We start from the raw sequence: 121,896 nt of genomic DNA, 5'->3' as shown, positions 1-121,896 counted from the left end.
CACCCAGCTCTTCCAACGCCCCTCTGTCCTCACCCAGCTCTGCCAACACCCCTCCATCCCACCCCATCTCACCCAGCTCTGCCAACACCCCTTTGTCCTCACCTAGCTCTGCCAACACCCCTCTGTCCTCATCCAGCTCTGCCAATAACCCTCCATCCCACCCCATCTCACCCAGCTCTGCCAACACCCCTTTGTCCTCACCTAGCTCTGCCAACACCCCTCTGTCCTCATCCAGCTCTGCCAATAACCCTCCATCCCACCCCATCTCACCCAGCTCTGCCAACACCCCTCTGTCCTCACTCAGCTCTGCCAACAACCCTTCATCCCCCTCGCCTCACCCAGCTCTGCCAACACCCCTCCATCCCACCCCATCTCACCCAGCTCTGCCAACACCCCTTTGTCCTCACCCAGCTCTGCCAATAACCCTCCATCTCACCCCATTTCACCCAGCTCTTCCAACGCCCCTCTGTCCTCACCCAGCTCTGCCAACACCCCTCCATCCCACCCCATCTCACCCAGCTCTGCCAACACCCCTTTGTCCTCACCTAGCTCTGCCAACAACTCTCTATCCCACCCCATCTCACCCAGCTCTGCCAACACCCCTTTGTCCTCACCTAGCTCTGCCAACACCCCTCTGTCCTCATCCAGCTCTGCCAATAACCCTCCATCCCACCCCATCTCACCCAGCTCTGCCAACACCCCTTTGTCCTCATTCAGCTCTGCCAACAACCCTTCATCCCCCTCGCCTCACCCAGCTCTGCCAACGCCCCTCTGTCCTCACCCAGCTCTGCCAACAACCCTTCATCCCACCCCATCTCACCCAGCTCTGCCAATGCCCCTCTGTCCTCACCCAGCTCTGCCAACAACCCTTCATCCCACCCCATCTCACCCAGCTCTGCCATCACCCCTCTGTCCTCACCCAGCTCTGCCAACAACCCTTCATCCCACCCCATCTCACCCAGCTCTGCCAACACCCCTTTGTCCTCACCTAGCTCTGCCAACGCCCCTCTGTCCTCACCCAGCTCTGCCAACAACCCTTCATCCCACCCCATCTCACCCAGCTCTGCCAACGCCCCTCTGTCCTCACCCAGCTCTGCCAAGAACCCTCCATCCCACCCCATCTCACCCAGCTCTGCCAATGCCCCTCTGTCCTCACCCAGGTCTGCCAACAACCCTTCATCCCACCCCATCTCACCCAGCTCTGCCAACGCCCCTCTGTCCTCACCCAGCTCTGCCAAGAACCCTCCAGCCCACCCCATCTTACCCAGCTCTGCCAATGCCCCTCTGTCCTTGCCCAGCTCTGCCAATAACCCTCCGTCCTCACCCAGCTCTGCCAACACCCCTCCATCCCTCTCCACCTTGCCCAGCTCTGCCGATGCCCCTCTGTCATCACATCCAGCAATGCCAACAACTCTCTGTCCAGCCTCGCCTTGCCCAGCTCCGCTAATGTCTCTCAATCCCTCCCCGCCTCACTCAGCTCTGCCAACACCCCTCCATCCTCCCCAGCTCTGCCAACGCCTCTCTGTCATCACATCCAGCTCTGCCAACAACCCTCTGTCCAGCCTCGCCTCGACCAGCTCCGCCAACATCCCTCCATCAAGCCCCACCTCACCCAGCTCTGCCAACACCCCTCCATCCTCCCCAGCTCTGCCAAAGCCCCACCCTCCTGCCCCGCCTCACCCAACTCTGCCAACACCCCTCCATCCCGCCCTGGCCAGCTCCACCAATGCCCCTCCGGCCTGCCTCTCCCATCTCCACCAACGTCCCACCCTGCCTTGCTCAGCTTCGCTCAGCTCTGCCAACACCCCTCCATCCCTCCCTGCCTTGCCCAGCTCTGCCAACGCCCCTCTGTCATCACATCCAGCAATGCCAACAACCCTCTGTCCAGCCTCGCCTTGCCCAGCTCCACCAATGTCCCTCAATCCCATCCCACCTCACCCAGCTCTGCCAACACCCCACTATCCCACCCCACCACACCCAGCTCTGCCAACACCTCTCCGTCCTCCCCAGCTCTGCCAACGCCCTTACGACCCACCCCGCCTTGCCCAGCTCTGCCAACGCCTCTGTCATCACATCCAGCTCTACCAACAACCCTCTGTCCAGCCTCGCCTCGACCAGCTCCGCCAACATCCCTCCATCAATCCCCGCCTCGCCCAGCTCTGCCAACACCCCTCCGTCCTCCCCAGCTCTGCCAACACCCCTCCATCCTGCCCCGCCTAGCACCGCCAATGCCCCTCTGGCCTGCCTCTCCCACCTCCGCCAACGTCCTGCCCTGCCTTGCTCAGCTTCACCCAGCTCTGCCAACACCTCTCCGTCCTCCCCAGCTCTGCCAATGCCCCTCCGTCCCGCCCCACCTCACCCAGCTCTGCCAACACCCCTCCATCCTGCCCCGCCCAGCTCTGCCAATGCCCCTCTGGCCTGCCTCTCCCACCTCCGCCAACGTCCCGCCCTGCCTTGCTCAGCTTCATTCAGCTCTGCCAAACACCCCTCTGTCCTCACCCAGCTTCGCCAACGTCCCGCCATCCCACCCCACCTTGCCCAGCTCTGCCAACACCCCTCCGTCCTCACCCAGCTCTGCCAACCCAGCTACGTCCCGCCCCACCTCACCAGCTCTGCCAACACCCCTCCGTCCTCCCCAGCTCTGCCAATGCCCCTCCGACCCACCCCACCTTGCCCAGCTCTGCCAACACCCCTCCGTCCTCACCCAGCTCTGCCAACACCCCTACATCCCGCCCCACTTCACTCAGCTCTGCCAACACCCCTCTGGCCTAGCCAGCCACCCTCGTTGCCACTTTTTAATAATCAACAATTGGGAGTGAGCAGCGGCGGGGGCTGGAGGTCACACCAGGGACACAACAGTATTAGAGCCCCCTCCACACCCCAAACTGAGTCACATGGCAGCTTCCCACCAGGGTCCGACCCCTCCCCGGGGTCCTCCCTGCTGCGGCCCATGGGCCCCATCCCTCCCCAGGGCAGGGGCAACTCCAGGCACCAGCACACCAAGAGAGTAGCAGGGTCAAGGAGCCACCGGCACAACCTTTCCCTGCAGCATCTCCATGACCCTGCTGGCCCTCTATCAGTCAGCTCTTTAGCCAGCCCGGGCGGGACTGGGAGCTGGAGAGCCAGTGAGGCCCCAGTGGACGGGATGTGATTAACCAGATCAAACACTGCCTCCCACTCCATCCATCACCACAGGCAGGAGAGGTGAGGGCTGCTGACCACAGGGGAGGCTGGCTGGGCTTCCCGGAGCATGCGGGCCGGGCTTGGGAGGAACCCAGGGCACAATTCCCATCTCCTCCTTAGCTAATCGATTCCAGCGTGTTTTCCTGGCTGCTGGAGCAGCTCAGGGGTGATGTCAGGCTGTAATTGATGGCTCCTCTGAGGCCAGGGCCCCGCCCTGGGAGAGGGATCTGGCAGCTGCAGGCCAGTGGCAAAGAGCCATCTCCAGAGACAAGCGCAGAGCTCCTCTGCACACACACAGCACCTTCCGTCTGAGCATCTCCCCGCGCTCTGCAAACGCCCTCGCGAGGTGGGGTTAGACCCACTGGAGCACGAGGCAGAGGCAGCCTGGGACAAGCGCTCAGGTCTCCTGAGCCCCAGGCCTAGGCCTGCCCTGCGAGATCAGTGTCCATAGATAGCAGGATTCCCTCTGGCACCTGCCCCCAAGCCTGCACCCCCCCGCCCCACTCCGTCTGTGGTGCTTCCCTGTTTCGTTAGGACAACGAGGTCGACTGTCTCCCGGTGATGCCACCAGCCCAGACATCAGAAGCGCTTCCATGATGCTGAAGCACCAGGGCCCAGTCAACTGGGCTGTGGCCACAGCGAATGCGCTGTCCAGAGGGAGGGGGTGGAGGCTAGTTTCAAGGGAGAGGCGTTCTGCCAGTGCACAGACGCCCTGGCACAAACGTAACACACCATAGTGACAACAATACAGGCCTTGCCACGCCCTGGGGACAAGCGCTCTCCAGCCATCAGTGACCCTTGGTGCGGTAGGGAGAGAACATTAGCACCATGGGGAAACTGAGGCCTTTGCCCAGTGAATCAGTGATGTACCTGGAGTAGAACACAGGTCTCCAGTCCTGTGTGCTCCACGCACCAGCCTACATCATGGTTGGTAAAACACTGTATTAAATATGCCTGAGTAGAACTGGGGCCCGTTATGCTCTGCAAATCCTCTGAGCTCCAGAGTCCCAGAGGTCTCTAGTGTGCAGGACTCCAGCCATTCTTGCAGGACTCAGCCCGCCAAAGTTGTCGCTAGACATCTGTCCCAGGACGCTGCAGTGCCCTGCAGTTGTCTTGTGTTAACAGGGAATTTCCTAAGAGCCCATTGAAACTCCTCGGAGCGCTGGCGTTGAGTCCGAAGGGCATCAGCCAGCATGAGCCAGAAAGGTTTAGGGATTGAAGCAAAATCTGCGCCTCCGAAGGCCACATGGCTCACTAAGCTGTGTACCATGGGCAGAACTGCATGCTGAGAGCAGGGATCAAAACCCAGCGCCTGCCCGACGCTAACGGAGAATCTCCACCAGTAGACATGCTAGGGCCTGCACGACTTAGCCATGCACAAAGCGCCCACTGGCAGCCATGCAGGATACATGCTAGGGCCTTGCCCTGTATGTGGATAACAGAGCTGTTGTGTAGATTGGAGAGGAGAATTTTTCCACTGGATGAGGGGATAGGATGAGCTCCATAGTGTGTGTGCAGGGAGGGAGGGGAGATGTCAAATGTTCTGCTTCCATCCACAAAGAGCAACTGTGGACCTTCAATGTAAGAGGGCTTTTAGTTTAGATTCAGGAAAACTAATGCCAAGAAAGAACAAACACAAAGTCTACATGAACAAGAAAGAGAGAGAGCGAGGGCGCGATGTGTGCATCTCCTCTGGACCAGGACATGCTGCAGCCACTCAGAGAACAACACGGCTGCCAAACTCTGCATCTTGGAGGGGCAGGTCGCAGAAAACAACGGGCATCACATTTGAATGGCCCCTCACAAAGGAAGCAGAGCACGGCTGCAGAGCCACCGAGCACTAGAAATGGGCTAAAAAGAGAACGCCCGCCGTGCCGCCTGTGAACTCTCTTCGGCCTTTCAATCAAGGCCTTGGGGCAGTGCCCCAGGAGAAGTTATCAGCCGTGTGGCTTGGGTTCAGCAGGTGGTGTTAACGGCTTAAAATTAGAGACAAGAGACAAACTGGAGGAGCCTGGCAAATGGGTTGGATGGGGATGGGGGCGGGAGCTGTGCCAGCGTGGTGGGCTTCTGCCCAGCGTTTCCGTTTCCCGCTTGTCAGGAGCTGGAGACCCAGCACTCTCCACATCCGCTGAGCGGCGAGGCTGGAAGCATCCCGAGAGGAAGACGCTGTTTACACAGAAGCTGATGCCGCTCCCAGATACGGGCAGCTCCTGGAGTGGCTGCCTCCCAGCACCACCTCTGACCTTCCACCATCGCGCTCCAGAGGGCAGGAAGCTGGTGAAATAGCCCTTTCTTCCTGCTGCTGCCTCAGGGGGCTGGGACCCGGCTGAGGGCTTAGCTAGCTGCCCCACCTGTCAGGGCCCTGCAGCCGGAACAGGCCGGTCTTATTCCGGGCCTTCCCCAAAGCTTTTGCGCCGAACAAGAGACTTGTGTAGCCCAACCACTGTGACCTCGACTCTCCAGCCGGCCAGCACCCTGGCCCCTTGCTCAGAGCACAGGCCCCATCCTTCGTCTTCTGCTTCAGATTTCACTTCTCCCCTTGGTCTGGAAGACCCCGTACAGCCTGGCTTCCATCCCCGTCTCGCTCATCTCACTGTTCTCGGCCCCTTCCCCACCAGCCCCTTCCATCTCACCTCTAGGCTGGAGCCTCAAAGCCCCCCGCTGAGCCGCACCCTCCCAAGTCTCCTCATGGCAAACGGCCCTGCCTCAGCTGCTCAGCGTTTCGCTGCTCCTGGGCTTTGCCTGCACCTAAGTTAGCGCAGGCGAACTTCAGGACCGTACCCTCTGTAAAGCACCCAGCATGCGTGGGGCACCAAGGCCAAGATTGGGGTGCTTGGCTGAAGCCACCTTGCAGAGGCCTGCTTTTCAAAAAGTGCTGAACTCGCCAGCCCCCCCATCTTCTGGAAACTAGGCCACTCTAAGGTGTCTCCAGTTGGGGGGGCGGGGGCAGGATCACTAGCCAGCCCTGAAAATCTTGGCCCAAGTAAATAATACATTATAAAGTAAAATAGTGATGGTAGGTAGATAGATCGATTGTGCCTTTCATGGACAGAGCGTGCACCGTCATCCCCTGGAGTTTTTCTAGGCTCTGGTGCTAACAGGACATAGTCCCTGACCTCGGTCATGAGGCGGTAACATCTTATTCCAGACTCTCTTTGGTCCGATCCCTCCCCCAGCCCCTTTCTTCCTGTCTCATTTCCTTTCCTTCTTCTTTTGCTCTATTATCGTTCCCACGATCCCTCCCCTCCCTCTCTTCCTCCCTGTTCTTTCCTGGTCTCACGCTTTGCTATGGTTTGTCCTTCTTTCTCTTTCATGTCTTTCCTACCGAGGCAGCACTGTCCAGTGGTTAGAGCAGGGAGCTGGGAAGTCCTGGGTTCTAGTCTCTGACCTACTTGGCAACCTTCAGTATGTCACTGCCCTGCTCTTTACCTCAGTTTCCCCATCTGTGAGGACTCTCTAATTTAAGATGCCCATCACCCTGGCTCAAAGTTTGGCAACGCTGAGTGGAGATGGCCCACCCCTGATATCTGGGGCGGTTCTGACCCAGCTCTGATTACCGGGGCTCCAGTGCTGATATAATACCCCCCCTTGCGTCTCTCTTCTCTGTTACCCCATCTCCCTTCCTCCTTCATCCTCGTCCCATTCCCCTCTTTCTATTCCTCTCCTTTTGCCTCCTCCTTCGCTCTGTCCCTCCTGTCCCGCTGGGAGACTGGAGAGCACTCTGGCCCTGACCCAACGAGGTGCTGATGCCTGTGTCTCCCGCTGCGGCAGAGGGCGCGCTGCCTCTCTTGGGATCTGGCCCGTTGTTTGGCCGAACATGTCCCTTTAATTCCTTGGCACTCCTCCAGGGAGCAGGAACAGCATCCAAGGGAGCCTGGCAGCCGCTGGAACTCAGCCTGGGAGCGAGGCGCCGGCAGAGTCCTGCAGTAAATTAAACCAGGCCCTGCTCGCTGGCCTGAGAGCCACTAATTACTTTAAAAGGGAAGGACAATCTCTCGCTCTTCCCATCCCCCAGCTGCCTCCTCAGGCTTTAATGGAAGCTCTGTTGAGAGCAGAGAAAGGCCTTCTTTATCCTCCGGCTGGGAACCCTCTTCTCTGAGCCCTGCACATCAAAGGGCCCCCCAAAGATGCCATTATGTCCTCACTCCAAAGGCCTCATTGTCCTTCCTTCGGACCTGGGCCATCTTAAAGGGAAAGCAGAGCCTTTCCCAGCTCTCTTTGTCTCCTGCGTCTGCGCCTTACTCAGGCTGCGAGAGATCCAGGGGAAAGGAGCTTGGGTTGAAGCTGGAGCAAGGATGCGACCAAGGGCTGGCTTGTCTCAGCAGCGTCGCTGAATCAAGCCCCAGGAAAAGCAGGGGAAAGCTCTGGACTCTGGCAAAGCGGCCTCAGCTACCATGATTTTGCCCCAGCCCAGAATCGTGCCAGGAAATGCCATGTGGAGAATGCACTTAGACCCAGGTCCCCAAGAGATTTAGGCACCTGACTTCCATTGACTGACCTCTGAGGATCTTAGATCCCACAGTGATGAGGGCGATAGACAGTCATGCAGGATGCAGAGTGAGTGCATCTACTACATCTCTTCTGTGCCCATCACCATGGCCTACCTGCTGGTGTCTGGTCATTGGTGTCTGTTGCCCCCACCATGCTGGAGTGCCCCAGGAATGAGGCACTATGGGACTCTAGGACTATACTCTGGGGAGGCTGAAAGTGTGATCCTTCTGCCTCCAGCCCTCTTTGCCCTTCCCTATCAAAGGAGGTTGGACAAGGGAGGTTCGGAATACCGAGCCAGCTGCCTCTCCAGGGCTGAATTGGGCACGATGCCAAATTTCAAGGAGCAGTGCTGTGACTCTGCATGCCAGGTCATAATGCCATTCAGTCTGGGGACCCTCTCCAATGAGAGGCCCGGGGCAAACTGCCCCTTTTGCCCCTCTGGGCGGCCTTGCCCGCCAATTGGTGTCCCTGCCAACAAGATGCACTGGGCATAACATGCGTATGGCTGCTGGCACCATTGGCAACAGCCTGAGACAGCTGTCATGCATGGCCCTGCATCCCAGGCACACAGGACACCCTGTGCCAGGATACCTACAAAAATTTTTACGATTGGGCAGCTGGTCTGCAGCAATCCCGCCTGTCATGCTGTCTCATTGTTACCTTGTATTCCCCCATCCATCCATATCCAGCTGTTGTCTTTTGGCCTATATTTAGCTTGTAAGCACCTTAGGACAGGGACTGCCATTTTGTTCCATGTCCGCCTAGCGCACTGGGGTCCTGGGCCATGATTGAGACTCCCAAGGACTCCAATAATACAAACAAGAAATAGGAATAAAATGCTCGGCCCAGCCTCAGAGCCTGAACCCAAGGGGCTGAGTTGGGAGGTGCAGAAATGAACTCATACGATCTGGGAGTAGAATAAAACCATCCAACACCGAGTACCGGACAGCCCTGAAAAATAAGAGCAACCAGCCTGACAATGGAACGGAAGATGGTGTCTCCCCATTGGTGCCACTGAAACCAAGATACTGAAAGAATCTAACCAGGGACCTTGGTGTTCCCATCTGCACAATGGGTGTCCATCAGCACTCCCTACATTCCCAAAGCCATGTCCCAGCATGCACTGCGCTCAGCAGGAAAGCTGAGATGGATAGGTTGGGGTCAAACTCCTCAATCGATTAAGCCAAAATCCGGGGCTGGGATTTGGACTGGGCTGGTGTGGGGTGTCCAGGAGATCCACCCTTAATAATCTCTCAATTGCATCTATAAACCCCCTTACCCAGGTTTGAAAATCCACATGCCCCATTGTCCAGTCTTGACTCACAGCACTGCCCTTCCTGGAAAAGCCCCATCAAAGCCCTTCATTTCTGAGGAGGACAAGACCTTGTTCACGGTAACAAGAGGTTTGAGATGTATGAGGCCTGAATAACTGAGCCAGCTGGCCACGGACGAACATCTACAAGGCAGCAGGTCTGTGCTGGAGGCCAGATTGCCTTGTTACAAACTGGACCTATCAAGCACCAGTGGGATAATCCATCCCTGGTGTAAACCCACCAGAGGGCGGTTTTGTGGGTGAAGTGCTGAGCTGGGACTCTGGAGATCTTGGCTCATGCTGCAACTCAGCGATGGACTCCCTATGCGACCATGTGCTGGCCCAGCAGGACTTCAGCTAAAGGGCTTCAGCCACCGTGCCTGAGCTGAGGGCTGGAGTGAACACACTGTGATACCAGCCCTCAGTTATCCTGCTTTCCCTAAGGCAGGTCAGCTGAAGTCCTGCTGAACCAGCCAACCTTGGGGGAAAGCAGGCACTGCCAGGAAGCTGGGCATCTGGGAGCTAGCGATGAAAGAGCGGAGGGATCTCTAGGAGCCGACGGCTGGCTGGATAGAGCAGACTGGCCACCAGACGGTCTAGCTGTCCATCTGTTTCACCCCGGGGGGTTGACAGATACGGTGCAGCGACAGCCACCTGTGAATGGGCGCTGATAACACCCTGCATCTCTGAGCGCTGGGCTGTCTCGTCCCTCCCACTGCTCTCGGGCCAGTTCAGGGGTTGGTTTGCCTGCCTCCAGAAGAGCGGTAGCAACCCGAGCATGCAGGGCCTGGGAACAATGTGTGAGCATCACTGAACGCAAGCCAGGACGAGGGCCCTTCATTGCCGGGAAGAGGGCTGCAAACTCACTTGGCTTTTAAAGCAAAGCGAAGCCGAGTGTCCCAGGTTGGAGATACCCTATTTGGAGGACCCAGGAGGTTTGCAGGCCCTGAATGCAAGCTCTCTAGGCCCAGCTAATGGAGAATCGCCTGGGTTCTCACCAGGGACCGCACATGCATTCGTGCTGCTGGCCTCATCCACGTGGCATCGGCCAGCTTAGTCTGTACCTCGCTAAGGATTTTTCAAGACTAACCAAGGCCGGCTTTCAATGACCTAGGCCCACCCCACCGGCCCCGAGCTGGGCCCTGCTGGGGGGACTTAGGGGACATCATCCCACTTGAATTTGTGGAGGAGGGAAGAGAAAAGGCCACAGAACTGGGTGGGCTCAAGCCTCCGCCCCAGGGTTTGGGCCTGGGCGACATCTCTGGGTCTGGGGCCGTTCACTGGGTTGGGATCGGGAGCCGGCAATAGGACTGGACTCCAGTGCTCAGGGCTGTTCAGATCTTCGCGGGGGCCGGGGGAGGGCTGCTTCCACCCCTCCCCCCGCTCCTGCCAGACCCGCTGCCAAGCCCCAGGCCATCTGGAAACTCTCACTGACAAAAATGAAACAGCGAAACCAGGAGACAAACCTGTGAGTTGAAAGCTGGACCCAGCCTCATCGCCATAGCAACAGGTTTCCGTCACAACAGCCAAACTTGGCACCGTGCTGGAAAGCAGTTGAGCCCCACTGGGCCTTACATCAGCCGGGGGGTGGGGTGGGAGCCCCTGCCAGAGCCGGGGAGGGGGCTGCGGGTTAGCATTTATAATGCTCAGGGACGTGCTGGCCAGCCTTGCAGCCCTTAACACTCTGCTCAGCTGACAACCCTTGATCCTGACCTGCAGCCCCCACCCCACCCCGAACAGCCCTGTCACTGCCCCCCACTCAACAGCTACAGCAGCCCTTTGCTTCCAGTCCTGGGCACCTCAAGCCTAATCATGTGACATACTCCTGCCTTTCAGGCTTGCACGTCCACACGCAGCTCTCCCAATGCACCTCAATCCTGACCCGCAGCACCCCCTGCTGTTCCATCAGTGCCCCCCGCAAGTCCTGCCAAGGCACCCCCGCCCTGGCCTGTCACTCCGCTTCCAAGTCTCTCTAGAACAGGCGCTGTGGCATGTTTGATCGGCCCACGCCGTGTGACCAGCCTGAGAAATAGCCGATTAGCTGGAGCTCACCAAACAGACTGTGCTCTCATACTGCTCTGCAAACAGAGACACCGGCCTGCGCATGGACACTGCACGCAGACCATGCCGGAGAGTCCCCTGCTGCTTGGTTAGACTCAAAAGGCCCAGCTCAGCAGCACGTGGATCGAGCTCCAAGCTGCTGGAGCCAACAGTCCCAGTCTCAGCAACAGATGTGAATAACTAAAACTGGAGTGAAGAAAATCAATTGGAGATTCGCTAGGAAGGAAGCCTGGACTGTGCCGAGTGGAGGCGGGGAATCCATTTTCCCAGCTTGTCTGGAGCACGGCCAGGATCTTGGTGTAACCCTTCCATGGGAAGGATCAGAGGACATCCCATTGCTGCCAGCCCCAGCTGTGGGCTATTCCAGAGCCGCAGAAACAACTCCCTTTGGTAAAAGATTTTCCACCTTGGCTGGGTGTCATGACTGGAAAACCCGACATTCCACATCTGGAGGTTATCAGTGCAAACATCTGGCAACTGGCTGGCAAGATTCACAGCCAGGGAAGCCGGATAGGGGGACCCAACCTGCACCCCCAGGCAAAGGCCATACAAGCTCTGTTAAAGGGGCAGTGCCACTTTCTCTGCACAGCTGACCTTGCCCTCGGTGGCAACCATTTAGTGACTGGAGTTAGGGTTTTCTGCAGTTTAGGACAATCCTAGCTTGCCTGCAGGAGGCTCTGCCTGCCCCGGTGCTTCAGGGAATATCTCAGGCAGACTGGGTCATAGTTGACAATGCCCAGTACGTTCTGGGGCTGGTACGAGCAGCCGCTCATAGCAGGATCTAATCACAAAAATCATAGCAGGAACCGGTGTGGCCCCTCCCCCTCATCGAACTGCCAGGGGAGAGAATTGCTTCCACCTGGCCCAGCCCCCACTCCAGGCTCTGGGGAAGCAGGACTGAGGCTGCAGACTGAAACCCCCGTCCCTGCCCCCTGTGCCCGTAACAGCTGAGGGAGTCGCTCTAGCTGCCTGGCGCTAATGCAGAACCTTAGCCAAGTTCTAGCCCATATGAGCGAGTGGAGCTCCATGGAGGGTGGGCCAGGGCAGGCGGCCTTTGACTGGCAGCTCTCACAGGGGAGTTGCTGCACTTCAGTCTGCGGCTGATGCACGGTGGCAGTTCCAAGGAGTCCACCCCCAAATGGGGCTCCAGACTTCCCCGAGCCCCTGCTCCGGAGGGGCCAGTCTGCCACGCACGGATCGCTCACCAAGGTCAGGGAATGGGGGTGAGTGAGTGCATCCCTTAAGGGATCCAGAAGAAGCTCCCTCTCCACTAGACTCTCCTGGTTTGGGGGAAATTTTCCTCCTCCAGGGCCTGATGCTTAGAGATCCCGGAGCTCAGCACTTGAACTGGAGAAGGCTGATATGGATCGACACAATTCCACTGCACAGCCAGAGGGCAAACCCTATCCAAGGGCTATTCCCCTAAGCTCTCCCTGGGCAGTATGCTGGGGAACCCACCAGCCTCAGAGCACCCCTTTTCCGGCAAGCCTTGCCAGCTGCACAGTGCGCGGCAGCCAGAGGTCGCCTCCTGCAGCCCTGGCCCTCTGAATGCTGCAAGACTCAGCAGGCAGAGAGGCTGGGCTTGGCGTCGGCTCCCCACTTGGCACAGGCAGGGGACAGTGTTATCATCTCCAATCAGTGCTGGGAAACTGCATCTGCCCTCCAGCAAGACACACAGTCGCTAGCACCACTGTTTGGACTTGTTTATGCCCCATTTTGGAGGTGGGTCTCCAGCCAGCTCTGCTTTCTGCTGCAGTCATGCCCCAATCTCTGCAGCATTCAGCACGGCCCTGGCCAGACTGTGCCCAGCCGAGGGCCACTTTGGCAGCCTGCTAGGAGCACTCAAGGGCCGTGATCCATCTGCCTCAGCCATCTACAGGTCCCAGCATGCTTGAGCTAAGTACCATCGCTGGGATCAGGAGCAAGCCTGGCCTTCTGGAGCCTGTGCTTTCCCCACGCCTGCCCTCCACATTAACACCAGAGTGCGTTTGGCCCCTGCAATGCTGGATGCACCTCTTGGCAGACCCTGCTCGTTCCTAAGAGGTTGGGTGGAGGCAGCTTCTTCTGGGGACAGGAGCCACTCACCCGTGTGAGAGGAAGGATGGCCAGAGGTTGTGGCACTAGCCTGAGCTTTGGGAGCCCTGAGTTCAAGTTCTTGCTTTACCACTTGGGCAAATCACTGAGCTTCTCAGGGTCTCCGTTCCCTGTCTGTCCCATGGCGATAAGAGACCTGCCGCACAGGGGGTAGTGAGGGTGAACACATTAATGAAAGTGGCCCAGTTAACCACCAGAGCTAGATTACTGCCCCCCTTCCCCAGATGGAGGTAGCATTCTCAGCCTATGATCAGCTGTGGGTGTCCCTTTCCAAAGGCACCAGGGGCACATTACATGCACAGCCTGTGGGGCCAACCTCAGGAGTTTAAAAACCCAGAGCTGTTTTGTTTAAAGAATTGGGAGACTCTTTATTTGCCTTCTGATTGTGAACTTTCAGCAATCACTTGGGTCGTATTTTCAAGCTTTTCCTTTGTCACCAAGCGGGTGATAAACTTGTTGATGTTTTTAAATGAAAGCTGAGAGTCTCTGGCAACCTCATGACTCAAGTGGGTGATAAACTTGTTGATGTTTTTAAATGAAAGCTGAGAGTCTCTGGCAACCTCATGACTCCAGGAGCTGGGACTTTAAAGAAAAACACCATAAATCATGAGGGCCAGCGTGCTGCATTAGGCCGCCCATCTGGCCTGCAGTGCATGGCTGTGGAGAAAGGGAGCAGAGCATCAGAGCGAAGCCACGTCCAGAGCTTGGATTCTTGGCCGCTTACGTCTGGGGCTTGTAACAGCTCCCAGATGAGAGGGAGGAGGTCAGTCTGCATGTCCCATTCAGCCTTCGGCTTCCTTGCTGGGACTGTTAATGGGACCACCAGTAAGGGCCAGGAATGTTATGTGACCAACCAGGTATTTTGCCATTCAGGTTCCTGAGACTTTCAAATATCCAAGGGAGAAAGCTGGAGCTGGAAAAGACCCATGATTTCAGACTTGATGACCCCTGGCAGACCAGGAGGCATCGCCATCTAGAGGCTGGACATGATGCTATTCGCAGAGTGCCATAGGTAGGGCCCTACCACATTCAGCGTGCATTTTGGTCAATTTCCTGCTCATATGATTTCAAAAATCGTAAATTTCATGATTTCAGCTACTTAAAACTGAAATTTCACAGTGTTGTAACTGTAGGGGTCCTAACTCAAAGGGGGCTAGTGGCAGGGTCAAAGGGTTATTGTAGGGGAGGGCGTGGTATTGCTGCCATTACTTCTGCACTGCTGCCATCAGAGCTGGGCCCTCAGCCAACAGCCACCACTCTCCGGCCACCTAGCTCTGAGGGTAGTGCAGAAGTAAGGGTGGCAATACCACAACTTCTCTACAATAACCGCACAACCCTCCCACAAACCCTTTTTGGATTGGGGACCCCCCCGTTTGAGAAACGCTGGTCTCCCCCATGAAATCTGTATAGGAGCGGGTAAAAGTACGCAAAAGACCAGATGTCACAGTCCGTGAAGCGTTTTTCACGACCCTGACTTTGGTAGGGAGCTAGCCAGAGGCATGCTCTGAGCTGTAGGACATACTGAGGAGGACGTCACGCCCTGGGGGCTCAGAGCAAATAGATTTACTGGGTGTCATTCAGCATTTGAGCCTCAGCCAAACTAAACAGAAGACAGAGGGCCACCTCCTCAGCTGGCACAGCAGGACACGGCTCTGGTGGCTGCAGTGGGGCCACCAGCTGAGGAGTGGGCCTAGCTCTCTAAGCCGATGTCTCTCCAGGGGCTTTGCATGAGTCAGGGTTCCATTAACTGCCCAGATCACACATGGGCAACCCTGCAGCTGCTGACACAACTGACAGCAGCAATTTCTCTCCAGAATGGAGATAACAGGGCAGGAATAACACAGCACCCACTAATAGCTCCTAGAAGTGTACAGAGCAGCTGGTGGATTTATGGTGCCTACTGGTTTCCCCTACCTCCAGAGAGCCGTTTGCAGGGCTGGTATAATGGGAGAAGACGTAGATGTAAATTCCTGAACACGAGGATACTGGGAGGGGTGCAGTGCTGCTGCTATTTCAGCCGAGTCTATTCTGCTTCAGGCAAAGGCTCTGACACCCCACCAGCAGGACAGGCAGCCAGGTCAGCTGAACCCAGCTGCCCCTCCCTGTTCTCTTCAAACAGCTGGAGTTTGCTAACAGGGTGTAGATGATACATAAATAGCAGAGGCCTGGCAGTCAGATGCAGATAAGCAGAGAGCCTATCTCGCAGAGGCCCCAGGGGACAGGCAGAGAGGAAGGAATGCCACATGGGTTGGGCACGGGGCTGGAAGCCAGAAGCTCCTTCCTGCTCACCCAGGCTCAAGGCAACTTAATCTCAGCCTCAGTTTCCCAATCTTTAAAATGGGGCTGATCCAACTCATTCACAGGGCTGTCATAAGGAGTAAACAGTCAGTGCTGTCTAAGCTCACCAAACTGCAGTGGGCTATGGCTGGTGTGTGCAACGCTGCCCTCTACTGATGGAATCACACCTGTGGAGCACAAGCCCTATCCTACTTTACACAACTGTACCCCGATTACACTTCCATTTTGTATAACCAAAGACAGCCAGAGGCAGTCAACTTTCAACAGAAACCCCTGACATTCTACTAGGCTGATTCCTATTTAGCTCTAGTAGTAAAGGCCAGGGGTTCAAAACACATGAGGACCTGAGTTCTAGCCCTGCCTTCCCAGAAGCATCCTTAGGCCTTGGCTACCCTGGAAAGTTGCTCCAGTTCAGTTTAAAACAGTTGTTAAACCAGTGCAAGGCCCTGTGCTGATACTGACTGCAGTTTGACTTACAGCAGTTCCCAACCGACTTTAAGCTATACTGAAATAAGAGCATCTACACAGATGCTGGGAGGTATTGCTAATACAGAGAAGGACTGGGATATCATACAGGAAGATCTGGATGACCTTGTAAACTAAAGTAATGGGATGAAATTTAATAGTGCAAAGTGCAAGGTCATACATTTAGGGATTAATAACAAGAATTTTTGTTATAAATTGGGGACACATCAGTTGGAAGTAACAGAGGAGGAGAAGGACCTCAGAGTATTGGTTGATCACAGGATGACTATGAGCCGCCAATGTGATATGGCTGTTAAAAAAGCTAATGTGGTCTTGGGATGCATCAGGCGAGGTATATCCAGTAGAGATAAGGAGGTGTTAGTACCGTTATATAAGGCACTGGTGAGACCTCATCGGGAATAGTGTGTGCAGTTCTGGTCTCCCATGTTTAAGAAGGATGAATTCAAACTGGAACAGTTACAGAGAAGGGCTACTAGGATGATCCGAGGAATGGAAAACCTGTCTTATGAAAGGAGACTCAAAGAGCTTGGCTTGTTTAGCCTAACCAAAAGAAGGCTGAGGGAAGATATGATTGCTCTTTATAAATATATCAGAGGGATAAATATTAGGGAGGGAGAGGAATTATTTAAGCTCAATACCAATGTGGACACAAGAACAAATGGATATATACTGGACACTAGGAAGTTTAGACTTGAAATTAGACAAAGGTTTCTAACTATTAGAGGAGTGAAGTTCTGGAACAGCCTTCCAAGGGGAGCAGTGGGGGCAAAAGACATATCTGGCTTCGAGACTAAGCTTGATAAGTTTATGGAGGGGATGGTATGATGGAAAAGCCTAATTTTGGCAATTAATTGATCTTTGATTATTAGTGGTAAATATGCCCAATGGTCTGCGATGGGATGTTAGATGGGGTGGGATCTGAGTTACTACAGCAAATTCTTTCCTGGGTGCTGGCTGGTGAGTCTTACCCACATGCTCAGGGTTTAACTGATCACCATATTTGGGGTCGGGAAGGAATTTTCCTCCACGGTAGATCGGCAGAGGCCCTGGAGGTTTTTCGCCTTCCTCTGCAGCATGGGGCACCGGTCACTTGCTGGAGGATTCGCTGCAGCTTGAGGTCTTCAAACCACGATTTGAGGACTTCAATAGGACAGACATAGGTTAGGGGTTTGTTACAGGAGTGGGTGGGTGAGATTCTGTGGCCTGCTTTGTGCGGGAGGTCAGACTAGATGATCGTAATAGTCCTTTCTGACCTTAAAGTCTATGAGTCTATAAGTTTGCACTTGTTTAACTAACACAGTTTCACTACACAGCTTAGGTCAAATCGGTGGCAATTCCTCACATAGAAAGCCGAATTTGCCACCGATTTGTTCTCCCTACTCAAAGAACAATCCTGTGCGATCAAGTCCACTGCCACTGATTTCCTGAGTGGCCTTGGGCGGGGCCCTTGACCACCTGAGGTCTGTTTCCCCAGCTGTAACATGGAGATAGCATACAGCTTTGGAAAGCACTTGGAGTTCCTCTAATGGGAAGAGCTACAGATGGCCACCACGTAACTCAATGGTATGTCACATGCTATCCTGTGCGGTTCAGGGGACTTCCCCGTAAGAGAAGAAACCAAGTGAAATAGGACCCAGAACAGGGCAGAGGAATCACAGTTGGTAAAGGGAAGCCAGTGACTGTCCCTGCAGGAAGGGGGCGGGGTGATTTGTTGGGAAAGCAGAGTAAGATGGGAAAGACGATGGAGTTCTTCAAACTGAAGAGTTGCTTAATGAAATCTCTTCCAGCGCTCCCATTCATCCCTGCCAGCGCTCCCATTCATGCCTTCTTATCTTAGTACAAGAACAAAGGGGCTGGGAGTGAAAGGAAACACGGTTCCGACGGATCAGAGGAAACGCTTTTGTTGCATAATGCCAAGCGCAGTCGAGCAGCAGGGTTCAGGGCCAGGGGATGTCCGGCACAGGGCGGAGTGCGGGAGGGAGGGTTCATGAAAAGTGGTTGAGGGGGCTGGCTGCTGCCACCATTGCAGAGTTTGGTGGCTGATTCCCACTGGGAACAAGATCAGGCCCGAGCCATTCAGGCAAACAGGAATAACTGTTTGCAGCTCTGCTAGGCGTGCCAAAACCAAGAGGAAATCCACCTTCCCAGGGCTGGAGGGCGTGAGCTGGTCAGCTGGGCAGGAAGGAACTGAACTTCCCCTCCCCCAGGTTAGCACTGAGCAGTGGGGAGGCAGCGTGGGGTTTCACCTTCCTCTGTTGGCCATGTGGCATGGCCTGATGAGATGAGGCAGGAGATGCAATACCAGGCTGGCTGGACCAGTGTGGTCACATGGGGTGGGACTGGAACCCAGAGTGGATGGAGCACTGATGGGATCTGGCTAATGGACCCTCCTGGGGACAGACATCACCTTGCCTCTGCCTGGGGGGGTGACCTGCAGGAGGACAGTGCCTGTTGGGTGGAAATCTTTCCCCTATTGGGAAGAGGCTGGGGGTGGGGAAGGGGTATGCTGGGATCCTGCACTAGTTTGGTCCTACACTGGGGCTATGTGCTGAGCAGCTGTCTTCCCAGCAACGCTTGGCTTGGCTTTCCCAGCGGTGGAGCATGGGAGTAGCAGCCTGAGCTCCCCTCTGACTCTAGGCTCTTCTCAGGCTCCTGCTGCAGTAACCTCACCTCACCTAGTGCCCATAGCCTGGAGGATGCACCTTCAAATGCCCCAACTTCTGCCTCTACACAGCAAGCCAGGCCTGCAGAGACACAGAGCACAGCAGGGAGCCCCCTCCCACTGGCCCGTTCTTCCTCAGTAGATTTCTCTCCAGGTTCTGGGCAGCTCTGAAACAAAGAGATGCCGGTGGGGACTATCCTGGCACTAGCTGCTGGACTCAGTGCTCCCAACTCTGGCAACTGGGCCCCTGCAAACTTCCCCAAACACACAACTAAGGGTTTTCCCCCTCATCCTTTCACTCCAGGCCTTTTCCCTCAGCCAAGCACTGAACAGGTATTTTCTCACTCCTGGAAAGTGAGAGAAGGAAGGCCAGAGATACTGCTGCTGAGCTGGCCTTAGCCGAGGTATGCATGGGGCTGCTCATTTTCTTCTCTGATGTGTGCCCTTCAGCCCAAGTGCAGGGGAGCTTCACCAGCCATGGGCTGAACCTCTCTCTTTAACCGGACACTGCTCCCCTAGCCCTTTCTATGCCATGGAGAGCGGGACGGCCAATGAACATAGTTCCTGCCCTAGAGCTGGCCTGGAGCTAAGCTCACGTCTGCTCATGAAGTGTTTTAGGTAGGGCTGGGTGAACTACACCATGTTGTAATTAGCAGGTATGTTCCAGCTTCTCCACACAGCTGTGCTAATTCACCTCCATTCCAACCGGCAGCACCCACTGCTTTCCACCAGCTGGGATGCCACAGCCCAGCTCTGCCAGTACATCTCAACTTGAAGCTGCTCCAACCCTGGGCTCCACTGGACAGCTTGGCTAATGCACCTCCACCTGGACCTGGGACACCGCTGCTAGTCCAGACCTGGGCTTCTAGGGAAGACTTTTGCTGTCTACAGTGGAGTCGGCAGAGGTACCACCTCTGTTCTAGGACTGGGAGAGCTGGTAGGTTGTGTTAGAACAGCACCATCTAGTGTCCTGTTTCAGATTTCAGACTCCAGATCTGTCCCCCTGCAGCCAAAGCACAACCATTCCTGATCCCAATTAAACCTTGCAGTGCTTGGGTGGTCCAGGCTTTCATCAGGTCTGGGGGAGTTTTAACCCTCTCGAGGTAGCAGCTCATTTACAGAAATGCCCGGAGCAAAGGTCCCAATATGGCCACTCATTGTTCCTGGTCAGAAGCCAATGCCAAAACTCAAAATAAATACTTCCCTCCCCTTCAGCAACTGTCCACACCACATTAGACAACAGCTGCAGAGGCTTAGCACAGGGGCAGGGAAAACGCTCACTTCACACAGAACACAAAACTGGGCTGAAGACACTTCTTTTGGCTAAAGGGACCCAGCAATGGAGGGAGCTTTTCACATACTTGGGTGAGGCCTGTGCATTGGATGACAACCCTGCACCAGGAAGCCTACCTGCCGGGAGTGCTGGCAATGGGGGCAGGACAAGTTTTGTCTAGGACATTTGCCTTTAGGACGCACAGGAACATGATCCATAGTAGATCCTTTGAGAAATGGTGCTGCTGCTACTAATTTTCTTCTTAAAACATTAAGAACAACCATTGCTCAGGCTAGCTGAAGGCATGGCTTGCATGGTTGAGAAGCGCATGTTCCAGTGAAGAGAGGATGGGTCTAGGAGCCAGGGTCCTAGGTTCTATTCCTGGCTCAGTAAGCAGGTGCTTGGGACAGCCAAGGGGAAGGTGTGGCACGGCGGGCTCTTCGGCAGCAAGTCCCTTGGTCCCTCTCCAAGGGAAGGACCTGCTGTGGCAATTCAGCAGCAGAAGAAAGCGGCGGGGTGGAGCTGATACCGATTGTGGCTCTCTCCCCCCTCCCCCCCCCCCCCCCCCCCGCTTGGGGCAGCAAAAACCCTGGAGCCAGCCCTGCTATGCCACTGCCCAGCTGTGGGACTTTGGGCAGGTCCCTTACCTCTCTGTGCCTCATTCCCTTCCCACCCTTTGTCTATCCAGGTCTGTGATTCTGGGGGCAGGGACACCCTCACCTTACAGTGTTCATTCACAGTCTACCACACAGGGACTGCTGTAGTACAAATAGCAACTATCACTAAAATACCAATTTCTAGAAGCTGTCCATGTGCAGAGTCATCATCAATTTAAAGCACCAGCCTGCTGCTAAGCCCAATGGAAGAGACTTCAGATCAGCATGTTTTCCATTTGTGATGGTGCCTGCTACCCCCAGGAATTCTGAAAACCTGTCTATGAACTAAGCCCCCCTGAAAGAGTTAACACCAAATTATTCTTGAATGTCTTCAAAACTCTTCCTTGGGAGAGACTAGAAACGTGTGATCACCGGTGCTTCTCATAAGTGACTGAAAAAAGCTCCGTAGCCATTCCTGGGTGGAGGGGTCAGGCAGTCATCTCCCAGCTTTAGTTATTTGTCTGTCTGTCTCTATTCCACACAAGCGCAAAGTACCATTACAAGCATTTCTTTATTCAAGAAGCTGTGAAAGAGAAACAGCTGCAAACAGAGATTTCTCAATAGCAACAGCACCACCTTTCAGAGCTATGCCCTGGTGTCTTCACCCCTGAACGCAGCAGCTTTGTGGAAGGAACACCCCAGAGTTAGAACCAAGGAAGAAAAGCACTTGCTCTTCTCTCTAGGACCATAGCCAGAAGGGGGGCTGGCCAGCTTAATGCACCTACCCAAGCTTGTGCATGCCAGTCGCTGGTGTTTCAGGGTGTAACTTAGGCACCGTGGCTCTTGCTCACAGATGCAGGGTTGCATGGACTCCCAAACCTCGGGTCAGGAAGACATAGCAGCAGCTGCGGAGCATGACTGATGGTGGAGCATCAAGTGGGGATTGCGTCTGAGAATCAGGTGGGTGAATCCCATACAATAAATACCCTGTGATTACTGCAGTCCTTGCACACTGAGGAAATTACGTCTCTCTTCTAGCTCAGTGCACTACATCTGTAAGAATTTATAACTGTATGAGGGAAGCTCCCTTTGGAGAATCACCATGGGCCAGGGGACAGATGTTCAGGGATTCATAAGGGGTAAGAGTCCTGATGCTACCAGTGTGTCTGGACTGGAGAAGGAGGCAGCAAGCAGAGATAGGCCTGACCATTCCTGAAGCACATCTGGCTACTATCGCCAAGACAAGAGGAAATGATGCCTAGCGGCTCAGGCAGGCAACTACCCAGCACAATACCCCAGCTAATATCCAAAACTTTTAAAGAGAGATTAGGCAGAAACCTTTTCTTATGCCCCAAACACATAGTACACCCAACCGAATAAAGGCTCTGCACAGAACAAAGGTATTCATAATGAAACAGCTAGATCCTGATCCCAATGTGGGAGGACGGCAGCCTGCAGAAGAGAGATCAAACAGCAAGATAGTGACCAGCTACAGAAGGCAACCACTGCAATTCACATACGCATTGTTTTACAGTTCCAGGTTCCTGTGACTTTTTAAACAAACAAACAAACAATCTCCAGCTGACCACAGTGGTATTTCCCCCACAGTGTTTGACTGCTTTTTACCTGCTAGTGGTAATGTATGGCACGAAAGGTTTTTGTTATTGGTTTTCATGGTAGCTAGCACTTAGAGACCACAAGCTCCAAGCCTAGTGTGACCAGACAGCAAGTGTGAAAAATTGGGACAGGTGGTGGGGGGTAATAGGAGCCTATATAAGAAAGAGGCCCCAAAATCAGGACTGTCCCTATAAAATCAGGACATCTGGACACCCTATCCAAGCCCCATGGTGCTAGATTTCAACAAGTTTGGCCGACTGGGAAGATCGTCCTCATGAGGCTCAACTGAGACCTCTGCTGGTGATCAGCAGCAACAGCAGCAGAGTTTGGAAGGAGTTCTACTGACCCTGGCAGCAAGAAGAATAGTAGCAGAGGACCAACAGCTCTTTCGCACGGATCTGACTTGGGCCCCACTGTGGCCAAGATCATGGACTTCACCCCTAAGGACCTCCCTCTAGAGGGCATATGCATGAAGGAGCCAGCCTGGACACAGCTGGGTGGGAAGGGGCCATGACCTCAGGAGCTTGCCTAAGTGTGGATGCACATGCACAAACACAGATGTTATTTAATCAAGTTTGAGATAGCAGACTGCACTGGAGTATTTTATCAGCAGCAGTGCACCCTAATGAGCACAGCAGAGGCCTGGGAGCCAGGAAGAGCTTGCTGCTTGGGTGAGCTGTTCTGAGCCATGACGCGCTGGGCGTTCTTGGGCAAGTCACTTGTCTCTTCAGACCTGCCGGAAACAAGGCTAAAAGCAGGAGCGTCATTGGCAACAGCTGCTGTAACTCAAGTGAGTCTTTGCAGCATGAATCCCCCAGCGCAAAACCAGCTATGAGTGCAATATTCTGCAGGTATATCCAGCAGCACACAAGGGCAGTCCGAGCAACACAAACACTATTCTATCCCGCAGGCAAACGGGTGTGTGAAAGAGCAGCCTCAGTCTCAAAAAGCCAGCCCTTGTCTAGACAGGGAAGTTAACCAGCACTGCAGAATAGTTATTCCAAAATAAAGTCACTTTTATCCTGCACTAGAGTTCACACAGGGTGCTACAGCACCATAGACATGACGGTCAATTTCCCCATGTGATCAAGCAATGACACAGTGCCTGAGAAAGGAACTGGAGTCTATCTCCCCCTGTCACAACAAGCCTGACTCCTTCCCCTAGGTGAAGCAGGGAAGGGGGAAGATTGCTCTCCCACCAATCGGTTATGCAACGCACTGCGACCTCCACACTCAAGCACTTTCCACAGCTGAGATTTCAAAGGGAAGCTTCGCCTTTGATGTAGAAAACAGGCTCTTAGCATTTACAGGACTGATCAAAGAGCAGGCTCCCTGGCCGATAAAAAGAGAACGTGAGGATTCTGGAAGTGTGTGGAGGCAAGAAAAACTCATCTCTCTGGGAAAGAATCTGCTCTGCATTGGGTTGAAAGCCTTTGAGATGTTGGTTTGGTATTCGTTAGGGCTTTCCCTTATGCTCTTAACAACATGCAATAAAGATTAGAAACCAGAGGAAGGAGCTAGCTGCCCCAGAAAGTAGGAATTAGCAAGAATATTTTAGATTTCCCTTCCCTCTGGCTGGCTTGCTTTGCAGGACAGCCAATTTCTCTCTTTCCTGAGGTGTGTCTGCCATCTGAACCCAGGCTCTCGTGTAACCCAGCAGAGGGGAACCCAGAACACTCATTCAATAGTTACCTTGTACAGGTGCACAAAACATTTTTTGACAGAAATATTCATGGAAGTGATTGATACCAGAGCTGCTACCTTCCCTCCTGCACCCACAAGCACCAGTCACAGCGAGAGCTCTTAGGAGAGCATAGCCTGGATGGGCCTAAGATACTGAGCTATTGACCAGCGGTTAAGGATGGACCTTTAACACTAGTAAGTATTCTGGTGCATGTCTTCTCTCAGGAGAACACCTACTGCATGCCTTAGCCCTCAAAGATCAAGGCTCTTACATGCCAGCGTACTCAGTCCCTGTTGGATGGTGCTATCAAGTTCTCCCTCTTGTCCGATGACAGCTAAAGCAGCCATCAGAGAGCAGCACTAGGAGAGGCGCTTGGTTGAACTACACTTTGTGAATCCAATGTTGTCTGACCCAAAAGGGAAGGACCATTTACACCTACAGCAGCACCAACACAAATAGGAAAATTCTATCATCTTTTGGTTTGCATTAAAACTATTGAGAAACTTTGTGGCCATCAGTTTATTCCAGGAGGATACAGCTGGAAGAATGAGTTAGGATGGCATCCCACTGAAGACAAAGATCAGCTCGGCGCAGCGTTCCCTCTAATTTTCTCCACCTGTGTGTGGAATGAATTTTATTATGTGCACAAATATCGAGGTAACGTGCAGATGTGCGCCACCAGTAGAAACCAAAAACCTAGATATTTATTTATTTAAAGTTACCATAGGGATAATTACTCCAGCCAGGACAGGTTAGGCACTTGAGAACTCACTATTCAAATAATTAAATTTAAGCATAAGAGAAATAAAACTTATGAAATACATAAACCAGTCAAAACAGTAAAACAACACTTTGAGAGCAGTATCAAGAAGTTACACCACCACCACAAATGTGTGTTGGGAGGTGAGTGTGACAGAGACACACACCATGTGTGCGTGTGAGACAGAGACATGCGTTGCCCTTTTAAGTACATTGACCCCACTTTAACTATGCTGCCCTTTTAAGTAAATCAAGTTCAGACACAGCAGCAGCTTCAAGCTCCCTCCCTCCTGAGCCCTGCTGTGTCGTCCCCCCATTCTGTGGAGATGGGGTACAGGGGCAGTCAAGTGCGGCCTTTGGCAAGCTCAGTAAATGTGTCTGGATAGATTACAGATGAACTTCATTAAGGGCAGACTTGACACTGAGCAGATGGGCGGGAATGAAACAAGTCTGAAGCCAAGACTAAGGGTGTCAATGCAGGATTGATGCCTCCCATCTTTTATATCTGCTCCCATGTTAATTTATTAATCAAAGCTACCTGGAAATTCAGTTGTTAGAACACCCCCAGATGTCTCCTGCCAGAAGTGCTCTACAAGCAATTCTGAGGGGTAAATTTCAGCCTCCTTGTCAAAGGCCACCTTCCCCATTAGACCCGGTGAGAGAAGGTCTGTCCGTCACTGCTTAGCTTGCATATGGATATAAGTTTGTTCACATTTTGTTAAGACTGACAGAATGGAAACGACACTCATCCAGATTGGTTTGAGAGGGGAAAAAGGCTGGTTTAGAACAGGAAAACGCTGCTTAAGCTCCTGTTCAGCTGCTCTGCTAAAGCTCCAAAGGAAAGGAGCAACTGTTAATGTTTATGTTATGTTGTGTCCTTCCCTAGAAGTGGCTGTTCGAAGGCTAGTCAGAGCTAGGACAGGTTCTATAAATATACAGATAACCGAGTGAATCTTTCCATTGTGTAAAGATAAAACCAACTGATTTGCGGCGCCTGAGAAAATTGGCTTATTTATAAGAGACTTACATGAAGTATACAGACCCATCTTCCACAGATGAGCAGTACACATGGAGAGCCACTCTTGGGTATATTCCACCCACAAGGTTGAAGTTGCCCTGTATGATGTGGCTAATGCACCTCTAGCCGCAGCACTGCTGGGGCTCTGCGGAGCAGGCTGCCAAACCAAGTGGAATTCAGAGGCAATAGTAACATCTGGGCTGCTAAAGCGATTCCTCAGAGCTTTTTAAGTCCAACCATCTGTGAGTGAAAGAGCACCATCAAAGGAGGGAGATGCATGGACACACTTACAAACAGAATCAAATGTTTAATAACTTTCAAAGTGTGAGTATTACATCCATATTTAGAGCACATATAAAAAAAAAGATGGAAAACCAGGAAAGGAAAAACACATTGGTATCTTTCAGAGGGCACACTTAACCCCGTAATTCCACACCAGATCCTCTCTTCAGACACACTACTCTCATTGACTTGGTAATTCCCCCAAGCCAGGCAAAGATTAGGTACCGCGTCACTCGCAGTGTTTAGACTCCGCTTTTAGGAACAGCCAGATAAATACTCTGATTCTGTGCTTCCTATGGATGTACAATGCAATTCCAGTATTATTACATGGTTAGTTGTGTCCTGCCCAGGAAAGGGATACCAAATGATTCAAGTTACCCTATGCAGAGTGAATTTAGCTAATTGTGTTTCATTAGGACATTCTCCTCCACCTGCCTTCATGTTCATACCGAGCCATGGCACGTTCCTCATGTTTCTTTCCAATGCAGTTTATTGCTGGGGGGGGGTATAAAGGAGACAGTATTAAGCGATTAGCATCTGACATTCCTATTCCACCGTGCCCCATGCTGCATGTGATTGTACAGAAGGCAATGCTCCATTGACAGCCCTAAACTATCCTCATTCCTGGCCACATGCTATTACCATGACCTTTGAAGCATGCGATCGTTAACACAGCCCTCCACCTACCCCTAAATAAGCATCAGTCTCCTTGGGGCGGGGAGAGAAGATGCACTCCCTTGAGAATTTCCTCCAAGTTCCTACCCATCTGTCTTATTCTACCCAACCCAGAAGCACTTTCATCATGAGGGTATCTGGTTAAGGAGGACTGGACATTTATCTATAAAGCCCCTTAATAATGATCCTGAAACTAGACTACTGATCACTGGAGAATGATCCAGCGTGCTCCTCTCCCGCTCAACCCAAGGACACTCTTCCTACTCTAAGGCAATACACTCATCCTTCTTCCCCTTCCACAGCAATGACGCTCCCAGAGTCAGGCAGGGACAGGAACCAGAGTGGAACTCTATGGGAGAGAAGGTAAGTGACCAGGGAACGAGGAAACAGAGGCTAGCACCTCTGTTTGGAAGAGATCATCACCAACAGCCAGTTTGGCAGCAACCATCATCTCTCACCAGCAACAGAGTGGCAGCTTCTGGGGTTCAACCCCAGAACAGGAAGAGCACAGACAACAGCAGGGGAACCATCTCGCACACACTATTCCCCATGAAATTTGGAAGGCCTCTTTCTAGGGGCAGGGAAAGGAACCGAGACTCCATCAACTTCAGTGCTCTGCTTCCCGGGTAAGACTGCCAATCAATAAACAAGTTGAGATATTGCTACTGATTTTAATAGTTGGGAACCAGTGACTGGCATAAGCGACAAGGGCATGTTCCCTACCATGAGCAAAGGGGAAATACTTTTCCGATACAAATATTATGTGGAGGCCTCTTATTGCTAAAACCTCAGGAGGGAGGAGGAAATGCTAGACAAAGGAGAGAGATTTTTGAGATGGCCCTAGCTGCTGCTTCCCCACTTCTCCCTCCTCATCAGGCTAGCTCACCTTGGCCTTGTTCTGAACAGGGAGGTACAGCTTGAACTCAGCTGGAAGCTCATCCTCCGAGTAGAGTCTGTCAGAGAAATACACCCTCCGGATGCGACAGTTCGCATGGATCTGGTGATGGAAAGACGGAGAGAATTGGCTGCATCTTTAACATCTTCTCCTTATACCTCTCCCCACCAGCTTGACGGAGGCTTGGCTTGCAACCCACCGATTACGGAACTCTCCCATCATCTAAGAATCCCAGATCCAGAAAATCCACTTTGGTGATCAGTGCTGCAGGAATTACGCTGATCTGCTGACTGCCCCAGAGGCCTTGTCAAGTCTTCCTGGGGGTATCCTATTCCCCCATCTTTCTTCCTAGCAGCTTTAAAAGGTAGCAGCTCCTCCTCCACCCTCTTCTGAAGTGTCCCAGCCACCCATCATGCTCTTGGTTTTTATAGCTAGATGTTCCAGCGTCTCATGAAATCTCAAGTACTGTTACCTGGGCTGAAAACTGACTGAAAAAGGGTCATGATAAACAGCAAGGTAGCTGTTTAGGGAGGGCAAGAGCCTGGGAAGCAGTGTCTAATTGGGTTGGAACATCTTTCAGAGTCTCCAGCACTGTTGCTCATGTGATTGGCAGAGGCTCGGAGATGGTAGCAGAGCTGGTTCTTGCTCGGTCCTATATTAGCACCTTTCATTGTTCAGGAACACATTCAGTAGAAGGCACGTGTCTAGGAGCTGGCTAAAGAGATCAGGGCAGAGCACTGGAGACTCCATAGGATCAGCTCTGCACTGGCTGCCAGATGACACAAGGTTCCCCACAATTACCCCCGTCTCTGCTCCCTACTGCTCCTTTCTTTAATCAGTCCTCACTGTTGCTGAGGAGAAAACGGCAATTCCACTCCTCCTTAGGATTTCCCTGCATAGGAATGAGAATAAGGACTGCCAGCCCACTGTCAGATGTGTGCCTGGCATCCCTAATAGACTTAAATATCACCACACCCCAGAGAAAGCATCTCCCCAGCTTCCTCGTGTAGCTGAAGGCTGGTGGGAAAAGACCATGGATGAAGCTAGTTCCATCATCTGAGAAGCAGCTGAATTAAGAGTGGGGCAGGCTGAGGCCCAGTGTAGTCACCCATCACTAATACATGAGGTCACTAGCCCCAGTTCTGATCCCCTCTAACAGTGCACAGTTAAGACAGGAAATTAGCTAAGACGCCAAACGGGGTGGAGTGCAGGCTCCTGTTCTGCTTGGACTCCAGCAGCCCAATCTCCTGGCTAGCAAGAAGAGAGACTGCAGGGCATGATCTCTACAGCTATGGAGTAGGGGGAGCCCTGACCTCTCAGAAGTAGGCTCCCTGGCAGCAGTTTGGCCGAGCTCATACCTGGACCCTCAGGGTCTCGATGTAGTTCGTGCCATAGGCGCGGCGTGTGAAATCGGACAGGTTGAACTGAATTTGGTTCCAGCCATCATCCAGCCGCATGGGCATGGTGCAGATGAAGGGCTTCACCCGGGTTGTGCTCTGGTAGTTACTTGCCCGGAAGCGCCTGCGCACGTTCTTATCATCCAACACCTGATGCAGAGGAAAAAGACAGCCTGTCAAGGAGATACAGAGTTCACTCAAGACAGGCAGTCTCCAACCCAGAGTCTGACTCTAGGAGATTCTGTAGCATAGGACTTTCCCCTCCACTTTACAGCTAGAACATCTATAAGTCAGTGCCTAGATGCAACATGAAAACCTGGGTTTCAAACATGGTCACTACATTCTCTCATGGCCTGACTCGTGCCCCTAAACTCTGAGCCACAAGACTCATGGGATCAGGCTGCAATGGGAGAGAGGGTTTGATACTAAGGGGCTGACAGGGGAAAAAAAGGAAGATTTTGTGGTTGATGCACTGGACTAGGAGATGTGGCTCTGCCACAGACTACCTGTGTCACCTTGGACAAGTCACTTCATCACCATAATAATCCTCCTTGGCTCTTTATATGCTTTTCATCTGCAGATCTCAAAGTGCTTCATTTTACAGATTGGGAAACTGAGGCAGAGAGAGGGGAAATGACTTGTCCACAGTCACCAGGAGAATAGCAGGTGAGCCAAGAATAGAACCCAGGCCTCCTGAGTCACAGTCCTGTGTTCTGTCCACTAGGCCACCACTACCTAGGGCCAACGTCAAACAGGGATAATATTTCTCTATCGCACAGAAGTGCTAAGAACAGATTCATTAGTTTCTGCAAAGTGCTCAGATATTACAGTGCTGGAGTCATGAGTCTCTAGACAGCCAGCTCCCACTCTCTTTATACCCAGCAGTTATTGGGGACTGGGGGATACTCCCCTCTCTAACCCCTACTGAGGCAGCTCTGCATGTTACCCCACTCACCTGCACTTCAAAGGTAAAGTATTTCTTTAGGTTCTTAATGATCATCACCAGGAAGGGCAGTTTGATGCCCAGTGTTTTCTTTGGGTCAGCAGGGCAGGTGATGTACGTGGTACTGGGAAGGGGAGAGATAGACAGAATATTTCTAGCTCCTTATGTCAGTTTGCCTGGTACACGGCAGATGTATCAATAGAGCACATTCTGAGACAGATCCATGCGCAAGAGGAGTTAGCCAGGAAGCCCTTATATTAGATTAAGCTTTCCAGGTTTAAGGAGTACACAAACCACAGGGTTTAATTGATTCCATATAACGTGGATGGTCTGAAGCTCCCACTCCCTTCGTCTCCTAGTCACTAGCAGAGGTAAAAATTGCAGGCCACTTAGAGACACTCTTCTGGTTACTATCTTGCATGGATGCGCTATGCTCTGCTGACCCCTTGCAAGTTCACACAGTGCACCAGTTCACTACCCTTTGCTCATATGGGGTACTAAGGAGTGCTCAGCCAATCAGATTGCCCAAACACATCTAGCCAGGCAGATCGAACCAGTGGGGGCCTCAGTGAAAGAGTGGACTGTTCCACTCCAGTGGATGGGGAGGACTAGGACAAACCACTATTCAGTTCAAATACACTCTTCCTTCTCCACCAGGTTAATAGGACACTCTACAGTTATCATGAGAGCTTCCTGCTCACACTTCAAGCCCACAGCACTAGACCCCCTCAGCCCTTGATCTAAGCAGGTAGCGCCCCCACAACAAAAAGAGCAGCAACTCCCAAGCACGGCACATGTTTAAGGAAGAATTAGAGCCAAACAGCCCCACAACTTTGGACCAAAGGTCTGACAAGCTCTAAAATCCATGTGTCTTGTAAACAAAAGCCTCTTATATTTCAGCTTCCTGCTGCAAGTCTTTCACTGAGGGAACTAGTGGGTCTTAGGACAACCAGATGCAAGAGATAGTGCATTGCTTTTGCTACAATTCAGCTCTCCCCTGGCACTAGATAACCCATGGGCTACAATGCCCAGATTGTCTCTAATAAGAAATGCAAGTTATATAAGGCGAAAAAGAGAACACCTGAATATTACTAGGACCTGCTGAGAGAGGGAAGACATCAATGACAGTCAAAGAGCTCGGTTTGCATCCAGAGCTCTATAAGCATTTTTAAAACTCCAGCAAAAACCAAAATGTCTGGGAATAAAAACAGAGCTAGAATGGGCCATGCCATAATACTGCTACAGAAGGGGACACTTGATAGAGAAGAATCTCATCAATAAACTTGGGAGGAGATTAATAGGGAAAGACAAGATGACTGAAGTGGCACCATGATCGTTCATTCGGTTTGAGGAGCTAACGGCCCATAGCATGTTAGGGGAAAAAATGGCCTCTTACTCTACCTGACATTTGTTCCTTCAATCTCCAGCACCAGTGACTGGATATCGTTATCGGTGATTCTTTTGATATGGCCATTCCGCACCTAGAACAAGAGAAAGTGGAACAGTTCGTTAGCCACGGGAGAGATGAAAGACAACTGCCATTCCTAAAAAGCAGGCGAGATCTCCCAGCCCAGAAGAGCACGCTAGAAAGACATCTCACAAGAACGCCTCTCGGCAGTCACATGCAGAAATCAGATGGCTTCCTTCCGTCATCCCACGCAACTATAACTGCAATTACTACTACAGGACACGCTGCCAGCAAACGCCTTTACTGAAAGTCTGCAAGGTCCAATGTCATCTCCAGATGCTGATGTCAGAGGCCAGAAACAGTACCTTGACAAAGCACATCAATACACAGCAAAATGCATGCTGAGTCACTCTGATGCATTTAAGTCTAGTATAGGAAGGCTCAAAGAATGCTCAAGCCAGACAAGTACTAAGTTAGACCAAACCAGGGAAAGGAATGCAAGGTTGTAGCAAAAGCTACAGGAAGCCCAGGTCTATTTCTTCGCTCATTAATCCGTGACTCCTGGAGGCCAGTGCATCCACACCCAGAACATCCTCTCCACTGACAGGACTTTTACCTCCTGTGTGTTACTGCCCATTGGTAGGGCTGGACACTGCCGCCTGGTGCACTCAGGCAAACAGCAGCAATGGACGAAGAAAGCTTGTTTTAAGTCATACTAATAATGGAGTAAGGCTAGAGGGAAAAAAAGCCCATGACAGAGGTGATATGAGCTCTCCAATGATTCAATAAAGTTACTCACAGCCAGGTCCCTGAACAGTGCAGGAAGGCCAGAATAGGAACTGGCACAGTAACTCACACTTACTCTTCTCAGCAGCCAACTTATGCTGAATCTCAGGATATGAGAGTTCATTTTTTAACGAAAAAGCTCGTTCCACATTAAAAAACATAAGTTCTGCATTTAAAGGCACTTCTGCTAATTAAATCACCCACTTCTTCGTGCAGAGTCAGCACTGCAACCCTGTGAATCCATGATACCACCACTCTGCTGCTAAAATACAGAACCACATTAAACATCTAATGGGAGGATTCCAGTCATAGGAAATAAAATGATTTACAAAACCAGCAATTCATCTGCAAATTGCTTAGTCGGTTGCTCTAGATTGACCTATAGTGGATATAATGTGTGTTTTTGCTAAAAGAGAAATAAGAATGGCAAACAGGAGCCCATCTCTCTCTGATCTTTAAGGATGTCTCTATTCAGATCACCTGAAATGGATGCTGGGAATGGTAGGAATGCTAGCATGGACTGACAGGCCATATTTTTAATCCTATTCCGAGCCATCACAGATAAAGAAGATGTTAAGATGCCAGAGAGAGACTCCTCAAGGGATAGCAGCGTATTCCTCTTCTCCAATCCTGTGCCTCTTCTGCACCAAATACATCTCCCATTTATGTATAGGTCTGTCTATAAGAAACTACCATGGCAATATTCAGATGATTTGATGTTTTTGTCAGCTGCAAATGGAATTATCCATTAGAAGACTAATGTGGAGTTCTCTATATTAGCAGCAGCAATAGGCTCTATCAAAATTAAATCCTGGAAACAAGGATGCAACATGCTGATTGAGCACTGGGAAAGTACCATGGTTAGCCGGCTGAGAGAAGAGCAGTAAGAATACCTGCTCGCAGACTACATTACAGCTTTCACCATTGGTAGGCCCCTTTGTTTTCGGTTTTGATTTTATTTAATTTTTCCTGGGAATTTATCAGTGTTTATTACCACCTCAACAAAAACAGCTGAAGAAAATCAGTGCAAAAAAACTATTAAAATTGTTCTTGGTAAATACCAGGGTTTAGTTTGGTGGAGCAAGAACAGGGGGAAAAAGTATCCAGTAGATGAATGCTTTAACAGAATTCAATGCGCTTTGCTGCAGAACTAAAACAGAACTCAAAACACAATGCTGCCACTTCTGAGTTTAGGAAAACAATATCCCTTCAAACCCCAAATAAAACTTTTTGTCTGAATAAACAGTTTACTGTTGTAGACTTAGAACTATATTAACATTTAATAATTGGGCCCAATATTCAAAAATATTTATAAACACTCACTATCTTATGTGAAGTCCTTCAGTGTAACTTCCCAAAGTCCTGCGTAGCGAAGGCTCGCAGCAAGCTTTTTAAGGAGTCTTTTCCAAGACCCATTCTCCTATAGCCTTGCATGTAGCTGAAATGTGTATGTGGCGGGCATGAGATTCATCAGGACATTCAGATGCACACGCACTTCAGAGCTTGCCTGCGTGCCTGTTTATTTATTGTGTGTATCTTCTAGACTAATACACAGCCTTACTTCAACAGACGGCTTTGCACATACACAGACTGATGTATTATTGTAATACACATCTTATGCAATGCATTTTATTTTCCTAATAAAACAAGTTATTTTTTATATATTTGAAGGACAGCAGGGTGAAAAATCAGAGGAAAAAACAATATAATTTTTGTTAAACCTGGGATTTTTTTTGGTAAAAATCGCTTTAAACTGAAAGCAAAGGAGCTTAACCATTGGTAATCCCAGGACTGTACCATTGGTAGCCCAAGATTTCTTAGTGATGAAAAGTGGAGATAGGGAAGGTTCAGTGAGACTCCCAGTATGGATGATAGTTCATCAGTTAATCAATATTTGACTAGTAAAAGAATGTTCTTTTCCTTCTGCCACCAGGTCAATTTAGTGCAATGTCAATTGACTAGTCATGGTCCATGAAAGCCAGTTTTTTTCTCTGAACGCAAGAGACACATCGAAGGATCACAGAGGGAATGCGTTTCTTCTCATACGACATTCCTAGGAGCAGGATGAAGAGACAAGAGCAAAGATATAAGGCAGGCAGGACAGAGAAAAGCATGGATGAGACAGCGAAGCAGGGTGGAGGGCATAGTCATGGTATGCATCCAAGGGCAGCATATATTAAGAATGACAAAGAATTTGGGATGACAATGTTTAGAGATGAAGTAGGCTAGTCTACAAAACAACAACAACAGTTTGCTAGCTAATCAACTCATCTCCTACCCTATCAAAACCAACGTGGGGTAGACAGAGAGAGCAGCATAACACACACACACACACACACACATACATACACACCCTTCTCCAAAGAACTCTATTGGCACTCAGACATCGAGCCCCAATCCTCCCCTAGAAACTGGGGTAAGTGTAGGGACAACCAACTTGTTTCACAAAGGCCTCTAATGAGTCATCAGAACTAGCTTATCAACCAGAGCTAATTTGACTAATGGCTATTAGCCAGGATGGGCAGGAATGGTGTCCCTAGCCTCTGTTTGCCAGAAGCTGGGACTGGGTGACAGGGCATGGCTCACTTGATGATAACCTGTCTGTTCATTCCCTTTGGGGGGTACCTGCCATTGGCCACTGTCAGAGGACAGGTTACTGGGCTTGATGGACCTTTTCTATGACCCAGTATGGCTGTTCTTATGACTCTCAGAAGAGAAGAAAGCTAAAAACTCTGGATACCATTACTTAACATCCCACCCCTTGCAAATCACTCCCCCAGAGGCTGAAATTCTGATAACAGTTAACACTGATTTCATAGGTTAGAGCAGCATTGTTCAACGAGGGATCTCTCAATGTCATGGAAAGAGAATGTTTATAACTATAGATTACAGCAGATGCTCTGCAATGACCAGTGCACTTAAAGTGAAGGGATTTTTGTTGTCACTTTCAATGCTCAGAAGTTACACTTCCAGAAAAACTAATTTTGAGCTAACATTTTCTATATATTGTCACAACCCAAAGACGACTTTTTTGAAAGTAGAGAAAAAAACTTCTAATCAAGTCCTATTTTATGCAACTGTGGATACCATCATCCATATCAACATCCTATTCTGAGTTACACTAATTTACTAATTATTAACCTGCCTGCACTCAAGACAATAAAGTGCTTATTCACACACTCAAAAATAGCTGGACTACAATCAACTTTTTAAAAACATCAGTTTTGTATGACATTTTTTACCTACTATTGTTACTAGTAACACCTTAGATCAGTGTAACTAGAAGATTGGAGAAATTTAAGATTAACTCAGCCCTTGCTAGAAGAATTCAGGTTCAGTCCAAGCAGTGAATAGTGAATTAAATCGGCTGAGGGCGACCTCTAGAGACACCAACAAGTATTTTATTGCTGTCCAGCATCAGTGCAGACATGGTTAGGTCAGTTTCTGTGGCTGGAACCATGCTAGCAACAGCTGTGTTTATACTCTGCTGTTGCTAGCACCATTCCCCTGACCACTGCAGGCAGAGATTCTCCTCCCCTTCGAGAATCAAGCTAGTCTGACTGTGCGATATTCCACCCATACATGGGCTATAGCAGGGTTTTCTAATGTGGCTCTGTAGATGAGTGCCTTGTCGCTCACAGTACAAATCAGCCAGAGACCTCAAAACCCAGTGTCCTTTTATTTCCCTGTGTTCGTTCCCACCACCATCTATGCACAACTCTGTACAATTCAATAGGAGTTAGGTAGCCACCCGGGGGACAGCTAGTTCCTTGCTCCTCTCGTTCCTCCCCCCTTTGCCACTTCCTTCCTGCCAGCTTTATAGACCTTCTCCCCAGCAGGCTCACAGGCCTTTAATGAGCCACACCCTGCCAGCTCCAATCAGTTCCCCTGTATGGGAGCTAGCAGGTTCTGAGCTAATAGGGGCTGGTTCAGAGCCTCTTGGGCCCGCACTCTGCTACAGGTTCCCAGAAAACAGGTCCTTCCACACTGGTCAGGGAAACCATGCAAGTAACAGCTATTTGTATTCTGTGGTCAGATTCCAAGAGTTATTTGGTATTCAGGTGAATACTAAACACTGGCATACACTGCATTGCTAGAGAACAGCATCTGAAATTGCTCTAACTTTTAATCTTTATCTTTCAGTTTAAGGAAAGTCTCAGTAGTTGCGTACTTGGAGAAATCATGCAGAGAATCAACCGATTTGATAAGTTCCTTTGAACGGTTTCAATCCACTGCAGCAGAACAGCTTGCAATGAGTTCCCCTGAGATCCGAGAGCCAAGGACTCAGGAATGAAGAGAGGTTCTGATTAACTAAGTGTTAAAATGGAGATAGTGACAGTGCCTTGCAAAACAGGTCTCCCAGAAAGGCCCGGATGACTCTGAAATGGCAGGGGATGCACTCCCTGGGTAAGTGATCTGAAGACTGATCTGCTCTGCACAAAAAAGTCTAAAAGAGCTAGAAAACACATTCTGTATTTAGGGGGCTCTGGTGGCTGTCCTGGCAGGATGGTGCTGGGTCAGCAGCTAGCTCAGGGGTTCTCAAGCTGGGGGTCGGAACCCCTCAGGGGGTCACAAGGTTATTACATGGGGGGTTCGCGAGCTGTCAGCCTCCACCCCAAACCCCGCTTTGCCTCCAGCAGTTATAACGGTGTTAGATATATAAAAGAGTGTTTCTAATGTACGGGGGGGGGTCACACTCAGAGGCTTGCTGTGTGAAAAGTCTCACCAGTACAGAAGATTGAGAACCACTGAACTAGCTCTTCCCCTATCTCAGGGAGCCAAGAATGTCCACTTCAGTTTTCAGTGGCATCATCCACTTTGGACTCCAGAAGCGAAGTCTGTGAGCTAGATGCTAAGTACAGAGCAGATGAGTGAAAGAGCTGCCTCAGTGCCAAACCACCTGTTGAGAGACTAACTGCAGCCCATTGGGGGGGCGGGGGGAGGGACAGAAAAGGAAGGAATGAAACTACCTCATAAGGGGAGCTGGAAGCCAAACTGTTCACACAGCATAATCAAGGAAAGGTTTCCAGTGTCCACGTTAGTCTCTGTAAAGCGAATGCTTCCAAGATGTTTAGAAGAGTCTTTGCCCTCCCCCTCCATCTACATCAAGAAAATAGTATAGTTACACCAGTATAGATCCTTGATGTAAACAACCTTAGCAGGGCTGACACCAGTGCAGCTTACTATATGTTGCCAGTGCCAGTTTCCTTAACATGCACAATGCCTAACAAGACTACTAGCTCTTGACATATTACAAGTGAACCCAGAACTTCAGGAAATGCTAAACATCTCTGAAGACCCCTAACTAGAAGCAGAGTAAGAGTGCAGGTGAAAGTGACAAACCCATTTACTTTTAAAAATAGATTATTAAAAGAGCATTTTAAGAGTAGCTGTAAGATAGAAACTGAGGTTCAGCTGTGCAGGGTGCCACAGTTGAGAGGAATGTCCTGACTTCAGTCTAGTTCCAATGGACATTGACACACACCCACCACCATCAGAATAAGCTGGACCAGAGTTCAGCAGACTTCACCATGACAGACAAGTACCCGAATGGCCCAGCACTCAGAAGAACAATGAGTCAGCTGGCAAGGTAAGAGCATTTTCACAATTTCCACCCAGCCTGTCTATCTCTAACCAGCGCTGTCACTCACTTAGGCCACGTCTACACCGGGAGGGGATCGAGTTAGCGGGTCTAGTGAAGACCCACAAAATCGACCGCAGAGCACTCTCTAGTCAACTCCGGTATGAGAAGAGTAAGGTAAGTCTACTGGAGAGCATCTCCTGTCGATACAGAGTGGTGTAGATACTACAGTAAGTTGGCCTAAGCTACGTCGACTCCAGCTATGTTATTCACATAGCTGGAGTAGTGTAACTTATGTTGACTTACCTGGTGGCGTAGACAAAGGTCTTCGAATCATAGAACCCATAAGTTAGAAGATCGCAAGGGTCATCCAGTCTAACCCCCTGCCAAGATGCAAGACTTGGGAGCCCCTACATTGTAATGAGACCATTACAAAATTAAAAAGAGGCTTATAAACCTCCTGGTTAAGAACATCCCTATGGGCACAAGTATTTTTCTTAGACCAGCACTGCATCCACTGGCTCAGCCTTCCTCTAGATCTGTTATGTTCATTTCAGCCCTGATCCTGCAACTAACTGCTTGTGAACAGGCTGCTGCTGTTAACTCCAATGATGCTCCAGGCAGGCACAGCAGCCTTCTCACATGCAAGAAGTTGCATGACTGAGGCCTTGTAAAGCTAGCATTTCCCACAGCACGGATGTTAGCTGAATAGCATTTAAAAACACAACATTATTTCTTTGCCCTCACAGGCGTTTGCAACACATTCCATTGTAGTATACTCTGAAAGCACCACTGGGCTCTCTTTCAGACCACAAATAGGCCTTGTTTTATTTACTATATTTAGCCCACATCCCTGAAGCAGCACATGGGACATCTGTAACAAAACACACCTCCAATTTAAAGAGCACCTTCAAAAAGGAAAAGAGTTGCGCTCTTGCCCCCACCCCACTCCCCTTTTCTTTGTGCTGCTCTATGATGTACAGAGAAGGCCTGAAATGGTTTTATAAATATAAACAGATGTTTTCCTGCCTGCGAAGTTATATTAGAATTTTAGGTCTTGTGAATGGACAGCTAGTGAAATGATGATGTCACAAGAGAATGAACACGGAAGCAATTGGGAGGAGAAAAGAGATTCAGTCAGACTGTTTCTAATTTATTTTGGGGTTGATTTTTGCAGAACATCAGTGACTAATGAGTACTTTCGGGGAAGGGATGTCTCTGTTAAAGGTTCAACACCTGCAAAAGCTGACAGACATCCCAGAGGCCTAAAAAGCATTGCAGCAAAACCAGGAAAGGCTAAAGTTGACATTCTTGCCATTTCTATGCAGAAAAATTAAAAGACACTTTCAAGACTTCTTTATACGTCCTAAAGGGGGAAAAACACCATTTTAAGTGCCCTTTGCAGGCCATTTTTAAAAGGAACATAAACAAAACATCTTTGGCTGACATCCTACTGTTCCAAGTAACATGCAAGATGACTGTAACTGACAGAGCAAAAAATAATTACCTATTTTTTCCCCAGGTTGTTTACTTTGACCATCTGACAGCATATTGTTACAGTCACTTTAATTACTTCACTATGGCTAGCACCCCATGTTTGTGGGAACTGGAAAAATTCAACTTTTAGTAATAGAAACATGCTATTTTCAGACTACAACATTTGCCAAGGAGATTTTGGGGCAGATGTAGAAACAGATACTTAATTTTAGAAAATGAGATACACATAACTAGATTTCACATTGACTACTTCATATTTTATAGTGTGTGGAGGGAAATTTCTCTTCTCAAGGAACTCAAAGTACAGTATGAGTCAAAGAGAAAACTGCAGATACTAAACTTGATATTTCTAAGAGACACTGCCTTCTTAACACACAATCATTCTTGGGACAAGCACAAGTTCCCTGCATTGAGGATCAAAGCTGGTAGACGTTCTGAGGACTGTTTCTTATATTTCAGAACACTGCATGCTGCTGTTTATCATTAGGGCTTCTATTTTTCAGTATTTGTATTTAGGAATTTTTCAGTTGTACATAGATGCCCAAAAACTGTGTGTGTGGCAGGGTTCCTGGGCTCTCTCTCATATATGGTAACGAGTAATAGTTATATACAATAGCATATATTACAGTAATGTAATGATGAGTCATCTCTTTGTAATATTCTCTAGTGCACTTTAACGTAATACTGTTTCAAACCTTTAGTGGCACCAGCAGGGTCAGCATGGACCAACTGATGTTCAACACAGTAGTGAGCTTTAGAAATCAAACCGTCACAGTCTGCATTACTCCTCTGTGCAGACAAGCCTTTAGATACAAGTAACCATTTCTAGGGTTATGCAAGGTAAACCCCTGATTTCTTTTTGGAGAAGGAGTTGGGTGGAGGGGTTGTGATCAATTAAAAAACAATCAGATGCATTGCTTACTACTTAATCAGCAGCCTCCATCACACCTGTAAAGGATGAGGTATGAAGTAGCTACATGGATGGGACAGAAATTGACTAGGTTTTGCAGAAGTGGCTCTGCAAAATATAAGGTTACAATTCTCTCTCTTTCAATCAAATATAGTCTTTTAAACAATGGTATTTCAATGCTTCACAACCAGCTCCAGTTACTATGTCAAAGGACAAGTAACACACACGACCTACAAGACAACAGGAGCTCCCAAGTTTCCTTACTGAGACCCAAAGGAAAATCAGTTTAGGAATGTGCTTTCCCCCAAGAGAGGATAGCCCTGGTCTGTCCTGGGCTCCCTGCCCCGTACATGAGGACATATTCCATTTGGAGGGCAGCTTGTCAGGAATTGGCTCACTCCTCCAGCCACTGTCCTGGAGCAGAACAGGCCCCCCTAAAAACCTGCCAAACAACCAGCGATGCCCAGGCCTGGGATGCAGGTTGCCAGGCAGCTTGTTGCCATAGGGACAGCAGATCACCAACCTCTTTGGATCCAACCGGACACAGACATGGCACTGAGGTCCCTAAGCCCCAGAGGGAGGAGTCCGTGTTCCCCCCAACACACACACGTGTCCCAGGGACCACAACCCTCCCTCCTTCCCCTAGAAATCAGAGCCACTAGCAGCTTCTTGCTGCCACCACCCCTGGGAAGTGGTGCTGGGCATTGGAGGAGCCCCCCTGTCCCCGGGGCCAGCCCACAGACACCTTCTTGTCCCAGATCTGCAGGGGCCCGGCCCAGCCCACCCCCGGGCCTGGTACCTTCTTGTCCCAGATCTGCAGGGGCCCGGCCCCCAGAGCTCCACCTCCCCCCCCCCCCGGGCCCGGTACCTTCTTGTCCCAGATCTGCAGGGGCCTGGCCCAGTCCCCCGGGCCCGGTACCTTCTTGCCCCAGATCTTCAGGGGCCCGGCCCAGCCCCCCCCCCGGGCCCGGTACCTTCTTGTCCCAGATCTTCAGGGGCCCGGCCCGGCCCCCAGAGCTCCCCCCCCCCGGGCCCGATACCTTCTTGTCCCAGATCTGCAGGGGCCCGGCCCGGCCCAGCCCAGCCCCCCCCCCCCCGGGCCCGGTACCTTCTTGTCCCAGATCTGCAGGGGCCCAGCCCCCCGGGCCCGGTACCTTCTTGCCCCAGATCTTCAGGGGCCCGGCCCAGCCCCCCCCCCGGGCCCGATACCTTCTTGTCCCAGATCTGCAGGGGCCCGGCCCGGCCCGGCCCCCAGAGCTGCCCCCCCCCCGGGCCCGGTACCTTCTTGTCCCAGATCTGCAGGGGCCCGGCCCCCAGAGCTGCCCCCCCCCGGGCCCGGTACCTTCTTGTCCCAGATCTGCAGGGGCCCGGCCCAGCCCGGCCCAGCCCAGCCCAGCCCCCCCTCGGGCCCGGTACCTTCTTGTCCCAGATCTGCAGGGGCCCGGCCCGGCCCGGCCCCCAGAGCTGCTCCCCCCTCCCCGGGCCCGGTACCTTCTTGTCCCAGATCTGCAGGGGCTTGCTGCCGATGCTGTACAGCACGGAGAGGAAGCCGCTCTGGAACGTGTTCTTGAACATCCCGCCGCCGGGCCAGGGGAAGGGTCTCCCGGCCGGCCCCGCCCGGCTCCCTCCGCTCCTCGCTGCCGCCGCCGAGCCCAAGCCACCCGCTTGCCGCGCGCAGGGAGATGTTAGGTCACTTCCCGCTCACAGGAAAGGGAGTAGTCTGCGTGAGATTCTTCCGCGCCTCGCAATGTTCTCCGTGATTGGCTCTATGCCGCTTGGTTCAGCCCCTTCGGTCAGGTCGCGGACCGTCACCAAGGGACTACTTTCCCCTCCAGCCGGAACTACTTCCCCCCTCCCCAGCCGAGGGGCCGTGTGTTGTCGGCGTGTGCGAACTGCTATGGCAACCGCCCTGAGCCGGTGGCCCCGCCCCTCGGGCTGAGGGAGGCGGAGGAGTCACAGACTCTCAGGGTGGGGAGGGACCTTGGGGGGTTCTAGTCCCGCCCCCTGCTCAAAGCAGGACCAATCCCCAAGTGACTTATCCCAGCCAGGACTTTGTCCAGCCTGACCTTAAAAACCTCTAAGGATGGAGATCCCACCACCTCCCTAGGGAACCCATTCCAGTGCTTCACCCTCCCAGTGAAATAGTGTTTCCTAATATCCAACCTAGACCTGCCCCACTGCAATTTGAGACCATTGCTCATTGTTCTGTCACCTGCCACCACTGAGAACAGTCTAGATCCATCCTCTTTGGAACCCCCCTTCACGTAGTTGAAAACAGCTATCAAATTCCCCCTCTTTCTTCTCCTCTGCAGACTAAACAATCCCAGTTCCCTCAGCTTCTCCTCATGAATTCACATGCCCCAGCCCCCTAATCATTTTTGTTACCCTCCACTGGACTCTGTCCAATTTTTCCACATCCTTCCTGTAGTGTAGGGCCCAAAACTGGACACAATATCCAGATGAGGCCTCACCAACATTGAATAGAGGGGAATGATCACGTCCCTCGATCTGCTGGCAATGCTCCAACTTATACAGCCCAAAATGCCATTAGCCTTCTTGGCAGTAAGGGCACACTGTTGATTCATAGCCAGCGTCTCATCCACTGGAACCCCTAGATCCTTTTCTGCAGAACTGCTGCCTAGCCACTCAGTCCCTAGTCTGTAGCAGTGCATGGGATTCTTCCGTCTTAAGTTCAGGACTGTGCATTTGTCCTTGTTGAACCTCATCAGATTTCTTTTGGCCCAATTCTCCAATTTGTCTAGGTCACTCTGGACCCTTTCCCTACCCTCCAGCATTTCTACCTCTCCCCCAAACTTAGTGTCATCTGCAAACTTGCTGAGGGTGCAATCCATCCCATCATCCAGATCATTAATAAAAATGTTGAACAAAACTAGCCCCAGGACCAGTCCCTGGGGCACTCTGCTTGATACTGGTTTCCAGCTAGACATCAAGTCATTGATCACTACCCATTGAGCCTGACGATCTAGCCAGCTTTCTATCCACCTTATAATCTGTTCATCCAATCCATACTTTTTAACTTGCTGGCAAGAATACTGTGGGAGACTGTATCAAAAACTTTGCTAAAGTCAAGCTATATCACATCCACTGCTTTCCCCATATACACAAAGCCAGTTATTTAATAATTGAAGGAGGGGCAAGGGAAGCTGGAGGAAGCAGAGGCGAGGTGGGAGATGGAGGGGAGGGGAAGGCTGGGGTAGACAGAAGAGGGGAGAGAAGGGGAAGCTGGGGGAGGCAGAGGAGGGGTGGGAGATGGGCAGGGAGGCAGAGGAGGGGTGTGGCGATGGAGAGGAGGGAGAGGCAGGGGGAGATAGAGGTAGAGGAGGGTTGGGGAGATGGAGGGGAGGAGGTGGCTGGGGGAGGCAGAGGAGGTGTGGGGAGATGAAAGGGAGGGGAAGACTGGGGGACAGGAAGATGGAAGGGAAGTAGAGGAGTTAGTTCTGGTTCTCAGTAAGTTTCCCCTGTGGGTTTATCTTCTTCCCTGTTGCGGTTCCTTCCTGGTGCGGGGCTTTGGGGAGGGAAATCGCTAGGCTGGAGCCCTGGTGCTGCATTTTGGGCTGTTGAGACACCAGCATGGGTTATGTTTTTTCCCTGCTTGTTTTAGCCTTCACAGGCCCTGGCAGGACAAGCCTTGCTTTCCTGCTTTCGCTGGGGGTCTCAGTGGAAGACTCAGAGCTGTGAGTTGGAAAGCTCTCCGCCCTTATAAAAGGGGAGCATGCTGCTGAATCTGTGACCAAAGAGCTTTTCTCCCAACTTTTTATACAAGTGTTGGAGTTTAAATTAGTTTGTAACAAAACCAACAAAAAGTCTTCATAAGACTCTCATCCTCCCATCCCTAAATTGGATCTCACATGCATGACCCCTCTTCTCCTATCCTATTAGCGCTTTGGTCATCTAGAGCAGGGGGTCTGAACTTGTTTCTTTCCAGGGCCACCCATTGGATTCAGGGGGCCTGGGGTCTTTGGCAGTAGGGGGCAGCAGGGGGCCCCCGGGCGTGTGGGAGGGCAGCGGAGTTTAATCGTTAACTGGAATCGAGAAGCATCAAGCTTATCAGTTAACTGGTTATACCATTACATCCCTACTCCGGGTGAGGGGGGGACAGGCTCAGGGCTTCGGCCAAGGGGAGGGCACGGACGTAAGGGGCGGAACCGTGGACAAGCCTCCCCAAAGGGGGGCTCCACCCATTGGATTCAGGGGGCCTGGGGTCTTTGGCAGTAGGGGGCAGCAGGGGGCCCCCGGGCGTGTGGGAGGGCAGCGGAGTTTAATCGTTAACTGGAATCGAGAAGCATCAAGCTTATCAGTTAACTGGTTATACCATTACATCCCTACTCCGGGTGAGGGGGGGACAGGCTCAGGGCTTCGGCCAAGGGGAGGGCACGGACGTAAGGGGCGGAACCGTGGACAAGCCTCCCCAAAGGGGGGCTCCACCCGCTGCCTATGGAGACAGCCCCAGTGCGCGCCCCTTGCCCCCATTGCTGGGCCTGCCCTGCAGAGGCATGGGGCTGACACAAGCAGCTGTGGGGAAGCCATGGGTAGCCTTGGCCAGGTCCTGTCCTTTCCCTTAGTCTCCATGAGTAGCTGACTTGCTGGCATGGCATCAGGCTGGGATCCTGTGGGGAGCGGGCCTGAAGGAGCCTTCCCCTGTCTGAGTCCAACCGGCTAGAGCCTGAACCTACCAGCGTGAAGCCCAGCCGCGTGGCAGCCTACCTTGCTTGAACCTCCACTCCAATTGCCTTCCAATCTAGGACACCTGGGCCTCAGCCAGGCCGTTTTCTTTCAAACAGAGGTTGAAAGGAAGGGAAGAAAGTTCTTCGCTGACAGATAGCCTCCCCCCACTTCAGCTCTGCTTTTCAATTCAGTAACATCATTTATGAGAGGAAAGAAGCAGGAGGCATGAAACATGTAAAACTAATCTGAGGGGAAGGCGGCCAGATTTGCTACGCTAATAATGTTAAACAGTTTTGAATATATCTGTTCGTTCAATTAGTGTGTAGGTGGATGGAAAAATGGCTAGCAACAATGAGTGGTTTTGAGGTTCCAGAATACCCCGTTTTACTCAACCTCCTTTTATATTTATTAAGTTGATTTGCTTTCACCACCAGTACAAATAGCTTTGTAAAATTGTGATGAAAATTAACCTGCCCAGACGTGCCATCATTCATAATGAAAAACATTTTCCTTACCCATTTTCTTTTTTAAAAAGAAGATTTTGACAGGAAATCAAGTGTTAGAACTATTAATTTTGATGTTTTTCCTCTTTACTTTGTAACTGTCAGTAAGACGTGCTGTTTGATCTTTTCTTACATATACTCCTGGGGGAATTCTGTAAGGAATCTATTTGTCAAAAACATTTCCAGAATTTTTTATGTGGTCTCTATTGTTACAGACATACTTGCTAACAGGTATTTTGAAATAAGCTACCAAAATAATTGAAAGTGGCATGATTATATGGGGTTATTTTGACAAAATATGCAGAATTTTAAAATATTAAATGCAGAATTTTTAATTTTTTGGCACAGAATTCCCCCAGGCGTAATGCGGGTGCATTTGTCTTGCAGGATCATGACCTTAGAATGAAAGCTCCATAGGGCAGGGATTGTCTCTCCTTTATGTATGTGTAAAGCACCAAGTATAATGGGGTCCTGGCTGGAGTCATTAAGTGCTACACCGATATTGTTATATGAGTAATAAGTTCCCTCCCAGGAGCTGAGGCTGCTTTTCTGGGACAGATCAACAGGGGCACGGGTTTATTTTTTAAAGTTTTTGTGAAGTGGCTCCAAAATAAACTTAGAAGAGAAAAACACACACAGCCCTCCCCAAGAATCTAGATTCAGGGTCCCCCAGGCTCTCCATTATCACTCCCCATTTATGAGCAATGAATACATTTCCTTTCCCTACCTGCTCTGCTCTTTGGCAACCCTGTGTTGCTGCAGATCTCTGAAGCACTGAGGTCCATAATTTTCAGGAGTAAAAAGATTCATGTGAAAATTCCTGCTTGATAAACCCCAAGCCAGAGAGAGACCTTAAAAAGAACATCCGATTTGATGTTTTCTCCCAGTGAGGGGGCACACACACCTCTCGTGAGCGCCTCCTGTCCAGTGTGTGCAAACCTGCACTCCCTTTCTCTGCTGGCAGTGGCCCCTGTCGCAGTTATCCTTGTCAGGAGGATTTCCAGTGGTTCATCACATGAAGGAATCCCATCTGGGTTAAAAGGTCCCATAGGGCCTATCACAGTGCCCTTGTCAGTATCTGCAGCCCTGTCTCTAGGCTGTTCTCAGCCCCTTCTGGGCTAGCTTTAAGTCTGTGTCTGCTCTGGTATAAAGCTGCATCCCCAGGGCTTTCTCCTTGGAGACTAAGTCCTGCCCTTCACTTGGGCCTCTTAACAAGCATTATCCCCTTCTTGGAGCTTACGCTACCCTGCCACTGTCCAGGACCCAGGCCCGTCCCCAACTCGGGGACCCTACAAATAGGAGCCACGTGCTGCTCCCTGTAATAGTTGCTGCTGCTGTTGTTCCCTGGCGCTTCCCCCGTAGTGCCTTCTACTTCACCCTTATCTCAGGGTTGAAGTTCTTCCTCACAGAATGTCAGTGTCACCAGATCCCTTAAACGCCAGCAAAGAGCACCATTCTTCCTCCTCTGGTCCCTGCCAGGAACTGACTAGCTCAGGCCTCGCAGCGGCTTTTATCTGAGCCTGCTGAGTTCTGATAGGCTGCAGAGAAGCAGCCTTTCTAGGCAGGCCTGAAGGACCCCCCTTTACTAGGACATGGGGGCCTCACGGGGCTCAGGACACCTCATCACAGTCCCCTTAGACACAAAGAACCCGAGTCTAAGAAGTGAATCACAAGTGCTTGATGCTGGAATGGATAAAAGACAAATGCCTGCTGATATAGAAGATAGTGTGAAGCAGCAGTTTTCAACCAGGAGTCTGGAACCCCCTGGGCCACAAGCAGGTTTCAGGGGGTCTGCCAAGCAGAGCCCAACGGTTGACTTGCTGGGGCCTAGGCCAGAAAGCTGAAGTACTGCGGTGCAGGGCTGAAGTCTGGGGCCCTGAGCCCCACCATCTGGGACTGAAGCCGAAGCCCAAGCAGTGTAGCTTTGCAGGGCCTGCTGGGGCATGGTGCCCCAGCCAATTGCCCTGCTTGCTACCCCCAAATATAATTATAGGTTATTAGGTTTGTGTCACGGAGTGTGGGGAGTCCAGTCCTGCACCCCTCTTCCTGGGACCCACAGTGACTCTTAGCCAGCCAGTAAAACAGAAGGTTTATTGGACAACAGGAACACAGGTTACAGCAGAGCTTGAAGGCACATTCAGGACCCCTCCATCGAGTCCTTCTGGCTTTCAGGGTGCTTGGATCCTAGCTAGGATACCCTGAATTCCGCCCACTCAGCCCCAAGCCCAAACTCCAACTGCTTCCCTCCTGCCACTCCCTTCCTTTGTCCACCTTCCCGGGCACAGGTGTTCACCTTTCCCCTCCCTTACCTAGCTCAGGTTACAGGCTCCGGTATCGTCCATCCCCTAAAGTCCTCCCCTGCTCTCCCATTCCCCACACAGACAGCCCCTACTCCATTACATCTCTCCCTCCTTCGAGACTGAACTGAGCGGGGTCACTCTGCCCAGTGACCTGGGGAAGTTCAGGGCCCCCTCTCCGGGACAACGCGTCCGCTATCAGGTTGGCACTTCCCTTCACATGGACCACGTCCATGTCATAGTCCTGCAGGAGCAGGCTCCACCTCAGGAGCTTGGCGTTGGCTCCTTTCATCTGGTGCAGCCAGGTCAGGGGAGAGTTGTCGGTGTGCATGGTGAAGTGTCGTCCAAAGAGATATGGCTCTAGCTTCTTAAGGGCCCACACCATGGCCAGGCATTCCTTCTCGACGGCCGCGTAGTTTTGCTCCTGGGGTAGCAGCTTCTTACTCAGGTACACGATGAGGTGTCTCTCCCCCTTTTCATCCTCCTGCATTAACACCGCCCCCAGTCCCGTGTCTGAGGCGTCGGTGAACACCATAAAGGGTTTGTCAAAATCTGGGTTTGCCAGAACTGGGCCACTAACCAGAGCCTCCTTCAGCGCCCGGAAAGCCTCCTGGCACTGCTCAGTCCAGATCACCTGGTCTGGCTTCCCCTTTTTGCACAGTTCAGTGATGGGGCCGGCTATGGCACTAAAGTGGGGCACGAACCTTCGATAGTACCCCGCGATCCCAATAAAGGCCTGGACTTGCTTTTTGGTTTTGGGAGCAGGCCAGTCTCTGATCACCTCCACCTTGGCTGGTTCCGGCTTCAGGCAGCCGCTTCCCACCCGATGGCCCAGGTAAGATACTTCAGCCATCCCCACCTTGCACTTCTCAGCCTTTACTGTTAACCCAGCCTTTCCGAGTTCGTCCAGGACTTGTTTAACCTGGGACATGTGGTCCTCCCAGGTCTGGCTGAAGACGCAGATGTCGTCAATATACGCCACTGCAAAACTCTCCATCCCCCTCAGTAGCTGATCCACCAGGCGCTGGAAGGTGACCGGTGCTCCCTTGAGGCCGAAGGGCAGGGTCAGAAACTCGTAGAGCCCCAGAGGGGTGATAAAGGCCGATTTCAGCCTGGCATCTGCGTCCAGCGGCACTTGCCAGTAGCCCTTTGTAAGATTCATAGTGGTGAGGTACCAAGCACCTCCCAGCTTGTCTAGGAGCTCGTCAGGCCTGGGCATGGGGTAGGCATCAGATACGGTAATGGCATTGAGCTTTCGATAGTCCACACAGAACCGGATTGACCCATCCTTCTTGGGAACCAGCACCACTGGCGAGGCCCAAGGGCTGGAAGACGGCTGGATCACCCCCAAAGCCAGCATGTCCCTGACCTCTCTTTCAAGATCCTGGGCAGTTTTACCAGTGACCCGAAAAGGGGAGCATCTTATAGGGGGATGTGACCTGGTCTCCACCCGGTGGACAGTCAAATTAGTGCGTCCAGGCTGGTTGGAAAACAGCTGTCAGTATAGATGCAGCACCCCCCTGATCTCAGCGTGCTGGCCCGGGGTCAGCTGATCAGAGAGGGGAATCGCCTCCAGGGGGGAACCAGCTTTAGTCCCTGGGAATAGATCCGCTAAGGGGTCATCTCCCCGCCCCTCGCAATGTCCACACACGGCCAGCACCACATTCCCCCTGTCATAGTATGGTTTCATCATGTTCACATGGTACACCCGACAGTGATGTGCCCGGTTTGACAGCTCCACCACATAGTTTACCTCATTCAGTTGCTTGATAACCTTGAAGGGCCCTTCCCAGGTGGCCTGGAGTTTGTTTCTCCCCCCGGGGATGAGAACCATCACCTGATCCCTGGTGGCGAAGGCACGGGCCCGTGCCGTGCAGTCATACCAGACCTTCTGCCTCCTCTGGGCTAGGGCCAGATTCTCCCTGGCCAGGCCCATGAGCTCGGCCAGTCTTTCCCAGAAGGTCAGGACATACTCCACCACTGACTATCCCTCAGGAGCGGCCTTCCCCTCCCATTCATCCCTCATCAGGTCTAGGAGCTCCCTTACCCGCCTTCCATACAACAGCTGGAAAGGTGAAAACCTGGTAGATTCCTGGGGTACCTCCCTGTACGCGAACAGCAAGTGAGGTAAGTACTTGTCCCAATCCTGCGGGTGCTGGTTCATAAATATTTTTAGCATCATCTTCAGCATCCCGTTGAACCTTTCCACCAGCCCGTTGGACTGGGGGTGATACGCTGAGGCCCAGTTGTGCTGGACCCCACATTTCTGCCATAAGGACCGGAGCAGGGCCGACATGAAGTTGGACCCCTGATCCGTTAAGACCTCCTTGGGGAACCCCACCCGGCTGAAAATTGTCAGCAGTGCATCTGCCACTGTGTCTGCTTCGACAGAGGACAAGGCCAACGCCTCGGGATAGCGAGTGGCAAAATCCACCACCACCAGGATGTATTTCTTCCCTGACCGGGTCATCTTGCTGAGGGGTCCCACTATGTCCATGGCCACCTTCTGGAAAGGTTCTTCTATGACGGGTAAAGGCCTCAAAGCCGCTTTCCCCTTGTCCCGGGCCTTCCCCACCCTCTGGCAGGAGTCACAGGATTGGCAGTACTGTCGGACCTGGGTAAAGACCCCAGGCCAGTAAAAGTTCTGTAGCAGCCTCTGCCTGGTGCGCCGGATTCCCTGGTGCCCTGCGAGAGGGATGTCATGGGCCAGGTACAGCAGCTTGTGGCGAAACTTCTGGGGGACCACCAGCTGCCTCCTGATCCCTCATGACTCTACTTCCCCTGGGGGAGCCCATTCTCGGTACAGGAACCCCTTCTCCCACAGGAACCTCTCCTTGCAACCTCTCCTCATGGTCTGTACTGCACTAAGGTCAGCCCGGTCCCTGGGCTTCCGCAAGGAGGGATCTTTCTGCAACTCGGCCTGGAACTCAGCAACTGGGACTGGGATGGGGATCGGCTCTCTCTTGCTGGCTGGGTCTGAGGCTGCAGCCGCTCTGAACTGTGCCCCTGGGCGTTCCCCGCCCCCTGGGTTAGGGTCCTGCACCTCGGGTGGAGTACCTTCCCCGTTGTCGGGTGCAGTGCCCTTTGCCGACTCTGACTACGAGTCACGACCAGGGCACTCTGGGTGTTACTAGGCCAGTCCTCGAGGTCCCCTCCCATTAACATGTCCATGGGCAAATATGGGTGTACCCCCACATCCTTGGGGCCCTGCTTGGCCCTCCACTTCAGGTGTACCCTCGCCACGGGCACCTTGGTACCACCCATGCTCATCAGGGTCAGGTAGGTGTCGGGCACCATCCGATCTGAGGCCACCACCTCGGGCCGGGCCAGCGTCACCTCTGCGCCCGTGTCCCAGTACCCAGTGACCTCTCTCCCATCTACCTCCAGGGAAACAATGCATTCTTTCTGGAGGGTCGGGCCCCACGCCCACTCGGTAAACCAAAAACCCGGAGCCTGGAGCATCCAGCCACCCAGAGGAGCTGACCTGGGGACCTCCTCCCTCCTCCACAGGTGGTATGTTGTCAGCCCCCCTTTCCTGGGAATGTAGCCCCTCCTCAGATTGGGTTTTTACCCAGTCCACCCTCTGCGGGTTGGGTCTGCTTGGTCTGTCCCTGAGCTTGGGGCACTGGGCCCATATGTGGCCTCGTTGGCCACAGCGATAGCAGCCCACATCTCGTGAGTCCCCTTGAGTGGGTCGGAGGGACCTGACACTGGATGTTCCCCTTTTGGGGGGGTTCTCCATAGGCCCCTTTTGGGAGGTCCCATGATGATTCTCTCTCTGCGTTGAAGCAGGCCTGCTCCTTCGAGACTCCTCCCTGCCATCCCCTGCCCGAATGTCCACAAATTGGTCGGCCAGCTGGCCTGCGTGCTGTGGGTTCTCCAGCTTCTGGTCCATCAACCACAGCCTCAAGTCGGACGGGCACTGCTCGTACAGGTGCTCCAGTATGAATAGGTCAAGCAGGTCCTCTTTAGTTTGGGCCCCAGCTGTCCACTTGCAGGCATACCCCTGCGCCTGGTTGACCAGTTGTAGGTATGTGACCTCACGGGTTTTATGCTGACTCCAGAACTTTTTCCGGTACATCTCAGGAGTCAGCCCAAACTCGCGAAGCAGGGCCTGTTTGAACAGTTCGTAGTCCCCTGCCTCCGCCCCTTTCAGTCGGCTGTACATCTCCACGGCTGTGGAGTCCAGTAAGGGGGTGAGTACTGCAATCCTGTCTGTAGGGTCAACCCCGTGCAGCTCGCAGGCATTCTCAAAGGCCGTCAGGAAGGTATCTATGTCCTCCCCCTCCTTACACCGGGGCAGCAAGTGCTTATCACAGCTCTTTGTAGGCTTGGGTCCCCCCTCACTCACCGCAGCCGGGGCCTCACTGCTCTTCAGCTGGGTCAGGTCCAGCTCATGTTTACGCTGTTTCTCCTTCTCCTCCAGCTCTTGCCTCTTTAACTTGAGCTCCTCCCGTCTCAGCTCCCTTTCATATTCCAGCCGCATCCGCTCCAAGGATGCCGAGCGTCGCTGGGAGGATCCCCTGCTGGGGGGTGAGCTTCACCAGGAGGATCCCCTGCTGGCCGGGGGGGTCACGGTGCCCTCCGTATTCACTGGGCTCCTCCTCGCCCTTCCCCTAGGCCTAGGAAGGGAGGGTCTCGGGAAGCCCTCGTCCGCCAGCTGACCACTCCCAGCGGGGACAGACACTGGTGCCTGCGCTGCATCTGCCAGGCTGCTTCCCTCAGAGACAGGGCTCCGTTCATTCATGCGCTCTCCCTGCTCCAGCTGGGCAATCAGCTGGTCCTTGGTGAGCCTCCCCGGGTGCAGCCCCCTCTGCTTGCACAGCTCCAGCAGGTCACACTTGCGCCACTTGGCATACATCTTCCTGCTGGCCACTCACAGTGCAGGGTGCTCGCCGCTCCCCACGGTTTCCAGGGGGACCCCTAGTGCACCAGCCCTTCTTGAGGTCACCACCTCTCTGCCAGGGTCGAGCTGTAGACTCCTCCGCCCCTGGGACCGCTCGCTGCAATCCCCCGGGGGACCCTGTAACTGCAAAGTCCTTCTCACTGGGCACACACTCCCAGGGGTTAATCACCCCTTCGTTTTACTGCTCCCCAGTCACTTACTACAGGAAGCGTCGTCCACGGGGTGCAGTATCTCCCACCGCTGCCACCAGTTGTCACGGAGTGTGGGGAGTCCAGTCCTGCACCCCTCTTCCTGGGACCCACAGTGACTCTTAGCCAGCCAGTAAAACAGAAGGTTTATTGGACAACAGGAACACAGGTTACAGTAGAGCTTGCAGGCACAGTCAGGACCCCTCCATCGAGTCCTTCTGGACTTTCAGGGTGCTTGGATCCTAGCTAGGATACCCTGACTTCCGCCCACACAGCCCCAAGCCCAAACTCCAACTGCTTCCCTCCTGCCACTCCCTTCCTTTGTCCACCTTCCCGGGCAAAGGTGTTGACCTTTCCCCTCCCTTACCTAGCTCAGGTATCGTCCATCCCCTAAAGTCCTCCCCTACTCTCCCATTCCCCACACAGACAGCCCCTACTCCATCACAGGTTGGAAGGGACCTCAGGAGATCATCTAGTCCAACCCCCTGCTCAAAGCAGGACCAATCCCCAACTAGCCCCCTCAAGGATTGAACTTGAGGCCAATGTTCAAACCACTGACTATCCCTCCCTCCAAATATAATTTGAGATATACCTATCTCATAGAGCTAGAAGGGACCTTGAAAGGTCATCGATTCCAGCCCCCTGCCTTCACTAGCAGGACCAAGTACTGATTTTGCCCCAAATCCCTAACTAGCCCCCTCAAGGATTGAGCTCACAACCCTGGGTTTAAGAGGCCAATGCTCAAACCACTGAGCTATCCCTCCCCTCACAATACAGGCCTTGGCTTTTATATGCAGAAAAACAGTTGTTGGGGCACAGGTGGGCTGTGGAGTTTTTATAGCATGTTGGGGGGGTGCTCCATGGGTGGTGGGTGAACCCCTGCTTTAGGGAGACTAGCCTGCCAGCACCACTCCTTCCGCCCAAGGCCCCGCCCCCGCATGCCAGAGCCTTGAATTCCCCTCCCCCTAAAAGGAGCAACCCCGAGGGGCTCCTGCAACTGGAGAGGAGCCCCAGCATGACCACCCCAGCCACATTGGACCAAGCTGTCACCACTGCCCCAGAGCACCAGGCCGAGCCGCCAGCCTCCCTGAGTGCCAGACCTCTCCCAGCGCCAGGCCGAGCCAATGGCCTCCCAGAGCGCCAGCTCCTCCTGCCCCTGAAGGCCCTCCTCTGCCCCACCAAGCTGCTGGCCCCAGTGCCCGGCTGAACCTCCATATCCCTCCTCACCTCCCCACCCCCCACCCCAAAGAGGAGGGACGTGGGGAGCAGCAGGGACCTCCAGGATGGGGTGTGTGGAATGGAGGAGGCAGTGGGGGTCTCGGAGAAGCGCTGGGTGTCCGACGGCAGCGCCAGGGAAACCTTCCCTGGCTTATTATACCCGCCACCCACGGAGAGCTCAGAAAGAAAAAGGCTGAGAATTCCTGGGAGATGGTTGCAGCACAATGACTCCTAACTGGCTCTGGGTGGTGTCTAAACCTCTTTTTAAGTCTCAGGCCATTGCAAGCTGCCCCTGAGTCATAGTTGTACATTGTAATGACCAACGGACACAGGGATAACCAGACTGTTGAAATGACAGCCTGAGCGTAGACCTCCTGCAGCAGAAATGAACCCCTAAATGTACCATTTAGCCCTGGCTCAGGCGGAGTCTACCCCGCTCTGGCAAGCTGCTGTCTGTGTCAATACACCCCACTCTGCAGTTTGTTCTGCCAATAAAGTATTATCGAACTGAACTGAGCTGCGAGAAGCCAAGCCATTTTGGGGCAATTGTGATCTCCTTTCCCTTCTCGTGTTCACTCATCCACGTTTAATAGTATACCAAGGCTGTTCCAGCCCATGAACCCGTGGCCAGTACATTGGAGCTAATGAGATGACTGATCTCATACCTAATGAACACTTATTGCCTGAATACATTTTTTAAACATCCCACTTTTCCTTTTGCAGCCACTGGCAGTTTTCTGCAGGAGGGTTTTTTTTTTTTTTTCTTCTGGTATAACTACAGCAGCTCATAATTTTTGATTCCTCAGAGAGCTGTAGCTTCTTGTGTTTTCGTGAGGTATCTGCATTTATTTTTTTCTTGCTGGATCAGCATGGAGGTAGCATTTGTGGAATGTGTTTGCATCACTCCAGACTTCACCTAGTCTGGAATTTTATGTAAAATGCCAATGAATCTACCAGAAAGTCTAGTTAATAAAAATCAGTCATTTAGACAGGGTGTGACTCAGCGATCTGAATTTGAGGTCTAGCCTCTGACTGAACAGCCGTAACATCGAGTTTAGCCCCTGGAGGGCAGCATCTCACATGGTTCTCAAATCATTCCCTTATTCAGTTCCACAAAGAGATATTTAAGAATCAGTTCCTAGACCTCCTTGGCCAGAGGGAACAGGAACCCAGGCACCTCTGTTGATGAATAGCAATGACCCTCCCTCTTCTAAAAACCCACTATGCATTTCCTCCAGCAGCTAGGCAATCTCACTGCTTCAGGTTCCCTGCCAGACTGGAGCTGACTCAAGGCTGCAGAAACATGCCTGAAGCTTTGAAGTTCTCCCATCCACCGATGCAGCACTAAGGGGAAAGCCTTAACGCTGGAGGCTTCTGCCCGTTTGGATAAGACTTTTTAAAGTCTCTCTAAAACTACTGATTCAAAAACTAAATCAAACCCAGAACCTCCCAAACACTGAACAATGTGCAAAAAGCATCTCCCTGCAGCCTTGCAGTTAGTTCTTACTGGTGCATGTCTCTTTAGTGAATTTAGACTACAATTATTTCACTGACATTTAGAAAACCTAATAGCTCACAATGGGCTTGATCCTGCACCCATTGACATCAATGGTAAAGCTCTCCTTGGCTTCAGTGGGGCTGGGGCCGGGGCAGGCACCATGGAGCATATTACCAGGGAAGTGTTCCATATAAATAATGTTTGTACATAATGTTAGTCACTCTAATCCCTTGCCACTGGGAGACACTCCAGCACCAGGCACCAAGGAAGGGCTGGACAAAGTGCCTAGGAGGGGAGCAATGACAATTTAGAGGCTGGGATGAATTTGGGCCTAGATACAGTGATCTTGTTTTGTTCCTACAGCTTTAAATGTATGTAGGTGCATGGCTGGGGAAGTAGCACCAATACTCAGAAGAGCTGATGTGGCACTATAGAATCATAAAATATCAGGGTTGGAAGGGACCTCAGGAGGTATCTAATCCAACCCCCTGCTCAAAGCAGGACCAATCCCCAGACAGATTTTTGCCCCAGATCCCCAAATGGCCCCCTTAAGGAGTGACCTCACAACCCTGGGTTTAGCAGGCCAATGTTCAACCCACTGAGCTATCCCTCCCCCCGAGAGTGATATAAGGTCAACTACAGTCACAGGTGAGGTGTGCTCAGGACCGCAAGTGATGGGCAGCAAGTTACATAAAAGGACTGGACAATCTACCACCACCATCTTGCCCTACAGACACAGGCAACTCCCCTCCTCCCCTACCACAAAGAGGCCATTGGAGTAAGTCTCAATAATCCCTTTGCATTTGTTTAGCCTTCAAAGCCCTTTGCAAATATTAACAGGCTGAGCCTCAAGACGCCCCTCGTGTGGAGTAGGGAATATCATTCCCAATGTACAGGTGGGAACTGGGGTTCAAGGAGGTCAGTAGCAGATTCAGACCCCTTACTCACATGGAGTAGTACCTTACTCTGTGTATTGTCTCAACTCGTTCAGGGGACTATCCAAGAATCAAGAAACTATTACCGCTGTGCCTAGGTGACTTGCCTGAGGTCATCCACTGAATCAGTAGCAGGCCTGTAAACAAAACCCAGGAGTCTTGAGCCCTCCTGTTTTAATCCTTACATAATACTTACTCCCTAGAAAACAGACAAGTGGTTATCTTATTTTTCTCTCTCTCTATTGTGGGCTTTGCATGAAGGTAGTGTTTTTCTTAATGTAATTCAAACAGCTCCTATACAGCCCCCTGAACCAATCTGACTAAACTAGCTATTGCTCTTGCTGAACCAACATGGTGGCTTTGGCAGTGTTCCTGAATCTGGACTCTAACAAAGACCCAGATCTTCCAAGGTAGTTAGGGACCAAAATGCCTTTGAGGGTCTTTGTGCTACTGCATCTGCAGTCATGCTGCCTGGGGATGGTTTATTTCCTATAAGTCTCCATGGTAGAGAAACACTGTCCAAATCTGTTTTCATATTCAGAAATGTTCCTTATCCGCGGACTATCAAAAACAGTGCAGAGAATTAAACAACCCTGATTTTTCACACTGCTTGGACAGTGAAAGCAGAGTGATCACTTTCACTTTGCTTCTAATCATTTTCACTTTCAGTTTCCAATGCAACATCCCAGTGCTGCTGGATTTGCATTTCCAGCACTGCAGCTTGGGGAACATTTAAAATATTCCTGTGGAAAAAATCGTCATGCACACATTCCGGCTAGATCCCTAATAAATCCCTTCTCACACCCCACTTTACTTTTATAATATGGAAACATCTAATATCCCAGTGCCATAGACAGACACAGCAGTAGAGCTGATTGAAATTCAGAACCTCTGCTTGTGGGAAATGTTGACATTTCACAATTAGTTTTTTTCAGAATTGGAATTTCTGAAAAATAGAAATTCTGGAAAAAAAATTCACTTTGACATTTTTCCCACCGGAACTTTGGTCTAAATCAATCCAATTTCACAAAAATGGCAATTTCTGACAGAAGATTCTGTTAAAAATTTCCCAAGCAGTTTTATGAGAGAATAATTTTAAGCATGTGTGCAGACCCATTGACTTCAACAGCTCTATTCCTGTGGAAAAGCTAAGCATGGAAGTGTTTGCAGGAGTGAGGTCTAAATTTTGGACCCCAAATCAATTGATAGTGTTCCTGTAATTCACAAATCTTTTATTTTTAATGATGCAGCATGGATGAAATGGGGCGGGAGGAAGAGAATCTCACAGAAAAATTTTTAATGAAAAGGATTAGTTATGGGGTAACTGCTGTGCTAAGTACATATTTTGGCTTGACAGTAGCTAATACCTGACTGCCACTTCCCCGAGGGAAACAGCTGGTCTGTTTTCAATATACTGGGTTATAAATAATTTGTCCAATTTCATTTTATTTTTAAAATCAAAACTCTTTTTGAATTCCACCAGAGAAGAGAGCTCTTTAAAGCGTGAGCGTACTCTGAAAGGTGACTAGAAAAATGGCACTCTCTCACTCAGATCTGCTCTCTTTCTGTAGTAAGAGTCATGCCTGCTAACTTTGGCCCCCATCATGCAAACATTCACATAAGTAACCTTACTCACCCCAGGAGTCCCGTTAAAATCAATCAGACTACTCACACCAGCAGAAGTGATTGCAGGATTGGGGACTAAAATACATTTTTTGCTGCTTTTTATACCTTTTAACCCTCCAGAGCAACGCAGCTAAGACAGCATGAGCTGGATTCAATTCCTCCATGTGCATCAACAACAGAACTGTTTACTAAGTTCCAATCAGTTACATCTGAAGGCAATGGGACCACATAGGTGTCACTGAGGACATAATTTAGCCTGCCAAACCTTTATTACTGGCGATGATGCATAAGAAAGATCACAGCCTGACTCTCAAAATCCAGGCTGAGTTTGAGCAGCTGGCAGAAGACACCTCCCCCCATCTAATTACTTATAATTAAGCAGATTTGCTCCAGAATCACTGAAAAAAAATGCTAAATGAGGAGCCCCAAAATGCCATTTTTACAATAATTTTTCTGAGTAGACCCATATCTGCAGTTTATTAGAGTTTGTCTTAAACAATCATGCATCTATTTCACATCTTTTTAAACTGATTTTTTTAAAGCAATCCAGCAAGATCCCTTTGTTGTCAGTTTCAGCTTGGAGTGGCACAAAAAAAATTAAGCTCCCAAAATAATTAAGACAGGTGTCTTTATCAAGACCAACTTTATCAAGACCAGCTAGATACCAGGGCAAGATCTAAATGAATTAAGGCCTTGATCCTGCAACAACTTACACACATGCTTAACTTTATACACCTGAGTAGTTCCATTGCCTTCAATGACAATTCACAGGGCCTGATCCAAAACCTATTGAAGTCAATGGGAGTATGTCCATTAGTTTCAATTGCCTTTGGATCTAGCCTGCAGTCCTTAAAGTTAAGCACATACATCAGTCACAGTCTCTTACTGTCACGTCTCTCACAAACCAAACCCGCACCCACCCTCCTCCACAAGCAACTAAAAACACACCAGAAGTAATAACACATTATTTAAAAATTAGAACTATATTTAGTCAATTGGTTAGAGTACAAACACTTTATACAACACAGTTAAATAAATGACTCCATAAATCCAATCTGTTAACACATGAGATGAGGGCAAATATACAGCTGCCATTCCTGAATAGCCCAGCCCCTCATTCATCCACTGTGCAGATGCTGTTCAGACACTCATCTTACAGCTAGCTGTTTTGCACAAGCAATATACATGGAAACATTTTGTGTTTTCAAACCATTTGTCCTAGTTTCTCAGTGAATTCTAAAGAAAAATCAAGGCAATTTCAACTTTTATCCAAGGCATCTCCATTCTCTCTCCTCCTCCCAAGAGACGTGTAATGCAGGAAACGATGCTAAAAACAGGCATAAAAAACAGAGTCACCTAACGAAATGCTAATATGTGTCAATATCGAAGGCTGGAATTTGTAAAGAAGCCTAAGGTAGGAAGATAGATCTCCAGCACTCATGGAATTTGCAATGGGATTTAGGCACCTAACTCCTTTCAGCGCCTTTGAAAATCCCAGCCCAGTACTGTGCTGGAGAAAAAACTGTTTTAACCTGTGTCCCAGTCTGGCTCCCATTTGAGGAGGAGTAAGCCCCTAATCTCCATTTGTATAAACCTGGCCCCTGATCCTGCAGGCTGACCTGGACCCTGTGTCTGTGTGGAGCCCCACTGAAGTCAGTGGGGAGCCCAGATCAGCATGGGCGTCTGCCCAGTGGGCAGGATCAGGACCTTGCAGCACTGCCTGTGACCCCTGAAAATGGCAGATGTTTCTGAGTCCGTCCGATCACCAGAGAAGCTGTTGGTATATTACACTCTCCCTTTGATTTCCAATGTGGGTTTTGGCAACTGTGCACTAGTTTCTACTATGCTTTTTTCACATTAAATACACTAGGAAGAGGCCTCCATCCTGGCAGAATTCTGTGGCTCTGAGATAGTAAATGAAGGTCTATCTCCAAAAATAAATCCTCCTCCAAATAATTTGTTTTTTTTTTCTACAGAGTACCCTGGAAATCAGATGACTTTCAAAGTGATGAGACCTTCAGGAACCCTCCAAAATATTGGCATAAGACATGTCAAATCTAGGTGCCCCTCTGAAATCCAACAGTGCTGCACATGTTTACGGAAAGGAATTATACAGATAATAAATCCTTCCTCTCAATAATTATTCATCTATTGCTTATCCTAATCATACACACACTTCACAGGACCTTGTAAATGTCACATGAGTGAGGGCATGACCCAAAGCCCATTCAATTCAATGGGAGTATTTCCACTGACTTTGATGGCTGGGGATCAAGCCCTGGCTGTGGAGGTCCACAAGAAGCAATCGTAGAGTTTTTTCAGAATAACCCGAGTCCTCTTTTCCCCATAAAGAGACATTACATGCTCATTGTTCAAGGACTAGCAAACCCTATACAAAACATAGCTGTGGGCATTATCTTGACCAGCCCTTATGCCATCTTTGAAGAGCAAGGAAACAATCTGTATTTAACTACAGGCCAGACAAGCTCAACGTCTTGTTGTCAAAAGGGAGCCAGAAGATTTTCCATTTGCTATTTAATCCTACTCAAGTCGTGTGATTTGCTATAGTGCCTCACGTGGCTCTTGGCTCACAACTGGGCTTCACGCACGTTTTTACTTCCTGCCAACCTTTTGAGGTGGTATGGACAGGAGACAATATCTTTAATTTAAACAGAAAAGCTTAATCTACTCACACAGAGCCTCTATTCCCTCTACAGGAAATAGAACCTACCCAAGACTAAACTAATCGGAGAACAAATCTTTGTCTAGAAGAGGTACTGGAATCTAAGCTTATATAAATGCAGGGATGGTGAAGACAGCAAGATACTTGTTTGCTTGAGCTAAAAATCACCGTGCAACTCACGCAGAGCAGAAATGCCACATGTGGTTTTGAGAGTGGTCATTATCGCTCAATGAAGAGAGGATAGCCTGAACCACCATTATTCCTAATGGAGTTATCTGCACAAGCCAACCAAAGCAAGACCAAAGCTTCTCAGCCACTGAGTCTACAAAAGCCTTAGAAAGGGAGAGAGAGAGAAACAAGCCTGTTTCTAGGCAGCATCGTATTCCCTTTGTTCTCTAGTTCGAACGCCAGCTGGGATGGAAACAGAAGGTGTTAAGCCTTCTTCTCATGTCTCACCTGAAGTTACAATTACGAGAGGGACAACAGTTATTTGCCCAGCAAATCGCCAGGACGTTATATCTGGTTACAGGTGAAAAAGTAGAAGCAGGAGCAGATTAACTCCAAAATCCTGTTTTCATGCCACCATCCTTAGCAATAATGAAGGGAAAAATATATGCAGGTGGATGAGACTCCATAATATACCAGACCATAATGAGATCATGGATTTAAGGGGCCAAAGCAGCAGAGCAAATCTTTGCCTAGAGGATGGTGGTACCGGAATCTCACAGCACATTTCTCAGGGGACTTTTTAACAGAGTGTGGCTCAGACTTTTAGGTCTGATGCTCTTAAAGCCAGTAAAACAGCTAGTGTGATAGATGCAGCAGACTTTCATAGTTCAACATTTCAGTGATTTCAACTTGAAAATTAGATTTCTCTTTTTTAAAAAAAGTATGTTTACATGGTGACAGGAATTATTTTGAAAAAATGTAAACATTCCCCCCTCCCTGCACATAGTTCATATGCTGGGAACTTTCCAAGCTTGTTGGAATTGTATCCCGGTGGCAAGAGATGACAAACCAGCAAGTCACCATTTAAATGATATAGAGCTTTGACTAATTATGAGGTCTTTGGTTTTGCCAGTTTAATGGCCTGGGGATGCTTGCGAGAACTTTTCCTGGGTGAAGGTGACCACTGCAAAAGGCGGTGGTCAACAGGATTTTGAGTTCTACACTTTGTGTTAACTTTGGGGAAGGGAACTAAGAAAAAGGAAAACATCGCCGGGCCAGATTTTGACTGCGTCACCTCGGCTGAGTATCACCTGAACTCCATGAATGGTCCCACTGACTTCGGTGAAGTTAAATACTATTCACCGGGAGAAAAGGGACCAGAAGCTAGGCCTAGATCTACAAAGGTCTTTAGGCACCTAACTCCCATTGATTTCACTGGCAGCTCTTTGAAGATAAGGTAGAACCGCATGACCACACAAAAGAGATAATGGATAAGGGCCCATCCAATGAGCAAGCCAAGAAAAGAACTTTGGCAGAAAGGAACGTCTACAACATGACGGCAGGAGAAGCTGTTGAACAGACGGCTCCTTACAGATGGGAAAGTTGGACACAGAAAGACCAAGGATGGAGGTTCGGAAACTGTCGCAGTTGCTGAATCCTGACTTGCAGACGCTCACTAAGCGGAGCCTGGGACAAAGCAGAGGAGGTGTGTCTGTCGCTGGACAAGAGCTCAAGAAGTTAAAGGGGAACTGTCAGGTAGTCCAAGTTTCAAAATTTGACCTACCTTAAAGACCAGTACTGGCCAGAAGGAAGTTCTCTTTTTCTGCAGAATTCTTTCCTTTTGAATCCACTTTGCTGCTGAATTATTATTTTTTTTAGGTTACTTCCTAGTTTCACCAAACCCAGGCAAAAAGATAGATCACCACAGTGCTGCTCCTGCAGCAGCAGCCTATCAGGACAGGTCTAGCCCTGTGCGGACACTGACAAGGCCAGGAAGTGGGGAGGAGGGAAGTCACATTTGCCTGTGCAGGATTCGAAAAGACGAGTGAGATGGTGAGGAAAAGGCTCAGCATTTTGACAAATGGCAAACAGTGATCGGTAGGCAAAGAGCGGTTTATTTCTGGAGCTTCTCTGAGGGTGTTACAAATAAGGGAGTGTAAAAAGAAAATTAAAACGAAAAAAGTAGTCAACAGTGCCCCTTTAAAGACAGGCGATTGAGGATGTATCAAGCAGGGGGCAGGGCGCACATGAGCAAAGGGAGACGGTTGGGACAAAGGTGAGTGATGAGATGGAGGCTGGGATGCAGTAGGAAGCCACTGTCCTATGCAAATTGGCCTATTGTAACTGAAAATAGACCTCTTTCTATGCGGCTTCTGTAGCACTCTGTATGGATGGCACATCCAGTTCCTTTCCTTGGTGAAACTGTTTCTCAGGGTCAGGCCATTTTAAGAAGGTGATGTTAAGCATAAAGGGAGGCCTAGGTTGGATTTAACCAGGATGGGAGTCAGGTTACCGTAGTGACCAGGCTGTCCCATCTACACTACAAGGACTACAGTGCTGGGGTACCCAGTTACAACACAGCAGAGCCATGGCACGTTTGTGCTGTGCCTGTGCAGATGGGACCCTGTTCTGACACGAGCTACAGCCTGATTGGGCCAACGGTTTAGTTCTAGGTACACAGGCAAGTCTGAAGCACAGACTGATTGCCTCTGGGGAAGGCTTACTGAAGACATCCCCAGGGACCCTTCCCCATCAGCTCCTCGGCCCTGAAAAACCAAGCAGGGCTAGCATATATTCCTGTGAACACAACTAGGAATCTGGTAAGCGGGGAGTGGCAGAGGCCACAACACATTAAAGGCATAGAGCCCATTTTAAGATTCCACCTGCATAGTTTTTCCCCTTAAGCAAATCCCTCAGCTGCACTGCCCAGCACTGCCCTAGATACATAGACCCACACATGGAAACAGAAGATAAATACAGAGTTTATATACACACGCACACATACATAGCACCACTTCTATAAGGCTTAGAAGATACTAAACGAACATTACAGGGAGGTGCTTGTTATAAAGAGGTATTTATAATGAGCTTCCAAAGAGCCAGGAGACACAACATACAGCAGATAGCCTTATATCAGAGGTAGCCTTACAACAGACAGCTTCAGTACCAAGGCGCTGGATAAAAACTATGCGAGGGGAGCTAGAGGCAGAGAGGAGGGCCGGAGAAAAGAAATGACAAAGTCCTGCTGGGATTTTAAAAAGTAGTTTCAAGCGTCTGGGTTTGTTAATTTCAAGCTTGAGCTCACTGGCTCGGAAATGCTGTCTGCCCAGTGCAGAGAGACAGCTGGGATATACACTTGACGACTGAGCAGGTGACGAGTTGGCTGCTGTGACAGAGATCTCTTCCTTAACCGAGGGTGTTAGGAAATGCAAGTGGCACCACTACTGCTAGCAGGAAGGCGGTTTGATATGAGCGGAGTTAGAGGGACAGACGAAGCAGGGAGAAAGCCCTGGTTTACTCCACCAGCGGTTCGATTCACTACCCAGATGTAGGTGCAGCTCAAGGCAGTGGCCGAGGAGGAAGTCAGAAGCACTCCAGGGAGCAGTCACTGAAGAGGAAACATTGTTAGCACTGCTGGTTCTGCCCGGGGTACTTGCAGAGTTGGGGGGCAGAAAGGAGGGCTCAGTGGTCCCCACAGAGAACTATGAGGGTAAGGAGTCTACTGTGTTTAGGATTAATGAGAATGCCCCAGCCCTCCTGAGCAGGGGAGAGGCTCAGAGGACTGAAGTCACCCATTGTGTGTGTCCATGGCAGGGGTGTTGGTGCAGACACAGGGGCTATCTCATCTTTTTAAATCCAGCTGGGATCTCCAGGCAGCCAGACCCTGAACTAGAGTTGTAAAGGCCTCCCTTGATTAGAACATCTCGAGAGACCTCACCCTGTACCACATCCTTCTCAGCTGGGGTAGGGAAGGAGAAAGTGTTTGCGCCTTCCCTGGCTCTGCCATTCATTCAGAGACGGGGGGAAGGAGGGGCAAATGGGATACTAGCTAAAAGTGGCAGCCAGTCTCACCCTCTGCTGTGGGGCAGACACCACATGGGGAACCAAGCATCTAGTGTTTATCCAGGCCTCCGAAGGAGCTTAACACTGAGGGAAAGATGGCAGACCCAGGGTAGAGTTTTCCTATCGATTTCCGAGCTCCTGTCCTCCGGTAGCCCGGCTGCTTAAGCCCCTGCCCAGTAGTTGGAGGCAGCAGGCTCTAGCCTACTATCGTACAACAGATTCACACTCTTCCCCCCACAGAAAACAAGTGAACAGCAGTAGACAGCACCAGGAAGGGCTCCAAACAACCTCAGCACCCTCCACTGCAGGGGGGCACTCCCCATGGCTCCTTCCATACTGAATACTCTCCATACATTTCTTTTAAAACTTTTATTCAATAATATAGAATTCCTTTAATTATAATATAGAACTGTCCATCATGCCGTATTCCCCCCCTCCCCACCCGCTGCCCCCTCCCTGCCGCATCAAATCTGGAGCCAGCTAGTTAATAGGTTATGCTGGGGTTCGGGGGGGGAGGGGGGCGCAAAGGTCAGCATGGGGGGGGCAACATTAGCCAACAACCGTTTTGCATACCCTTCACATTTTCCATGCTTTCTGGTCAGGAAGAGGTCAACAGGAAGTCAAAGGCAGAGGAACCTTTTACATTCAGAAGTAAGGTTTGTGTTTATAAACTGGTGAGTGCCATGGAGCCGGTGCGGTCTCTGGTCTCGTCCCCTGCCACCGCAACGCCGTCTGGCCGCCAGCTCTGTACACACGCTGATAAGACGTTTGATTTGGTTCTTGTTCTGCTTATGGAAAATTGGGAGGAACAGCATCGGACCTAGGGAGAGATGGGAGGAGGGAAGTGAGCATCAGACGCGAGCCGCAGTTGATGCCAATGTGTTGCCAGAACTTTTTCCTTCTTCAGCACCTAGTAGATTGAACGCAGGGCCAAGGAGACAGAAGCAGGTTCTAATCCTTCCCCCACAACTTACTCCCTACATAGGCTTGAGCATATCATGGAACCTATGTCCCTCAGTTTCCCTATCTGTAAAGCAGGATAATACTGACCCAATTCCCAAGGGTGGCATGAGTCTTACATGGTGCTTTGAAGATGTCAGCATTGTAGGAGAGCTAAGTTACTATTGCATGGAATAGCAGGTGAATCAAAATCTGTTTTTTCCACCTTGCCTCCCATACTTATGGCTCGCAATGCCCCCCTGGGATAACATTCTTATTGGGGGCCAGTAGGAGTCTCTCTGTGCCCCCAACACGTTCTCACCCCCACTGAGATGCCTGCATCACCCCAAGCCTCTCCATGCACTAGTTCCAACATGCTCTCAGGCCCTGCTGCTCTTGAGAGCAAGGCATCAAGCTCAGGTTCTGAACTGCAGCCCATCACAAGGTGCTGTAGCACTGGGCCGGGTTGGTAGGCGGGAAATTTTCACTGTACGTTTGCGAGCTCACCCGTCTCATTGCCATATCTGTGCCAGATTCCTGAGCAAAGAAGAAGAGGTGTGGTCAGGGATCTCCCTTGCCCCCTTTCTTTCTGAAGACAAAGCGTTTTTCACCACCATAAGGAAAAGTAGATGTGAACAGGGGGAAGTGGCATTTCCGGCTCTGGGCACCTAACATGCAAACAGGCTCACAGAGAGAACGGGATCAAGGTAGAGCTGTGTACACACACTACTACTCACTGTACAGTACAGCAGCAAGGAATGGTAGATTGCAAGGTTATTCCATAATAACCATTTCAATCAGTTTTCTCATTTCCTTTTGGGCTGAAGCTTCTCACATTTTGTCTCAACACCAGCTTTGGGATGGGGAAGGTGGTGGGACTGGGCTGAATTTTCAGGGTGACTGAGGCAAGCTGCTTAACCGTTCTATACCTCACGGTTCCCCTTCTTTACGACAGGAACATGATTTCGCTTCCTAATTTACTTTGGGATTGGAAAGCATTGCGGAGACTCCAGAGGAAAGGTCCTGCCAGAGGAGAGGACAAGGTGTGTGCTGCATGTCAGTATGGCTGTGTTAGGGAAGAATGCGTGGAGGTCTCCACACCTATCAATAGGAGGTCTGAAGTAGGGTCTTATGACCCTGGACCTCTCCCCCCAGAGCCTTCCAGCCCTTTTCCCTCTTCAGACTAAAAAAAGGCTCCGGGTGAAGATTCTATATCCATCCCCCATTAGTTACCAATGTAAAACTAAGGAGATGGGCAATGCAGATGGTCTCCACTGCAGTACCAATAACTTGTCCTCATTGCTACAAGAAATGTAAACCCCTTCCTTTCCCAAACGTGCACATCGACACTCACTTAGCATTGGTTTAATGGGTTGGAATTTAATGCTAAATACAAAAAACCTGGAGTTAATGCAGCACTGAGGCTAAGAAGCCAACCAATCAGAAGTCAGGAAATTCCCAATGTTAAAGTCCTACCCAAACGCTAATTTGACCTCATTGCCATCCGTTGTTTTACAGGGATAGATCAGAGGTTCCCCTTTCAGAGATACCTGTCTCATGCGTGCCCCACTCTTTCTAAGCAAGGCGGGAGGGAATGATGGGTACCTAAGGGGGCACTCACCATGTGGCTGTTGAGGAAGCCACTTGCTGCATGCATGATCTAGCAGCCTTAGCTGCCGGGACACAGCTCCCTCCCTGCGCAGTGGGGGAGTGAGGCTGGCCAAGTGAACAGGGTAATGCTAAGGGCTGGGGGCAGCAGGGAAGCAGAAAGCTGCACCAAGTGAGTACTGGCCCCTGCCAGACAGAGACCCTTGCTGACCCCAGCCCTTCAAGTGTAGCCACGCCCGCTTCCCATGCAGAAGCTCTGTCCAGCAGGGAAGTGGATGGGACTCTACTCTGAGGCCACGCTGAGGGGCCAGTGTCAGCAGGGGGATCAGCCTGGCAGGGGGCCAGTACTCCCAGGGTGCAGCCATCAGCTCCCTGCTCAGAGTCCACATCAACCTCCCCAGAAAAGGAGGGTAACTGCCAGTAGGTGGGTGCTGCAGCTGTGCAATGGGAGAGCGAGACTGGCAGGGAGCTTGTTTCTGGCAGCTGAGATGTCTGCACAGAGCCCCATCTGCTTCTCTCCGCCAGACAGAGCCCACTCCTGGCCCTTTAGCCTGGCCCCCCATCAGCTCCTCGTGTGTCCACCCCACCACGATAAACCTCAATGTGCCCCACGATTTGAAAGCTCAGACTTGGGGTTGTGAACACATCAGGCAATTGCAACTGCTCTGCTCATTTCATGTCTAACAAGGGGATGGGTCCCAGACAGGCAGGAGAGGGAGTGGGGAGGCGGTGGGAGGGATACACCATCCCAGAGTGAATACAGCTGAGAACCACTAGTACAGGTTCAAACAAACAGTCCATTAGAGGGTCATAATTAACAAGGAACCTCCACTTTTGAGATTTTCCAACTTTCAAGGGCTTGAATCCTCAATTTGGCCACCGGACTTTTCAGGGAGTGGGACATATTGGGTTTTCTGGAAGGTGCGCTCTAGAAAACAACCCTGGTTTAACGTTTCAGTGGTGAGGGTATGTCTGTAGTTAAATAAAACCACAGCTGGCAGAACTCTGGCTCAGGGCTATAAAACTGCAGTGTCAATAATCAGGCTGGAACCTGGGCTCTGAGACCCTCTCCCAGCCTGAACACCGAGTCAGCCGACATGGGCCAGCCGCGAGTGGGGTTTTGTGTTTTTTTGTTTTTTTTACACTGCAGACGTACCCTGAGAGTCTGGCAAGCACAAAAGTTTATTCCCTGGGCATGAGCGACTCCCTTTGAACTCAACAGCAGCTAAAGTGATTTTGTGGAGACTTTCACAGAACTTCACCTTTGGGCTGAGACCAAGCATGAAACGTATCAGGCCAAAAGGAGCTGGTGAGAGGAAGTTAAAGAGCCAGTTCTGATAAAAAGGGAAATTGGAACAGAAATTAGAACTCAACCCTAACTACAGGATGCAAAGCCTTCAGCTGCTCTTCATTTCTGCACATTCCCATAGACTAGAAGACAACAGAAGTTCATACGTATAGATATTTATTGGTTTCAGTGAATTATACAAATGGATTTGACCTGCTATCAATGTCAATATAACTTTATTGGGATATGGAATGTAAACAGATGTTTCAAATAGAAACATTCTAACCTTATAAAAAAAATTTAAATATTTGACAATGCCGGAGAAGGAAATTCTGTGTTTAGGTGCTGGTGGCAAAACACGATCTCCGGTTTCTAGGTTCAGGAGGTTTCTAGAACTGCTGGATGAAATTACACACAGAACAAACAGGTGGCAACTGAGTTGTGGGGCTATAAAGCTACCAAGGTATCAGATGAAAAGCCACAAGAGAACCACCCTGGCCCCCAACGGAATCTGAGTCCCAGAATTCAGCATTTGGCTGATTGTTAACACACGACATGGACCCAAGCTCTGCCTCAGTAGCTATAGTCACCCCAATAGCGCCACTCCGTCCCTGTTCCAACCACACCTCTGCTTCCTGATCCTCCCCCTTTGCTGTTCTCACTCCTGCATCCCCAAGCTCTCCTACTGCATTTCCTCACATCTTCATTCAATGTTGCTGGCATGAAACACTCCAGATTCACACTCTGGAATTGTACTTCACCTGGCGCGAGTTATCATGTGAGAGCCATGAAATAAGTTACATGGTTGTATCTCTCTTATTACAGACAGTCTTGCAGGATCAGCTTTCCTGAGGTCTGTGGGAAAGTATTTTGCCTGCTACAGAAAAAACCTTCTGCCTCTACATTCAGGACTTTCCATAACAGGCCTATCACATTTTCTGAATGCACCTGCAGGGGTGTTCACCTTTCTCTTAGCAACTTAGAAGGTGGCTGTTGGTTTTAAATGATCCAAACCAATCCTGAGACACACTTTTCCTCCACAACAGAATCCAAAATGAATGGGCCAAACTGGGACCTGGAGTGAACAGGTGGGACCTCCCAGACCTCAGAGCTGCATCTGCTTATTCCCGGTCTGAATTTGGCCCCAAGTGTCCACAGTTCCAAAGGGTTTACTTATACAGATGCATGCTATGGTCCACTGGTGGAACGGCAAGTTTGCTCCACCAGTGTGGTAGGAAAAGGCTAGATTGGGAAGGAAGAGCAGGCGCCATGGAAACGTGAACAAGAAGCAGTCGCCGTGAGCCCTGGGTATCTTGCAAACCATCCGCCCAGGGCTTTGGTACCACAGGTTGAGTTACATTATCCACAACCACCAGAGAGGAACAGAGGTGTTAGCCCCCCACAGGTTAGATTTCTGCTGAGTATAAATGGGGGAGGGGTCTTGGTTAGTCCCTTTACTGTGTGACTGAAGGTTTTGTTTTTATTTGTAAACATCTTGAGTTACCCGTTGTTTTCCAGTCTTCATCGTGCTGCTGTCAGGCCACTGGAGAGCACAGCATTTTCTGAGCTGGGCTGGGACTGCTCCTTCACCACTGGGTCTGCAAGAGACACAAGGATCAGCCAGGGATGGGAAGCAGTATTACAACGAGCAATATCAAAGCTTCACTTTCATGAAAGCTTAGGTTCTTCCAAGGAACCCCCCTTCAAGCAGCGCAAGCTTTCATTAGACTTTGGAGAACCTGGAGTTCCAGCCATCAATATGACAGCAAGATCCATAGGGAGGTACTGAATGGAAGACCCACCTCCCACCTGATCAACAAACCCTTCTTTCCTTTTCCAGCCCAACCACGTGACTCTGACCTCAGGTCTTGCTCCCCCCAGGACTCACAGAAATATGGGTGCTCCATAGCCTCTTTGGCAGTCAGTCTCTGTTGATGGTCATATCGCAGAAGTTTGTCCAGAAGGTCCAGGACTTCAGGACTGACCAGGTGTCTGTTCTCACTATGGATGAAGTTCTCCCAGCGTTTTCGCGAGTGCCTGTAGCAGAGAGATGTCTTTCATTGTACAGACCAATCTCTGAATGGCACAGCAGCTATCATCAGACCCTAGGAGGGTTCACCTACCACACCCAATATGTGAATTTAAAGGGCAGTGTTGGGTTGGAGCTAATTAGAGCTACCTACCAACCCGCTCTACATGCAGAATCCAGCATTTCACTAGTGACACCCAACAAGGGCAGTGCCACTCAAGCTTTTTCCTTCACAACCCAGCGTACTTGGCTTTTGGCAGCGCTGGGCTTGAGGGATAGTTCAGTGGTTTGAGCATTGGCCTGCTAAACCCAGGGTTGAGAGTTCAACCCTTGAGGGAGCCACTTAGGGATATGGGGCAAAAAGTGGTTGGATGATTTAATTGGGGATTGGTCCTGCTTTGAGCCGGGTGTTGGACTGGATGATCTCCTAAGGTCCCTTCCAACCTTGATATTCTATGATATCCCAATGAGAGGGAGAGAACCGCACAGTAAGGCTAATTTAGACGTGCTCTCTTTATGAGCAGCTTTACAGAGGTCCATTGCTGTCAAGGGTTCCATTCAATAAAGAACAGACATGATTTCCAAACATGGGTGATAGCTAGGTTCTGTAGCCTGCAACGTGCAGGAGATCAGACTAGATCACGACGGCCCCTTCTGGCCTTAGTCCATGAGATACAAGGGTTTCAAAAGCAGGCTCAGAATGGCGAGAATGTCTCTAGTTTGAAGCCAGCCTTGCAAATTTCTACTTGCCATCACAAGAGGTGGATAATTTTACTTTGATAGACCAGTAACAGATCATCATCAAAACTTTCAAAGCAACGCAGTGAATTTTACTGGAAGAGATGTGATTAAATCCCTTGCTCTATTTAGAAAATATCAACCCATGTTTCTCGTTGTCGTCATGGGAACGGGTGTCCAAGTAGATCCTGGGTCTGGGCTGGCAAATTTGTGTGACAATTTTGCAAACTGAGAACATGAAGGCAAAGCAAGTTCTGGGACAGAAGGAAAGCACAGATCGCGATATGTGGTGTTAAGAAGGAATTTTCCCCCAGATCAGATTGTGAGTGGCCTGGGGGATTTTTCGCCTTCCTCTGCAGCATGTGTTTGGGGGTCACTTGTCAGGATTTCCCCACCATTGCAGGGGCCTCAGACACTGGTGCACCTCAGTCTCATTTTCTGCCTGCTCATCTCCAGTGGGCTGTAATCCTTTGGCCTAATTTTGGTTGTTGGGGTTAGCAACCAGATGCTGGGTGGTGGTGGTGTTGGTCTGTGATATGCAAGAGGTCAGATTAGGATGATCTGATGGTCCTTTCTGTCCTTAAACTCTATGTCCCCTCTACGAATCAGTCAATTCCCACCATCTGTGTTAGGTTCCCCCCAACTCATTTCAGTCATTTTACTGGCATCACAAGGAATAAGAGATGTACCCCCTAACATGGGGAGAAAAATAAACCTAGACGAGCTTTTGGAACCCAGGAGAGGCAGAGAACCAAATCTACCATGAAAATCCAGTGACTAGTTCAGTGCATAGACAGCCAGAGGATAAAAAGAACCCATAAGTTACATCAATAGCTAGATAAGAGGCAGACAAATGACACTGCAGTCCAGGAGACCTAAAGCATCACTTGTGCTTTGGAGTCACTCTTGGGATGAATGTTTAAGGAAAAGAAACCAAAAGTCACGTTTTGCTTCTTGCCTCCCCTACTTACTGTCCCAGGATATCATTGAAGTGTGGATCCAGTTCTATGTGGTACTTCTTCAGATACCCATACAGTTCATCTGTGCCCAGAACCTTAGCAATGCGAACCAGCTGCAACAAAAGACAGATTTACAGAAGCAACAAGAGAAGGGCAGGTCACTGACTTAAGAGAATGTCCTGCCATCACTGTACTGGCTGGCTGGATAGAAGGGCTGCTGCATCCATGTTAACCACAAACAAGAGTGGGAAGTTAGTCAGTTAGCACCTGGGCAGCCAGAGATTAGGAGCTCAGCACTGGGGAAATCCTGCGGTCCAAGGAAAGCTCCCTTGCAAACTTGTTTCTCCAGCACCACAACAATTTGTGCCACATATCATTGGGCCTTCCAAAAGGCACATGCTTTCTATTGTGCAAGTCCTGACACCTCAGTTCAACCAAATGCATAATAATGCTTTGCCAATCAGATGGTCCCAGCCCAGGAACCTCACCCCCAACCCAAGGAAAGACGCAAACAAGAATTCCCCCTTTCAGAGTCACAGCATCTCCTCACCTGGTCATAGTTGTCCTGGCCATGGAAGAAGGGCTCCTTTCGGAAGATCATGCTGGCCAGCATGCAGCCTAAACTCCACATATCTAAGCTATAGTCATACATCTGAGGAGAGGAGAAGAAAATCAAATGGAGAAAGGCCACACTTACCTTAGGCCCAAGCCCCAGAAGACCCCTAGTCAAAGGAGGCTCTCAGCTTTCCAATTTAATGGCAAAGCTGCTCTAACCTGGTAACCCCCAGAGGGCAAATGGACAAACCCAAAGTGGCCTGAGTGCAATGACAAGCAACGCACTAGTAGCAATTTGAATGCAAACTCTTACTTGGTAGTCCACAAGGAGCTCTGGTCCTTTGAAGTACCTCGAGGCCACGCGGACATTGTATTCCTGAGCTGGATGGTAGAACTCTGCCAAACCCCAGTCTATGAGCCGCAACTAAACATGCAATAAAAAGAAACACACAGAGTAGGAGCAAACAGGTTTAGTTGCCAAATACAAACAAGTCAGGTGAAGCCAAGTCTGCCAAAGCCTTTTTCAATGGTTTGGTGAAAGCAAAGCCCTTTGTGCAGCGATGCAGTATCGTCTGGACTCTGCTCATGCTGTCACCTCACTCTATTATCTGCAGTGCTCTGTAGCATTACCATGGCTCAGAGAATTCTCTGCCTTGCAACCCTAATCAAATAATCTATTGCTGGGTGACTCATGTGCTACTAACGCCACCAGTCAAATAAAAAGACAGTTAATTGGATGCTAGGGAAAAAGCAGGAACCAGCCACATTAAACAAAAATCAAAAGCACAACTGGGCGTGAAGGCAGCATCAATGCTAACAGGTGGGAAGAGCTACGAGAGAGTCACTGGCTACAGCAGATGGGATGAGCTGCCCTTTCAGGTGAGAAATGCAGACTGCACCACACTTGCATCGACCTGCAGACGGCGTAATGATTGCCAGGGAGACTGTCAACCCCTGAGCTGCCGGCATCAGCTGGGAGATAGCTACTGCTGATTCACAGGGAGGGAACTGTGGCTTAGAAGCTCAGGAGAAATGTGCATGTGGGAGGACCCTAAGGCATCATTTGAACTGGGCAGATGGAGGGAAAGACCCTGAGATACCACTTTCCCTTTAGTATATGCAGCATTAATCCCAAATGGGAAAGGGGAAAATCAGCAGTTCACTGACACATGCACATGAAGTTAAGATGGCACTCCAGTGCTGGACATCAGGTTTCTGACACAATGGGCAAGTACCCACTAAGGTATTTTATCCCACGGATTGACCAATGTCCATTAAAAATTGGAGAGGAGACATGGAAAAAGAGGCCACAGTATTGCACATGGCAGGCCAGTGCAGATAAGCCACAGGCTTTCACCTAGGAGATCAAGCTAGTCCAGTGACTGCAGGTGAAAGGAGGTTATCCACTAACTTCATCCACTTAGAAAAGTCATCTGAAACCTACAACAGCTTCAGAATTCAGAGGAGGACGCAGCACTCATGCCAGTGGAGTGAAGTTACTCGAGGTCTCTGAAAATGCTGTGGTCTCACATAATACCACACACAGACGAGCCAGGGCTGGAGCAACAGCCTCTATTCTGAGCCTCTTGGCTTTTGGGGATTTAACTGCAGGAAGGATCTTATACTTCGTAGATTTAAAAACAAACCAAAAGCTAGAGAACTGGTAGACTCCACCCACCCCCACGCACCAGTATCCTCTGTCCCCTAAGAAAGCAAAACTCTGTACTGAGACTATAACTTCACTGGATCCAATGACAGGAGAAGCTTATGTTCCCAATGTATAAAATCCATGTACTCTTCAGACAAGATAGGATGTCACAACCGAACAATCATAACAATCACACTGTCCACCAGAGGAACTTCTGCCCCTCTGTCCTCCCACTTGTGCCCCACTGCCCTCCCTCTATTTCTCTTATTCCCCTGCCCCAAGCTTTCCAAGCAGTAGCAGTAACCCTTCTCTTCTAGCAAAGGTTGGAAACCACTTCCCAAATAAGCAGAGGAATTGGAGTAATTAGAAGCAATCCCCTCCCCATCCTGGCCAAGTCAGAGCACTTTGCTTCTGTAGAGCTCAGAGAAAAGGCAGCAGCAGCAAAGTATGCTAGCTCAGACAGACAATCCCCAATACATGTAGAGTACAAGTGATCTCACTCAGGGAAGAGAGAGTCGTTGGGAGTGGAAATAAGAAAGCAGCAGCCTAGACTAAGGACATTGTGGTGGCAAAGTTTCAAGCTGCCCTGAAATCTCGATAACTTTGTGCCCCACTGCAGCAGTACCTTTTTCTGTTGGTGGTCTATCATGACGTTGTGGGGTTTGACGTCCCTGTGCATGATCCCCATGCTGTGACAGTAATCCAGGGCCTGGCAGACAGACAATATACATTCATGTTAGACAAACCAGTAAACACAGACAGAAGTCCAAGATGCAGCACATGGCTCTCCAGCCAATAAAGTAGGTGTGCCCGAATGAAGAGAGTACAGAACCTGAAGGACTACGAACAGCCAAGACCCTTGTTTCGCTCACTATCCTGGTTGTGGCAGAAGTGGCATGTTGCTAGTAGAGAACAAGAGGACTATGCAGCTGCCATTCTACACTTGGTTCACTTGTCGTACAAGGCCCCGACTCCTGGATCTGTGCTCCCAGCATGTACTTTAGAGCTCAAGAGCCAGTGAGATAGATGTCCCATCAGTAGCTAGGTCCACAACCACAAGTGACTGTCCGTCATTTCCGCTGTCGCTGATGGCAGGAGAGGAACTCCCCAGGAATGCAATGATTTCTACCATTTGCTCAATCTTTTAGGGCCTCTGAGGATGGCTTTTCTTCTGAGCCTCCAGAATTTGCTTGGATTTACCAATAATTTCTAAACAAAGATCACACGTGTGCAAGGCGCATAATGACTGGAACACTATGGGAGGAATGACGATGTGGTTCAAAGCACAAGGCATGAAAAACAAGCAGAGAGTGCACAGACCTGAGGGCTTGTCTACATCAGAAAGTTGCAGCGCTGGTGAGGGAGTTACAGCGCTGCAACTTTGAAGGTGTACACATCTGCAGGGCATCACCAGCGCTGCAACTCCCTGTTTGCAGCGCTGGCCGTACTCCCGTTTTGTCTCGGGTGTAGAGGATCCAGCGCTGGTGATCCAGCGCTGGTAATCCAATGTAAACACTTACCAGCGCTTTTCTTGACCTCCGTGGAAGGAGGAAGCCTCTGGTAATCAAGCTGATCTCCTTTCCCGGTTTGCTCTCTCGTTCCCGGAACCCCGAGCAAGCAGGTAAGGAGAACGGCTTGCTCGGCGGTTCGGGGAACGAGAGAGCAAACCGGGAAAGGAGACCAGCTTTGCCGCGGTTTGCTCTCGCGTTCCAGGAGCCACCCTGCAAACCGCAGGGAAGGAGACCTGCTTGCTCGGGGCTCCGGGAACTAGAGAGCAAACCGGGAAAGGAGACCCGCTTCGCCGCGGTTTGCTCTCGCGTTCCCGGAGCCACCCTGCAAACCGCAGGGAAGGAGACCTGCTTGCTCGGGGTTCCGGGAACGCGAGAGCAAACCGGGAAAGGAGACCAGCTTCGCCGCGGTTTGCTCTCCCGTTCCCCGAGCAAGCAGGTCTCCTTCCCTGCGGTTTGCAGGGGGTTCGGGAACGCGAGAGCAAACCGCGGCGAAGCGGGTCTCCTTTCCCGGTTTGCTCTCTCGTTCCCCGAACCCCGAGCAAGCTGGTCTCCTTCCCTGCGGTTTGCAGGGGGGTTCGGGGAACGCGAGAGCAAACCGCGGCGAAGCTGGTCTCCTTTCCCGGTTTGCTCTCTCGTTCCCGGAACCCCGAGCAAGCAGGTCTCCTTCCCTGCGGTTTGCTGGGTGGCTCCGGGAACGCGAGAGCAAACCGGGAAAGGAGACCAGCTTCGCCGCAGTTTGCTCTCCCGTTCCCCGAGCAAGCAGGTCTCCTTCCCTGCGGTTTGCAGGGGGTTCGGGAACGCGAGAGCAAACCGCGGCGAAGCGGGTCTCCTTTCCCGGTTTGCTCTCTCGTTCCCCAAACCCCGAGCAAGCTGGTCTCCTTCCCTGCGGTTTGCTGGGTGGCTCCGGGAACGCGAGAGCAAACCGGGAAAGGAGACCAGCTTCGCCGCGGTTTGCTCTCCCGTTCCCCGAGCAAGCAGGTCTCCTTCCCTGCGGTTTGCAGGGGGTTCGGGACCGCGAGAGCAAACCGCGGCGAAGCGGGTCTCCTTTCCCGGTTTGCTCTCTCGTTCCCCGAACCCCGAGCAAGCTGGTCTCCTTCCCCGCGGTTTGCAGGGGGGTTCGGGGAACGCGAGAGCAAACCGCGGCGAAGCTGGTCTCCTTTCCCGGTTTGCTCTCTCGTTCCCGGAACCCCGAGCAAGCAGGTCTCCTTCCCTGCGGTTTGCTGGGTGGCTCCGGGAACGCGAGAGCAAACCGGGAAAGGAGACCAGCTTCGCCGCGGTTTGCTCTCCCGTTCCCCGAGCAAGCAGGTCTCCTTCCCTGCGGTTTGCAGGGGGTTCGGGAACGCGAGAGCAAACCGCGGCGAAGCGGGTCTCCTTTCCCGGTTTGCTCTCTCGTTCACGGAACCCCGAGCAAGCTGGTCTCCTTCCCTGCGGTTTGCAGGGGGGTTCGGGGAACGCGAGAGCAAACCGCGGCGAAGCTGGTCTCCTTTCCCGGTTTGCTCTCCCGTTCCCCGAACCCCCCCTTGAAGCCGCCCAACAGCGCTGCAGTGTGGCCACATCTAACACCACTTGCAGCGCTGGTTGCTGTAAGTGTGGCCACTCTGCAGCGCTGGCCCTATACAGCTGTACTAATACAGCTGTAACTACCAGCGCTGCAAAATTTTAGATGTAGACATGGCCTGAGTTCTATTCTCAGCTTAAGGACCTTGGGCTAGCTTTGTCTCTGTGCAGCTGTTCTCCGTGTATTAAGTGAGGAGTATGCAGCTTCTCTACCTCTAAGGGAAGGCGGAGCTAAACCTATCAAGGTTTGTCAAGTGTTTGGAGATCCTCACATGGAAGACACTAAAAGAGGACGATGCATTCTCTACCTTTACTGTGTTTGTGAAGCTGAATTCCTTATGCAGTTTGTCTAACCTGCCTTGTTCCTCTCCCTCATTTCTATAAAAACAGAAGCAGTCTGGAGCTTCATAGCATGCCTTGAATTCAGTCAGAAGAGGACTTCCCTCCCAGACAGACACAATCATTCCCTGAAAGGACTGGGAACATGGATGGGTAACCACAGCTTGGGCTGGCTAGGAGATCTATCCCAAGTGGTCCTCTTGAGTCACTGACTCCTGGAGTGGACACTCCAGGGCTCAGACAGCCTTCTCTGACACTTCCAGACCCGAAGCCAGCCCAGAAGGCCTGGAAATGGCAGTTTTAATAATCCATTTGCCCTGCTGGGAGCCAAGACAGACAACAGCCGTTGCCTTGGCAGAGATTCAACAGGATAGTGCCCAGAGCACGGCTTTGAGAACTGAAGTGTTCCGCTAGCTCCTTCAGACTGAAGCTTGAGATCCCATAGAGACAGTTCAGCAGATCTCAAAACCTGCCACATGATGGTACACAAGCTTCTTGAGAGAAGGGGTGGGGCAGTCTAATGAAACCAGAAGAGCGTAAGGGCACATACTGCTCACTTGAAGATGTCATTCGTCCCTTTTCTTCCCTCTCTGTCATTTGGAAGAAGACTCAGCCAAACAAGTGCCTTACTGTAAGTTTCTAGGTCTGGTCTCAAAGGGCCTTAGTCACCCTAACAGAGGCAAGTCAAATACCAGCAGAACCATGAGGGTCTAATGCCTCTGTCCCACTGACAGAAAAAAACTTCTGGGGCTTTGAAAGATTTCAAAGTATTTAACCAGCCAGCTTGTTTCTGACCCACAGGCTCATTCAGGGGAAGGAAGATTTGAAACCACCTACCTCCCACCCAACTCCCTAATTGCCCTGGTGACTCTGGACAGTTGGGGCTACCAAATCGAGTTCTGTACAAGCTCAGGAAAATGCCCTCTTGGGCATGCACTCAGGTTCTGTGATATCTAGACAATACAGGATTGGTGATCCACCCCCTCTGGCTTTGCAAAATGCCAGCCATGCCTACCTCACCTTGGCTACTCCCAAACCCCACCCACTTCCAGTGCTTGTCCCTGGTGCGTTACTCCCCACTTACCTACACAGTCACTACAGACAGGGAACTCCTTTCTGGAAAAAGACCAGATACCGACAGTATAAGAGACAACTAAAGAATGTGGGAAGTTCAGAACTGAACTGGGGCTCGTCTCTCCTCCACGGGGGCTGGTTAGTTTGATCTTCTCATGCCAACCCTCCCAAATGGGCTCTGTTATGTGACAACAATTCTGCATCAACTACCAGAGAGGAAACAAGCCGAAGGGTCAATTTGCCAGCGGGCTGCTCCAGGAATTCTGCCATTGCCTCAGAGACATTCGTTCCCCCAGCCCAGACTCTTTATGACCAGCACTCACCTTGAGCAGCTCATACATATAAAACCGAATATCAAAGTCTGTCAGGATCTGGTACAGTTGCTGAAACAGATTGTGGAGAGAAAGAGAAGGGAAAATAAATATTCAGCTCTTGATTGTTTTAGTCTAAAACTGCACCTCTTAGTTCCTAACCTCCACTTCCTCAAGTACTGAAGCCACTCTGCGTCCTTTTCTACCGCCAGAAGCCAAGGCCTGAACTCAAAGGGAATGCCAGGGATCCGTGTAGGGTTACTTTGGCTAACAGGATATGGACATGGAGACGTGGGCACAGATTCCGTAGTGGGGAATGTTGGCGTCCTACAGACCCATCATTGCCCCTTTGCTTCCCCTAGACTGGATGATCGCCTACAACATCGGAAAGCAGACAGACACGCTTAGGAGAATATTAGCTTTCCTATTTCGGCCGCATCTCAAGACTATCTACCCTAATCAAGAAGGCCAGAGTGACAGCTGCTGCAAAGGGACAGAGAGGGTAACATGGAAGGGAAAGCAGTCCAGAGACTCCATCACAAGGTGGGAAAGAGATCACAGTATTGAGTTCCTTACTGGCAGTGTAAGTGATCTACGCAATCTCACTCTCTCCTATTGGGATTACTAATCACTGCCATGTAAAGCAGCAGGGGAAGCATTTAAGACCCAGGGTGCACTTTAAGGCACAACTCATCCGTAATACCACTAATATCTTTGTCACCCAGTCACACCCAGCGGGAGCCACACCCTGGGTCATGATTAGCACAGATTTAGCATTTCACTTTATATCCATCATTGGCACCTTCCTCCGCCCGACCCTGCTCCACTGCTCCTACCCCATGGGGAGAGTTCTTCCCAAGAGGCCCAGCATGGTGCTAGGAAGCAGCAGCTATGCGAAGCATGACGTGCACATTGGAGTTTTATAGAAAACAGCAGGATTTAACCTTTTTCTCTTTTTAATAAACAAGCATCTCCTCAAAGCCCAGTCAAATTGTTTGATTTCATTAACTTCAAAGCTAGCTGCTGGCTCAGGGCACTGCCTGGTAGTTTCAAGAAAACCTCACAGTGGCGATTTGAAATTCACATTCCAAGAAACTAGAGCTGATCCTGAATTCTCTTCAACTCTGGAGCTGTGTCCGGTTAAAGGCTGAAGATGGATGTAAACAAGTCACCACCTATGCCCAAGGCACCCTCAGCAACACACCTGAGCAGCCCAGCCTTCACCATCCCTGCTCCAATAAGCTGCCTATTCATCCAGCAGTGTACAAAGAACATTTACAAGCACAGGAACTGTTCAGTGCCTCTTGGGGTGCAAACTCACTTCTGTTTTCATGAGCTAGGGTGATCCTAACATCCAAATGCAACTCACTGAAGCAGGCACAAGTCAGCAAGGAGGAGACAAAAAGAGACAGCAATAAGCTACAACAGGCTGTCTGTTGGCTACTGGGACTCACCGGAGAACCTTCTGCCCTCCTCCAGCACACCAGCAGCCTCCTTATGCGTGCCCTGGAGCAGATTATTGCTAGTGGAGCACAGCTCTTTCATCTGAAAATTCCTTTAGTTTTCAAACAAGCCATTTTGAAAAGTTTGGGGGTTTATGAAATTAGTCTTTCCATGAAAGACAGACCATAATCATCTTTACGAACATAGAACTTTCCTCTGTAGATTTGAGACAGCTGGGACAGATTATTCTTCCCATTTTACAGATGGAAAATTAGAGACTAAGGCCCAGATCCTCAAAAATACTTTGGCAACTAACTCCCATTGGTTTTGATGGGAGCGAGGTACCTAAATGACCTTTGGGGCTAAGTGACTTGCCAAAGTAGCACAGAGCATTGATGTCAGATCAGGGGACAGAATAGAGATGGGCAAACTTTTTGGCCTGAGGGCCACATCGGGGTTCCAAAACTGTGCGGAGGGCCAAGTAGGAAGGCTGTGCCTCCCCAAAGAGCCTGCCCCCACCCACTATCTTCCCCCCTCAGAATCCCCAACCCATCCTGTTCCTTGTCCCCTGATTCCCCCTTCCCCAGGATCCCCCACCCCTAAGCACCCCCCCAGGACCCCACCCTCTATCCAAAACCCCCGCTCCCTGTCCCCTGACTGCCCCAACCCCTAACCACACCCCTGACAGGCTCCCTGGGACCCTCTGCCCCTTATCCAACTCCCCAGCTTCCCACCCCCTTACCATGCCGCTCAGAGCGCCAGGACTGGCGGCTGCACCGCCCAGCCAGAGCCAGCTGCACCGCCGTGCTGCTCAGCAGGAGCTCACAGCCCCGCTGCCAGCACAGCAAGCTGAGGCTGCAGGGGACAGCAGGGGAGGGGCCAGGGGCTAGCCTCCCAAGCCAGGAGCTCAAGCGCCGGGCAGGACAGTCCAGTGAGCCAGATGTGGCCTATGGGCCGTAGTTTGCCCACCACTGGGATAGGACAAAGTGCTCTCATTCCTTAGTCCCATGTCAGGCTGCCTTCCCCCAAGAGCCTGACAAAGACATTCTAACTATTATCCCCTCCCAGACCTCTCCCCATACCACTCCCCTGACGCTAGGCTGCCTTTTCAGCTGAAGTTGGTTGCCCAACAGCCTCTTTAGAAGCACTTCCTCGTATAAACGGAAAATGAAATACAGAACAGCTCCCTATGTTTTTACAAGAGAAAGTCAGAGAAGTTGCTGGAGGTGCTCACGCTACTGCTGAATGGACGGCTTGGCACAAGGGTGGAATGGGGCATTTTAACACTCTTCCTGAGCATTCCTCTCTGTAGCTGCCTTGTACCATTTTACGCCCACTGATTGTTTCTACCACCCTTTTAACCTGCTACACCAGAGCCAAGGTCTCCACAGCATGGTGCACCAACAAGAACATAGCTTCGGGAAATCTCACCCATGGAGAGAGAAATAAAATGAACATCCTCCCAGCAGGGTTCCAAGCCTTCTTTCTTTAAGCTATTTACAGAGCACTGGCAGCTCCCTTCATCACCAAGCTCTCTCCAGAGTTCCGTTCTCACGCTCCGTTCTCAGTGTGGTTTTAGTTTGGAGGGTGACAAACATCACTGTGTATCTTGATGATTTCAGTTAACATCTGCTCGGTTAACTGCCAGCCCATCAAACTGAACCTGGGCTCTGCTCTGCCAGTCAAACTGGTCCCTTTTCTCCTCGTGCACTAGCACCAGCCACAAAGGCTCCACAGGCCAATCAGGCCTTCAGAGGTACCTGTAAAGCGCTCAAGGGCTTGCAATGGGTTTGTACAGATGGAACTGATTGTCATTGAACAATTCTATTGATGCCCAAGAAGGAACCAGCAGGGCTGAGAGGAGTTAACCAGTAAACACCATTTCTCACTACAGTAAGCTAGTCTCCCTGCCTACGCAGGGGGCAGAGATTTCTGGAATAAGGCACTGTTCTTTTTATGACTTTTCAAGATAGGACTGCATTTAAGGGGTGCTGCTTGGAGGTGTAAAGCATTCAAATGAGATCACTTGAAAACAATTTACCTGTTGGCTGCTGGTGTTTATAGCTAAGCTAAGAAACAGTTTTATTTCATGCCTTTATATCCCATGTACGTGTTGCAAGTGTAGTGGGAGTCTATATTTATTCTCAATATGCAGAAGTCTGGGTGGGAAGGTGCAGGGAAGCTGTCACTCAAGAGGTGAAAAATATAACTAAAGGGAATCCCAGGACATAGGACCCCTAGCAGCCTGTCTGCATCACCCAATACACAGAGAAAGAGGAGGGACCAGCTATCCCATCCTCATAGTCTATGATCATCTCCATCCTGGGTAGAGATGTAATCCCTGCTGCTCCAAAAGGGATCTGGATAAAGCTCCTTCACTTTCTTCTACTCTACCCCATACAGCCTGGCTCTCCCTTCCTGATCTGCTGTGCACCTCTGCCATTTCTTCCTCTCAAACACCTCTTCTAAACAGCCTGTCAACTCTACTCCTGCCTTTCAAAGTGGGATCTACTAAAAATAAGATAGCACAACTTGCGCAGTGCTGCTCTTCGAGGCAGGAGCCATTATCTTGCAGACCTATGAAGTACCACACATTACTGGGACTATGCAAATATGCATCATTTGAAGGTTGTTGGGGGAGAATGGAGGAGTTTGGGAGCATGGAGGCATGTCAGCTGTTTTAACTTCCAGTTGGAAACAGAAAGACAATGGGCACTTTGTGCCTCTACCTAATGACCATTTGCCTGACTTTCATTTTGTTTGAAGTCACAATTTAAGGCAATCATATGCGGGTAGCTTGTATCTCAAAGATAACCATAAGTATGAACAAAATTTAAGAGAAATGTTGGCCACTCATTAAGACGCAAGTAGAGACATTCTGTTTCACATGAGAAAATAATTTAAGTATGATTTTTCAAACTCCGGCTCATCAAGCCCATAGGGATACAATGAAGCAGTTTAAGATTATAATTTGACCAATGTAGAAGATAAGGTTTTCATCTACTTAAGATATTTCTAGGGCCGCCTATCACCACAGAATCCAAATATTATCATTTTAAAATGTTTAAATTCCTTTGATTCTGAAGTTTGAGAATCTCTAAATCTGTGAACTCCGGCAGCTTTTCTTTAGGTAGAACATACAATGTTTTAGGCTCCACTCGCAAAGACAGACCATAAGGCAGCTGAGGGAGTCCAAGCAGTACTATTCGCAGGGTTATGCAAATACCACTGGCAATGCTTGTGCTCCAAAGAAAGTGACAATAACCAAGTAGCGTAACAAGCAATTAACATTAAGCAAAAATGTCATTTCTCTGAAAGCACAAGGGAAAGCATTTGCCAGAAGAGAAGCTCAATAAGGACATTTTCTAGCTTCAAAGAGGATATTACAAATGAGAGAGAGAGAGAGAGAGAGAGAGAGATAAAAATGTAATACTGTAAGGTATTTGGCAGTGGCCCATCATAGTCAAAACAGTCACTTGGAATCAGCTTGAGAACCCTCCACTCATGCTCTGACAATTTTTTCCTGACACACACACACACGGTTGTCACACTGCCATTGGGTGTACAAGTAATTATAGCAATCACAAGTTCAAGCATTTAGCATATGGACCAACAGCACCAAAATGAGTATGAGGACAATTCCCCATCACTCCAATTAGAAACATGGAGCATTGAAAGAAAGAAGGAAAAAACTGAAACAAGTTGGAAAGCTTCCAGTTTAAGTCTCCAAACATCTTATTAACAGGGTTCAAGGAGAGCCAGCGAGAACTGGCATGAGGATTCTTGGACTGGTTGTCACTCAGCCCTCCAAGCACTTCACTCCTGTCTTAGTAGAGAGAAAGAGAGAATTTGGGGCTTTATTTTAAAAGGAGAAATCCTCTTGTGTGTGTTTCCGCACATGCATTGGCTACATAGGCACTCAGTCATCTGTGCATGTAAATACATGAACTTGCAAACTCAAAAAATGCAGGTCCTAAACAAGGACACTGAGGTATAGGCTACAAATCTACTACTCTCTCTTTGCCAGGCTGAATGTCTCATGATGTAGACAAGATTTTCATATTTTCAGTTTGAAGCAAAGTTTTCCAGGTCTCTCTCATATCAATCAGCAGAAGTCAGACAGTAAAATAAAGAATCTTTAAAATTTGAACTCATTTGTATCTTGATGTTTCTCAAGATTCAGGCTTTTATATTTACTTTTTAATTATTCATTTTAAAACAATTTAATTTCTTCTGATGCAATGGCCACAACTCAGCAATGGAACTTCTGACGTCCTGTTCAAATACAAACGACATGGGTAACAATGCACAACTTAGCTTGCAATCACTGGGGAAAATAAAGCAAGCAACTATTCCTGTTCTTGGTGGGAATGACAGTTCGCTAGGAATGTGGCACACGATCCATACCAAACCATCAGGAGAGACCATTTAACTCCCCTGCTACTGTATCCACTGACCATAATACCCAGATATCTTTATGTTTGGAACAGTATTTAGGAGACAGCATTATCTGGTAAGAACTGGGTAGGTTTTCATAGAATATAGAATTGGAAGGGACCTCAAGAGGTCATCCAGTCCAGTGCCCTGCACTCAAGGCAGGACTAAATATTATCTAGACCATCCCTGATGGGTGTTTGTCTTGTGTTGTTAAATGTAATATCTCCCCCTCACCATGCTATACCAGCTGGGGAAGTGAGAAGCAAATCACTGACTTGGAAATATGCCCTGCTTTGGATTTTTATGCAGAGACATTATTAGGCACATGTGGCTTTTCGGGATAGCAAGAAGGGATCCTTGTTAGAAACAATTTGATTTGCTACTGCAGGGCTTGGCTTTATCTCATGCTGTTTGTTAAAAAGTGTAAGTGAAGTGTAACAAGTACTGTAAAAGATTTTCAGCCATCAACCAAAATGGCTATGTCCTGGGGGCCAAATGCCTTGAGGCAGCATGCTTGGTGTGTACAGAAGACCATAGTTCAGAACAGTACACACTGTTTGCACAATCCAGCTGATTCAAATTAAAGTAATTTTAATTAGCCCAGAAAGGCTGCTGCATAACACTGCCCTTGTTGCCATTGACTCTAATGGGGCAATGCCCAATCCCCCTCAAACACTCACAGGAAAGATTCTCTTGCATGTTACTATATTCTGGTCTCCCTGCTAAATCCCTACACGGCATAAATAACGTCCAAAACGCTGCAGCCATATTAACTACCTGCACTGGTTGTGGTCGGCACATTACAGTAGCACTTGACTCACTACACCGACTCCCATGTGATGGAAGCCATGCATGCAATCTTGAACCGCAAGGCTTAGAGGACTTGCAGGTCTTTCACATGGCCAGCATACTGCTTCCTTATTCCTTCCAGCATGTTTTCAGTGACTGCAGCCAAAGTTGCTAGTAGCCCCATCTTGAGGGAAAGGGTTCCCAAGGCTGGGTATGAACCTTCCTGGGAAACCATAGGTTTGCAATGCTATGGGTGGAACACAGGGAACACTTATTCTCTAGGCTCCGAACTGAGGGGGTTTCTTCTTTTTACTTCCTCTCCTTTTCCCCATATTCTAGCAACTCTACCTCTGAGAGGCCTCGAATTTGAGCTCTTTTGGGACCATCCTGGAGAGCAGAGAAATTCATCAGAGAGCAAAGGGACGCAATGTAATAACCTTGGGACCAAAGGTGTCGAAGCACTTAAAGATACATAGAGGTGCCTAGGTGCTTAATTCCCATTGACTTAAATGAGAGCTCATTAGGTGCCTATCTGTATCTTTAGGCACCTACATACCTTTAAAAACCTGTCCCTTGCTGATCGAGGAGTGAAGGACCAAGTTCTGCACCTCTCCGTAATAGCAAGTTGTACTGGCAACAGCCCAGTGACATTCCTTGTACATTTCTTGAGTACTTTGAGGCCTAAATCCTAAGAAGCGAGCATCTCCTAACAGTTCGCACACTCAGTCAAGTTATTCGACATCACAGGACAGTATTTTCCTACATATGGAGTAAGAAAACGGCTCGGAGACACTGGGGTGCTACCTAACGGCTGTTAGAATTAATTGTGAATGACTCATTAGAAGGCCATCTCGCAGAGTTAACAACTTATGATACAAATGTACCTGGAGCAAGGAGGGATCACCACACCCACTTCAGAAAGTTACTAACTACACAACTCTTTTGCAGATTAGCTCATTTCCCCCAGCCAGAAACTGCCACAGTAGCAAATATGCTCACTGATGGACCAACTTAGAGAGGTTCATCAGAGGAAAAAGAAATATTCCACTCAGCTCCTCAACTAACATAAAGGCAGAGAATATAGAGCAGTCTGGAAAAAAGCTTTACATCTCCTCCAACACAGGTCATGTCAGACCTTGGCTATGATCTTTCCAAGTGAGAACACTCACTCTCAGACTTTAAGCCACGACTCTACACACCAGCTCCGCGGGATTTCTATGCAAATCAGTGCCACCATCTCCATCAACAGCCCTGCCATAAATAGAGTATGACAGCAGAGGGATTAACTTGGATTTAAAATACAGCACAGCAGCAGTTGCTATGTTGAGAGAGGGTAACTAGGAAATGCAATAAACTCTCCCATTTTCCTGTATCCTTGGAACTCACACCTTAAAGTCACAAGGAGGGACAGCTGGGCAGCTTACAGTTTTATTTCTCAGAGCCATACTCAATCTGTGTTGGCTGAAGTTACAAAGGAAGGTGGTGCATAGACAAAATCCATTATTTCCCCCACTGTTGTCAACAGCAACTTGGCTTTTCAAAGGGCCTCCAGTCAACCTGGCGTATGGCAATTTTAGAGGACCTTGAGTCCTCCCACCTCCCCCATTTTGGTACAAAGACAAAGAGACTCACCTTAAAATCTGTATTATTGATGTACTCAAACACCAAAGCTGGGGTCTTTGACTGCAAGAGAGAAAGGTGAATGGTTTAGCCATCTTCCTGCAAGAGCAGTAACTTCTGCCCTTTCTGAGCCCTGTAATTCTGACTGACAAAAAACACAGTTGCATTCACTTTCCTGCCCGAAGCTTTTGCTCACTGTTGTGCCCCACACAACAGGGTAGGAACACAATCCCCGCTCTGCTATCAAAGCATGCTGGAACAAATCATGCTTATTACCTACACAGCAAGCATCAGCTAGGAATTTCCCACCATGCTTTTCCCCCCTCCAGCTGGTTGATCACAGATAGCATAAGATGTTAGTGCACAGCAAGGTGAAATTTACCAACTCAGCTGTGAGGTGATAAATGAAATTGTATCATTCTCTTGCTAATACTTAGAACTTGTTAATCATTTTCTCTTGTAACTGTCAATAAACTAGAAGGTCATGTGACCCAGCCCAACAACCCCTTCCCTTATCATCCCCCAACCAACAAAGAAATCGTTCTGAGCAAACGTAGCACCTAAATACCAAACCAGACCAAACAAGAGAAATATTATCTAGGAAGGAAGGAAGAGGAAATAAGCAATAAGCTGTTAGGTACGAAGACAACAAGATGTAACCAAGTGGGAGGATGAGCACCCGCTATCAACTCACCTGGACAAATCTTACCATTGTTTAAGGCACAAGTGGCCATGATGCAGAGATGGGTGCGTGGGTGGGTGGTCAGAAAGCTTTCCCCCCCACCAATCAATTCAAGAGGCATCATTAGCTACAGAAAGGGAATCAAGGATTTTGGGGTACAGGGAAGACTACCGAGTCATCCAAACCAAAGTATTCTCAAAAGAACCTAAAAACCCAAAACTACATCTTCCTTCACTGAAGAGCAAACAGCAAGATGACAAGATAACCAGCAATAAATAGGAGTTTTGCACTTGAAACACGTATTCCCATCAATTACCCTACAGACTACAGCTCAAGACAAGCCCAGCACACAAGATACCTCAGGACATACTGATACCTACCACTGGATCCTTGACAGTGTCAATCAGCTTAATGATGTTGGTGCCACCTCGCAGATTCTCCAGAATCTTAACCTCTCGTTTTATTTTCTTTTTCTTCACTGGCTTAAATACACAAAAGTGATTAGAAGTGAGACCCGTTCATAAGATACCACCAGTTATCATCCAATGATTTACACTCAACTACTTCCTGCCTCTTGGGGGAGGGAGAATGAGAACACCCCTAGCGGCAGTTTTCAGAAAAGGCCGACACAGGCAGACCTGCGCCTCAAACAGTGAATTTGCTCTTGTCAGGATGGGTGACTTTCCGTTACATGCAATGGCAGAGCACTTTACAGACAAAACCAGCCACCTGTACTGTGGTGGTTATCAAGTTTAAAAGCACTTGAAAACGACACAACACAGAAAAGGTTACAGTTAATTGGTATGCATTATTGCATTTATCATCATATGACAAATATGGCAGATGTTAAAGGAAACACAGGCTGTGGTACAACACACGATTTTTCGTTCCATTGCTGTGCAGTTCTTATCTTGAGTCATTCTTCAGCTACTTAATTTGCTGAAATTCCAGTTATCAACCTTTATGAAGCCGGTTAGACATAAGCGTATAATTACACACCATTTAGTCCTTCAACTACCCCAAAGAGTGTGAACACTCAGTAAAACTGCACCTGTTGACAAGTTATTGCTTTCATACACACTTCAAAATATCCTTACAATTTTTTTTTTTTAAAAAACTGTTGTAAACTTGTCTTCAAACATAAACACTCCAAAAAAAAAACTTTTTTTTGGGAGCAAACTTTACAAAGGAGGGTTCTTATCAAATAAAAAGGTTTTTTTCCCACCCAGACTGATCGACTGCCCATTTCAATAACTCAGCATAAGAGGAGTTACAGTTGTTGACTCTATTCCTGCCCCCTGCTTGGAGGAACAAGCAGCACAGCAAGTAAATTTTTAAGACAATGGCTATAAACAATGGTTCATGGGCCAGGAGTGATCTGCAGATGGAGCCATGGAGAACCACAGCGAGGTACTAAGAAGGGATTTCAGTTCATGAAAAGCACTCTCTCCTATTCACATATTGCTCCCTCCCAAAAAAAATGGCTTGTAGAATGAGAAACTTTAGAGATCCACCACTGTAACATCGAATTGAAAAACTTTCCTTTTTCATTTTGGCTGCCTCCTGAAGCACTGAAAGTTAAAGATCCCTGAGAGGCTTTTAAAGTCTAAGCGCTTTCAAGTTGAAAACAAAAAAGACAATAAAACCCCTTACTCACAGGTATGAGCACTAACCCCTGTGTCAGATCCTGCCTATAATAGAAAACATATCAAACACAAACCAATGAATTCTCAGTAAACAGACTGCTCAAAAAGCAAGAAAGCCAAAGGAAAAAACTGAAGTTTCAGTTAACAGACTATCATTAAACATGTTATATTTAAAATCTACATCAAGAAAACATTAAAGTAGGACTGTTAAGTACCCAAAAATCAGGAAAAAAAAGTTAAGTTAAATTGCACATACCACCTTAACTCTACCCCCTTGTGAATACACACTACTATACAGTTAATCATGATCTCAAATTCTCTCTCAAATTAAGTCATTCTAGGCTTTTGGAAAGATAAAATTCCATACAGTAACTAGCCAAATAATGTTCTCATTGTGTGACTGTGTTCTGAACACCTTAGGAGGATCTGGCCAGGTTTGCAAGATGCATATTGAACAAGGCAAGGGCTTCTATGTAGCTCTTTCATAGATTCAAGAACTGGAAGGGACCTTGAGAGGTCATCAAGTCCAGTCCCCTGCTCTCATGGCAGGACCAAATAAATACTGTCTAGACCATCTCTGACAGACATTTATCAAACCTACTCTTAACTATCTCCAGAGATGGAGATTCCACAACCTCCCTAGGCAATTTATTCCAATGTTTAACCTCCCTGACAGTTCGGAACTTTTCCCTAATGTCCAACCTAAATCTCCCTTACTGCAGTTTAAGCCCATTGCTTCTTATTCTATCATTAGAGGCTAAGGTGAACAAGTTTTCTCCCTCCTCCTGATGACACCATTTTAGATACCTGAAAACTGCTATCATGTCCCCTCTCAGTCTTCTCTTTTCCAAACTAAACAAACCCAATTCTTTCAGTCTTCCTTCATAGGTCATGTTCTCAAGACCTTTAATCATTCTTGTTGCTCTTCTCTGGATCCTCTCCAATTTCTCCACATCTTTCTTGAAATGCAGTGCCCAGAACTGGACACAATACTCCAGTTGAGGCCTAACTAGCACAGAGCAGAGTGGAAGAATGACTTCTCATGTCTTGCTCACAACACACCTGTTATTGCGTCCTAGAATCACATTTGCTTCTTTTGCAACAGCATCACACCGTTGACTCATATTTAGCTTGTGGTCCACTATAACCCCTAGATCCCTTTCTGCCGTACACCTTCCTAGACAGTCTCTTCCCATTCTGTATGTGTGAAACTCATTGTTCCTTCCTAAGTGGAGCACTTTGCATTTGTCTTTGTTAAACTTCATCCTGTTTACTTCAGACCATTTCTCCAATTTATCCAGATCATTTTGAATTATGACCCCATCCTCCAAAGCAGCTGCAATCCCTCCCAGTTTGGTATCACCTGCAAACTTAATAAGCGTACTTTCTATGCCAATATCTAAATCGTTGATGAAGATATTGAACAGAACCGGTCCCAAAACAGACCCCTGCGGAACCCCACTTGTTATACCTTTCCAGCAGGATTGGGAACCATTAATAACTACTGAGTACGGTTATCCAGCCAGTTATGCACTCACCTTATCGTATCCCCATCTAAATTGTATTTGCTTAGTTTATCAATCAGAATATCATGCAAAACTGTATCAAATGCCTTACTAAAGTCTAGGTAGACCACATCCACCGCTTCTCCCTTTCATTCAGTGTGAACCCGCAGCAAATTTTGCAGTATGTAATTAAATTTTAGATACAGATGTGCTGCACAGCCTACCTTCAAAGCATTAAAATATCATCCCATCTTTACTGCATGTACACAAAGAAAGAGAGTCGGATCTCAAGTCAGTCAAATCAAAACAAACCCCATTTTCACCAGAATTCTCCAAAGCCACTACCCCTCAATAAGGGCTATTTCTCTGCCAGATTATGTTTTGTTTTCGCTCTCCAACCATTTTAGCTTTAGAGCTGTTCTGAAAGCATTACAACTGTATTTATTTATATAATGGAGCAAGTATCTCCTCTCTCATGTGCTGTCAAACACAGCTGGACCATTTTGACTCAAACTTTCCAAAACAGGTCATCTTCCAACAGACACCACGGTTAGAAATTTTCAATTCAAAAGGTGAAAGCTGCAGAAAGTTAAGAACTACTGAAAACATGGGTTTACTATGGAAACAATTAAGCAAACCCTCACAAAAAACAGTTACTGAGGCTCCCATAACACATGAATTGCAGCACAAGATATAATGCAACCGTATAAAATTGCACCGTGCCCATCAGTTACAAGAGTCAATCAGTGCCGTGGACTGTCAACACTCTCCAGTGTCCAATGGAGAGATGACAATGGAAGGTAAGAGTCACACAGGTAACAATGACAGAACTGGAACATCTGCAGCAGCAGGGGAAGGGAGCAGTCGCCTGTGTGTGTCATGGACCCAGCACTGTAACAGTGAGAGAGGGTTGTTTGTTTTTTAAGCCACCAGGAAGCGGTTTCATTACGGGACTGTAATTCTGTCCATAACAGAATGGCTACATAAACCTTCTAGCTTTGCTCCTGTGGTTTGTTCATCATCTAAAGGCCAAGATGGAATTAAAGGGACATAAATCCAGTTACTGTATTTGTCCATCTGTACTCAGGTACATGCACACTCTGTGCTGCTAGTAATTGAAAGAACTAACTAGGTTGCCACTCCATCCTCATCACAAGCCCATTAAGCCTAGCCACGAACAAAGTCTCAGAACTATGCACGAGCTGCTCCATCACATACACTTCAATATCTAGGCCCAGCCAGGAAGCTGAAGAGGCATCCTTAACTTGTCAAAAGGATAAAAATGATCTCATTTGCAGTGCGTTTGCAGTTGTGTTGGTCCCACGGTATGAGAGACACAATGTGGGTGAGGTAATAGCTTTGATTGGACCAACTTCTGCGGATGAGAGAGGGGAGCTTTCGAGCTACCCAGAGCTCTTCTTCAGCTCAAAAGCTTGTGTCTCACACTAACAGAAGTTGGTCCCAAAAAAAGATATTATTTCACCCTCCCTGTCTCACTCTCAAAGTGACGTCAGACAGTTAACATCTGTATTTCACGTCCTAGTCTAACAGAGTGGAGGTGTAAAACCCACTTTCCCCTTACACTGTATTAACTCCGAGATCCTTAGCACCAGTGTAGGCAGAGGTACTGTGGTTCCTCCATCCTGAACCTTTTAAGATTCTTCATTATAGCAGCAATGACCACTCTAGTTAATGATGAAGAAAGGTTTCTATTCTAACCCACTTCTCAATCACTCATACACGTCCCAACATTTTGCCTTTTGTCACGAAAATCTCCGGGCTTGGTCTCTGGCTGAAAGTGGTTTTTCTTCTTTTCAAAATGCGAGCAAACACTGTTCAGCCACTTTTCAGATCAGAGAGAGTGACTAAAACCTCTGTAGCTGAAATGCCAGCAGATAGATGTTGAAATCTGACAGGGTTATCGTTGTCATTAAAAATAAATCGTTTGGAGAGCTCTAGCAATAACTGGTTTCAACTTGATTGAGTTAGGACCCTTTCAAAACTACATGCAATGCGTATACAGTGCATTTGTACTGCTAAGCTCATTAAGCGTGTAGCTAAGGCCAGACAGTAGACACAGCTAACTCAGCCCTGCACTTTACAAGGTGTGCATGGACAGAGGCAAGGGCTCCACAAAGCCCTGCAAACCTTAGCACAGTGGCTCGCAAACTTTTGTACTGGTGACCCCTTTCACACAGCAAGCCTCTGAGTGCAACCCCCCATATATATTTAAAACACTTTTTTATATATTTAACACCATTATAAATGCTGGAGGCAAAGCGGAGTTTGGGGTGGAGGTTGATAACTCGTGATCCCTCATGTAATAACCTCACAACTCCCTGAGGGGTCCCGACCCCCAGTTTGAGAACCCTCGCCTTAGCAGGTCTCTCCTCCACACAGACAGGAGCTTCTACAGCTGCTGACCTGTTAAGAAGCACAGGAGGGAAACCCTGCTCTTGTGCTCCTTGGCAATGCCATAGCTGGGGTATAAGCCTGCCCCACTTAGCAGTATTTAAGGTTAGACGGGAGAGGGCTCTCTGCTTGATACCTTATCAAATGATTGGCACAGGGCATTCTGGCAGTATTTAGCTAAACTGTCAGGATTATGGCATTTGTGTCTATCATTTCTTCTTCAAAAAGAAGTCCTAGGAAGTTCCACTAAGTACTACATTAGGGGAATCAAAGGGTTGCACAGTTAATGTTCAAAGGTCAGGAGCTGCCAGCCTGAAGGTCACATGTAACTTTCCCTCGACCCCCTTGTACATATGCATTATGCTCACGCTCTCATATACATCATACAGGTTTCTCCTACAACCTTAAATATCTGCATACTCTCTTTTACTACTATGGCACTAGCCTCATAATGCCAAACAAAGCTCATTTCAGCCCGCTGGCTGAAGAGTACACAAACCGCACAAAATACTGGATGTTCCCTTGTATATGCAGAAGGGCACCTCACTTTACAGCTGAGGCTGGGCTACACTTCCAAGTTTAATAGTATAACTATTCTAGGTAGAGATGTGATTTCCCCCCCCCCCATTCTCTTTCTTTCTAACTGAAATAGCTATACTGATAAAAGCCCTAGTTATACCAGTATTAAGGTGCCTAAGGGTACGTCTATACTACCCACTGAATCAGCAGGTAGTAATTGATCTATCGAGGATCAATTTATCGCATCTCATCTGGATGCGAAAAATCGATCCACAAATCGACGCCCGTACTCCACCTCGGCAAGAGGAGTAAGCTGTGTCGACAGGGGAGCCGCGGCAGTCGACTCGCTGCCATGAGGACGCCCAGGTAAGTCGAACTAAGACACTTCGCGTAGTTGAAGTCGCGTATCTTAGATCGATTCCCCACCCCACCCCCCAAGCGTAGACCAGCCCTTAGACTGTGATAAGTTATTCTTCCTCTTGTACAGGAATACCTATTACCAGTATAAAGCATCTTTATACCAATGTAAGCGTGTCCATGCCGGATGTTGTGTTTGTACTACTTTAATGACATCAGTATAGTTAATGCAGCACAACCTTCTAGTGTAAATAGGGCCTCACTTTTGTAGATAACTGCCTCCTCTCCCAAACTGCATCTACACAGAGAGGCATTAAGGACTGAAAACAAAATGTGCAGTGCATGTCTGCTGATCACATTTTATATACCTTAGAGCAGGGGTAGGCAACCTATGGCATGCGTGCCGAAGGCAGCACGTGAGCTGATTTTCAGCGGCACTCACACTGCCTGGGTCCTGGCCACTGGTCCGGGGGGCCTCTGCAATTTAATTTTAAATGAAGCTTCTTAAACATTTTAAAAACCTTGTTTACTTCACATACAACAATAGTTCAGTTATATATCATAGACTTATAGAAAGAGACCTAAAAACGTTAAAATGTGTGACTGGCACGCGAAACCTTAAATTAGAGTGAATAAATGAAGACTCGGCACAGCACTTCTGAAAGGTTGCCGACCCCTGCCTTAGAGACAAGAACAACGAGGAGTCCTTGTGGCACCTTAGAGACATTTTTTTTTTAGTCTCTAAGGTGCCACAAAGACTCCTTGTTGTTTTTGCCAATGCAGACTAACACGACTACCACTCTGAAACCTTAGAGACAACCTTAGGAAGCTAGAATATGACAAAGACAGTGTAAACACATGAGAATGAAAAATACATATGCTGCAGCCTGTGTAACTAGAGTTGTAGAGAATACTGTTTAGGAGAAATATCCTGGGCATGCAATTCGAACCTCATTCTAATACAGATTTGCGACTGCATGCAACTTTAATCACTCAAGGCAGGAAGTGACAATGTTAATCAGGCAAACTAATATTTTCAACCTTTAAAAAAAAAAAAAAAAAGGAATATTCTTTGTTCACCAAATCCTATCGGCAGATGCTGTAATAATTCCAAAGAATCAGTATGCAAATCTTGGTGTGCTGAGTCCAATCTCAGAAGAACTTGCCTAGCACCCGTATGACAATGTTTAATAGGTAGATTATACTAAAGGCCTGTTTATAGCTAGCAATTGTTACCAAGGGGGTTATTATAACCAACCTACTAAGCACAACATTGATTGCTCAACAGGGAAACTGGCTTCAGGACAATTGAATTTATTTTGTCATTAGCAAATGTTAGCTGGAAAACCAAGTAATACAGATTAAAAGCAGTTGTGAAAATGACCATTTGTTTTAACAATAACTTATGCCTTCACTGTCTTGCAAAATATCCTTTACAAAGAAGTTAAAGTTTCCTTTTAAAGTCTCAAGAGCAGCACGGGGGGGAGAAAAAGCATTTGAAAATCCTAAATTGTTTTTGCCTTTATAATTCTCCTCTCCCACCCTCCAAAGTTGCATACCGGTAGCATTCATCCTTTCCGCTGGAGGATGGATGGACAGGGCTCCAGCCAGGACACTTCAAGACTGCAGCACTTGAGATATTCAGGACCCAAACCTGGATCCTCCTTGCTGGACTGGCCTAACAGAACGTATTTACCAAGGTTCTGCCCAGTGCGAGTGTGAACAGACTGATTACACACCCACTTTGCAAATGCCCAGCTATGAACACTCTCCTAGTTCTTAACTAACCAATTGATCATGTTGTGTGATAAACCAGCAGCTGCTTGGTGCAACTGAGTGACATCTTTGTTTTATCACTTTAAATCGAGTACACAATTTTAATCAACCACAACACCATTCAAAAAAAACGGGACTCTGGCAACAGAATAAGCTTTAAACCGCACAAGGCTAACAGCCTAGATTGCTCCCCCCACCTGGGTATCTTGTAGTAACTCTGGGTATTTTAGCTACACATCAGTGACCTGTTTAAACGAATGTTGTGGAATATGCAATAGGCAGATGACTTGGGCCAAGAGAAAGGAGGCGCATCTTCACAGCACAACTGAAAGAGCAGAGGGGAAGGCACTGAACTTTGGTGTGAGCTCAGTTTTTAGGATGGAGATGGTGACTGAGTTAAAAGCTGCAGCCATGAGGAACCAATGACATATCTGATCCTACTCCAGGCTCTCTTCTTCACACCAATATGAAAGTCATTTAAGTATCTTAAAGTTAGTTTCTTCAAAAAGGCTTATAAAGACTCTAGCCTTCAAATAAAGTCATATAGTGGTTCTCAGAGAATCTAATAAAACAAGACGGAAAAGGAGGTTTTCACCCTACTGAGAGGATATTACAACCCATAAAGATGATAAAATATATGACTGTACAGTAGTCTGTAGTGCCCACTCATCAAAACCGCTGCTTAGAAGGAGCTTTGGATAGGCCCCTCCCCCCAGTAACTCTGATGGGGGGGCGGGGAGGGAGAAAATGGACCAAACTGTTACATTGCAATTAGGTGTATGAGCTAATGCAGCAGCTCCAGGGCTGAAAGCACCAAAATGAGCGAGAGAACAATTCCATTCTCGGTAGAAACACAAGCCCTTACACTTCACCACTCGATCCCTCTGCTTTTTATTACAGCCCTTCCCAATCCTTCATGTGGATGCTGCCTATTCAGACTGTAAATGCCTCAGGGGAGGTACCTTTTCCCTTGTGTGCCTGTAAACACGGAGCAAACTGAACAAAATACACAAATCTAGAGAGAACAGAAGTGGGGAAAAATCCTACATAGAGCTGGATATAGAGATGCTAGAGTCACTGCCTTTGGTAGACACCAGTATTGGAGATAACAGGCACAAGAGAGAACTCAAACTCATAGGCTGTGAACATCAGCAAGGAAGCGGCACTATAGGTGTGCACTGACAACTATAATGGTCCCAAGTATTCCCATCTTCTTTCACTCATTTGTAACTTTCTCAAGGTTTTATCTTTGGGGCTGCAATTTGCAATGCTTATTCTTACCTTCAGAAAAGGGGGGGGGGGGGGGGAGGAGGTCTCCCAGCGATTTTAGCCAAAACAGATGAGCCATTTTCAGGCACAGAGGGATTGGGGGGGGGGGGGGAGTGTCATTTTCTCCCCCCTTAAGAAAACATGATTGCAGCCAAGTTGTGTGTTGTTTTTTAAAATAGCTTTAGCACCTCAGCAGAAGGTGATGGAAAACTGAAACTTGGTATGTGTACAGCACCTAAACTGTAGATAGGCCTTTCCCTGGTCCAGTGAAAATCCAGTTTGACTGGGCTTGAGTTTTTGTTTTAAACAACATAAGATTTGGACATCTGCACTCAATTATCTTAGGTAACTGACAGTCCACTGATAACGTGTATGCACATTACATAAAACTTAATGGGGCCTGTCACTGACTAGATGATGCCCTGATATTCCTTTGGCTGTGCAGCAGAATTTCAAGGCTCAATCCTTGGTCCAGCTGCACAGTTCTTGGGCTAGGATCTGAGTGGGAGGCAACAGTGGCCACATGCCATCTTTGCACGTCTCTTGATCCTCCGATTGGTTTGGCCCTTCGCATAAAATTAGAGCATCCTGAGGCTGTTCTAACTTCAATTGCTAATGCCCCCCACCAAGAGGCAGTTACACCAGATGGGGATCACTGGAGCACAGTGGCACCCTGACTATACTCCCCTAAGCTGAAGGACATGCCTTACACACACCCTAAGCTGGCAGAGAGCTAGGTACCTCACCCAAAGAATACTCCATACTAGGAAAATCCTCAGTAGCCTGGTTCATAGGTGGTGCCTGCTTAGGGTGGCCTTACAGATTCTTTGCACCACTGAAGAGTGCAAAGGCCAAGCAAATGAACCCTCACTTTTAACAGCCGATTGCTGTGGAATGCGATCTCTGAAAGTGCAGGAGAGACAAGGCAAGGGTTCCTGCCTCACTGACTCTACTTATGTGCACCACCGAGCCTTCAATCGTTGTCTACCTACAGTGGGATGTGGAGGAACTCACTTTCACCGTTTGCTTAAAAAAAAACAGCCAGCCGCACACTTAGGACGTTTCATACAAAAACGTTACATTAAGGTTGGCAAGTGAAGCATTCAAAAGTCAGGAAGTGACAAAGTTAAGGTTACCTGCACAGATGCATTATGACATGCTCCAGGTGAATGAGGCAAGGTTTTGTAGTGAAATGGTATATGGTCCAGAGGATCTTGCCTTATTCACGACACAGTTGTATGGTGTGTCTTGAAGTAAAGCTGGAGCTCACAGCATCCTGCCCTCATTCACCAGAAAAGTTGTTTGGCATGTAGCAAATGAGGCAACAGGCTATGGGAGAAGAATAGTTAAGGCAGAGGACTGGGACTTAGGAAATCTAGGCTGTATTCTTGCCTCTTTCACAGACTTTCTGTGCGACTTTTGACAAGTCTCTCCCTCCTCACCCTATTCCCTCTGTGGCTCAGTTTTGCATCTGAGAAACCATGATAAACTTCCTGATATCACAGGGGTGAGGTCAGGAACTCAGACATTATGGTGATGAGAGCCACAGAAAAGCCTGTAAAACACATCCTTTATTCAGTGCAGTGTACAGCAGATAAGACATGGGCTATATTGAACAGTGAGAGTAAAAATATTGAACACCTGTCTAGTTCACTAAGTACTGTATCAACTTGCACACTGAATGAGGCCTGGGTCCTGCAGAAAAACACTAGGTGATTATGTCATTAGCGAGTACAGCAGTACATACAAACAGCTCTGCACTTCAGGAAATGTTACAAAAAATTAAGATGTCAAATAGGTTTATTCATCAGCAAGTGATTTTTTTTTAGGCCACACGCGCAACTTGTTAAATTCTGGTTTAATTTTTCCTTTCACAGACTAGAGGCTGAATTCAGAGGGCCAGAAAGATGCATCCTATTTACTAAAACTCAAGAATACACCACTAGGCTTAATTAGTACAGATGTAGTGACAGGAATCTAAGTAATCCATGTAGATCAGATAGTGACATTATCTACACGAGCTATGATTTCGCATCACACACAAGGTGGCAATGTGAAAGTTGCCTTTTACTGATCCAGTTTCCACTCTGAAGAAAGCTCATCTTTACCTTCCTGTACTTTCTGCTTTCACGATGTGACTCCAGGAATGCTGTTTACACACTGAAGTGAACAATGTCAGCCTGAGGCCTAAGGGCAGCACAACACACTGACAGTTCAATCTCACTGCCAGGCCCAGCAGACACTAGGTGCGTTGCGGCAGCAGCACACTCAGACCCTGGGGAGAGGGAATGCCTTGCCTTGCTCAAATGACCTCTCCAACTCACTCACAAGTGATGCTGACAGGCTCCCAAAATGGACATGGATCCAGTCTACAACAGGAAGAAGATATCATCCCACTGCAGGTCCTCTGGGCAGGAAGTGGGAGGGAGAGAGACAGGAAGGTTTCAGAAGTCCCTTTCCTGGCAACAGTTGCTCACTGGCACCCATTTGCATACAGTGATACGTGGGTTCTCCTGGCACTGGATCAGCCATCTGAGATCCACCACCAAAGCCATAGGGTGGATTTGCCAGATTGGTGATGAATAGAAGCCTATGGTTTCCTGTGCTTAGTTAAGTATTTCTTCTTATTTCTAAGAGATACCTCTCCATATAACAATTATATGCTGGCTACCTTTTAACGTTCTCTCTTTAAATGCTGACTTTTCTGCCCCCAGAGTGACAAACAAATTCTTAGACCATGGCAGCAGCACCCAAAGGAGGGACAGGTCTGAACACTAAACCAAAAAAATTCAGTTACAACATGCAAGCCTCATTTCTATATATGAATATGTCCAACCAGCAAAGTGTTTTGTGTGGGGACTCTCACTGAAGATTCATATCACTTTGATACCTTAATTCTGAACCCTAGTTAAGCTATTGAGATAGTTAACTTCTCAGAAGCAGCTGGGAAGTCACACCCTACCCAGCAACTGTTGCCAGGCAGAACATAATCCATGGCAGAACAAGTTGAGCGCGGAGAAGAGCAGAGGAATCAGAGGCCCTGGATGAGCAGACCACCTGGTCCTGAAGGAGAAAGGAATGGAGCAGAGCCAATGCTAGCTGGCCTGGGCTACCAAGGGGATTTTGTCAGAGCAAACTTTGTCAGACCTAGTAGCCAGTTCACAGGCTGATAGATACATGCTGCTCTGCTGAAAAGGGCCAGTTAGCTACCAGCCACAGCGGTTGAGGGGCCACTTCCTAAGTACAGCCAGCCTACCCCAACTGTAAAACTGAGGACTGATGCTTGTCTGAGCTCTCAGCATTTCTAGTACTGGAAGCAGGCTTCTGTACACTAGGGGGAAAAAGCAAGAAGACCATGGTGGACAAGGACCACAGCTGACAACCACTGTGAAGCCAAAGCATTCTCTTAATTCACCAATCTCTTATTTCTCTCCCCTTTAAATATCCTTCCTTAATCAGCTGAATGGTCTGCTGCTAAATAATGCAGTTATCACTCCTTTCATAGGCTGAGCAGGCTGCTTCCAGTGCTCGCAGGCAGCAGTGATACCAGAAACTGAGCTCCCCACATGCCAGTATGGGGCACTTGGCTGTCCCAAACCATTAGGATTTTAATAGCTACTTCTGTAGTTGTGTCTTTAACATGAAACTATCATGGGGATGTTACCATATCAGAACATACCATGCAGTGAGCGACGGTAAACAAGTTTCCTCCTTTGCCTTGATTTTCAATTATGTTTATTCCTAACATTAAATATCCAAGAATTTGCCATCCAAGATACTTTCTAGAGTACCAAGTCCAAGATTTAGTTTGCTTTCCCAAAATCTAGACAGCCTGGCTCTCTCACAGTTAAATGCCAATCATTTAAAGGTTAATGGAAGGATTCCCCCTGAAGGCTTCACATTACTGTTGACAGGACAGTTTGCAAGCCATTTTAGACAAACATTGCCAGATATTATTTACCAAGTTCAGACAGCACATCCAGTCCCATTCAAACATCAGGACATACAACATTCCTGTCACAGTTGCAATCTGACAAGCAACTCATGACTCCTACTACCCAGGGTGGGAGAGGAGAAAGAGATCAAAACATCACTACAGGACAAGTTGAAAACGTGTTTCCAGAGATGTAATCCAGCACCCCAACATCAGAGAGGGCAGGGCTGAAACCCAGATTTATCAGACACCGAATAAGACCTAAGGCCTCCCCATGCCCCCAATAAACCCAGCAAGATGTCCCCTTCCCTACACGTTTCCAGCTTGAAAAAGACTAAAAATCATTAACTGGACACTCACCTTGAGGATTTTCACAACTACTCTCTCGTTGTTGGTAATGTTTATGGCCTCAAAGACTTCACTGTATTTTCCCCTGCCGAGTTTCCGAACCAGTTGGTAATCATCCTGATTACTGTGGACAGCAAAAAGGAAAATAACTGACAGGCTACTGGGCTGGAATTCTCCTTCCTCCCTGCCCGATTAGCCCTTCACATCCAAAGCACTTGGAAACAGCTTTGTGCATTAGTGATCTGCTTTCTGATGAGGGGGCAGACTTGAAACAGCTACATTCTCTCTAGTTTGAGAGAGAAACTAGTCTCTCTAGGTTGAGAAAAGCTTTTAATCAAATAGCTGAGTTTGCAGCACAGGTGCCCACAACCATCACCTCTCCGTGTCACAACCCCACAGAGAAGAGGGGAGGGGGCACTGTGACACTCCCTCCCATTCTTGAGCCTGCTCCCTCCACAGCTTTTAATATCCTTCTCAGGGAGGAAGACACACACTGGCAGCTCTGAGATCTCCACCCACCCCTGGACATCTGCTCTCACGGGGAGTCTACTACAAGGTTGTTTCTGGGGTGGGCTTCGCTGGCAGGTTCACAGAGCCATTATGAGGGGCAGTGCCAACTTCCCTAATGCATTTCCTTGGGGCTCACTCGGTACCACACTCCACCACCCCACAGTGAGATCTGAGCCATTTCCCACCTGACGAGGTAGTCATGGAGGGGGGAGCAACTCCCATCCATCCACCCCTGGCCCTGCATCTGGCAGAGGGGTGAAAGCTCAACATACTGGGCTCCCCCTTGCCTCATCTCTGCAGTGTGGGTGGCAGCAGCGGGTTCTCCCTGAGACAGGATTTGGGGAGCGAGCCCTGAATCATGAGAAGGCTCTCCAGCCTGCCCCCCTCAGTCACCAGATTCCCAGAGCCCCCACCCAGCGTCTCAGCCCAACCCCCTCACTCCAGTCCCCTGCGCCTCAGTCCCCCTGCTCCAGCCCCCTGCGCCTCCCCCGGCTCCAACCCGCCCCAGCCCCCCTCAGCCCGGTCCAGCCCCTCCCCCGGCTCCAACCCGCCCCAGCCCGGTCCAGCCCCCCTCAGTCCGGCCCCTCCCCCGGCTCCAACACGCCCCAGCCCCCCTCAGCCCGGCCCAGCCCCTCCCCCGGCTCCAACCCGCCCCAGCCCCCCTCAGCCCGGTCCAGCCCCTCCCCCGGCTCCAACCCGCCCCAGCCCCCCTCAGCCCAGCCCCTCCCCCGACTCCAACCCGCCCGCTGCCCGGCTCGGGGCGGGGGCCGCTTTACCCCCAGCTCGGGACGTGCGCCTCGTAGTCCCAGTACTCGCGGCTCCTCAGGCTGTTCACCTCGGCGTAGACCCGGGCCCTGCTGCCGGCGGCCGGGCCGGGCATGGCGGGGGCGAGCGGCGGGGGCGGCTGCAGGAGGCGGCGGCGCAGGGGGCCGGCGGGGCTGCCGAGGCGGGGCACGGAGCGCAGGAGGGCGGCGGCGGGGGGCAGCAGAGCCAGGCCGGCCCAGGGGGGAGCGGGGCGGGGGGGCCGGTCCCGGCCCGGAGGGGGCGGGGCTGGCGGGCCGGGCTCCGGGTGCCGCGCGGTCTCTGCCCGAGGCCCGATCCCCAGCGGCGGCGGCAGCCTGAGCCGGCCCCGAGCGCAGCGCAGCGAACCCGGAAAAGGGGCTGATCCGGCGGCCGCGGCCCAGCCAGCAAGAGAGTCCGCGGCGGAGACCGGCTGGGCGGGAGCGCGGGGCACAGCGACCCCTGCGGCTGGGGGGACTCACCGCAGCCGCTCGCGCTCTATTACTCCCATGCGCCCCACCTACCCCTAGAGCCCTAGAGCCCCGCCCACCCCAGAGCCCTCTAACCCCGCCCCATGAGCCCCACCCCTAGAGGCCTCTAACCCCACCCACCTCTAGACAGCTATAACCGTGCCCCTAAATGAAGCCCCTAAATCCCCAGGAAGCCCAGTCTCCCCGGTTATCCCTAAAGCCCTATAATCCCTTTTACTCCCAACCTCCCCTCCTACTCCTAGGGACCTGCAACCCTTCTCCAAACCCAAGTGGTATAATCCCTTTTACCCCAAAACCCTATAAATCTCCCACATCCCTGCTACCCATAGAGCCCTACAATCCACAATCTTCACTGTCCTGCGATTCCCCAAAGACCTACCAACCCCAGTCTCCACCACTAGCTTTCAAACACTAAAGCCTTATAACCCCTCACCTCCCTTCCTAATCCCCCTAGTCCTACAGTCCCCTATGCTATTGCCCCAGACTCTGAGCCTTACTGAGCCTCCACTCCATTCCAGCTCCATAACCCTGAAATACATAACCCTAAAACCCCCTACAAGCTAAAGGTTCCAGAGCCCTGCAACTCCCCATCCAACCAGGCCCCACCCCACATCTCAGAGCCTAAAAACTCCTTCCCAGTTCTTCAGTCCCCCCAAAGTCTCCATCACACATCCTCCATCACCTACTCCTCCATCTCCATCGAACCTTACTGCTGCTTCTACACCTTCACCTCCTGCATATCTCACCACCATTTCAAGCTAAACACCATGGCACCTCTCACACCATCCCCAACATGCAGTGGTGGCTAAAAGACACAATGGAGCTCAAAATAAAGGGAACCATTTTAAACCTAGCCTGACCTGGTCTCCTTTGACTCCTTTCTAAAGTAGTTTAGAAGGGCACCCACCCACTCTTTTCTCTGAGATTACTGCAGGGAATTACAGGGAATCCAGGTAATAAATAGTGTTCAGTTGGTATTGTAAACCAAAAAATTATGATCCCCTGATTCCCCTATGATGTCTCTCAAAGAAGAGGAAATGAAGTTGGCTAATTAATACATAGTAGTAAATGTTCTCTCTCTGGAACATACACAACACGAAAGCTTATGCTCAAATAAATTTGTTAATCTCTAAGGTGCCACAAGTACTCCTGTTGTTTTTGAAACACAATATCAGTAACTACTACCTAACTCGTGACTACTGCCCCCAAGTCCCTCTTTGCAGTAAATCAAACACAGAGTTAAGATTGACCGGCAGCGCCATATCCTTCCAGAACATCTAATGCACTTACACTTAAACATCTGAAAACTAGGAAATGCAGCATTGAGGTTTGCTATCTGAGATCAATCCCAAGTGAGTGATACAGACTTTAAAGTCAGAAGGGACCATTATCATGATCTTGTCCAACCTCCTGCACAGCGCAGGCCACATAATCTCACCCACCCACTCCTATAACAAACCCCTAACCTATGTCTGAGCCATTGAAGTCCTCAAATCATGGTTTAAAGGCTTCAAGGTGCAGAGAATCCTCCAGCAAGTGACCCATGCCCCATGCTGCAGAGGAAGGCGAAAACACACAGGCTTTCCAATAACCCTGGGTCCAGTTGAGAACCTCTTACTCCCACTGGTGAGTAATTACTCATGCAGTCCCAAGGACTTCACTGGGACTGTTTGAAAGAGTAAGTGCTCACCAAAGTCAACAAGGGCTCCACAATCTGACCTCTTACACACACATCTCTAATTCTGGCTGTTCTGCAGGCTCTTCTTGGTAAGGTCTAATTTTTGCCTAAGTATCTTGTCAAAGTAGGAGGCCTTGCCCTTAACTGATGTAGTTTTCTCAAAGTCATGGGTTTCTATTCTATGACTTGTTTTCCTTAGTCTCCAGTGCAACACATTCCATTTCTCCCTGGAACTTATACGTAAAATGTTGCTTTATGCTTAATCCAATTCCTTAGACCTTCAAATGAGTCACTGAACTCTGCGTGAAAGAAGCATTTGTTTTATGTAAGACCTTGAGTCATTCACTCCAGGGAGCCTATACCATGCACTCTTGGTTTCAAAATGGGTAGACCCATTATTCTAGTGCCTAGAGCAAATCGGCTTTGAATTCTCTCTCTTTTTTTATTCTCCTTATCTTGACCCAAGAGTTATAAGTTGCCACCATTACTGGGCTATTTCTAGAGCTGCTCAGAAAATGTTTTCTGCTAATAGTTTTGAAAAACATTTTTTTTAATGATTTTCCATTTGTGGGGAAAAAAATTAAATTTTTGAATTTTTTTTTAAAGTTTTCAGTTTTACAATGAACACCAGGAACTTTCTAACACAACAATCTTGTTTTTTCCTGTGAAAATTTTCATTTAGAAAAAAAGGCAATTAAAAAGAAAAAAGATTTCAATGGAAAATTTTAATTCAACTCTAGTTATTTCTCATTTGACCTGGGAGCTCTTGTTTACTCATATATACGACATCAGATAACATATTGATTAACGCCATCTCGGTCTGTAGGGTGACCAGATGTCTTGATTTAATATGGATAGTCCTGCTATTTCGGGCTTTTTCTTATATAGACTCCTATTATCCCCAACCCCCTGCCCCAATTTTTCACATTTGCTCTCTGGCCAGCCTGGCCAGTGAAATGTCTAGCTGAATACCCTGTCTCTTATATTGGCTAGTACCAGCTGCTCCTGGGGAAGGAGCAAGAACCACATAGTGGACAACTATGGAACAATCTGCTCATAAGGGAAAATTCTCCCTAACTCTCCTCAGCTAATGTTTGGCTTTTGCCCTGCAGCATAACAGTTATATACTTCTTTTAAAAATTATCCTAACATATCTATACATGTTCTCATTATCCATATAAATGGTTCTTTTTTAAATTTTCTTAAACTCTTGAGTTCTATGATGTCCTGTGGTGGTGAGTTCTGCTGGTTAAATAAGGGTACATCTATACTACCCACCGAATCAGCGGGTAGTGTTCGATGTATTGGGGATTGATTTATGGTATCTCGTCTGGATGCGATAAACTGATTTCTGAATCGACACCCGTACTCCACCTCAGCAGGAGGAGTAAGCAGAGTTGATGGGGGAGCCACGGTAGTCGACTCACCGCCGTGAGGATGGCCAGGTAAGTCAAACTAAGATACTTTGACAGTTGCATACCTTAGTTCGAACCCCTCCGCTGGTGTATCTCAGGCCTAAGATAAAAAATATTTCTTTGTCTAGACCCACCATTCATTGGTTTGTCTACTTTATCTTGTCCCCTTACCATTCTTCTTCTCTCTGAACTAAGACTGACTGTGGATGTTCCCCTTGAGTTTTATTTCTTTGACAAATTTGAGATGCCTTCTCCTCCTTTCCCATCCATAGCCCTTTGCTCTCCAAGGGCTTCACTTCCATAGCTGCTCCATCTGGTGTTTCTGGCTTCTCTGTTTCCCTTTGATCTCCAAGTGCCCCCTCTGTTGCAGGGGGAGAAGCTAGTGCAGGAGTGGCTTTATGCTGAGAGCTCCCCCACCCTAGAAGAGAATTCTCCGCTGGTCAGTTAGATCTTTAGTGGGGCATAGGAGGTGGATCAGAAATAAAAATCTGGCCTGTTCTTTGAAGGTTTGCAGATGACTAGCACTAATCATTGTGTGACAAAGCCCTTGTCCTCACTTAGGCAATACTCCCACTGAAGTCAGTGAGAGGGAAAAGTGCTAAGTGTCCCATCCCCCATCATCAGGAGTTTTGCCTGAGCCAGGCTGTCAGCACTTGGCTCTGTGACTTTCATGTGCCTGTTTGTTTCCCCCATTCTTGGTGACTCATGCCAGGGCGCTGTTAAATCCAGCCTTCCCCTCTCCCCTCATTCTTGGAACGAACATGCGAACGATGTCAAGAGCTTCTGAAAGGTTAAACTGTTGGTTATTTGGCAGCTTTTCCAGCCTCCAGCAGCTGGGTGTGGAGAGAGGCTGACTGAGCTGAAGTTTTATCCGTTGATGAGGCTAATTTGCAGACACTGAAAACCAGCCCTTCTAAATACAGCCACTGTTTGCTGGAAGCTTCCCCGCTAAGACATCATGATTCTCATCTCAGCCCTCACGAGGAAGCCCTTTCCTAGAATTCCTCTGATGGAAGGAAGTGGTAGGGTGACCAGATGTCCCAATCTTATAGGGACAATCCCGATTTTTGGGTCTTTTTCTTACATAGGCTCCTATCCCCCCCCCCCCCCCCCCCCACACACACACACTCCAATTTTTCACATTTGCTGTCTGGTCACCCTAGAAGTGGTGTTGGGGCTGGGAGCTGGCTTTCAGTGACAGGCCTCTGTCATCTAGATTTAGGCCCTGGAGCCCCTCTCAACTGCTAGACATGGAGGAGAGACAGTAAAAATCAAAGGAAAGGTGCAGAAATGCCCAAGAAGCAGTGGATAGAAGGAGTGGGGAGTACAGGCAGTGCTGCTTGTTCCCTCCTCCCCAGGAAGGTCCCTCAGGGTGTGTCTACACTGCAGCTGGGAACCAGCCTCCCAGCCTCAGGAGAGGGACTCCCGCTAGCAGAACTTGAGCGAATGCACTAAAGATAGCAGTGTGGATGTGGCAGCTCCGGATCGCAAGCCCTGGGGGTTGAGTGGAGCTGCAGCCTGACATGCAATGTCCACACAGCTATTTTGAGCATTCTGCTTGAGCCCAGCTAGCAAGGGTCTAGCTCCCTGGGCTGGGATGCTGGGTCCCTGCTGCAGTGTAGACATACTTTAGGCCAACAGGGCTCTGAGGAGGGGTATGTTGGAGGGTGAAGATGTGGAGCACTGCAGACAGTTTATGTGGCGGGCTCCTTAGATTAACCCAGGTGAGTGAAAGCAGCAGGGGTTGTGGCCACTAGGAGCAGCATTAGCTCCGGCTCTGTGCTGTCCTTTCCCAGGGACGGGCGAATACACTGCATGTGTGGCCAACAGCAGCACTGCTTCTCCGGGAGCTGTGAGGGACCAGGTTCTTGAATCCAGAACAGAGGGGCAGGCAGCCCATCAGTGGGACAGGAGTAAACCCATCTTTCTTTCCCCTGGAAGGGGCATGTCCATCAGGATCTCCGTCTAGTAGGCTTGCGAACTTGCTTGGATGGATTTAGGGTGACCAGACAGCAAGTGTGAAAAATTGGAATGGGGATGGGGGGTAATAGGAGCTTATATAAGAAAAAGGCCCCAAAATTGGGACATCTGGTCACCCTAGATATATTCCTGGAGATTTCATCACATGACATAATCTTTAATTGAAGCTTGATCTTTAGTTCGTGGAGACTCCAGGACAATCCTGGAGGGTTAGTAACCCTACTAGGGAACCTCCTGCAGTGTCCTGGGATCTATGTCCAATCCTGCCTTTGGGCTTCATCACAAGAGGGGACAATATGGACTGGACAAAGGGAAATGGAAAGAAACAGAACAGAAAATAAAGGAGATATGGGGAGGAGGAGCTGGCAAATGGGGAAAGAAGACATATGGGGAGAGAATCAGCTTGTTTGGGCATTTCTGTGCTTCCCTGGTGCATCTGTTTTTCAGCATTCGCAAATGCTAATTGGTACAAACTCCACCATGCTGATGCTTTCCATTGGAACTTCTGTTCTCTTTGCCTTTGGCTGGGCCTGGAGATTAAGTTTAGGAGTTTTACAAGTACCAAAGGATGGCGCCCTTTGTTCTCTACTCAGAAACTACGGCTCTATTTTCATCTGAAGAAGAAAACAGAACTCACTTGTGCTTTGCTTCAACCATCCCCCAAAGGCCAACCAAACCAGTGAAACAATGGTCAAGCCAGTGTAGGTGCCATTTGGGACCTGTTACCTAAGGGCTGGGAGAGAGAGAGAACACACCTCTGGCTGTGTGAGGCTGTTATCATTTAGAGGGTCAAACTCACTGCTGGTACGACTTCATTGATACCAGTCATAGAATCATAGGGTTGGAAGGGACCTCAGGAGGTCATCTAGTCTAACCCCCTGCTCAAAGCAGGACCAACCCCCAGATTTTTACCCCAGTTCCCCAAATGGCCTTCTTAAGGATTGAATTCATAATCCTGGGTTTAGCAGGCCAATGCTCAAACCACTGAGCCATCCCTCCCCCAATGAAATTGAGCCTGCTTGTGCCAGGAACTGCCAATGGTGTAGGGTCTGCTGAGAAAGGAGAGTCAGCCAGAGAACAGATAAAAGAGTAAGTGTCCATCTCTAGGTTCAGAGAGGAGCTGGGGAAAGGAATCCGTATCAGTCACAGCACAGCAATGGCCTTTTTTTAACCCACCAGCCTCTGGTTCCCAATTAACAGGGCTTTAGGAAATGCGGGGCCCAATTCGAACATTTTGGCGGGGCCCCAGCAGGGATGACTTAAAAAAAAAACATGTAAAAAAAATCCTCTCATTCATTAGCAACCGGTTCCCTATAAAAAGTTCTGATTTAAGGGATGTGCCACAGTATGGTTTTTTTTGTACAAATAAGGTTCCCATATGTCCGTATTTTTAAAAATTCCTCCCGGATGGCGATTTAAGAACCAAAAAGCCTGACATGTCTGGGAAAATACAGATGTATGTTAACCCTACCTAAAGTTATTTTTTAAAAAGATGGGCCTGAACTAGAAATGAGCTCCATTTCACGGGTGGGTCCCTGCCACTCTCTGGGGGCGTGCTAGGGTGACCAGATGTCCTGATTTTATAGGGATAGTCCCGATTTTTGGGTCTTTTTCTTATATAGGATCCTTTTACCCCCACCCCCGTTCCAATTTTTCACATTTGCTGTCTGGTCACCGTAGGGTGTGCACATGTGTGGGTCCCAGCTGCTCCCTGCCCCCCTCATTGAAGCAGGTGTGCAGGGTTACTGCCCTGGGAACTGCAGGGCACCAGTGGACATGGGGCCGGCTGGAGGTAGGGCAGGGACTGACTAGAGATAGGGTCTGGGTGCAGGCAGAGCAAGGGGTGCAGGGCTGGCTGGAGACAGGGGGTGTGGGGTGGGCTGGTTGGCTTCAGGCAGGGCCACAGGGGGGTGCAGCAAGGGTTTGCAGGGCTGGAGACAGAGAAGTGCGGGACTGGCTGGAGACAGGGCAGGGGGTGCAGGGCTGGTGCGGACAGGACAGGGGGTGCAGGGCTGGTGCGGGAAGGGCAGGGGATGCGGCAGGGGCTGGCTGTGGGCAGGGGGTGCGGGGCTGGTGCAGGTAGGGCAGGAGTTGCGGGGCTAGCTGGAGACAGGGGCTGGCTGTGGGGCTGGTGTGAGCAGGAGGTGCAGCAGGTGCTGGCTGCGGGCAGGGGGGTGCGGGGCAGGGGGTACAGCCCACCCTGTAGGGTAAGTGCCCCCCTCCTCCTCCCTTGCCCAATGGGGTTGCAGCACAGCCCAGAGCTCAGGGGCTATTTATAGGGCCCGGGGCTCCCCTGCCTCTACCGCCCCGGCCCTTGAAATAGCCACGGGAGCCCTGGGAAGTGGTGGAGCTCTAGCAGCTATTTAAAGGGCCGGGACAGTAGAAGCAAGGGGAGTCCCGGACTTTTTAATTAGCCCCCAGAACCCCACAGCCCTACCCCAGGGCTCCAGCAGTGGGGCTCTGGTGGCAATTTAAATAGCCTGGGGCTCCAGTCCCCTGCTGGGAGCACCAGGCCCTTTAAATTGCCCCCTGGGGAAGCCAGGCAACCCCGGTACAGCGCACCGGTGGGGCGTGGGCATGGGTCCCTCTTAGGCGCGAGGCCCGATTCAGGAGAATTGGTTGAATTGGCCTAAAGCCGGCCCTGCCAACTAACATACTGTTCTTTTACTGGTAGGTATTTTGGAGCAATGATACGGTATTGTTAGTTACCTGGTATTACAGTGCTTTTGTTCCTGAATATCCCTGACGCAAACTTAGACTCACCTGCTACTATTACTGCTGCTCTGTCACTGAACACCTGGGATGCATTCAGCCCTGCATAAAGGGACACAACTCTATTGACCTCGAGAGAGTTGTGCCTGCTTATACCAGCATTGCATTTGACACATGCTGATGCAGAGGAATCAATTCTATTTCTCTTCAGTTTGGTGTTTTACACCATGCCCATCAATGAGTCACACTGGTCAGATTTAAAGCTTTGTGCACCTCAAGAAGGAAAGGTGCAATAGTGGCTTTAAGTCAACTTTACTGCCTGCCAATCCTGGGTCTGTCCAAGCACCAATTCAGACCCTGCTGGAAATTAGAGCAGCCACGGGGCTGCTCTGTTTAATGCTGGCTACCCATAACACCCATAGGGCCTTTCCGGCAATCAGCTCATAGGGGCTCTCTGGCCCAACCCTCTTTCCCTGGAGACATCCCATATATTGGGAGCCACAAGGAGGGTGGTGTAGGAGCCTTTACAGTGGCTTTATGCTACCCAAGAATTTAGAGCGGCTTTGCACTGCTGGAGAGCCAAAAAGCAGCCACAATGAAGCCGAGGATCTGGCCCATACAGTACATCAAGTCCTGGAGTGCATTCCCTTACAGAGAAAATAGCATGGAAAAGCATGCAGTGGGCCTGATTCTCTTCTCACACTGGTGTAAGTCCGGAAGAACTCTAGTGAAGTCAGATGAGTTGGATAGTGTGAACCTGATGTGAGATCAGAATCAGGCCCATGGAGACTTCTGGGATGAGAGCCGAGGCAACGTCGGAAATATTTCAAAAAAATAAAAGAGACAAACAGATGGAATCTACCGTGCACCGGATGGCAAAATCCTGTAAAGCTTCCGCTTCTTGAAATTTACTAGAGAACCAAATGAGACTTTATAATAACAGACATCAGGGCCTACCTCGCCCTGATGTGGGACACAGCATTGAAGGAAAATGTCAGAGCTATGTACCACTTAAAGAGGCCTTCACAAAGGAAATGAAAAGTTGTCCAAGCCCTTGGAAATTCAGGATGAGATGATCAGGTGCTGTGTACGGTGGAATAAGAATCTGAGGGATACAGAAATGCATTATCTTTGCTTTTGATTAGAGAAAGGGATTCAGTGATTCCTACCAGGGTCAATTAGATTTCATGATAGTGTATGAAAAGGGTTGATTCATACCACCATATGGTGTAAAATAGCTCTGTGATATTGGCATGTCTGAAGTCTTGCTCTTAGTATAGTATAGTAATAAGGCTAAAGCAACAATACCATATAGTTGAATAGTGCATATGACACAGGCAATTCTAGCTAGTGATGAAGCCAAATCAAAATCCAGATCCAAACACCCTCAGTCCTTGAGAAGGTTTGGATCCAGGTCCGGACCCAACTTCCCCAAATTCAGTTACATTCCTGCTTCTGACCAACACCAGAGCACACCGATAATATTCCAAACAGTCATATTAGCAGACTGACATAGACTTGTATGTTGCAGCACCATCAAGTTAACATTACAGAGCTCACATCACCCCATGAACGTAAACAAATTATGCAGGTAAGTGTGTCTAGCTGCTATGGCTGCATGTGCAGATCGGGCAATTGTACATACAAATGACTAATTATGGTAACTTGCATGCACAACCACCTGACCCGTATGTGCAGAGTAACCAAGCAAACATGTTAGGCATGAAATTACAAACCTTATTTAAAAATGAGGCTAAAACTGTCCAGCTTTTGGCTACTCTGCTATTTGGAAGTATGTACTTGTACCTATTAGTACAATACCAAGGGATTTTGAGGGACTCACAGAAATATAGGGCCAGCTCCTCAGCTGGTGTAAATCATCTAGAGTGACCAGATGTCCCAATTTTATAGGAACAATTCCAATTGTTGGGTCTTTTTCTTATATAGGCTCTTATGACCCCCCCCCGTCCCGATTTTTCACATTTGCTGTCTGGTCACCCTAAAATCAGCATAGCTCCGTTGCATACACTAACGTAAATTCCTGGGGCTGGATAAGACTCCTTGCCAAATCTTCCTTCAATACCAGTCTGACTTTCTCCTTTGAACATGCTCTGTTACTTTTTATTGAGTACCAAACTGGACCTTTTGCTTAGCTTGATGTTTGATCATCAACTCTCCATACCCCCAGTTTGTTCCCCCTGAAAGGTGGATACTTTAACGTCTAAGAATTGACTTACTGTATGTTCTAGTTCTTGATTATTTGGAGGCCCATATTGCACATGGTAACCTCAAGAAGGATCCTGAAGTAATTTTTAGTTAGCTAATGGTACAGGTCAATGTATATATTAGTTATTAAGGTTGCCTGGCACTTCTCATTATAAGACCCTGTTTTGAGCTGTATATAACTTTGCCAAACTTTAATCTTTTGGGCTAAAATTTTATATACTGGGTTCTGTCTCAGGCTGATTGTTTTTGGTAAGTTCCAGCCAAAATGGTTCAGCCCCTTCTGAGAACAAGGCTAGGGAAAAAATAATTTTTTTGCCATTTAAAAAGTTTGGATTAACTTTTATTTTAAACATGCTAGCATCCCCTTCAGAACATTAAGGTTGCAAAGCACCCAAAGGTTAGGAAGTGCCAACCTTGTTTCAGCCCCCTGGACATACATGATCACATACTATTTTTCCACAGGACCTCTGCCTGTGGCAATGCACAGGATGGACTTGCCTTGGGGATGAATCAGGGTTGTGTAGCGAAGGAGGCTGTTGTCTGTAGGACAACATTTGGTTCAGAAGTTGGAAGGTGTGTAGTAAATGAGGCAGGGGATTGCAGGAAGAGAAAGGATGGTATCAGGTTAAGGCAATTGAACGCTGCCGTGAATTCTGTCCCTGCCTCTGCCACAGAGTTCCTATGTGGTGCTGGGCAAGTCACTTAAACTAGACTTTTTACTAGTGGTCGCTAATTGGGTGTTCCACATTTTCTGGATATCCAGCTCGAGACTCTGAGGTCTGATTTGGCAAAGAACTGAGCATTCACAGTTATGACTGAAAATCAATGGGAGATGCACTTTGAACATGGAAGTGCTATATAATGCTAAGTAATCTGCAAAATCAAGTCCTAGGTGGCTCAAACTGGGCACTCAAAATCAATGGATACTTTTGACGTTAATCTCTGTGTATGTCAGTTCATCATCGGTACACTGGAATTAAGACCACCCTCTCACCTCACGGGGGTTCTGTGAAGATCAATTCATTAATATTTCTGGAATACTCAGATGCTATAGCAATGCACACGATAGAAAAGACCATGAGGAAATGAATAATTCTGTCTGCGTCGTTTGAATGGTGTGCAGGCAATAAGGCACAGGGCCACACATTGAACAATGAGGATAAAACAAAATATAGAATAGCTGCTCAATAATTAAGCACTGTCCATCTTGTGCACTGAACGAGGTTGGGTTCCTATTGAAAAAATAGTATGGGATCATTAATTAAAGACAGGAGGGACAAATTAAGGTTGCGCAGGCATCTTAATTGTGGCATTTCCTAATTTCTGAGAGGTTGATTTTTGCAACCTTAATGTACTTTTAAATTAATTGTTCTGTATGTCCACACACACACACACACACAACCTTTTTATAAAAAGCATATCTTAGAAAGCTTTGTTACGTTCATAGCCAGTCTCTATAAGTGATATAGGACCACAGATAGGTGGCCATCTTGCTGGAATGGTAATGAGGCCACAGAGCTTGTTTCTTTGCTGAAGGATCAGATCCAATTATTCCTAAGATCTGTTTCGTACATGAGTTTTGACATACTCTGGCCATTCTGTGAATATGCAGTATCCTTGCTCGGCTCCTCTGCAAACATGATGTGATCATAATTGTGACACAATAAATCAAGTTTTAGCAACAGACCAGAAATAGGAAGAATATTGCCACTGTCCTGATCCCACAGTAGTTATATAAATAGGTTAACATCACGCATCCCAGCTCCGGTAGGGCTGGATGAATTTGTCACTGTGCTATGTGCGGAGGACAGAGATGTCTATTTACACTGACTTTGCAAACACATTGTTGGTGCTGCCACTGCCCTCCTACTCAACATAACTGCGCAAAAGTCCTTGCACCTGCTTACCCCAAGTTTGAATTTGATTCAGTGATATCACAGTGGTGAGACACAGGCCCAGATCTTCAAAGGTAGCTAGGCGCCTAAATCATTGGGAGCTAGGCACCTAAATGCCTTTGAGGATCTGGGCTTTAGAGCCTACTCCTGCACAAACCCATTGCTCCTGGCAGTAGACATACACACAAGAGGAACTGTTTGCAGAACTGGGCCTTGACAATTTACCTTAATTTTACTACTGGATGCAACGGTATCATAATAAACATCAGCTCCATAGTCTGAAACAAAGAGATCCAAGGTCCACACATGTCAGTACACGTGCAGTTGTGTACCAACATACTGCAATTGCCCTCACAAAGTGGAATTCAGGTATAAAGTTTGTCTTTGTCCCCTTCTAGTGGGTGGGCCACAGAAAGAGGTTTATGAGGTTGATGTAGTAAGATGAGGCCCTGAAACATAAACCCTTATCAGAGGCCCACTATGAGGCCTGAGGCCTGAACTAAAGTAATGGTCAAGACTTTGCTAACATAAAGCAAAGTGAAGCTGTGAGCCAGAGGCAGGCCCTGCTCACAGGAGCTGGCAAGGAAAGGGCTGATGCTGCAAAAAGAGACATACCTAAAAGGAACTGGACACCAGATATCAGAACATTTGCATACTTGTACACTCCTGTCATAAACAGATAGCTAAGGGTTAATGTCTCTTTCACCTGAAACACCTGACCAGAGAACCAATCAGGAAACCGGATTTTTTCAACTTTGGGTGGAGGGAAGTGTGTCTCTGAGTCTTTTGTCTGTCTGCCTGTTTCCTCTGAGCTTTGGAGAAGTAGTTCTATTTTCTAGTCTTCTGTTTCTAAGTGTAAGGACAAAGAGATCAGATAGTAAGTTCTATGGTTTCTTTTCTTTGGTATTTGCATGAATATAAGTGCTGGAAATGCTTTGATTTGTATTCTTTTTGAATAAGGCTGTTTATTCAATATTCTTTTAAGCAATTGACCCTGTGTTGTATCATCTTAATACAGAGAGAACATTTGTATTTTTTCTTTCTTTTTTATATAAAGTTTTCTTTTAAGACCTGTTGGAGTTTTTCTCTACTTCAGGGAAATTAAGTCTGTACTCACCAGGGAATTGGTGGGAGGAAGAAATCAGGGGAAAGCTGTGTGTTGGATTGCTAGCCTGATTTTGCATTTCCTCTGGGTGAAGAGGAAAGTGCTTTTGTTCCAGGATTGGGAACGGAGAGGGGGACTCACTCTGCGTAGTTTCACAGAGCTTGTGTCTGTGTATCTCTCCAGGAGCACCTGGAGGGGGGAAGGGAATCAGGATTATTTCCCTTTGTTGTGAGACTCAAGGGATTTGGGTCTTGTGGTCCCCAGGGAAGGTTTTTTCAGGGGGACCAGAGTGCCCCAAAACACTCTAATTTTTTGGGTGGTGGCAGCAGTACCAGGTCCAAGCTGGTAACTAAGCTTGGAGGTTTTCATGCTAACCCCCAAACTTTGGACGCTAAGGTCCAGAATCTGGGAATAAGGTTATGTCATGGTGGCAGTGGCGGGAGATAGACAGAATCCAGAAGCCAGTAGGAATATTATATTTTTCTTTTCTCTGCTAAGGGCTTTTTAGCAGAGAGAAACAGTTTGGTTTTAAAAGGGAACCAGAGAGAAGTTTTTTTTTTCTGCTCTCTCTACCAGTTTGTGGTTTGCATGTTAAGCGAGAAGACTGTTAAGGGTCTTTTGTCATGCAATAGCCCTCCCATTAGGAGGCAAGTAGCAGCACTTATATGCATGCAAATAAAGTGGTTTTTCTGGTTTCCCTTCATTGAACATTAGCTAGAGAGAGAAAAGGAAAAAAGCACTGTTGCTAGGCAGACTTCAGGAGGCAACAGAGAGCCTGCAGTTCAGAAGATAAACATCGGAGGGCACTCCAACACAAGAAAACAGGAACCATGACTTCTAAGGCAAGGATTGACGCCGAAGAACAAATCAAAGACGCTGAACACAGGCGACAGATGGAGATGAAAGAAAAGGAAGAAAGCCTCAAACTGGCAGCCTTCCAAAGAGAACAGGCAGCCCAAGAGGCAGCACACAAAAGAAAACTAGAAGAAGAAGAGGTGGCCTACCGAAGGAAACAAGCAGAAGAGGAGGCGGCCCACCGCCGAGAAATGGAAAAGCACCAAAAAGAAATGGAAAAGCACCAAAAAGAAATGGAAAAACAACAAAAAGAAATGGAAAAACAACAAAAAGAGAATGAAGAGAAGGAAAAACAGAGAAAACATGAACTAGAGATGGCAAAAGCTGGGCTGCATGTGCCAGCCAACCCTAACAACCCGGCGCCAATTATTGCTCCCCAGCACAGGAAATTTCCCACCTACAAGGCAGGTGATGACACCGAGGCCTTCTTGGAAAATTTTGAAAGAGCCTGTCTTGGGTACAGCATCCCCGAAGACCAGTACATGGTAGAATTAAGGCCACACCTCAGTGGACCTTTAGCAGAGGTGGCAGCTGAAATGCCCAAGCCGCAAATGAATGACTATAAACTTTTTCAAACCAAGGCCAGATACAGGATGGGGATAACCCCAGATCATGCCCGTCGGCGCTTCAGAACCCAAAAATGGAAACCAGAGGTGTCATTTCCCAAACACGCCTACTACATTGCAAAAAACTATGAGGCCTGGTTAACAGGAAACAACATTCAAACCTTGGAAGAAGTGAACCTCCTCATACAAATGGAGCAGTTCTTGGATGGTGTTCCTGAAGACATCACACGGTACATACAAGATAGAAATCCCAAAACTATCGCTGAGGCGGGGGAGATTGGAGCCAAATGGATGGAACTGGCAGAAAGCAAAAAAGCTACTGTCAAGGGGAACGATTACCCCAGGGGGCACACAGACCATAAACCCTACAACCGAGGACAGCCAAAGACCCTACATACCACCCAAGTAAAGCCACAGATACCCTACTCTTCAACCTCACCAGTCTCCAGTAACTCACCTCGGCCCAGTGACCCATCAGATGGAAGATGCTTTAAGTGTAATGAACTGGGACATATCAAGGCCAACTGTCCCAAGAACACCATGCGAGTGCAATTCATTACACCACCATCACCCCAAAGATCCCCAGGCCCAGATGCCTCTCAAATACCCTTGGAGCGAAGGGAAAATTTGAGAGTGGGCGGAAAGAAGGTTACTGCGTGGAGAGACACGGGGGCACAAGTGTCAGCTATCCACCAATCCTTCGTTGACCCCAAATTCATCAACCCAAAGGCCAAAGTTACCATTTACCCCTTCATGTCTCAAGCTGTAGACTTGCCTACAGCTGAACTGCCTGTCCAGTACAAAGGCTGGTCAGGAAGGTGGACTTTTGCAGTCTATGACAATTATCCTATCCCCATGCTACTGGGGGAAGACTTGGCCAACCAAGTGAAGCGGGCCAAGAGAGTGGGAATGGTTACCCGTAGCCAAACCAGGCAAGCTTCCAGACCCATTCCTGTTCCTGAGCCGTCCACAGAAGCCCCGTCTGTGTTACCAGAGACCCAGACAGAGGTAGTGGACCCGGATTCCATGCCTACCACTGAAACAGCCACAGCATCTCCAGTCCCAGGCCCGGAACTGGAACAGCAACCAGCACCAGCAAGTGCAACCACATCTTCAAACTCAACGCCAGAGGGCGCCAGCGAGCCAGAACTGGCAGAAGCACACGACAGCCATACCCAAAAGGCTCAGCCAGAGCCTGAAATACCCTCAGGTGCACCAGCGGAGAGCGGTTCACCAGCAACGGAAACAACCCCATCACCTACATCGCTTCCAGAGGGACCAAGCCCAAGTCCACAGTCTGAGGAAGAACTGGTGACCCCAGCCTCAAGGGAACAGTTCCAGGCTGAGCAGGAAGCAGATGACAGCCTTCAGAAAGCGTGGGCGGCGGCACGGAGCACCCAACCGCCTCTCAGCTCTTCTAATCGATCCCGGTTTGTTATAGACCAAGGACTTTTATACAAGGAAATTCTTTCTGGTGGACACCGGGAAGAATGGCAGCCGCACAAACAGTTGGTGGTCCCAACTAAGTACCGGGAGAAGCTCTTAAGCTTAGCCCATGATCATCCCAGTGGCCATGCTGGGGTGAACAGAACCAAGGACCGGTTGGGGAAGTCCTTCCACTGGGAGGGGATGGGCAAGGATGTTGCCAAGTATGTCCGGTCTTGTGAGGTATGCCAAAGAGTAGGTAAGCCTCAAGACCAGGTCAAGGCCCCTCTCCAGCCACTCCCCATAATTGAGGTCCCATTTCAGCGAGTAGCTGTGGATATTCTGGGCCCTTTCCCAAAAAAGACGCCCAGAGGAAAGCAGTACGTACTGACTTTAGTGGACTTTGCTACCCGATGGCCGGAAGCAGTAGCTCTAGGCAACACCAGGGCTAACACTGTGTGCCTGGCCCTAACAGACATCTTTGCCAGGGTAGGTTGGCCCTCTGACATCCTTACAGATTCAGGGTCTAATTTCCTGGCAGGGACCATGGAAAAACTGTGGGAAACTCATGGGGTGAATCACTTGGTTGCCACCCCGTACCACCATCAAACCAATGGCCTGGTGGAAAGGTTCAATGGAACTTTGGGGGCCATGATACGAAAATTCATCAACGAATTCTCCAATAATTGGGACCTAGTGTTGCAGCAGTTGCTGTTTGCCTACAGGGCTGTACCACATCCCAGTTTAGGGTTTTCACCATTTGAACTTGTGTATGGTCACGAGGTTAAGGGGCCATTACAGTTGGTGAAGCAGCAATGGGAGGGGTTTACGCCTTCTCCAGGAACTAACATTCTGGACTTTGTAAGCAACCTACAAAGCACCCTCCGACACTCTTTAGCCCTTGCTAGAGAGAACCTAAAGGATGCTCAAGAAGAGCAAAAGGCCTGGTATGACAGACATGCCAGAGAACGTTCCTTCAAGGTAGGAGACCAGGTTATGGTCTTGAAGGCGCAACAGGCCCATAAGATGGAAGCATCATGGGAAGGGCCATTCACGGTCCAAGAGCGCCTGGGAGCTGTAAACTACCTCATAGCATTTCCCAATTCCTCACTAAAGCCTAAAGTGTACCATGTTAATTCTCTCAAGCCTTTCTATTCCAGAGACTTACAGGTTTGTCAGTTTACAGTCCAGGGAGATGATGCTGAGTGGCCTGACGGTGTCTACTACGACGGGAAAAAAGACGGTGGCGTGGAAGAGGTGAACCTCTCAACCACCCTGGAACGTCTGCAGCGGCAACAAATCAAGGAGCTGTGCACTAGCTTCGCCCCATTGTTCTCAGCCACCCCAGGACGGACTGAACGGGCATACCACTCCATTGATACAGGTAATGCTCACCCAATCAGAACCCCACCCTACCGGGTGTCTCCTCATGCCCAAGCTGCTATAGAACGGGAGATCCAGAACATGCTACAGATGGGTATAATCCGCTCATCTACCAGTGCATGGGCATCTCCAGTGGTTCTGGTACCCAAACCAGATGGGGAAATACGCTTTTGCGTGGACTACCGTAAGCTAAATGCTGTAACTCGTCCGGACAACTATCCGATGCCACGTACTGATGAGCTATTGGAAAAGTTGGGACGTGCCCAGTTCATCTCTACAATAGACTTAACCAAGGGGTACTGGCAAGTACCGCTAGATGAACCTGCCAAGGAGAGGTCAGCATTCGTCACCCATGCGGGGGTGTATGAATTCAATGTCCTTCCTTTCGGCCTTCGAAATGCACCCGCCACCTTCCAGAGGCTGGTAGATGGTCTACTAGCTGGACTGGGAGAATTTGCAGTTGCCTACCTCGATGATGTGGCCATTTTTTCAGACTCCTGGCCCGAACACCTACTCCACCTGGAAAAGGTCTTTGAGCGCATCAGGCAGGCAGGACTAACTGTTAAGGCCAAAAAGTGTCAAATAGGCCAAAACAGAGTAACTTACCTGGGGCACCAGGTGGGTCGAGGAACCATAAACCCCCTACAGGCCAAGGTGGATGCTATCCAAAAGTGGCCTGTCCCAAGGTCAAAGAAACAGGTCCAATCCTTCTTAGGCTTGGCCGGATACTACAGGCGATTTGTACCACACTACAGCCAAATCGCTGCCCCATTGACCGACCTGACCAAAAAGACCCAGCCAAATGCCGTTAAGTGGACTGATGAGTGTCAAAAAGCCTTTACCCAGCTTAAGGCAACGCTCATGTCGGACCCTGTGCTCAGGGCCCCGGACTTTAACAAGCCATTCCTAGTAACCACAGATGCATCTGAGCGTGGTATAGGAGCAGTGCTCATGCAGGAAGCAACCGATCACAACTTCCATCCTGTCGTGTTTCTCAGCAAGAAACTGTCTGAGAGGGAAAGTCACTGGTCAGTCAGTGAAAAGGAATGCTATGCCATTGTGTACGCCCTGGAAAAGCTACGCCCATATGTTTGGGGACGGCGGTTCCAACTACAAACTGACC

The 121,896-nt window shown here is 49.2% G+C and overlaps 3 protein-coding genes and 1 long non-coding RNA gene across 9 annotated transcripts in view; 1 reads left to right on the top strand and 3 right to left on the bottom strand.

The window, feature by feature from the left end:
* Nucleotides 1–364: 364 nt before the first annotated feature.
* Nucleotides 365–5,469, top strand: LOC115660489 (merozoite surface protein CMZ-8-like; the record flags this gene model as incomplete). The annotated part of the gene is made up of 3 exons (XM_030581959.1): nt 365–606; nt 855–961; nt 5,282–5,469. Coding segments are annotated over 3 exons (537 nt in total), but the record flags the coding sequence as incomplete, so codon positions are not given.
* A 20,352-nt stretch (nt 5,470–25,821) lies between these two features.
* Nucleotides 25,822–41,597, bottom strand: CFAP20 (cilia and flagella associated protein 20). Of its 3 annotated transcripts, none has more exons than XM_030581759.1 (6): nt 41,400–41,594; nt 31,128–31,207; nt 29,739–29,850; nt 28,745–28,933; nt 27,378–27,488; nt 25,822–26,311 (listed from the first exon to the last, which is right to left on the bottom strand). In XM_030581759.1, the coding sequence occupies exons 1-6, from the start codon at nt 41,481–41,483 to the stop codon at nt 26,306–26,308; spliced, it is 582 nt and encodes a 193-aa protein (XP_030437619.1). In that variant the 5' UTR covers nt 41,484–41,594; the 3' UTR covers nt 25,822–26,305. The 3 variants fall into 3 exon arrangements, with proteins under 3 accessions (XP_030437619.1, XP_030437620.1, XP_030437617.1); XM_030581760.1 differs by lacking the exon at nt 41,400–41,594 and adding an exon at nt 40,654–40,708; XM_030581757.1 differs by lacking the exon at nt 25,822–26,311 and having other exon boundaries at nt 27,369–27,488; nt 41,400–41,597.
* Nucleotides 41,598–58,732: 17,135 nt separating this feature from the next.
* CSNK2A2 (casein kinase 2 alpha 2) lies at nt 58,733–103,160 on the bottom strand. 4 transcript variants are annotated; one of them, XR_004002773.1, is made up of 13 exons: nt 103,039–103,160; nt 101,765–101,876; nt 88,367–88,468; nt 87,317–87,367; nt 79,028–79,087; nt 74,849–74,932; nt 72,889–72,999; nt 72,571–72,672; nt 72,033–72,133; nt 70,183–70,331; nt 69,799–69,892; nt 62,181–65,279; nt 58,733–59,092 (listed from the first exon to the last, which is right to left on the bottom strand). XR_004002773.1 is itself a non-coding variant. In XM_030581269.1 (12 exons), the coding sequence occupies exons 1-11, from the start codon at nt 103,140–103,142 to the stop codon at nt 69,816–69,818; spliced, it is 1,053 nt and encodes a 350-aa protein (XP_030437129.1). In that variant the 5' UTR covers nt 103,143–103,160; the 3' UTR covers nt 58,733–65,279; nt 69,799–69,815. The 4 variants fall into 4 exon arrangements, 1 of the variants encoding a protein (XP_030437129.1); XR_004002774.1 differs by having other exon boundaries at nt 58,733–62,418; nt 65,033–65,279; XR_004002775.1 differs by having other exon boundaries at nt 65,033–65,279.
* Nucleotides 103,161–116,067: 12,907 nt separating this feature from the next.
* LOC115660168 overlaps nt 116,068–121,896 on the bottom strand; it is a 7,147-nt gene continuing 1,318 nt past the window's right edge. Inside the window, exons 2-3 of the long non-coding RNA XR_004002764.1 lie at nt 119,072–119,076; nt 116,068–116,105 (exon numbers count right to left, since the gene is read on the bottom strand). This is a non-coding gene — a long non-coding RNA (uncharacterized LOC115660168). The remainder of the gene's footprint in view (nt 116,106–119,071; nt 119,077–121,896) is intronic.

Source organism: Gopherus evgoodei, chromosome 12, assembly GCF_007399415.2.
Source record: "Gopherus evgoodei ecotype Sinaloan lineage chromosome 12, rGopEvg1_v1.p, whole genome shotgun sequence".
Taxonomy (NCBI): Eukaryota; Metazoa; Chordata; order Testudines; family Testudinidae; genus Gopherus; species Gopherus evgoodei.
The sequence above is the reverse complement of the archived record's forward strand: the minus strand, read 5'-3'. Positions and strand labels throughout refer to the sequence as shown.

Bases quoted from the DNA above. Each gene is read 5' to 3' on its own strand.
- CFAP20 (XM_030581757.1), bottom strand. From the start codon at position 41,483: ATGTTCAAGAACACGTTCCAGAGCGGCTTCCTCTCCGTGCTGTACAGC. The intron at 31,208-41,399 runs GTACCGGGCCCG...CTCTTGTTCTAG, and splicing joins TGCAGATCTGGGACAAGAAG to GTGCGGAATGGCCATATCAA. The intron at 29,851-31,127 runs GTAGAGTAAGAG...TCCCCTTCCCAG, and splicing joins ATTGAAGGAACAAATGTCAG to TACCACGTACATCACCTGCC.
- CSNK2A2 (XM_030581269.1), bottom strand. From the start codon at position 103,142: ATGCCCGGCCCGGCCGCCGGCAGCAGGGCCCGGGTCTACGCCGAGGTG. The intron at 73,000-74,848 runs GTACTGCTGCAG...TTGCATGTTTAG, and splicing joins TAGACCACCAACAGAAAAAG to TTGCGGCTCATAGACTGGGG. The intron at 69,893-70,182 runs GTGAGTCCTGGG...TGTCTCTTGCAG, and splicing joins TATGGAGCACCCATATTTCT to ACCCAGTGGTGAAGGAGCAG.